This window comes from Notechis scutatus, chromosome 1 (genome assembly GCF_049901735.1).
Source record: "Notechis scutatus isolate UNSWTSFEM ecotype Mainland chromosome 1, rNotScu1.2, whole genome shotgun sequence".
Classification (NCBI taxonomy): Eukaryota; Metazoa; Chordata; class Lepidosauria; order Squamata; family Elapidae; genus Notechis; species Notechis scutatus.
This window is the reverse complement of record NC_142009.1, coordinates 43,582,596-43,702,578: the sequence shown is the minus strand read 5'-3', so window position 1 is coordinate 43,702,578 and position 119,983 is coordinate 43,582,596. Positions and strand designations below refer to the sequence as shown.

Sequence of the window (119,983 nt, the reverse complement as noted above, 5' to 3'; positions counted from 1 at the left end):
GGCAGAGAGAAAACAGCAGAGTCTTCTTATTGCCATTTTAAGCTACAATCATTTTTTCCACTTCAGACTTCTTGGAACAAGCCAACAGTGACTTCTTGTGGCTAAATGAACTCATCACATGTCACTTCAAGTGATGATTATCTGTAATAGAAACGTTATAATTTAGGCATGTGTATGTAAAAAGAAAGTGTGCACAATCCAGCTTTTTGAGCTGGCTGCTGAAGTTATTTGTGCTTCTAGTACAGATCTGAGAAGATTTAAAGCACTGGCCCAATGGAGATGAGGCACAACAGATACAGATGCATCTCTATTATTTACTTTATTTTTTCAAGTCGTACCCAGTCTTCTTTTGAACATTACTTGTTTACCTTTAATTTAAAAGCTTAGCTAAGAAAAATGTTCAAGAATCCAACTCCCACCCTCATTTTTATACTGAGTCTGGATATAGATTTTGAGAATCCTTGCAAAAACGATAATTAGAAGAATGCACATACTTTGAGCTTCATTGTTCCTATGACCTTCCGCTTTCTGGAGGAAAAAAGTATGAGGTATTCTTACCTGTTTGGATAGCATGCTCACATTTGACTATATTTAAAAAAATAAATGTTTCATTCTTTCTTTTGTTTTGCTTTAAGGTAATAACCAGAACCTAAAAAGAAATTTGAAAGCTCTATCCCTGATTTGTTCAAAAAATGCAGATGAATTTGTGTAAATTATATATTTGTGTAAATGCAAATTATAGGGAATTGGATCCAAAAACAGCCTGATTCAGAAAGATTGCTCTGAAGCTGCCTGTTAAAATGAGAAAGTCACCAATGTAAAGGAAACTTAACTTTTCTACTTGGGTGGAGAGGAGATCTTAACCATATGCCCTTGCATCTTCTAGTTTATAGATGTGGTCATTACACTTTGCATCAGCGTCAAAAGATATCTACATCTGTAGGTTGGCCAAAAAACCCCCCAACATTTTCAAGAACAAGCAAAGGCTCTTTAGAATAATTTCCATTTTATATGGAGACTGAAAGAGACATTGCATACAGATATTGTAACCATAAATGGCTTCGTTCTTTGCCAAAAAGGTATTGTTTTATACCGAGCTAATGCAGCTCCTAGGAGCTGGCCAGGGTCCTGATCCCTAGATATGGAAAAGAGACATGAATTGATGGGACTTTGATTTGACTGGCAGGTGCTTATCTGCTGTGAACATAATATCAGTGGTGGGATTCAAATTTTTTTACTACCGGTTCTGTGAGTGTGGCTTGGGTGGGCGTCGCTCAGGGGTATATAACCACCGATTCAGTGAGCGCGCGCTTTGCTGGTTGTTTCCCCTTCTTTCCCTTTTGTGGCAGAATCAAATTGAGTTTGTTATGCTTTCCTCATTTCTTGAGCTTAAAGCATGTTTTTGCAGATGTACTGTGTAGTTTCTCCAACTACACTGTGTAGCTCTCTAGACATTCAGAAATCATGAGATTAAAACAGACTACTCCTAATACCAGAACATCATAAATGGGTAGATTTGTTGGGATATTTGACATTTCCTGGAAGCAAATGCTTCATGTCCCATGTGCTTGGATCTTTTGCTCCGAAAGTTGGGCTTTATGACTAAATACTTGCTTGGCCCTTATGATCAGCGCACTTCCACATAAAGATTCTGCACCAGTTTGAAAGCAGATCCAGATCCCAGTGACATCAACTTACCCTTGCAGCTTTATGACTTTGTTTTGTGCATGTTTTGTTAGTTCTCCATGACTTTGTTTCTCGGTGGACAAAGTTTGTCCCACCCTTCTCTTGGGACCCAAGTTTTGGGGCCTGTAAAAAAAATGCCTCTTTGATGTCTTGTAGGCCCCTTTCCATAGCCCCAAAAAACTAGTAAATTGGAAATTGCCAGCATTTTATCATCATATTCCCCTCCTCCCACCACCAAACCATTAAGCATGACTTTCCCATCATGTCTTTTGGTGTGGAGAGAGAGGGTGAGCTGCCCTTTTTGTTGCTGCATCAGGACCTGCAGCTGATCAAAATATTACAACAAATTGTCAGTAAGAACAAATCACATCACCAGGATCACCAGCAAACTTTAGGGGGTGTGCATAAGCGCACGTGCCTACCGTCCCTGTCCTATTGTTTCTTTTATTTTTCTTATAGGTATCCATGTATTCATAACTATGTTTTTACTTATACCTATTATCTTGTAAGCAATTGACAAACCAAATAAAATAAAAAAATGAATAAAATTAAACTGTTTTTAGAGAATTTGCGAGTGAAACAAGTGAACAGAAGAACACGCACACTGTGGAAAGGCGAGATCAGGGGTCTTCCTGTTTCTTGAAAAGAGAGAATAAATGTTTGTGAGCGTTAAAGGATTAAGTCATTACAGATCAGTTTAATCTGGATCCCCGAGAGATTCAGATAGCCATATAACACAAATATATTTCTTAAATGTACAGTATTGATAATTATTGTAAGAGAAAATATTGAAGTTCAACATTTATTTGGAATTGGTTTTCCAGTCGGTTGCATTTTTGACAGAGATTCTTTCCTTTCCTGTAAGCCTCCCAGAATCACTGAGGAGTTAAGAGATCTCAAGATTGAATTAAATATATAAATATACTTAAAGAAAATCAATTGGAATTTTCTATTCTAAGGAAACTAAAAACTTTGTAAACATTTTAATATGCTTGGAGTAAAACAATTCAACTTCTTTTTTAAAATGTTGAGTTTATTTCTTTTATGTCTATTCCTGAAATATAAATTGCACACATACTAAATGCATTGCAATAACCAATATAGTGGTAAAATTGCTATTAAATTGTGTTGAAACTGCAAATTAAAATCCCACCCTTGTTCACAGACTGCATGGTTTGACCACAGGATACATCGCATCTCCTCTCTGTTTTCACTTTTGCCCAAATGGGAATTTGTCACAATCTTGCCGTTTAGGAAGAACTGTTTGGGATGCATTCATCTTCTTTTTCAAAGAGAATTCTTCATGGGTTGACATTAACCAAATCCGAATTTCAAGCTGAGGATAGGGATTAAAGCTGGAGAGATCAGTGTTCAAATTTCCATTCTGCTTTGACAGGCAGTGATTCCATGCACCATGCTAGGTTATGCTAAAATAAGGTTGAATATTTTGTGGTTCAGTTGTTTTAGGAACTTGGCCATTGTTAAATTATATGCCTTCACAATGGGTCCCCATATACAATATTATGTGAAGAATAATGTGTTCTGTCAACTTGGGTTTAGGGTTTAGCACATTGTTTCAACCCAACCACTGTGTGTAATTTTGGACAAGTAACAATATTTCATCTTGACCTTTTCCTCTGAATTTCTAAGATGATCAAATAATAATAATAATAAAAAGATCAGGCTCAATACCAGTACCTTTTGCTCATTGTAAGAATGTTTAAATAAAAGTGCAAATAAAAATGTATTAAGACAGTTGGATCAGAATTGAGCACCAGAGCCCTGTTCCCACATTTGTTATACGCTAAAAGATTAAGTGCCAAAATTGAGTAGAATCCTGCCAGTGGGAAAACCCCAAGGAAAACAGATGAATGGGCATACCAATGGTTTCTTTTGTACGTGCTCTGAATTCTTTCTCCTTTTCAATTTGCTTCTTTGCAGCAGCAGAAACTTTCAGTGACATTTATAATAGCTTTCAAAAACATCATATATAATTTTCATAGCCAAATCTATTATTATTTCTGCATTATTGTTAGCACTAGCATATCCTCACTTAGAAAATATAGTTTTGAGATATTATAAGAAATGCTTGCTTTGTTTCCTTTTTGAATACTACGGTATTTAAAATGATATGCTTTTCCTTCTTGCAGTCTAGAAATTATACCCATAACATGAGCAGTATGGACATGATAGGGTCATCCATCAGAGTTAACTGGCAGGAAAGAAAAAGAATATGAGGCAAAGTAGACATGTTATTTCAAAATATTGCTGAAATGGCAAACTTGAGAAAGTCATTGTACTTAAACTTCATTTTCCATCTTATGTAGCAGAGTTATATATTCAGTAGTAGAATCATCATTTCTTCTTTGGCAAAAAAAAGTGGCTTAAAATCTGTACACTAACTGCTAATATATTATGAGAGATATAAACTTGGAAACACTGCCTATAAATTTATATAGCACCATAATACAGCCCACCAGAATGAGAAGTGTATTGTAACTGATAATCCTGCACAACCTCATTTCCAATTTTTGGTGAATGGGCAAATCTAAGATACCTAAAGTTCTTGATGTTAAATTGAGTTCCATCTGGACAGCACTTCAAAGTGCAAATTCATGCAGTGCATTTTTTCCTATCATCTTACTCAAAGCAATAAAAGAAAACTTACTTTGAGTAACTTTCCTTATTCAAGATGGATCCATACTGCATTTTTTAAAAAACAAAAACAGAATTTACTTTTCTGTGCTTTGTTTTTGATATTTATTTTGATTGTATTTATGAAAACATTATTTTATGGTGCCAATCAACAATATGCCCTCCACAAAATTCTTTTCTTCTTAATTCCAATCAGGCATTCATTTCACTCTTCATTCCAACTGTCTTGGGGGGAAAAGTATGTTGGGTGGTGGCAATGAAGAACAGTAATTTACTACAGGCATCTAAGATGAACCTTCTATGCCCGTCTAACATCCAACTCAGCAGCTCATCAAACAAATGGTAAAAGACACATGGGTGAAAAGGCCGGCGAGCTTTTTAATGGCATGACCAAGAATTCTCTTTGATTAACAAATCTGTTAATGACCGTCATTTTTCATACAAACAAAAAAATGATTTTTTCCTTTTTATTTTTAAGTCATGATTTAGAATTAGGAAAATGCCATGTGAATCTGTACACAGCTTCTGTGTGATGCATGCCAAACTTGTGGCGCTAAGAACTGCCATGCATTTAAACCAGATTTTTACGGTTTTTACTTTTTTACTCTCATTTGCAATTGTACATTCTTGTTGTAATGTGTAAAACATTCTAAACCTGCTTTCAGAAAACCATGAAAAAGAAGAAGAAAATACAATGAGGTGGTTTATCATGGAATCGGACAATGTTTTGAATAAACAATATCATCAACTGATATCCTGTCTGCCAGTCAGATACATCTGTTCTGTGCTGAGGGACACGGTGTTAATACAGAACTGCTCCTGGGTAGGATATTTATGATCTTAAAAAACACACCCTATCACCCATTAACAATGCAAAGTTATCAGCAGTCTGCTACTCAATTCAGTCCAAAGAAATACCCATATTGTTTACATTACACAACACGTTGCCTTTCATAGGAGATATATAGAGTATCCCGTTTTGCTTTGCTTTTCATTTATCAGAATAGGTGGCTCATGCTATCTTTCATCTCTTGACTGAAACACACCTGGTTTTGCAGTTACTCTATATTTCAGATTAGCCTGAGAAACAAAAGTTGTAAGAGATTATATACATTCCCAAGTGACCCAAAGATTAAGAACAGTCTATGGGAAAATTCAGCCCACAAAATCTCCCCCAAAGCCCCCCCCCCCCTAAAATCTCTTTCCTGGTCTATAGGTATTCTGCCATCCGAGTTAGCAAATTCTTCCTATTCCCATTCAGAAAAACAAGGAAATATGGCATTTTGTTTCTAAAAAGTTAGTTTCTCTGGGTGCAGAGTAACATAAAAAGATGATTATAGTAAGCATGGGAATGAAGTTGCTTAACCTCCTGGGTCCATAACCTTTGTCTCATATTTACAACTCCAGTTGTATACTGTATTATATAGAAATACATATTCTGCTAAATGTACCAGTCCAAACTGCAAATTACAGAAAAACTCCACCAAGAAATCATTTTGTTTCTATAACCCCTGAATAAGATCTAATATAATTCAGTGTCTCTTGCTACTTTACTATATTTCACATCTTCTTACCCATTAGATTTTTGGATTTGTTGATGATAGAAAGAGAAAGGTGGCATTGTGATATGTGCTAAGTTCTGGGAAAAGAGGTGTGGGGCAAGATAACTACTTTCTATGGCACTAACTCTATATTACCCTTTGAAACAAAAATTGTAATTCTATAAGATAAATGCAAAGATTCTGACACTAGGACATCCTTGATAGATGGCTGTCTACTGTCCAGTTTCCTCCAGCAAAGGAATATCCCAACCACCCAGGTACAGTCCCAAATCCACTCTCAAATTGCTCTGAGCATTAAGAAGTTCCTCTAACAACTAGCTGAGGGAATCTAGTCTGATCATCTGGGGCAGCAGAAAAAAAGATTTTGCCCTCACCACTATTTTCCTTGAGAAATTTGTTTTTCACAATCCTGACTAGTTGCATGGGTCTACTCTCCAGGTAGCCAGTATAATATTTAACAAATATTTTCTTCCTTATAATGCAGCCTTTGGGCTGTTGGTCTGAAATACATTTCACTCTGGGGTGTGTGGGGTGAATCTGTTCAGAATCCACTGTTGGCTGTCTCCTCCGTTTTCATCTTTTTAATAATAATTGCTGGAGCTGTAGGGAGAAAACAAGTATATACTGGACTGCACCTCACAATTTTGAGTGCCATTTAAAAGATTACCCATTGCAAATCTACTTGAATTGAAGCTACTACAAGGCTTTTTTCTATACAGAGGGTTAATAGGCGCTTAATTACCAGTGATTGCTTTTCAAAACACTCCCACCCCCACCCACCCACCCTATCCACTGTAATTGTATTATGGTGAAGTGTTCTTCCCATTTCTTTTGATCAGCTTATGAAACTAAACCATCGCCCATACGCTACAAGGAAACAGAGGTGCAAAAGAAAATAATATAATGGGGGAAGGAAAACAATAACAACAATGAAAGATGTCCAGAATGGCTGATTACTAAAATGAGGGGAAATGGGATGGGGTACCAGGAGTTCTGAACAGAAACACACAATGTTATATTGTTTAAAGAATTGTTTAATATAAAGAATGTATCTGTGTGTTTTGCTTAAGTTGTTATAGAAATTATTTTTCATGGACACAAAGTTGTTCTTAATGTCGCTGTGTTGAAATAGATGGGAAGAATGAGTTCATAATCAGATGACTGGGGCATTAAAGCAAGCAGCATATTAAAGATGCTACTCTTAGTCGGATAATGCCTCCACCAATTCTAGCCTTATTGTTCATGCTGACTCACACAATAATAAAATGGCAAAGACCTGACTGGGTTATACAGTAAAAATGTGAGGTCCGTGGAGGTGCTGAAGTCCGAAAGCCTCCTCAGACAGACTTGTTTTCAAAGTCCTTTTACTTTACTTACTCATCTTTTAGCACACATTTCCTGAATTCCCCTCTCCCCCTGTCCCAATTCTATTTCCCTTCTTGACTCCCAAAAATCATCTCAACTGAATCTACAGAAGACACTCCCAATTTTTAATTAGCAACAACAGGAAAGGAAGTGAGCAAGTATAGCAAGAGAGATAATTTCTGTTCCTGCTGCTCTCACTGAATAATTAGAAAGAAAAGACAGAAATAGGTTTGGGAGCTGGAGATGGTTTGAGGAACTGAGGAGGGCATAAAGATTGTTTTTTAAAAAAACCTGCCAATCACTTTATTAATCCCGGAATTATTCCTGTATGCATGTTTGATCTATTATATCTGTTCATTTTTTAAAAAAACATGCATTTCTAATATAAATTACCTGGCAAAGGCTTGCTCCCAAAAGCCAGGTTAGAAATAGTGTAAAAACTGAGGCTGCACTATAAACCTGTGTAGATAACATTAACAGGGATCACACCATCCCCAGTTAATACACCAATTTAATTTATTATAAATGTAATAGAAAAGTGTAGCATCAATCAACAGGTCTGAAATACAGGTACTTAGGAGCAATAATCACAGCTTGTCCTCTGTAATTAATATCATTGGACTAGCTCTGAAAAATGAATGGGGTGAATGCATAATGTACAGTGATGCTAAGGAAATAGATTAATTGGAGCTGTCTCATTTGTTCGACTTCTGGGCAAAAAAAAATCAGAGTCAGCAATTATAAGCAAAATGCTATAAAAAGGAAATATGAAGGAACTATGAATTCTTGAGGACATAAAAACAGTATTCAGGATTTAAAGAACACAATGAAGTAGATATAACAATCTGTAACTCTAAGAAGACATATAAGTGCTTTTTGACTTTAGAGTGATGCTTGCTTACTGTATAGCATGGCACCATAGGTAACAAGAGCAACTAGCAAACCATGAAATCTCGTTTTTGGCCTGGAGTTTTGATCATAGTCCTGAGGGAATATTATTTGGATTTCTATAACAAAGCACTCATTCCACTAGGGTTCACAGCTGTCTCAGTCACCACCAAGGACTTAAAGTGTCATTCAGTTCAGGCTTGCTGCTACGACAGCAATATTATTTCTTGAGAATTAAAGTAATATTATTTGTCCCTATGCTGCCTTTTTTCTGCTCATGATCAACACTTATGCTTGATACATATTCAGGTAAATATGTACAAATGTCTTAGAGGAATATTGATTCCTACAGTTCCTCATCCTGCATGATAATTATATTTACAGCATACAGTACATGCTATTGATTCTGTACTTTGTTTCTTTTTATGTATCAAGAGGTATAACATGTTTGTGCCCAACACTAATACTATTTGGAGAGCAGACTAAGACTTTCTTGCTCTTCCAGTATTGCTATACATATACACTGATATATGACATATTTAAGAATTAGTGTTGTATACCAATAGAATAAATCTGCTTATCACATATCACCCAATTAAAATAATTTAGGTCTCCTAAAGAGTAACTATTTCATTTACAATGAGCAATGCTTGACCACGGGCATCTCTAGACAGAATAATACTAATTCTGGATTAAACCAGAAAGTAATATTATTATCACATTGCATGGAGGAGGGCAGGGCAGAATTGTGGTTGTGTATGAGTAGAATGAATGCCTCCCTGCCTCCTACATCGTGAGGTCTAGTACATAATATGTCAAAATGTTCTACGTCCAAGAAGTTATAGCCACTGGTTCAAGCAAAAAATAATATGCAGGTCTTTCTTTCCTTTTCCACATTTGGGGTACTGAGGAGGGGGAGAAGGAAGAGGAGGAGGAAGAATGAGGCAAGAAAGACTGTTAATTCTGTTTTTGAACCATTTTTCTTACTGGAATCAGGAACATATATAGAAACCTTCTATACCCCACATCCCATTTCTCCTATGGTCAAAAAAAAATCACAGGGATAACACTCTGAAAAACAGACCAGAAGGGGAAGGGAAAAGCCTCCTTTGCTCAGACTTGTGCTCAAATTTATACCTAATGTTTAAATAGCATCTTGATTTTGAGACAAGAATTAGCTGGCGCAGAGTAGTTTATACTATTCATTTTTCCTGAATAATATCCAGGCTTCTGAATTTATGGGAAAGGGTTCATGTTTTATTTAATAAACCACAGATTAATGAGTGCATATATCAGTTGGCTGGTTTCATATATTGTGCTAAACAATAAATGATTGTTTACTGTCCTTAGAGGCTGGGTTCACAGAAATAACCCAAACAAGCAAACCATATTATGACTTAGCACAATCTGTGAGTGAAGCCAATATATAAACATGTTTTTTTGAAAAAACCAAATAAACATAAAAAGAGGGTCATGATATCTTGCCCCATCATCCTTTGCTTATATAAAAACAAAGGTCTAAAGCAGTGAGGCTCTTGAAGTAATCAATCAATGTTGTAGATTGCCCCAGTAAGCTTCCCACTTTTTACTTTTTTAGTACCCAGCACAAAGGATTATCAAGATGATTGACAGCTATCTTCTAATGGTATGGGCACATCCCTATTTTATACGTGAGGTCTAGGATTGAATAGGCCAAGATGTTCCATGCCTAATAATGTCCTTGGAGAACAATATGGCCAAGCTCAATGAAAGGGTCTAGTCTTCTCTTCAGATATAAATCCCAATATTTACATGAGATATTCAATAATATTAAACTCAAATAGCTGTCAGAATAATAAATTCTATCAACATAAACCTTGTAATTTTTATGCTCCTACATCTCAAAGGGGGCTACTCATGACTACAGAAATATTATTTATAATTGTCCCCTCAAATCCTGGATGAAATCCACCAATTCAGCTCCTGTCAGTGGTTCCCAACTGGCAGAGTTTGGCCAGATTCTAAGGCAGTCTTGTTTATTACCAAGGATAAGAACCAGGTTAGATTAGATGTTCTTATGGATCACTAGATGCTTTCTACCTTCCTGTTTTTCAGACATATCTAGGCATCCTGCAAATAAGATCATTTGTCCATGTAGCATTATTATTCATCTAAATTTACAGGGGCCATGCAGGGTCCCAGTCAGGGGGTCTTACTATTTTCTGTATTTCAAATACATTCAAATAAAAAAACTTCATTCAAGTAAATTGAGCCTATCTATATGCAAGACATGTGCTCTGCCATGAAACTCAGCCCCTTTCCACTACGATGTGGAGAATATCTAGTGGAGGACTGAAGAAATAATGAGAGCAGGTGGAAAAGATAATGAAAGGAATGGGGAGGATAAAATTATTTGTGTAAACTTTTAAACAAACAAAGAAATAAAAACCAGAAATTATTCAAAAATAAAAAAGCAAAGAACTTTTCAAACTATATCACCGTTATGGCCTTGGAAGCTAGGAATAGCCTGAAGTATGACTGGGAGGATCTTGCATACTATGGGTTCCTAGACCTGCATAACAGAAAAGTCTGGAGGTTATGAGGAAAAAGGAAAAACGTAGATATATATTATAAAGGGAAGAAATATTGTAAAATCAGAGTGTTTCTTATCAAAAACTCATTGCAATTGTGTCTCAACTAAAATCACACTGTAGTCCCAACTGATGTAAATGTACCCAAAAAACTAATCTGGGCTGTTTCTATTGTTATTTCTTTGTTGTTTCATCAACATGATATTTCCAAAACAAAGACTTGTGACTTATATTGCTCTTAGCCCTGTCCTAGAATTCTACTCTAAATTTTAACAATCCTCTCATAGAACCACAAGCCCCATGTTTTCTCAGGTGTATGTCATAACAACCATGCTATTGATTAAATAGTGTATTCTAGACATTCTCATAATTATCCTCTGTTGAAAAGATGGGCATGAGATTAACAGTGTATTATCTTTTTTAAAGATCATCTTCAAATACAATATAAAAAATAGCCAACATCTCTTTGATGCAAGAACATTCATGGGTAATCTTGGGCCTTGAATATCTATTGATAAAATAATTATCACAGATATTTTCCTTTAATAATCAACCAGTTCTGAATTCCCACCAGGAAAAGTAGTAATATTAAATAGCCAGAATCTATCACTTACTAAGAAGTTGCAGGTGTCATTTTATTAAGTTTACATAGCAACCAAAATTAATTTAAAGATGTGAATGAAGGAAACAAGCTCCATTCATATTTCATATAACTCTGCTTGACAATTGTGGGGTGAAAAGAAAACAAGAAAAGGGTATCTAGAACTAACAATAAATTGGCTTGATCTGCTCAAATCCTCCATTTCTTACTTTCTATCATTGCGATTTATAGATTCACATAGATGGTGGGGAGAATATTATTCAGTACAATTACAAGAGGCAAGCATTCACACATTTCCTTTTTTTTTTGCAAGTCTCCATATCTAAAGCTAGATTCTTAGATATAAGTACTTAGTTATAATGTATTTCCTGATCATAATGGCAAGTTCATATAACTTTTCAGGCCAGAGCACAGAAGGGAGGGGTACCATAAATCCCCCTTCCAAATTAGCCAGCTTCAAAAGCTTTATCAAGATTTATCAAGCGCCAGGTTGAAAACCAAATAATTTGAGAGGTGGCAAACACCAATGATCATCTGGCAGCTGGATTTCTAAAATAAGCAGGTACTATCATTGCAAGGCATTTAGAAATGGAAAGCCTGTGTTTTTTTTTTTTTTAAAATAAAACTGCATGTCCAACATATCCCAGAAGGAAAGGCAGTCCATGTTTTAAAATGCCTTATATTTGGATTCTGAAAAATACAGTGGAGCCCTATTGGTTGCCTACGTCATTATTTAGGCTTTAACTCTTTTCCTTGCACTTTTGCACTGTTTTTACCAATAAAGAGACCATGTAGAGCTCCCTGAGAAGCTTTCACTGCTGCCTTTACACAAAACACTACTTCTGGTGGATCTTAGTTTATGGGCACACTGCCAAGGGGGGGAAATAACTGATGCCTCTCTACTTCAGAGCACCCTGCAACAGGGTCGCTCAATAAACTTAACACTTCTCTTTAGCAGCCTTCTCAGGACGGCTGCTAAAAGATGCTATGCATCCAAAAGAAGCTGCAAAGGATGCAGCTCATCTCCCCTTGGCTGCTATTGACTCTTCATACAACTATTGGCAGGATAGCAATTGAGGGGTCTGATTGTGACTTTCTTTCTATCAATACACCAGCATCACCAGAGCTACACAAAAGCAGGCTCAGAGAGAGAGAGAGCGGGTGCCAAACAGGGACATCAATACATCTAGACCACCGAGAAGCTCACACCAAGATTTCTCTTTCAGGTTCTGTGCAGCCCTTTAATTTCTCCATTGACTGGGGCTGGTGTGTGCCACACAAAGCCATCTCTCTTAGCAATCTCTCAGGGTTCTGTGGTATTGCCAACCGAGAAACTAAAGAAATGAGGATGAAGGAAAGAATATCAGGCACTAGACAGGCTGCCTGAGCTGTTGCTTGGTGACTGGCAAAAGCAAGCATGAGCTGGCCAGGAGGCTCTCAGCCAGATAGAGAGCTGGGATTGAGACAGCATGGGCATGTGTGGGCAAGTGAAGCACTGAAGTACAACTAGCTGCTATATGCATATATTTCCGACACATAAGGCTGTGCTGCGGCATCTCAAGTGTATATTATACGCAAAGGTTTTTCCAGCCTGGCAAGATGGTAGGTCGGTAGGCCTAATGGACTGGCAGCAGCAGATCATTATCTAGCAGAAGACTTGCCTTCTTGGAATACCTGTTTTCCTTTGGTTCCTGGAGTATGGGTTTTCCCTTTTGGTCCTTTTCTGAGCATACCTGGTGACACAGGAATATCTCCCAATAGGCCTATAGCCTGAGCCCTGGATGATGCTTTGGGAGAAGACTGAGCCCATGGAGGAAATGTAGTCCCAGGCCTATGTGGTCGAGATGGTGACGGGCTTTCCTTTCTGGATAGGGATTGGCTTTTGGGAGAAGCACTGAGGTTTCGTGGAGGGAGAACGGGGCTTCTAGCTGGAAGATGGGGGGCTTTCCTTGGGCTGCTCTTCAAGGAATGGGTAGCAGGAGTTGGGGTTGCTTTCATCCGAGGATCACCGGCTATATTCCCAAATGGCCTTTGCCCCTGAATCCTGTAAGAAGCAAAGAAGGAGAAAGCACAATTTATTTTTATTTTTGTTGTAACCAGGTCACCACAGTTATCTTACTCTAAAACTTTACAACATATGATAGAAACTAATAGTCTGTAACAGGTTAAAAAGGAAACATATGGCGGCCAAGTGCTACCACATGCCACAACAAAGAAGACGCCAAGTTCGACTATCAACATACTCAGTCACAGGACTTTATAACTAAGTCTTAGTGCATTGTTTTTGCATATCAATACCAACTTCATATGGTAGGATAGCAAGGCTATCACTTTCATCATATGTTTTGGGGGAGTTGAACAATGTACCCATTCCCTGATGCACAATTGTATGCTTCTTTCTCCTTCAACAAAAGAGCCCCTACACATCTGACATGGCAGCATTCAAAGTGATATCAAAATAGCAAAATGCATGCTGAGATGTCATTCTGCAAATACAAAAAATACTAGGGTAGTTTTGAGTCCTAATGTCTATTGTTAGTGTGTGACTCACATTTGCACTGTGACAGGGTTATGTATATTTTGTCATTCTTGCCTTCTCTATGGATACCCATATTTGGACATGTTTATGCAGTGTTTGCTTCAGCCAAGATGTTATTTGCATGGTAGAGGTGAGATGCAGGTTATGTTTTTGAAGGAACAGCATCATCTTTGCTGAAAGTCACATAAACCAAGCACAGAAGCCACTTCTGTTAAAGAAGCAAACACTACATACTGATCATTTAAAGGTAGAGAAATTCTGTTTAAGATACTGGTTTCTTTTATTGAAGTATTTAAATGATATTTTGCATTTATTTTCTAATTCCCTGCCTTGTACAATATATATTATTTGGAAGAAAGACAGGTTACACATTAAATGCACAAGAAATGAGTTTCTGTTTCTACGAGGAGCAAAGGGGCTGAGCTCCATTTGGCAGACAGTCCCCGAAGATAAGAGGGAGTCCTCTCAGCAGGCAGCAACAACTTGCAACCTTCCCTGCAGGCTTCCCCATTGACTTTCAGGGAATGCCAATAGAAAAGATTGTAAATGGTAATCACATGATCGCAGGGTGCTTGGAAGCTGATCATAATTGTGAAAAGGTTGCCAAGTACCTGAATTGTGGTCATGTGATTAGGAGTGGATGTACTATGACATTTTTATAGGATGTAAAACATCCCATCTGAGGCTATAATAACTTCAACTGGTAGTTAAATGACCAGTTGTAAGTTGAGGACTACCTGTAAGGAAAGTAAACATTAGAGAATGTAGATGCAGCTACGTACTTCAACTAAGATAATAAAAGTCATAGACGATACATATATTGGAATTGTTACCCACAACCTTATATATAGGAACTTCTAGTATACGATGTTAAGCTTGAAAAAAATCTCCAGTAGGGAATACTAAACTAAGAGGGCATAAAATAGGCTTACTCCTTCAGTTGTGATTCCTGCCTAAAATGTCCTTTTTTATATCTTTTATTTCTAAATACTCCCAAAGAATTTTATTGTGTTCCAATCGGGTTTGAAAAAGTTTCCTTGACCCCAATGGAATCTCTTTTAAATGCAAAAATACCAACTTCCATCTAATTTTGAAAGCAAAGCCATGGGATATTGGGGAAGGCTTTGTAGGCACCCTATTTTAAAATTGTTGTCTAACAGCATAGCAAGATCAATCTGGGAAAAAATGGTTGATTACAGTCTAGCGCAGTTGGTAGTCAACCTGGTCCCTACCGCCCACTAGTGGGCGTTCCAGCTTTCATGGTGGACGGTAGGGGTTTTGTCCCCTACTTTATAAATCACCATTACTGTGGAACTGGTGGGTGGTTAGAGAAAATTTTACTACTAACAGAGATACAAAAGTGGGCGGTAGGTATAAAAAGGTTGACTACCCCTGGTCTAGTGGATAGGCTGGGTAAATATAAAGAAGGAGCTGAGGAGATAGCAAGGGCAAAAGTAACTGTAAATCCAACTGCTTGCTGAATCAGAAAGTAATACTACATACCTTATGGACCCAGCTGCATCACCGGTACTTCTACTTGGTGCTGCTGGTGGAAGGGCTGAAGGGCTCCCATATTTTAGTTCTATCGCAGGTGGTTTTACAGGAACAATGGGGCGAGGGATTCTGCTCCTTATATTAAAACTTCTCTCCTCCATCTTTACCAGGGAAATTCTCTCCTGATTTCCAATCTTCCTTGGGGTGAAATCATCGGAATCATGAGTATCTTCCTCAGAACCAGTGGCTGACAAGGTTTCTGAAGCCCGCTGCCTCTCATCGCTAGAGGAAGCAGAAGATGAAGCTCCGGAAGCTAACCTGAACAGGTGGCTTTGCCTTTTCTCCATCACCAGCCGAGCCAAATCCTGCTGTTTCAGTCTCTTGTATAGCCTTTCTTTGCCGGAGTGTGAAGCTGAAACATCTGATCCAGTGTCTTCTTCAGACAGCAAGACAGGAATCCGGCTTCTATACCTTACATTCAGTGGCTTTTTGGAAGTTTCTGCTAGAATATGTGGAAGCAACTCTGGTTGTCTAAGGGATTCATTTGCAAGGGTTTTATTATCAAGGCCAGGTTCTTCTGAAATCAACTTACTATCTTCTTCCACATCTGACTCGGGAATAAATTTGCCCTTAAGTTCTAGCTCCTCCCCTTCTCCCATTTTAACACCATTCAGGAATACCAGTTCCCCTGCAGCTTCAGAGGTGGTTTCAATATGATTCACTGAGAAAGCACAACTTTCCATTTCTCCCCCTTCCAACGCTGAATTCACACTCCCATTTTCTATCAGTACCTGATTTTCCTCTAATTCTTCCTCAATGATTATCTCTTCAAATTGCCCTGCATTAGAGTATTCCTCATGCCTCATAAGCTGGCCACTGGAAGACATGATGTTTAGATGTGTCTTTTCGGCAATATGGACAAACGTGCGTTCAACTTTAGTAAAAGGGGAGGAGGTTGCGGCCACGGACATAGGAGGCTTTGGTTCGGACTTAAGGATGGAAGACAAAGTCCCTGGCTCAGATACATCGAGCTGGCTTCCCATAGGCTGTGGTTTCTCACTTTGAGGAGTCAGTGCAGCAAGAGTTCCAAGATCAATATCAGGAGCCAAGTCTGTATTCATAGGAGACTTTTTCAGGTCACCTGGTGAAAAGAGAACTAATGTTTTCGAGCCTTCCTCAAGTTCCAGGTCTCCTTCTGCAGCTGATGCTCGACCCTTGGATTCCTTCTGGTCATCTGCTAAAAGAGTGGATGGAGCACCTTCCTGACTACGCTCAGTACTTTTTTGACTAACATCACTGCTTGAATCACTCCGCATATCAAGTTCTTCCCCTAAATTATCAAGTTCTTCATCATCATCCTCTTCCTCTTCTTCTTTTTCCTCCTTTTTTTCTTTGTATCTTCCATTTGCCAGCTGAAGATGAGCATTAGGTGGTTTACAAGGGGAAGTTAAGACAACATTTGAGAAATCCACTTTTTTTATTCGTTGGAGAATTTTGGATCTTTCCCTATTTTCTGATACATCCCTTTTGAAATCTTGGCAAGGCAAATTTAAAGGCACCACCCTGGGGAGACCATTCATTTCAAAAGGTTTCAGTGGGAATACCTGGAAAAAGACATACAAAAAAAGTTGGTTATCCAGAATGTTAAAACTCTATAAGCAATGTTGTAATATCTGAAATTAGCCAGGAGAATTAAAACCACAAATGAATGGAGACCAAGAGCTGGGGACCCTTTCCTGTCAGCTTCACACCACTTGGGGGCGGGGGGAACAGCATCTGTTTGGCACTCGGCAGCAAGTAGAATCAGAGTGGAAAGTAGAAGGACTTGTCTCCTTTCATCCCTTTTTGGTCTTATATCTTTCTCTCTCTGAGGGAGAAACATTTGCCTTCGATGTGAATGTTACTTATGCATGGTTTTCAAAATTATGCAGAGACCAAGAATCACAGGATGCCCCTTCCTAGTTTTGTTAAATAAAGGAATTAATGAAGTTATGTTTGAAGAAAGGTTTTGCAGGGGGGGGGGAAATCTGTATTCACAAATCCCTTACCACATGATATTAATACCCTGCTTTAAAGCCCAAGGGTATCTACTGGGATGCCTGAAGAACAGTTGGTAGAATTCCCCCTCATTCTTTTTCAGTATTCCATCTTCAGTATCCAGATCTAATACATATAGGAAGGAAGGAGAGACAACCGCCTCCCACTGATCCGATGCTGCTGCTGCTAAAAACAAAACTTGCCCTTTACCTCCTACTAGTGTGATGTCTGATTAACACTCCTAAGAGGTAACAATGCAAAAGGTTATTATTCAGTAAATACCCCTAGCAAACCCCATGGGTCATCCTGTAAACAAGAAAAACGTAACTGGAACAGAAAGAAAAACAGTTAAAAAGAGAATATACACAGCGAAGATAAACATTGTATGGTTTCTAGCAACACACAGTAGCAGGAGGTCATTTAATAAAAGGAAAACTGTAGAAAAAAATCAGAGATGTTCAGGGATAGGAGAAACATATATGACATTATTTTGAAGTGGAAATCCTTCTGTTTTTTTAAAAAAAACTATCTGAAAATTGACGAATATCTCATGAAATGAGTCGGAAGCAAATGTTACACAGGAAATAAGACTAGATTGCTGTACAGTTCGCTAAGCATCAATTAGACAGTAATAAAAATTGCTTAATGTAACTGTGATTCTTCAAGTGATCATCTGTGCTTTTGCATGTACAGGTGATATATTTCTGTGAAATTAATGCCAGAAAATTTTAACAGCTACTTTCGATAAAATTTTAAGAAAGTGTGCCCTGCATTGCATATGCTCCAAGAAGGGCTTCAGTTATACTTTTCATGTTATATTAGTGACATGTCACTTCAGCAGCTCTGAGTATTTGATAAATCAGGCATCATCCAAAGGAGGTAGCAGATATGAATGTTTTGGAATATAGATATATAACACCTTTGGTTAGATCTAATACATGGACAGTTTTAAGATTTAAATATAATAGAATTCTAATATCCCTAGAAACAATTATATCAGGAAGATATGGAATGGAATGTCTAAAAATATGTTATCCTTTTTCTCATGACTCTAAGGGAAAATCTGACATTAAAAATTGGGAAGAAGATGGTGATGCAGAAAAATTGGATGAAAGGGAGAATATTGACTTTGGACCAATTGATAATGATGAGGATGTATTTTTAACATACACTGTGCTAAGAGATAAATTTCATCTATCAGACCATGTAACTCAGTGGCAATATTTACAGCTGCAACATTTGTTAACAACATTGTTTGTACCAGAAACATTTTCAACTTCTAAGACATCCAAATTACTGGAACAAATGGTTAAATCTTTTAAAACTAAAATACCTATTAGTTTCTATAGACATTTGTTATCAATAAATCCACTTGATATAAAGATGTTAAGAGATGAATGAAATAAAGAATTAAATTCCTATATTACATAAACAATGGAAGAGTGTCTTAACTTCTATCGTGTCAGTGGATCTTAAACTATGATTTATACAATAATACAATAAGAACAGTGTGGTGGCTAGTGATGAAGATGCTTCCTTCCCACCTGGAAGGCTGAGAGTTTGATCCTAGGTAATGGCAGATGTTTCTCTCTTAGGGTGCAAAGAGAAAATATCTGCTGTGAGCCCTGTGTGGTGTCAGGAAGGGCATCTGGCCAATCAATATTCAGCTCCATCCAGTCACCTCAACTCTATCCTAAATTAAGGGATTACAGGGTTATAAAAAGGGAGAAAATAATATCTAGAATTTATTGGTTTACATTATGTATGTATGTATGTATGTATGTATGTATGTATGTATGTATGTATAATAACAGAGTGGAACCCAACAATATATTCTTTTTTTAAAAAATAATTTTTATTCCCAGCAATATATTCTGTGTTGGTTTATCATGTTTTTAATGTATAAATACATTTAATGTATGCATCAGAGGTGGTATTCAGCCAGTTCTGACAGGTTCTAGAGAACCGGTAGCAGAAATTTTGAGTAGTCTGAAGAACCGGTAAATACCACCTCTGCTTGACCCGCCCCCATCTATTCTCTGCCTCCTGAGTCCCAGCTGATCGGAGTCCCAGCTGATCGACTGGGTCTTCTTTTGTTGCCCTGCACAGGAGAACGGAGCTGGAAAGCAGGTTAGTGGGGTAGGGAGGGAATGGGGATTTTACAGTATCCTTCACCTGGAGTGGGATGGAAATGTAGATCTTACAGTATCCTTCCCCTGTCACACCCACCAAGCTATGCCACACCCAAGCCCACCAAGCCATGCCCACAGAACCGGTAGTAAAAAAAATGGAATACCACCACTGCACCCTTTTGGAATATTCTTATACAGAAGTTTTTGTTCATTACATAGCTTTGGGTTAAACTATAACAAATATACCTCCTGTCACCATCAGTTAAAAAACTGTGGTATACTATTTCCAAAAATTGTATTTTGATTCCTCTTTTCATGTCAAACAAATTGATTATAGAATTAAACCATATCTTAAAATTTATTTTTAAAACTGTTATATAAAAGATTTGGATGGATATGATATTTACTTTAGAGTTAGGTGATAATTAGTTTTTCTCCTTTTTTTCTGGGTTAAAAAGATAAATATCATTTATCCATTATAATTTACTAGCAATATTTACAATAGTACTGACAACTGAGTTTGGACCTGCAGCTTTTTCAGCATTAAAAACACCTGATGTATTAGAAGTTAGCAGTTAGTAGAAATTAAGAGTCTTCAATTACATTTGGATACTCCTGTAAAAATTGGGGAGAGGGGAGTGGCAGAGATGTCATTTTTTGAAGAAAAAAATTACAGCAGAGGAATGCCAAAATAACAAACCAGGAAATTACTAGAAACATTTATGCAGGGCAGTGCTATTCTACTAAATTCTGGAAAAACCTTCACAAAAATAAGCGAAGCTGCATTATAGTTGAGTCTACACTCAACACTTAGCAGATTTCTGTTTTCAAACATTTGATCTTTGAAAAACCAGCATACACCTTTATCCACACTTGAGGAAATATTGCTCATAAAATTGTGTAAGTACAGCAAGTCTGTATAGTTGATCTTATCTGATTTCCAAAAGCAGACTGTATCTGTTTAGTGCCCAAATAGGAAACACCAAGTATATCATCAAGACTGAAAACTGAAAAGACATCTGAGATGAAGCCAGTATAAAATCACCTCTAAATGACCTGACCATGTCAGTGTCATTGCCAGGAATCAAGCTTCATTTATGCATCAATGCTGCATTTATGCATTTTACCTTTAGCTAGTGTATCATGTCTGGTCAGCCCACACAATGTGTTTTCCTGCTACAATTGATCTTGATGCCCTGGCATGCTTAGTGGTTGTTGTTCTCTTCACCACTGCCTTAGTCAGTATTATATTTCATTGCCCTCCCCATTTAAAAAGATTGGCTAACTCCACAAGCATCAAACCATTAATTGGTTTTTTTAGGCTGACACGTTTCTACACTGGTTTCTTTCTATCCCAAGGCCTAATAGGAAGTCAGAGAAATGAGGGAGAACACATTAGCAAAATCATAATACGGAGTCTAAAGAAGGACGTTCAAGAAAATATATCCTCTTATGCTAATATATAAGATGTAACTTTTAGGATAGTAGAGCAGGATGTATCCTTCTCTCTATTAAATCTAAAATGTATCCCCCGTTTTCACTAATAAAAATCCTCCACAATGATAATGCCAGGTAAGGAGAGTTTGCATTTGGATTTGAAGTTTACATTACAAGAAGAGCGATGGTCCAGTGAAAAATGAGATTAAAAAAAAAACACTGCCACAAGTTATGCCTTTGATTCTTTAATAAGGTTTTGGTAGTATACAAGCTTTTTTCCCGATTGTCTGGATTAACATACATGGATTTAAAAAAGGCACAAAATCCCTTGCACAGCTTCGTTTTTTTTTGTTTCTTGTTTTGTTTTAAAAGATGAAGTTGCTTGTTATTTGTGATTTCAAGTGTAGGATCTTACAGTACTCTGCAGCATTTACAGCATGTTCTACATACAAGTAATTCAGTGCATGCTTTTATACATAAGATAGAATTTCAAGTTCTGTGTTGCCATTAGTCTTTCTATATACAGAAGTAATACAGTGCTTTTATATATAAAAAAGAAGCTTCAATTTTTTTCTTACATGCTTGGTTTGCCCAGGGAAATAGTGCAAGCATATTATACAATGTCAGTACAAAAAGGTGAAAGGCAGGGACGCAGAAAATTATCTTCAGTTCTAACAGGCAACACACACAAAGAATAAAAAGGCTCAGGGAAAACAAACTTTTGAACCCCTTCTGATAACTCGGTCCTTCCAAATTAATTCCTGCTATGCCACAATAAAGTTATACCTCATAACTCTCCTAGGAAGGGTTTTAGGCCTTTTCAGTCGATGCTAAATATACATGTATCAGTCTGCAGTAATACCGGGATGATTCTAATTCCTGAGGTTTTCATTAAAAAGATATTTAAAATATGAAGAATTGGCACTCCATATAAGAAAACAGCAACACAAAACAAACTTGGATGTTTGGGAAAACCCACCAAGATAGTATGTTGCCATAGGACAAAAAGCTGGTGCAAATGTAATATGGTATCTTCACTGCTGGACCAAGCATTCATTTTCTAACATGAATCCCATTCTTTCTAAATTTCTTTTTAAAGAGCATCTAGCAAATACATCAATACTGACTGACACTCTGGTTTAGTTGAGAAGTGATGAGCCTTAAAATTAAAGATTTGACATTAGAAGTCTGTTATATGCACAGCTGAGGCCCCAGGACTGTGTGTCACACTTTCACCCCTGCAAGTTTCCAGTGCTTTTTCTAGAAGCCTCAAAAACTACAATAGAAGAAAACTATATGACTAGGGAATAATTATATTACCCACATTTATTTTTTATTAAATTTAAATGGAAATGAAATAAAATTCAGTTTTTGTTGTTTCATCTTTTTGGAATGTGACTTTCTGGTCTGTATGCTTGGAACAACAGAGGAGAGGTTTTGATTGCACAGCCAGAGTAAGATGTGTGTGTGAGAGAAGGAGGAATTCATTCTAGAGAAAAGACAATATGATTCCACCATTCAGCCAAACTGTAGTTAGAAATTAGTTCTTTGTATGCACACTGATCCTATAAAATCATCACTGTTTCATTTCTATACATATTGGGACCAGCGTGCAAACAGAAGAAGAAAAAAATATCCAAGCATTCTCGCCTTCAAAATTTTAGTACTGCCAACTGCTGACCCCTAATAAACAGTAGCAGCAAATGTTTGGGCTTAGGATAAGGCAAAAGAAAGATACTCTAATCCCTGAGCGTGCTAATGATTATGAGAGAAAACTAGAAAGCCCAAGAAACACAACACAAGTTTCATCAAGTGATCTCAGGCATAAGAAATTAGAAGAGGCCTTAATCCTGAGAAATGCAGATGTATTTCAACAAATAACCATCCATCTCCCACAAGAATGAACAAGCAAGAGTTTAATATATCCTGAAACTGGTATGATCCTTTGCAGGCAGAATATGTTATTCATTTAGAAATTGCAAATCTACAATTTCAAAATGTTGTTAAAGATTTTGTAGGATATCTGCTTTGTAAAATACAAATCCAGACATTGCATGATTGCACTGTAATATGTCCATTCTCATCAACTTAGTTTTCTAAATTCTGGACACACATATTGTTTGATGGCTTTCAGAAGCTATTCCTCCATTTATAGTTTTTTTTCAAAGCTAGGGATAGGTTCCGATAAGTTTTCTGTGTACCCGATTCATCAACATAGTCTTGCACAATGATAGCAACCATGGCTATCACTAAAGTACACTGCAATTTAGATTGTATGAATCAGAAGCATTGAAATTAACCCCTTATGAATATGCCTTTCATTCAGTCAATTCTTTTATTTTGAAACTCTTCATATATTGCTATGGTTCTACCTGCACAGGTTTGGTGGTGGTGGGGGAAACATAGGAAGACAGAGAAGAGGAGAAATTTCATTAACTATCTTTGTTCCAATCTTGGGAAGAAGTAATAAACTGTAATATATTCTGAAAATATCAGTATATTTTTGGTACAGAGATAAGGCCAAATATAAGCAAGTTCTGTTTTTTTCTCAGGAAGGACCAAAGTGAAGGGGCAAGTAAGTGTCCTTTGAGCATCCTTCTTATTCTATTGATACATGGAACAGCTTTTGCAATGTAGATGCATTTTATGTTTAGAGATAGTTTGCCTGCATTTGTGATGATTTATTGATAAGGAAGCTCTGTGATTTATTACAAAGAAGATATAATTAATCTAGGTACACTGAAGAGACAGGATTCAACAGAAAGCATAATACATTGTTTAAAAAAAATAGATCATAAATTTGATTCTGAATGTTAAATTACATGCAGGTTAATGCAAAAATGGAGATCAACTTTCAACTCCAAGTTACATAATTATAGCAGCTTGTGTTTTTTTACATTCATTATATCATTTTTTCAGTAGTTTGAATACTACAATGACTACCAATACATCAAATGGAGTGTTAAAAACATTTACTATAAATGCTATCCTTGTGCTGTTGTGAAACTGCTAAAGCAGAACTAAATATTACCATGATTCAATATACAGAAGTCTAACAATGAAAGGAGCTTGACCAACTGTTACTTCATAAGTGTTACCAAAACTAGCAACAACAACAACAAAAACTCTTCATCAGTTTCATATCATTGTGGGGAAAGACAAATCCAGGAAATCATTTTTCAATACTATGTAGCTTCTATCATAAATCCTTGTTAAATAAGGTAACATAAATTGCAGGCTGTACAAAACTGCACAAAAATAAAATTATGATAACCTAACTCTTCAAAGTGATTGACTTTGATTTGCAAGTACAAAGCCATTAAATGCCTTAATCCAAATCCAAATGCAATGGGAAGCTGCACTTCAACAACTTCAGCTCATTTATCAGCACAGACTTGTGCTTAAGGAAGTGATAGCATTTGATAGTAGTGACTTATAAAAAGGAAGCTTTATAAGCATTTCAGAAGCAAAATTATCTACATGTCATGAATAGTATATTATTTTGTTTCTTCTAAAAACTGCCAAAAGTAGTTTTCCATTTGATTGAATTTCTTTGCAGTGTTAATTTCAAGGTGAGACCTCATATAATAAGGCATTTCTCAACTTGTACTATCATAAGCTCAGACCAACCCACTGAGAAACAACACAACAAAAACTGCATAAAATTCTCTGATTTTGATCCTATGCTACTCTTTCAGTTGTTCAATAGATCGAAGACCAGAAGAAATAATAATGGACAAGATATACAATCAAAACGAAAGTACCATTTGATGCTGAAAAACTAAGGAATGACTCAAAATGGCAGGAGTGATTCACCAATAACCACAAACATTTGATGCTGGGCCAGTGAGGAAAAATATTTTAGAAAAGGGGAGCTGTCCAGTATTTTTATCTAACCCAACATCTGGTAGAAGAAAAATGAGTATTTTTTTTAATGTACAAATTCGCTGGGGGGGAAATGACCATAAAAGCAAAGCCCTAATTAAGGTTGGTATGGTAGATTATACCTAATGACTGTGTTAAGTCCTAGAACACAACATACAAAATAAGCTGGGATATGCCCGGTATATGTGCATATATTGCATCTTTAAAGAAAATCTCTAGATAATCTCTAATTATTTTACATTGAAAATAATCAGAAAAGTTGAGATCGGTTTAAGTTAAAATTAATTAATTATCTGATTTGTTAGGATTTCTAATATATTTATGCTAGAAATAACCCACTTATAGAAGTCGGTTTGATCCCAAACCCACAACATATGAATACACAAGGTAAACTTTTCCCCTGTGATTCTAATATTCTTATACTAAAGGATTTAATTAAGAATAATGGCAAATGAGGGAAGCATCACTAATTCAGTAAGGAAGAAATGAACATGCATGACTATAATCTCATTTTTAGACATTCATATAAAATGGTATAGTATTATAAAGTTTTGACTATTTTATGTGAAAGACCGAAAAATTGAAGCCAGTTCACAAATCCATAATAGTGGATTCACAGTATTGGATCTATGAAAAATTCTATAGATATGAAAAACAAGATCCTGACCTTCTGTGGAAATGACTGGATGTCTTTCCCCACAATCAGAATAACATCCTTAGAGCTTAAACCAAATCTAGTTTGTACTCATCTTTCTTGTATCATCTTTAGAATATCAATTTTCCTATCAGGCCACAATCTATTACTGATTGGTGTTCAGCAGCAGCATAAGGAGCTTTGAATGTAACCCTATTTTACTATCACAGATAGCAGAACCAAGCTTTAAAAAACTACTAAGGAGCAGCTGTGTTAAATAAATAGATACTATGTGTGTACTGCCTATATTGTGCACATGTTTTGTAAAGCACTTTAGAACATTTTGGATGAAAGATACTATAAAAAGCCAATATATTATCATATACACATCATTTGCTTATTGTATCACCTACCAGCCCAAATGATTGAGAATGAAATTGTATTCACAAACATTGTGATTTATAAGAAGCAAGCACCTTTGAAAGGAGGTTGAGAATTAGAACTATTTTTGTAAGAAAAAATAGCCTAGAAACAGATTCAGGAATATTTATGCAGAATTCTAGATATTAATGTAACAGGGGTGGAAACATCCCTAAAGGGAAATTTGGAAGAATGAAAACAGATACAACAGATACAGAAGAAAGGAGAACAGAAATTGCAAGAATGTAAGTTGAGGAAAACTAGGCAAAAAACTATGGAGCATGAGATAAAAGGAAAGATACAACAAGAAAGTCCAAGGAGAAAAAGGAGTTCATTTCTACTATTCAATGAAAAAAAGCCTTTTATAGGGCAGTGTGCTCTTAGAGAGCTATGATTTTTGTCTTATTCAAGAACTGCAGTCACTTTTGAAAAAAAAAGTTTTGAAAAAAACACGGTAGACAAAGAGGTGTTACATATTATGAAACACAGAGCTAAGAATCCTATACAAAAGATTTTATCAATTATATTAAGATCTGGAAATCTTAGAAATTGAACTCAAAAAACTAGTTTTCAATTAGAGCAGCATAATGGGTTCAATCTCCATTCATTACAAATCAAGGTTGCATCAATGAGGTATTTTCAACATTGTTGGTTGGCTATTACCATGCAGCTGGGGGTATTTTAATAACATACCACATTGTGATCAATGGAACTGTTTCTCCCCCTTTTAATCATTCATGGAATAAGCTTCAAGGAACAAATTTCTCATAGGCTTTATTAAAATTATTACTGTCTTTAATTATTTTGTTTTTAATAACTTGCTAAACTGCCTTCTCAAATTGTACATTTCACTTACCACTTTATATACTGTATAATATCAAACTGGAGATTAGAATGTACTATAGTACAGCTTCAGACTTTTGTCCAACTGGGACCTTTGCAGATATACTGAACCACAACACTCATCATCCACGATGTGTGGTTATGAGTGGCAAGACATGATGGGAAGTTGAGAAGTAGGCTACAATGGGTTCGGTGAAGATTATGCTTACAGAAAGGTGCAACCAATTTGTGCCTTAAAGTGCAAAGTCATTTTTAAAATCTATAAATTGTGCACATGCAAATACACAAAGCATGTTACAAGGAAATATTAAGGGGATGCATAACTTCTTTTCACTGTACTGCTCCATAGTGTTTATACCATGTCTTACAGCACTTAAGAAATGCTTTTAAAAACACATGAATGACTTGATGAAAATTTAAATATATTTTGTAAGACTTTAAAAGCAGGTAGCATTCTCAAGCAAAATTAAAATTACAAAGGGATGCGGGGACTATGACCACACCAGAAAATTCCAAACAGCATATTATATGAGACAATCTTCTTGAGTTGCTGCTCTCAAGTCATTCAAAACCTAGTCATCTTGCATCTGGACTACTGCAACGCGCTCTACACAGATCTACCCTTGAAGAACATTCAGAAGCTACAGCTGGTGCAAGTGCAGTGGTGTGGGCAGGTTTTGGGGCCACAAGAGTGGCCCATGTAACCCCACTGCTCTGCGAGCTGCACTGGCTGCTAGTTTGCTTCCAGGTGCAATTCAAAGTGTTGGTAATCACCTTTAAAGCCTTCATGCCATAGGTTCAGATTATTTAAAAAATATTTCTTTGCCATTGCTCCAGCCCTTTGGAACATTTTGCCCCCCAGAGCTCCTGACCTTCCCCAAGAGCTAAAAGACCTGACCCTGACAGTTGGCTCAGGACCACAATTGAGGATAGGGCTTCACATTGCGGCTGGTTGATAGATTAATAACAGATCCCATCTCCCCCCCACATCCTACTTCCTTCCTCACCATCTTTTAGTTAGGGTTAAGTATTTATATTTGTATATTTTACTATATTATTCGTATTGTGTATAAGTTTTGTATAGTTTTATCTTTTTAATATTGTAAGCTGCCCAGAGTTACCCTGTAGTAAGATGGGCAGCCAATAAATCTAATAAATAAACAAGACATTTTGAAGCTCTTATTTCATACATTACACAGTGGGCTTGTATTATGGTTTTCATTTAAAAAGCAGTCTGATAAGAAATATACAAACTATTCCAAGTGAGTTAAAGTTGGATTGGTATATAAGATTGACTAATTAATTAATTAGGAGAATTCGCAAATTCTTTATTTGGGTTTGAAAGTTTTTGTCTTGGAGGCTTCTTTTTAATAAGGGCACTGTAAATAATCAACTTCAAAAGAAAGACACAATTTTTGTTAGACCTACTGTATCTTAATTATTCTTTGTGTCCAGAAGGACTCTAAACACATATCAGAATTATGTTGGCCTCTGACCACATGGCCACATGATGTTATATTGGGAATTGCCTCTTTTCCATCATCTTTCAGACTACAAGTCATTCATTCCACAGGTTAACTGTAATTTTATCCTATCTCTCTAAATTCTAGACATTGATCATATATTCTGATTTGCACTAATAAGCTTTCTATTGTTATATCTGCAGGCTATCCACCTGTCATGGACAAGTTCATAAATAGGAACTGTGCAACTATTAGAGAAGGGCATTTTATGGGCCACTTTTGTGCTTTTTGTTTTGTTCTACATCTTCCAGAATTTTTGCTGAGTATGCTTTTTTGAGAGGTGGAAGGTAAATGACAACCTGCACCAAAATGCTGACATTCTAAATTGGTGCCACCATTTTAGACTTCATTCACTTTTTGAAAGCAAGTCAGGTAACCAAAAAAGATTTGTTAGTATGCCATTTTAAACATAATCCTTTCCAGTTGATGCCAAGATAAGTCTATATTTAAGCATGAATGTTGCCTTTGGATTGAAGATATAAAACCCCCAAATTACATAATCTTTGGAATAAATATAATGTAATTAACTTTTCCCTCAACAAATTTGTACTATTTACCATAGTTTCCATTCCACTAAATCACAAGATTGTGACTGTTGTCTATTAAGACATAATATGAAGGAAAAGCATTACACAAGAAGCAAAGCTTTCTTTGACCGTTGTTGACACCTGAGCTGTCAAGTTAGATATTACTAACAAAGAGACAAAAAATAACACAAATTTACATGAGCTTTACATGTGCTTATATGTATTGTATGCACCTGTACAAATGTAGAAATCATTGTTCTAATTTAAAAATAACTACATAATCTCAACATATTATGGAAGACTGACAAGAGACTTGTGCCTGCACAGCCTTTTGGGTAGGTGCTAATGCGAAACTTCAACACCTTTGGCTATCCCTTCTTTGGGTTCCATTTGTTTACATTAAATTTGGAGATAGCCCTTTTTACAGAGGATGTCTTCAAATGCAGGACTGTTATCTGTAAAATAGGACATACATTTCCTACATCCAGCCTTAGCCATTCTAGTCTTACTAATATAGCAAATATGAGAGATCTACAATAAAAAACTGTCATCATCTAAGAGCAATAACTATGAAATGCTGTGACAATAAACATAACTCAATGGGGGAAGCATGCCAGCTTGTGCTTAGACAATTCTACCCCTCTTAAGTACAGGAAACATTGGAAAATATAATTGAAGTTTCATGCAATATCTGAAAAAACAAACAAACTGACCATTTAAAAAAACTCAATATAAAGTAAAAAGTTTAAGTCAATTCTGATTTGGAGTCAACTTCAAGTTTCTGATAAATTGAAGTTCCAAATTTATCCGGAAAAGTTTTAATTATACTGAGTTCATAATGCAAATACCAGTAATCTCAGAAAATTCCATGGAAATTCCATAACAGACATTTCAAAATGTTACATTACTCAATCAGTTTTTCATTCTTTATTATTGTTTTACAATTAGTCTCTCTCCTGCTTAACTGAAAGTCTGTATCAATGACATGCTTGAGCATTTCAGATATGTGTTTTAACCCAGGTTCTGATTAATGGATGCTGAAGGACCACAATTTAAAAGAATTTTATCTAGTTAAAAGCAGTTGGTGTTCTAACAATTTTTTATTTTTTTACAGTGTCCTAAAAACTGACTGATGAAATAAGTATTGAAAAAAAAGGGGGGGCATTCTAATTAAATATAATTAATCTCTTCATAAATCAGCTAGTTCCTTCTTAATACACTGGCAGAATAATTTTAGTATCAAGAATGCACTAAGCCAGGCCAGGAAACTGGCAGGTAAACATTCCTAAGGATTAGATACCTTCATAGCATTCACTGCATGGATCAAGATAAAAACATGAATCATGTCTATTATATCCTCATGCCTAAAAGGCTGAGCTGGGGATGTAGAAATGCAGCCCAAACTACGCTGTGTGAGTTGCAAAGTAAAGGCAAACTCAAAGGGAAGCGAGATGTGCAATTTGACTGTGGTACAGAAATTGTAGTAAAAAGACAGATATTTTTGACATTGTAATTTTTAAAATATGCATCTGTGAATCCTTCTTAAAAACTGACTCCAATTTCTCATGCATGTTTACTTAAATTAACAAAAGTAAAATGTGAAAAGAAGGCCTCAACATCAGCACAGATCAACGCAAAACTCTGCAGTGATTTTATCTTAGTGTAAAGATCTCTCTCTCTCTCTCCTCCCCCCCCCTCGTGTCTGTGTTGTCACTTTGTTCAAGCCTTACTACTGTAGCTTAATTGTAGTCAGTTACAGCCTCATATTTGCTACCTCATCCCCTTGCAGTCCTGTACTGTGACCAGCACTTAATAAGCTGTATGCAATTCTACCTGTACTCTTGAACCATGATGAGCCTCTGAACCATGTCGTGGAGAATTAGAGAGAGGCAGGTGTTCTGAGTCCTTTTCTTGGCAGGGGATTTAGACATTTACAATACCTTCTAGGCCAAAAGTCGACTGGGATTCAATATTGCATTAAATGGTGACAAAGGGGCAGGTGGGCTTTATTATTGCATTACAAAGGCTGCTGCTTTCCCCAGTACAGGCTATGTTTTGTGTGTGAAGCGGGCCCACACCTGCTGGAGCTGGGATCTGGAAATGCGGAGGACAGAAGGCATAAGTCTGTGGTTTCCTGCTGTGAGGGGCATGTGCCTGCGGTGGGGCATGCGCACGGGGCTGCTCTCCGCCGAACGGCTGCGCTGTATGAAAGTGCCGCCAAGGTGAGGGTACTGTTCTGTCTCCAGGGTTGAGGAGGAGAAAACGGAGGACGCCAGTCTTCTTAGGGGGCTGTACCTCGGGAGAGAGTGTTGAGAATGCCTGTCCTCCTCCAACTGCAAAAGACCAAGAAGAGTGGAGGAAAAGGTGTCAGGCAAAGACTTGACTCGCTCCTGGTTTGTGCTGTGCATGCTGCAGAAATCTTCACTGGCGGATGGCAAACCCTTCTGCTTTACAGGGACTTAACATAGCCTCCATGTTGACCCATCTCTAGGCTAATCTCCTACTGTTACATGAAGGGGCCCTTTTAGAAGTAAGAGATACACCTAGGCCTTACCACTGCACTTTCACAGAAGTGCGGCAGTTCCATACTTTCTCTAGTTACAGTTTTTTAAATCAAATAATGGAAAGAAGATAACAGCTCTGAAATTAATTTTGTTTGCCTCCTCACTTTTCTATTAATCCCTCCACACCCTCTTTCAAGTTGGAAAAAGCAGTTGCTTGGATATAAGTCTATATTTTATATTCGTATTTTCTATATTCTTAAAACTAAAAGTCACATTTTAAAATAAGGAGCTTTTTAAAAAAAAAAAACAATGATGTCTTATAATAGGAATGTTTAATTTAGACTACCTCAAGCCTATCTTGCTGTAGAGAAGCCACCTACAATACCTTGATTGGCAACTAAATAGAGATGCAAACTATACAAGTGTAAATTCTAGAAATTTACAATAATAGGCACAACATGAATAGTTGGGGTCTCTATCACGCATGAATATGATTCCTCCTGCAAATTTTATTTGCATCATAGGAAGAATAAAAACAATGTGAAAAGAATTGATACTAACCCTCAAGGAAGCTGGCAATATTTATTTCTAATTTGTTAGGCAACAGATTTCTAATATATTCTGTTCTTCTCAAATACACGGAAGCTGTACTATTTATAAAAGTTCACACAAATTCCTTTTAATCTTTTTGCAGAATTTACAACAGGCCTCTCACCTTTGTGCTGTCTCAACAGATTAATCTTAAAAATAAACTGAACATAAATGTAATAATAAAAGAGAAAGAAATATTATGGCACTGCATTGCTTAAAGTTAACTAGTACAAAATAATTATATGAAGTATTTCTCAGAATGAAGTATACAAAAATTCCATTTTTAATTAAGCTAGAGGAAAAAGTAGAGGAAAACTATAGCAAATACAGAGATCAGATGTAAAATGCCTGTGTTTTATTCCTTCAGAATAACGTGGCATATATTTCCTCTCTTTTCCTCTCTTTTATCCCAGTTACTCTCATATACTCTTCTTCTTCAAATTCCACCATACCTCATTAGATCCAATTGCCTTCCAAAAATCTTCCTTTATAAATCACCCAGTTGACCTTCTTTATCAACTTCTGTGCAAGTACAGTGATGTGCTATTCCTAAAAGCAGCCTTTGATATGAGCCTAAAACTTGTGCTTTTGATTTTTTAAAATTGCCTTTCTTGGCCTGTTAAACAAGGGAAAACTGAAGCTTGCATAATTATTATATGCTTTTACTGGCAGTTCATCCCATCCCTGTTTTCCTTTATTATTTAACATAAATCAAATGTGTGTAATTCCTTCAATGTTAGAAGTCTTCTGTTGTGTTAATTGCTGTGTCCTGGACCTACCCTAGTTTATTTTTAAAAAATCAGTACAATGATATATATTCTAGGATTTATATGAAGATGCCACTATTCATGTATTAAATAATGTGTTTCTGCTATCAAGAAAGCCACAGAAATATATTGCTATGGCATGTTTGATATATTTATAATTATATCATATTATAGATTAATATACATGAACACATCATTAGGAAAAAGCAATGATTAAATGTTATTAAAGGTCAGAGCACTTTTTATTCCAGAATTCACAAACGTTTTTTTAAATTAAAAGCAGAGAAATGAATTTTGATGTAAAACACCCACATAGGGTAATTAAGCAATGCATTGTTAAATTAAGACAAGCATGAAAACATTGCTTCATGCCATATTGATTAATATTCTTAACAGAAGCCAGGAGCATGTCCCACAATAAAACATTTAAGATTATTTTTAACATGAATATTCTTTATTTCAAAACTTTACACTTGTGGAATTTCAAAATAGAAGAAATCCATGCAAAGTAGATATAAAAATATATTACTTTCCTAAAAGTTGCCAAATATTGCCACTTTATCTGACTACTGTAAAACAATGAGCTTAGAGCCCAAGCACAGAATGATTTATGATATTGTGGGAACGATTGATGCATGCTTTCCTGGATTTTGCCATATTCTTTTGTATATCCAAGATTCTAGCATCTAATATGGATTCTAGAATGATAATGGCACAGAAGATAATCAGACATGGTAAAAAAATCCAGGTTTGTTGATATTTTTTTCATATCTGCAGAAAGGGCGTTGGTACTTACCTGATATGCCCGTTCTATGTGAGCTGTGAAGAGCATCCAGAAATGGGAGGTGCTTCAGTCTCTTCTGGAAAGGCTGGGCTTAAAACTCCGGGACGCTCCTCCTCCTCCACGGGACACCTCATCAGCGTCCCCCAGTTTTGCGAAGACTGAGTGCCAAAGTCCGGGACTCATCACCTAATCTAGATCCCTGACCGGAACGGAACCCCACCAGACGAAAAGAAATGGGTGGGGCTGGATGCTCTTCACAGCTCACAGAGAACGGGCGTATCAGGTAAGTACCAACGCCCTTTCTCCCCTGAGCTGTTCAGAGCATCCAGAAGTGGGACATACCAAAGCTTGGCTTGTCCTTAGGGAGGGACTCCGTCTGGATCGAAATCCACTCCTAAACTCTATGGACCCTCTGCAGGACTCTTCTGCCAAATGAAGTGTCCGCTGAGGGGTGGACATCAATTTTATAATTTCTGACAAAGGGCGATGGTGAAGCCCAAGTCGCCGCTCTGCAGATTTTGTCTATGGAAGCCCGAGTGGCCCATGCTGCTGATGTTGCCGCACTCCTTGTCGAGTGGGCTGTAATGCCCTTAGGAACTGAGATGGACTGGCATTCGTAACTTTTAGCTATGGTGGCTCTCAACCATCTACCAATGGTCGTCGACGACACCCTGTGTCCTAAAGTGGATGGGTTGAAGGATAGGAACAGAGCTTCAGATTTTCGAAATGCCGCCGTGCAGTCTAGATAGATGCTTAACGCCCTTCGAACATCAAGTCGATGCCATTGATGCTCTAGTCTATGAGATGGTTTCGGACAAAAATTTGGAAGCACCAACTCCTGCGCTCTGTGGAAGGCTGAATTTACTTTAGGAATGAACGATGGATCCAATCTGAGAACCACTCTGTCCACATGAAACACGCTTAGGTCCTTTCTCATCGACAATGCTGCCAACTCGGAAATCCTCCTTGCTGATGTGATCGCAATTAAGAAGACCACCTTATATGTCAGGAATTTGAGACTAGCGGTCCTTAAAGTCTCGAACGGGCCAGTTATAAGTGCAATTAACACCTTGTTGAGCTCCCAAGTGGAATAGCAGTGAATTACAGGAGGTCGTAAGTTTGCAGCACCCTTAAGAAAACTGTGGATATGTGGATGGTGTGCTATGGAACGAAGGTCACCCCAGGGTATCACCGAGGCTAAGGCCGCCACCTGTCTGCATAAAGTATTTGGAGATAGGCCCTTGGTCAACCCCTCCTGTAAAAAGTCCAATAATTGTCCTATTGATGGGGTAGTTGGGTCGATCTTAGGCCCCCGGCACCAGCGACAGAAAGTGGACCAAGTGGCCTCATATATACGATTTGTAGAGGACCGTCTGGATGCTTGTATGGTGGCAATGGCATCCTCTGAAATCTGTTGGGTCCTTAAACGGTTCCGCTCAACCTCCATACGGCTAGGCTGAGCCACTGTGGGTCCGGGTGAAGTACCGGCCCTTGCGAGAGGGAGACCCTTGACGGTGGAATTTTTCAAGGTTGTTCTCTCGACAGGTCCTGTAAGTCCGTGAACCACGTTCACCTGGGCCAGTAAGGGGTGACCAATATCAGTTCCGCTCATTCCTCCAATAACTTCTGGATCAACCTGGGTATTACAGGGATTGGAGGAAACGCATATAGAAGTCCGGGAGGCCACTGACATCGCAGAGCATTGACGGCCTCTGCCCCCTGAGTCGGGTACCTTGAAATATACCGGGGCAATTGGGCGTTGCGGGGAGAGGCAAATAGATCGATCACCAGTTGCCCAAACCTCCGCACTGCTTCCTGGAAGAGAGACGGGTGTAGGTGCCACTCTGCCTGATCTATTGAGGCCCTGCTGAGCCAGTCCACTTGTGTGTTTAAGGCCCCTGCTATGTGCTCTGCCTTGAGCGACAACAGATTGGCCTCGGCCCACTTGAACAACCTGGCTGTCTCCAGCATCAGAAGTTTGGAGTGGGTACCCCCCTGTCTGTTTACGTGGGCCTTGGTTGTGATATTGTCTGTCAAGACCAGAACGTGGCGTGATTGGAAAAGGGGTAGAAAACTGCATAACGCCAGATGAACTGCTCGCAGCTCCAACAGGTTGATGCTTTGTGATTGTTCGGAAATAGTCCAAATTCCCTGTGTAGTGTGGGATTGGAAGTGAGCTCCCCAGGCTGGCGTCGGTTGTGATCGTTGCCCTGCAAGGTTCCTTGAAAGGACACCCCTTGTTTATCGTGTTTTCCGACCTCCAGTGGAGCGATCGGAGAACATTGTGGGGTACCTTTATCCGGACGTTGGAAGTGGCTCTTCCAGATCGCTGGAAAGGTAGCAGGAACCATTGCAGATCTCTAGAATGGAATCGAGCCCAAGGCACAATGGAAATACAAGAAATCAGTTTCCCTAACAGTTGAGACAGAACTGCCAGGGAAACCCTCTTTAAGGCTCTGATCTCTCTGGCCAAAGACTGGATACTATTCAACCTGTCCTGAGAGAGAAAAACCTTGCCCTCCATGGTATCTATCACTGCCCCTAAATGAACTAACCTAGTTGAAGGGATCAAATGGCTTTTATCCCAATTTATGGAAAAGCCGTGACCTTGAAGGGTCTCCAGAGTAATCTTGGAATCCAAATTTGCTTGATGTCTGGAAGATGACAAAATTAAAATATCAGCCAGATAACATTGTAAATGAATAGATTTGATCCTGAGGGAGGCAGCCAAAGCCTTGGACCTAGGGGCCGAAGCCAGACCGAATGGTAGGGTGATATATTCGTAGTGCCGATCACAATAGCAAAATCTAAGGAATTTGTAGTGAGCAGGTCTAATTGGTATATGTAGATAAGCCTCTGTCAGATCTATAGAGGTCAGGACATCGTTCTCTCTGATGCTGAGCAGAATGGACTGGAGAGTAGTCATTTTGAATTTTCAATAAACCAATGATCTGTTCAGACGTTTGAGGTCCAGAATTGCCCTCCAGCCCCCCGAACTCTTTGGGACCACAAACAATAGAGAGTAACAGCCTTGACCCTGTTGTTCAGATGGGACCTCTCTAATGGCCCGAATATGCAGAAGATGATTGATAGCCTCCTACATCAACCTCTCTTAATGGGGTCCGTGGACCTAGGGCTCCTAATGAAAAAGTTCGGAGGGGAGGATTGAAACTCTAGCGCCAAACCAAACCTAACAGAGTCCCTGACCCATGCATCAGAGGTGGAGCTGTCCCATTGATCAGCAAACAATTTTAGCCACCCTCCAATGGGAGCTGCTGTCAAGGACTCACTTGGGGCAACGAAAAAAATCAGCCTCTGGTACCTCTGGGGTTTCTTATGTTTTGGCCTCCCTGCTGACCTCTTTCGGAAGATTCCGACCTATCCTGTCTAAAACTGGGTCTGTAGCCTGATGTTCTTTGCAATCTGGGAACGTATGGGCCTTGATAGTAGGTCTGAAAGGAACTCCTTCGAAACGACTGGGGCGTTCTGTTTTCAGACCTCCGAAAAAGAGGGGGAAGCACTTTTTTCTTGTTTCTATTCTCAATAAGCAGGGGCTCCAAGACACTGCCAAATAATTTATCCCCCGATATTGGGGCTGATGCCAGCTTGCATTTATGCTTGGTATCCGCCTGCCATTGTCTGAGCCATAGCAGTCTCCGTGCTGATACATGAGATGAGACGAGAATTTGACTGCATTAAATGTGGTGTTGGCGGAGAATTCTGCCGCTGCAATAATCTTAGCAATGTCCTGGTGGGGACATTTGACGCTGGCAATATATCCCTCAAGTGGAAGAGCCATCATAGGGAGGACCGTGTAAAAAAGGACGCAGCTGTAGCTGCCCTAATGGCCCAGGTGTCAGAAACATGTGCCCTACGGAGTGCCAACTCTGCTCTCTTTTCCTCCGGTCTCAGGGCTTCCTCGGCCTCGCTGGGAAAGGTTGAAGAAGAGGCCAGTGCCACAATGGGCTCATCCACCTCTGGTGTTTTGAGAAAATTTGAAAACTCTGGTGCCAAATTATAATATTGTTTATCGTACCCTGTTGGGGCTGGGTAGGATGCTGCTGATGCCCATTGATTTTGTACTAATTCAGCAAACTTACAAGGGACAGGAATAGTTTCTGCCTCATTAGCTGGTTGTGAGAATATTAGATCCTCGGATTCGTCCTGAGACCCTGTTGACAATGGATGAGGGCTTGATGTGCCTAGTTTAGCGGTGTTCTTTGCTTTGAACAGTAAAGGTTTAAAGAGGTGCGGACGAAAAAGGCCAGAAAAGGTAGGTTGGTTCGGAATGAGGCCTTTGTCATCCGACATTCCTCGTTCTAGTGGGTCAGCCTCTGACAACCCCAAGTCCATCTGATGGATCGACCCCACCTCCATGGGAACATCCTGGTCGTCTAATTCCACCTCTTCCCGAAGACCCTGGGCTGGTATGTCAGGGATATTGGGGAATACCTGAGTTTGATGATGTCCCATATGCGCAAAGGATCGAGCAGACAGGGATCCCGCTTCCAAAGTAGCCGAAAAGTGTCTGGTCCGGATGGATTGCTGAACTCCAGCCGCAATGCCCTTTTGTATGGCCATCTCCATCCATTGCCTCATTTTGATGGGAATAGTCTCAGGTAATCCCTCCTCCTGTCTTAAACTGGCGGCCGTAGGAGTGAAGGTTGCCTCTGGGATTTGCTGGGCAGTGCTCATTGGAGGAGATATGCCTATGGGAGGCTGTCCAGAAATAGCCTGTCTGGGCTGGGTGGATAAGTCCAAGGGCCCCAACAATGTACTTGGGCCCTGATCCAACTGTTGTGTCATAGCCATCTTGTCCGCTTCCCTGGCCCGTTTCTGCCACTGCCTTTCCAAGGCTTGATGCCATCTATGGGCATCCATATCTGCCACCTTAGAGGCCTTTTTGGGGCCCACTGACTTATCTCGGGATTTATTTATCTTGGAGCGGAAGACGTTGTCACCTTCCATTGTGGAGGACTGAATCTCGTGTCTCTAACTTTAATTTTTTTTTTAAAAAAAATTATTATTATTATTATTATTATTATTATTATTATTATTATTATTATTATTATTATTTGTACTTAGGGGTGGTGCCTACCCGTGGTTGAAAGTAGGGCGCTTCTCCAGGAGTGTAAGTCTATATATATATCTCTATATACAAACACACATATATATACATATGCCTATATCTATATGTAAACCCGTATATATGGGAAACAGTATCTAAGGGTCCCCAGCAAAGGAAACCCCCCCAAGCGCTCCAAGCAGAAATATTCAGGATCCCTGGTCCCCAACAAGGGAAACCAGCTATACAGGTCCTGGATGGATCCTTTCCTGTCAAAAACGTCCCGCTGTTTGAAATGGCACTTGAGGCTTCGCTCCAATGTAACGATCCAAAAGCAATTGCGAGAGGGGGAAAAAAAATTCCTGTTTAAGGACTATCCTGCTTATCCAACGCCAGCAGGCTAAAAGAAATAATCCCAGGAAAGTGGAGTGGGAAAGTACTTGCCCTGGTCCCCAAGAAGGGAAACCAGCGGGGAATGGTGCCTGTAATATTTAGGCGCAAACTTGAAGCCAGCCGTTTAAAAAGGCGGGAAGGCAGAATCTCCGATGTTAAATGCCTGAGCAGTTTAACGAGCCGCTGCTGCTGACTCTCCAAAATGTCAGACAAATGATCCTGTAAGGAGAAGTGAGCCGTGGCTGCGAGCGTTCCGGCAAGATCACAAAGATAAGACAATCGGGGAATTAGATAGGCTAATTGCCTGAAGCAGCCATCTCAGACTGCCTGCGAAGTGGCAGGCTCCGCCAGTCACAAAGAGCTGCTCTCAACTGATCGGGGTGATAACCTAATAGAGCCACAAGCCTTGAAATCGCCAGATTAATAGGGGGAAAAATTTGCAAGCCGAATTAACCCAAGAGCAAACCTGAATCTTGACTAGGTGAATCAGAAACCGTTCCAGTCAGGGAGCGCACAACCTCTTACCACGAAGGCTGAGCTAAAACTGGGGACGCTAAGGAGGTGTCCCATGGAGGAGGAGGAGCGTCCCGGAGTTTTAAGCCCAGCCTTTCCAGAAGAGACTGAAGCACCTCCCACTTCTTGATGCTCTGAAAAGCTCATGGGAGAATAGGCAGCATCTCAAGTTTGAGGCTGATAGAAAAATGGACCAAGTATTCAATAAACTTGCAGAATCAATTAACAATTGCTATATATGTGAGAAACAAAGTATTGTAGGGCAATTTTTAATCATTAGCTCAATCTACTGGAGAACTATTTCCAAAGACTGCTTAATGACTCCAAAATAAAGAAAATAATTGAGTGGTGTAATTGAGTGAGGTTTGGTTCTGGGCTCACGCTCAATATTTTTTCTAATGATTTGGAAGGAAAATCTTACTAAACTGCAGATGTTGCAAGATTAGATGGAATAATTAAGACCTGGGTGGGGGTGGGGGGGAATGTTCAAGTCAATGTTGATTCCTGGTAACTGCCTGGACAAGTCCCTGGATTTTTCTTGGCAAGATTTCCGAAGTGGTTTGCTATTGCCTTCTTCCAAGGGCTTAGTGGAAGTGATTGGTCCAACATTACTCAACTGGATTTGTTCCTAAGGTAAGAGTTGAACTAAGTCTCCCAATTTTTAGTCTGGTGCCTTAACCGCTACATCAAATAAGCTCTCTAATTAAGACCTAAAAGATATAAAGAAAATTCAGAATGATTTTTAATAGCCTGGAAAATTAGAAAAGCAGTACAAACATGATTTCTTAATTTAGAAAAATGAAATCAAATGCACAACTTTAAGCTTGGAGAACTTAGTTTAACAATATGAATCATTAGAGCAGAATATGAATCACAGCATGAAATTGCAGCAAAAAGAGTAAATATAAGTATGTTTAAAGCTATGCTTTCTTTAAATCAAGCTATGCTTCCATTTAATCAAGCTTGACTCCTATGAGTTCACCAATACCTCACTGAGGCTTTTTTGGCAATGACACAGAAGTGCTCACCTACTGCTTTGTCCTGAAATTTCATTGTGGTCTCTCACCTAAATATTAATCAGACTCAACCCTTAGCTTTTTAAAGTCAGTCAGAATCAATCAGCTGTGTAATTTTCAGGCTCTATTTAAAATAGCTTCCAAACAGAAAGCAATATTTTTATTCTACTCTGGTCAGGTTCTGTACCTGTTCTGACCCAAACCCTTTCCCAATAAAACAAACACAAACCAAAGGGAACAGAAACCTTTTAATTATTCTTACAAGTCCCCGGTTAAAAGGCTGCTGCAAACTAATTAACTTTGATAAGCACAAGCCTCACCAAAACTGTGCAAGGCTGCCAAGAATAACAGGTAAGAAATATTTTACAACACAAGTCTTCAAATACCAACTTAAGATACTGCAATGTCCACGAGGCTGGAGTTTCAAAACGTTCTTGCTTCCCACAAAGAACGTCTGATTCACAGCTGGCTTTTATCTTCTTGAAGGAGGGGCCATTACCTTGCAGCCCTACTCCCGAGTCACCCGTGCTATTGCAGCTGCTCTTTCCTACGAGCAGCCCTGTGCGCACGCACACTTGGCACAGGCTCCTCGGGAACCTAATCGCTGCTGCCAGCTCCCACAATCTCTGAAGGCAACAGTCTACTCCCTAATGGGTCCTGGCCCCTCATCTGAGTCCTCACTCTCCTCAGCCATCTGCACCTGCTGCCGGCTAACAACAGTACCTTAAGTACTGTGTCCAATTCTAATCATCACGTGCTTTTGCATATTGACTGTAAGCGAACCAATGTTAGAACCCTAACCCTTAAAAGTTAAAACTGATCAAGGGAAAAGAAAGTAACCCCTATAAAAATGGTAAAGTTTTGCATATAGTTAGATTGAAAACAGAATAGAGAAGCAATCACAGGTTTAAGTTACAGGTAGGTAGTTTCAACTGAATAGCTCGAAAAACCTCTAAATGGTAAGGAGAATTCAGAAATTGAACCCCATACCTAGGCACAGGGTTACATAACTATAAATATATTAATGGAGAAATGCTTCCCACATCCATCCTTTCTCTTCCTTTTCAGTGTTCATCTTTCTTGTTTTAGATTAACAAGGAAGTAAAAGGCTACTCTTTTTTTCAACATGCTACATTTTGGGCACATGACCTGTTAGGAATCTTTGCTCCTAATGTTTCTCCTAATGTGATTAAACTGTTTCAAGACCATTAGGAAAAAATACCATGCTTCTGTGGCTGTATGTCAGGTGCAAGGAGTAACAGTTATTGTACTTTTCCTAACATGTAAGAAAAGAAACAGTTGAAATAGCGGGAAAGTGTGTCCCCTTGAATTTCCAGTGATTCAGGCAAGGCCTGACACAGCTTCTGAATACAAGAGCAATAGCAGTAGCACTTAGACTTATATACTGTTTCACAGAGCTTTACAGCCCTCTCTAAGCGGTTTACAGAGTCAGCATATTGCTCCCAACAATCTGGGTCCTTATCTTACCGACTTCAGAAGAATGGAAAGCTGAGTCAACCTTGAGCCGGTGAGACTTGAACTGCCAAACTGCTGACAGTCAGCAGAAATAGCCTACAGTACTGCACTCTAACCACTGCTCAAAGCTGCAATATAGGAAAGTTGGCCTCTTCAGAAGACATTTTTATTTCAAGTTGGAAATAGTTGATAGGGTTAGGGTGAGGCTGGCTGAGCCAAAAGACTGATGTTTTAGTATAATCAGTTGATTTTGTGTATATGATTTACTTCTGGTACATATAACCATATAGCTACAATACTTTGATAAATTAGCTAAAATCATATATTTCGTTTAATTGGGATATATAACATTCAAAGAATGTGGCGAATACTCCTATAAACACTTGTCAATCTCTAACAAGTTGTCATCTTTAAACTTATTAATAGCCTACATAAGCTATCTGAACTAAGGCTATTGTGCCAGCAATGAAAAATTATTCCTAGAAATATTCTTTTTATCACGAGGTATAAAATTTAATGTATAAATCTAAATCATCTAAATCACCTTTATACCCAGTGAAGTTCTTCTGTACAGACACTGAGATCTTGGCTTCTCCTGAGTGACCCTGTTCTCCTTCCTTCTTGGGTAAATAACACTTGAAGAATTGTAATACAGTTTTGGGCTTGTTAAACTATAGTTTAGCTTCTAGGTATAAAACAGCTTCAAAATTCAAATCAATATTTAAAACTTTTCACACATTCAGATCTTGATCTATAAAACCCATGCTACAATTACAACAGAAACAGGCTGTCCATCCTAACCATGGAAGTTTGTTGAACGACTGGCTCAGTCATTCTCTTCCTCTCATTACAACCAATCTCATAGGACTGATGCTGTGCAGGGAGAAAATGGTTATTATGAAACTAAAAGCTCCTAAATTAAAGTTATGAAAAAGTTATTAAATTAACAAACAAATAAATAAATATATGGACAACTGTTTTCAAATTGAAACACAAAAATTCCAAAATGAGTAAAACAGTCAATTTCATGCTCAAAATAGCTGTTTTAAACTTGACACAAGCTGTTTCAAGTTCATAATGCTCCAAATAAGATTTTTCTTGTCCACTGTTACATTGAAAAAACAAAGATCTAGTTTTTTGCCTTTCTTTTCTTCTTATATCTTAATTTAAAATATTTTGTTAAAGTAAACAAAATAATGATATTGGCTAACTTCAGATCACTGAACATTAGATATTTTTGTTATTATATGTCAGAATCTTTCATTAAATATCAGAAATACTTCATTACAAATTGAAGATATTGATATTAGTGCACCATAATCAGGCACCAAATCTTCCTAATTGTATACAGATTGATTTTTTTTATTCAACTGAATTTTACTATAGAATAATGACTATTTAGTAAGATTAAATCCTGAACTCAGAGGCTACCTTAGCAAAAAAAAGAAAAAAGAAAAGAAAAGCCAGAGTTCCTAATTTATCTTGTGAGCAAATATTTTACAGTTTTCTAACTTTCATAGTGCAGATTGAAAACATAAGCCAAAAATCAATTGTCTGAATTCTGGTTTCTTGTTATTTCCAAACATTAACAGAGATTTATTTCTGAGTTTAGTATTACCATGGTCAGAGTGTAAATTATAAAAGACTTGCAAAAATTGCTAATAACAAAATTTCATTTGTTGCTTGCTCATGTTGAAGACCTGATGAATACCAAAGGGATTCAGATAGTATGCAGCTGCATCAAACAAATGTATTCCCCAGGATATTTACCTTATTACATAAGGGTTTATAGAATAAAAGGCTGTAAAGAGAATCTGTAAGTTCTTTAGACTGGTATTAGACTCAAACAACAGGACAGGGCTCCCTTCCTCAAATTGGGAAAGAAAAAAGAGAGCAAAGGGCAGAGATATACATACAATGGGGCAAGGAGAACAAGTGTACTTGTGATTCATCGTGCAAATGATGTGAATCTTGTGCTTTGCATTTTCAGCATAATGCAACTGCTGTAAATTATATAATTTATGTTATTTATGCAATATAGACAATATTATTATGAGTTGTATTATATACCAATTCTGTACCAAAGAAAGACAGACATTCTCGTATCTGCTTAAGCATTCTGGGTGAAGGAAGTGAACATTTCAACAAAGCATTTTTGGAATCTGGGAATAGAGTACTTTGTACAAAATTTAGCCTTAATCACCAAAACAACGTAGAATAAAATGTTTTGTGCCAGTTAGTTCTCATTATTTGAAGAGCTTAGAAGAAGATTGCTGTCAAAGTCACAAATGTTGCTTCAGCTCTCATTTATTGTTTTACTATTGCAGGAAGCAAATTGTAGGTTTAAACTTAATGTAGTGAAAAAGTATTGCAATAAAATACCGGTGAACAAATACATCCTTCCCTGACAAAACAATGGCCCTTTTGTTTTTATCTTGGTCTGAAAGAGGTTCTCTCATCAAGTTATTGGTGAAAATTAAGAAATACAAAGTTAAAAACCATTGGCAACTATTCATCAGTTGACAACAATGAGTTCACAACATTTCTCTAAAGAAAAGCATAGATGAGAGATCCCTCTCTAATCAGTTGTAAAAATTTGGAGAATGATACAGACTGTCATGCCCCTGTTGGAATCTGATGTGGAGGGGGAAGCCGAGCAGCTGACAGGGAGTGGGAGTGTGGCTCTGTTGGCTGTGGAAGAAACTGGGGAAGGGCAAAGGCCAGCTGGACAGAGCAGGGGAGAGGTAGAACAAGGGAGAGGTAATTCAGAGGAAGATCCAGGCCCACCCCCTCTTCATCCTAGGGCATGCAGGAACAGAGAAGGGAGCAACGTGAGTTGCGTGGCTTACGGGGGAGGAAAGGGCTCTGATTCCTTCATTACCTGCAGCTGGGAACACAGTGTTTAAAAAGGGAAGCTACACACAGCAAAGTTGTTGAGAGCAAATCGTGAATTATCTGGTATCGTTGAGGCTTATCTAGGTTCCTGGCGTCTTCTCAACTGTGTGTGTTTGCTGGGCTTTCAAGTCTGCAATTCTTTCTCCTGCCCTGTCAAGTTAATTACTGCAGTGTGGTTTGTGTGGATTTTTATTTATAGTTTTGTGTGTACTTTGTTTTCGGACTGAATTTCCTCCACTTAGAGGAGAGTTTTTTCTCCAGTCGAAGGTAACCTGGACATTGGGGGCAAAGTTGGAGGCATTAAACAGACACTTCTTGCTTATTTGACTGTGTTGCCTTTGTGCCACACCCCGGGTCATCACACAGACATTCAAACATGTCCAGAATTTCATGGCCTTAATCAGCTAGCACTAATATATTAATTTATATTCCAAGAATTTGTCTTAACATCTCCTGAAGTGTACTTAAAGGGCAGAAGAAAATCAATGGGTTTATTTGTACAAATTTGAATGTCTTATAGCATGGTATTTATTCATGGGGTTACATGTATATTACTGAATGCTACCACGTTTTTCTTCTATAGCCCACCTTTTAATAGGCCATTTCCTCTGGGTTCCCTTAGCAAAGGGAAGCAGGAAACATCAGTAGAATGTAATGCAATGCAATATGATGTACAAAATCCATGTTACTAGTCCTTGTATATTAATTACATTAAAAATAAATATTTTCCAAATGTTCTTCTGTAGTAGGTAAATCCCTTCATGTGCCTTCTTTTTTGAGTAGAATTGAGGTTTTTTATTATGACAATTAATTTATCAATATGGAATATGGTAGTAGAAAATAAGATATATATGGAAAATGTAACAAATATTTTTATTTAAAAAAAAGAAAAGGAAGCCAACAAGGAAAGAGGATGACTACCTGGAGATTACTTAGATTTGAAGTTTCAATAGTTGTCTCCTTCCAGCAGTCATGTGACTGCACTTCTGGCAACCAGGCCGCATTTATCACCATTTGCAGCATCCCATGGTCACCTGACCACATGTTTTGCTGAAAACTGGCATGTACTGGCAAGTTTTAGGCAAAACCATGCCAATAATGAATGACTGATTCACTTAACTGTTGCATTCATTTAATAGTCACCCAAAAAAGATCATAAAATTGGATTGGTCATGTGACTGGCCAGTTTTATAATCCTCACAAGTTATGACCATGGTGGACAGGCTCCATTACAGTTGTAACTCAAGGATTACTTGTACAATTTCTCACAGAGGATGAACCATCTTTATTTAAATGTCAAGACTCAAATTTTTTATAAACACATTTGAATTTAATTTCTGAAACTTCTTTAACTACAGAATGGCAGGCTAATAGAGCATTTTTGAGAGGGCTGTTTAGCTCTCACATATTACCTAGGACAATTATGCAAAAACAAAATGATATCCTATTGAATTATCTGAAAAAAATGGAAATGAGCCACAAATTAAATGCAGGCTCAGATTTTAGTGCAAAAGATAAAAGCAATACAGAATCAGCCTGATTTACTAAAAATAAATGTATAAAAAGAGGAATCTTATCACAGAGAGATAATCTGAACAATGTAATAACGCAGACAAATTATTGCCTTACAATTGCAGGAGGAGCAGAATGAAAGAATGATAACTTTGGGATGGAACCAAATATGTCTTTACAATGAAAGGCATTAGTCAGCATTTCATTATTTTTCAATATTATACAGAAAGCAGCAATCTGACCCAGCAGAAACTGAAGAACATTTAAATGGTATATTACAAAAAAAATTACTGATCAACAAAAAAGTTTTTTAATCAACATTTAACTAAAGACAAAACTAAATGAATTTTAATTAAGCAATTAAAAATTTAAAAATGAATAAAACTCCATGATGTTATGGCGTTTCAGCAATATATTATAAGATTTTTCAGTAAATTCTGATTAAACCTTTAAACCAAGTAACAAACAAGACTCAGGCACATCTTGGAAACAGACTTTTCTGTTCTTACCCAACCTGGTTCCAAGAGAGCAAATACAAGACAAAGGCAGCAGCCCCCACCTTTTAAGGTTTAATCCACAAATTCTGTTTCTTCATAGATAAAAGGCTGCTGTAAACTAATTAGCTCTGACAAGAAAGAGCTTTGCCAAGTTGTTTGTCAAGGCTGCCAAAAACCCAGAGATATGAATTAGTTTACAAGAGTTTTCAAATACTAACTATGATGTCCACAAGGCTGAGCTTCAGAGCGTCTTTGCCTTCTGCAAAAAACGCTTCTTCAAACCTGGCTTTTATCCTCTTGAGGGAGGGGCCATTACCTTGCAGCCTTACTCCCGAATTGCCTGCGCTGCTGTAACTGCTCTCTCCTACGATCAATCCTGTGTGCACGCGCACTTGGCACAGGCTCCTCGGGAACCTCCTCATCACTGCTGCCAGCCCCTACAATCTCTGAAGGCAGCAGTCCACTTCCTAATGGTCCTGGCCCCTCATCTGAGTCCTCGCTCTTCTCCACCGTCCGCACCTGCTGCTGGCTAACCACAACATTTTCATTGCTATGATTTATAAAGTAGGAATGGATTTGACTCCTCCTTAAAGATATTGACCTGTTTTATTATTGAATGTGTATTATAAACTTTTATAGCAATTCTTGCTAAGAGGATAAATGTTTTTTTTAACTGAGATAATATATCCTGACCCTGACTTTGTCCTGAAGATGTATATGACAGAAAATGTCAGATGCATATTGAAGGCTATTGGCAAGATAAACCAAAAGACCAAAGGTAAGCTATTTTCCTTAATGCTGAAAAAGCCTTTGATCATCTGAAACGACCTTTTTGGTTGCAGATCTGCAAAAAGTACGCTTGATCTTAATTTACATGGGATACAGAGTACTATAAAGCAGCAGCCCCCAACTGTTCTGGCACCAGAGACCTGTTTCATGAGGGGAGGGGTTGCGTGCAACCTAGATCCTGCACATGTGCAGATGAAGCTTTGCTTACTCGCCTACCACCTGTGTGGCCTGGTTCCTAACAAATCAGGGATTGGGGACTTCTGCTTATAAAGAACAAAAAGCTAAAATTATTGTGAGTGTTATTTCAAAGTAATGTACTTTACTGATATTTACTGATTACCCTGGTAATCCGAGTTCATCAAGAAACCATAATCCTAGAAATTAAATTAGTTGCACAAGAACACAAATGGAAAGAGTTTGCTGATCATATTTTACTAACAATTGTTCATCTTAGAATCTCTATTTTAGAGATTGAGAGAGGAGGGGTGTTTTGAATTTAATCCTTCGCTGTTCATTAGTCTAGACAGACAAACAGACAGACAGACAGACAAGAGGGATAGATTAGATGGACAGGTGAGAGAGAGAGGAGAGAGAGAGAGGGAGAGATGTTCGAACAGCAAGGATTAATTAAATTCAACAACCTGTAAAAAAAATTTTTTACAGGTGTACTATTATGCCAATTGCCTAACATAGATTTCAGAATGGATTGTACTTCTTTATAGTTTCATCATCTTAGTGGAAGAGGCAGACCTCCTGTGGATGTATATATCTAGGTTGATATACCCAGAAAGAAACCATCTTAAGAGACTATCAAGCAATTCACTAAATGCTTGAGATAAATATAGAAAAATAATTAGTCCATACTTTTCCTTTTGTAGCTTCTTACTAAATGTCTTTCGTGATGATGAAGAAAGCACTAAGAAATTTACTCAATGGTGAGAAAATAATCTATTTAAATTACAAGATATTAGTATTAAGAGGACTCTCAAATTGTTTGCTCTTCCATGCTTAGTTGGTTCCAAAATTCTCAAGTAAATAGTACAGCACAACTAGCAAACTGTTACATGAAATATTAGCCTTACTTAAAGACCAATTTATCATATATCACTATAATTTCCATATTAGTCTTACTTCCATCTATAATCACTATTTAAATTTTCCTTATTTTCTCCAATACCCTCTCATTTGTCACTCCTATGGTGAAAGATGCATTTGTGAACCCATAGATATTAAAGACATTTAAATATTTTTCAGAGTTCTCTATTTAAAAACAACTGTGAATCTAAGCAAACCTATGAACTATGGGATATATTTTCCAAAAGAGGTCCAACAGTACATTGATATATGAACTATCTTAACTATTGAATAAGCGATAAGTATTGGGAGAATAGCTACAAATGTATAACTGAGAAAAAAACAAATAAAAATACAAAATCACAATAGATTGACTACTGAAGAAGTATAATAGTTAAACTTGCTTTGGGGAGGCATGTACAATACTTTTTTAAGATGCTATTTCTGACATGTAATGATAATATTTTTCTATAATACTGAGCATTTATATGACATTCTTGAAGTGTTCTGCATAGGTTATTTTAATAAAGAACTAGACAGTATGTGACCCATACTTCCATACTTAAACAGAGAACAAGAATGATCAATCGGTAGATTTAAAAAATCTGTGACAACAGGAGCAACTTCTGATTTCCTGACAGCTTCCCAATTGAGTTGCGTTGTGGGAAGTTGGCAGCGAGCACCAGAAATGTATCTCCTCCCTCCCTTTTCCTTCCCAGTGGGTAAGTAAGTGGCTGTAAAATGTGGGAGTACAAAACGTGGGAAGGGAGTACCGTATTTGCCGGCGTATAAGACGCACTGGGCGTATAAGACGACCCCCAACATTTCCACTCAAAATATAGAGTTTCTTATATACTCGCCGTATAAGACTACCCCTCTTCCACACACCTTCCACTTTTGCACTTTTTTTTTTTTGACGCACTTTTCTGCTTTGGACAATTTTGAAATGAGCTAATCCAATTTTGAACCAAGAATATGCAAATAGCTATGGAGTTTAGAAATGAGTTTTAAAAATATTTTTCATTGCTTACCATTAAGCGTAAAATATGTTGTAAATAAAATGAGAACACAGGAAACGTTCTCTTCTCAATACAGCTGATCTCTCTCTCTCTCTCTCTCTCTCTCTCTCTCTCTCACACACACACACCAAAACCCGGACACTGAAAAGGCTGCCAAGGAACAGTATATTCAATGCCTTCTCTTTAATCAAGAAACAAGGAATTCCTTAGAATCTTTTTTTTTTCCCCAAGTGGCCCTCGGTATGTCAATCCACAAATGACTGGCACAGTACAAGTGCAGAGAAGGTGCACCATTTCTCCGTTAACTTTCTCCATGCAAGCTTTCCACCAGCAAAGACTTTGTTAGTGGGAAGGTTACAAGAAGTCTGGCAATCTTATCATTTCCTTCTGGTTCCCTCAACCACAGCAGTGCAACAGTGGCACTGAGCAACAGGCACAAAGTAGCACAAAATCTTCCCAAATTAATTTCTTTAAAAGTATAGCATTTTGTACATTAGCCCGTTTTAAATACCTTTGTTCATAAAGTTTTGCCTTATGGTGCAGCTTTTCGCCCAATGAAAGATTACATAGCATCAAACAGACACAAGAGTTTTAGTAATATATCGATAATGGTCCTTAACTACCCAAAGAAGTAGTTCACAGGAATTGTAGCATCAAAAGGAAGTGGAATAACTCTTAACTAAAAGCATAGCAAGCCCACCTAGTGACTTGCTCTAGCTTGAAAAAGCTTTATCATTGTCCCAGTCACCAAGTCAAACAACATACAATGACAACTGGGACTTGACTCTCCATTGCCAAGAAATGAGGTCATAAAGCACGATTGCATAAAGCTGCACAACAGCCATTGCACAGCTTAGGAAAGAAGCATGAGGAACATCACACAGATCAGGAAGGGAGCACATGGGTTCAAGAGTGAGTAAGAAGCATTGCATGAATCAGAGAAGATGATAAGAATGCGCGAGAGGTAGCATGGGACATAGCAGAGGGGTATGCAGAGGGGAAGTGAGAGGTGTGGCACAGGTCAGGAAGGGTGCATAAAGGTGCAAAGGGATATGCAAGCAGTGAAGCATGTGTCAAGTGCAGTGTGCATGGTTGAAAGAGTGCATGAGAGGCATGGTGAGGGTCAAGGAGGGTGCAAGGGAGTGTGTGAGGAGGACAGCATGGGTCACAGAGTACAAGGTGATGCACCTAAAGTACTGGGCAGGTTGAAGAGAGTACATAACATGTGTGATAGGTATGGTGCGGGTTGGGATATGATGGCCAGCAAGAGCACAAATGGCCTGGGAAAGGATACACAGGTAGGGAAATCTTAACCCAGAGATCTGCAACCTTCCCTGTTAGCTTCCTCACTGACTTTCTGGGAACCACTGGGGATGACAACATGGGTGGCATATAGATTTAATAATAAATAAATAAAATAAAGCTGGCATGGAAGATTGCAAATGGCAATCATGTGCTTTGGGAATGCTTGGCAACTGGTCATTAATAGAAATGGGTTGCCAAGCACCTAGACCATGAGGCTGCTGGGATGGCTGGAAATCGGAGAACTGGCCATAAACAGCATTCATTCAGTGCTGACTGGATGGTTACAGGTCAAGAACTATTAGCATTCAGAATAAGATACGAAAGAAAAAAATCTTGCCTGTTCTGAACCAACCTAGGAACCAACTAACCTCAGTCTAGGAAAGAATAGGTTAGTGGCCAAATTGTCTTTTGATTCCATGCATAATAATACATATACATTTCAGAATTAGCACACAGATGTAGTCTAATTTGAGTCTTCCATTCTACAGTACCCAGGGGTGGGATTCTCCTGGTTCGGACTGGCTTGGGCAAACCCCTTGTTCTGATGATCAGCTGGCTCCAATCCGGTTCGGTCCGACAAGCACATGAGCCCTGCTCACCCACCCCTGCTCTTCCTGTGCTTTATTTCCTTTTGTTAGAGCACAGCTGATTCATGCGGCAGAGCGGTTTACCGCGCCTCAGTTGTTTGATTCATAGGGGCTGCAGTTGAAGGTAAGTATTATCTTTTTTAAATGCAGAGCACGTGTTTGGCGCGCGCTCACTGAACCGGTTGTTACACCGGTTGAATCGCACCGCTGACAGTACCTCATTCTATAGCGGAAGTGGACAACCTGTGTCTGAACTATAGCTTCCAGCATCCCTTATCATTGACCATATTGGTTCAAACTAATAGAATAAAAGATTCAGCAACATCTACAGGGCCATAGGTCTCCCACCACCCTGCTCATCCTCAGGACTAATTTGCATCAAAAACAATTCACATGGATTCACTTCTAATGGAAATTGCTGTAAAGCATTATTGATGCTGGTGTTATAACACTCGATCTGGATATGGCCCAGATGTGATGACTTCACTAACTAAAACGGACATCACAAAAATGAAAAAAACAATGGCAACATGAAGGAGATGGATTTCTTTTGCACATCTTACCTGTCTCTCGGGACCCATTGGCTCAGATTCTCGTCTCCGCTGCCGGATAGCTGGTGCTGAATATAAAGGGGACTGTGATGGGCTTCCTGGTTGCTGCTCATGTTTACTCTCAGAAACTGTGTGGCACTGCAATTCATTTCTGTGGGAACTGTCCTCCTCAGCCACAGGCTGCATACCTCGGATTCGCCCGTCATGTATTTTGGGCCTGACTGCTGCTTCTGCACCCAGTTGCCTCCTTTCATCCCCTTCTTCTATGGGCTTTAGTTCCTCAGGTTCCTCATCTGTTGTCCCAGATGTGCTTGGTTCAGCACCAGGATGAAAGTCCTTCAGTTCTGTCTCTTTATCAATTATAACCCACTCTTTGCTGTCAAAGTCCTCCTCCTCAGCCAGGGGCACTGATCGGAAAGCATTACTGAGAGCTTCATGCTCCACAGAAGCAGATACATCCATCCTGCCACTTGCCTGTCGGTCTACCTGACCAGTCTCAATAGACAGCATCTGTGCTGGCTGAGAAGAGCATACAAGCCGGGAAGGAGAACAAGGTAAATCTACTCGGGATCTGAAAATAAAAATAAAAAGGCCAGGTCAAATTAATTTTAAAAATTAAGAATTTAGGATTATTAAAGAATAATACAGACCCTATGTGGACCCTATTCATTCTGTTGCCTCACTTATGGAATGATCTTCCAGGAAAACAGGAATATTTTTTAACATCCACTATATCATTTTCAGAGTACTTAACTTAAAATGTTTTAATTTCATTTTATGCTTTTAAATTTTATTTTTATTTTATTTTCCATTTGTCTAGATCAGGCCTGTCAAACTGGCAGCCCATGGGCTGGATATGTCACATGCAGGCCACACCCACCTGGCTCCGCAAAGGTAAAAAACATCATGGTAGGTCACAATCCGGCCCGTGACATGATCGAGTTTGACACCCGTGGTCCAGATGAAGTAATACCCACTGAATAACATAAATACTGTATATTTCAATAAAAGCCATGTATGTTTAAATCAGAGAGTTTTATATGAGCAAGTTATAGTCTATTCATTGACAAAGTAAGTAATTTTAAAATGTGAGCATAACATAAAGGTTCAATAGAGATCTACAAGTATTTGAAGTAATGAACAGCACAATTAAATTTCTTTTCTCCATCGCTTAGCACTGATAGGTCTGAGTAATAAAAAAAAGAGGGGGGGCGGAATAAACTGATTTAAAATAATCTGAAAGAATATGTGGCTTTTCCTTATGGGTACATTTAAATCATAACACGATGTTTGTTCGTTTGTTGTACTTTGAAGTCAACCAACTCCTTGATGAATTTGGGTGGGAAACAATATGTGTCTGTGTGGGTTGGTGTTTTTTTTTATAGTTGACGTAAAAATTATCATAAGAAAACAAGAACCATAAAGTCTCCACAATAATCTTATCCCAAGGCCTGGGAGGACAACCAAAATTTTTAAGAGTTTATGGAAAGTCATTACATACAGGTGTGGACACAATCAGCTTTTGCACTGCTTTTTTTGACTATTAGCTACATGCCCAAAGCTTGAACAAGAGTGTATAAAAGCCACTTAATTGGCCCTAAGCAAACCTTCGTTCATGCTGATCAACTTTTCCATCAGCAGTGGAGAGGCGTTCTGACTCAGGACTATTCACACGACGGTATCTCAGAGAACGTGCTTGAGTTGTAGGGGAGTCCGGCATGGCTCGCACAGGGGAGATGGGGCACACACCACTTTTCTGATCTTCTTCTGCTAAACACTGTGTCTGAGACAGAAAAGGAGAAACCTTTGAGAGTACAATAAATCCACAAAAATACACAAGGTAGTGAGCATGATGCAGCCTATCATCTGACAGTGCTAATTAAATATCTGATTTCACACATGCATCAATCCTTGACAGATTATACCTAGGAGAGTGCAATAGTGATAGTACCTTTTGGCCATGACGACATAATCCAATAAAATAACAGAATGCATGTTAAACATCAAGAGAAACATTGCAGTTTGTAATGTATCCTTTATATCTTTAGCCCAGTAAAGACATACATCTCATTTGAATGTCAAACAGAGTCAGTTTACATTAAAACATGCTTCCATGTTTAAAATTAACTATTTTACTTAATATATTGTCTACTCACAAAGTCACTATTCTTTGGAAGAAAATGAAAAGATTAGTACACATTCAAAATGGTCAAAAAGCTTTACTTTGCTGATGCTGATCCTGAGTTTGTTGCGATTTACATCAGTCTCTTCCCAAACTTCTCCTTCATTGAAGGGAACATTTGGAGCCTGCCCTAAGTTATTTTCTGTTGGCCGGACAGATAAAATTGGGGGTGCGTTCTCTTGGTCACTCAGGTGTTCTCCTTGGAAAACATCCTCTGTGTTCTCGCGAAGTAAATCTCCAGGAACTGGAGTGATATTAACCACACTAAAGGAGAAATAATGTACAAACGTCAGATTACAAGACTAAAGCTTTAGAATTATTATTTCTCATAGTATCACAAAGACCTCACCCGTTCACAGCCAATACTTTAGACAATGCAAACAAAGCGCACTGCAACAGAACATGAAGCTTTAAGTAAGTTATCTTATCTCATCTTGAGGTACCACTAAATTCAATGGATGGCTGAAACTTTGTTCTTCCTCTTACAATACATTTAACTATTCAAAACAACATATTCTTTATTGGCAGCCTGGAAATCTTATCATGAGGACACATAATATTTACTTAGCAAACTACAGAATTTCTTGTCCTTCAATAAAAAAAAATACTGTTATCCGTCATTATGATGGCTTATGGCAGGAGGAAATTCAGAAATATAGCACCTACTATAGGTGGTACTAGATGGTACTACCTATGGAAGAAAGATGAGTAGCCCAGCTAAAAGAAAATACATAAACATAATAAAATATATTATTTTTCATTTTGACAGCAAAATAGAACTGGGATAACTCTTGCTTATTTTAACTTAAATCTTGAGATGTGGCTTATGTCTAAAATGCTTAGATTCTGACCAAGGTTTATGATCTTTCAGAGGAGTTGCCTTAAAAGGACACAAGGCAACCAGAATACATTTCCAATACATTTCCACAGAACTATATATCTTGATATGACCCTATATGTATTTTTCCATGAAATAACTGTTATCCACTCCCACAGAAGATCTTTAAATTACATTGGCTGGTTATTTCTTCCTAGTTGTCTTCACCAGATCCACTCAAATGAAAAATATTCACAAACTCAGAGAATCTCCCAAGATTTAAAAATTAGAGTATGATCTGAAGCAGCACATTTATGATACCACACGTAGAGTCTGTTCCATGAGAAGAGCTCTCTGTCTTTTACTCCTATTCATGACAAGAGGTCAGAAGGTGATATTTTCCTATCCTTCCTTTAGCTCCAGAAAGATGAAGGACACATAGTTGGTGAAACTGCATTTCTGCATTCCCCACCCGCTGCCCATGAACCAAAGCATAACCTAGATAAACATTCTTTGGATTTCTGAAAAATTATATCCATAAACAGCAGGACACCTTTGGATTTAATCAACTCAAAGGTAATCACTTATAGTCAACATGTCAAGCTCAAATTTCACATTAATATGAGAATACCTGTTATGGGGAAAGATCTGTAACTACAAATACTGACTGTATATAAAATAATTTGTCAGCGCACCAAAAGGTGAGATTCTGCGCACCTGTAGTGAGATTCTGCGATATTGGTTATATGTGGGTCTGCCACTCACCCAAACATGGCTGCAGTTTGCCTTGTGTTCTGCTGAGGTGGGGTGGATGTACTTGTAGATAATAAAATATCTGTACCAGCTTTCTCCCAGTCAAAGGCCTCATTCTCAGTAATTCCTCTTTCCTTCATGCTATTTTCAAACACAGTCATGATCAGCTAGACAAAAACAAGTTAGAATACTAAAGTTTAAATGTTTATCCACAATCAGAAATAGGAATATAGAAAGACACTTTTTAATGAGATGCAGAATGATGTATGTCACAGATTCACAACTTGAGCTCCAGAGCCACAAGTAACCCCCTAATCATTGGATGCATCCACTAAGCTTTCAAAAAAAAAAAAAAAAAGCCTATTCCCAAAGTCTAATTTTTTGATTAAGTAGAAATTGAAAATCATTATATGCTTGACTGAACACTAAACATATATTTTCATTAAACATGAACGTGGATGAAATGGAATTTAGTTTATTCCATAACTGCATCATTCTTTGAGTGAAGTAAAAGTCATGAACACCTGTCAACTAGATCAGCTGCAGCTCTCAAGAATAGGCAAAGTATTTCCCAAAACTTAGCTTTCTTAACTAGACCTTTTTTGGAATTCTTCTATAATATTCCCTTACTGCAAAATCACTGCCTCCTCCTTAAAAGAATTTCCTAATACATTTGGGTTTTTTTATTAATCTGATATATTAAAACAGATAGCTAAAACAGGTTAACATCATTATGGAATTATTCACTGGTTGCAAATATCCTAAATTAAAAAAAAAAAAGTACTAAAAAAAAAAAAATTTCCTTTTTTTTTTTTTTTTTGTTTTTAAAAAAATCAGTCAAATGTTTAGATTGGATTTGGCCTTTTTTATCCACCTATTGAATCCTTCCCAAGGATCTGTGATAGGCAAATGTTTGATGGTATTAAAGTTATTTTTTAAAAAAAAAAAAACAAGTTTTATTAATTTCAACAACAAACAAATCATTACATATTTAAATCTTTTCCTGTCTTTCTACAGAAATTTCCCCAATATTCTCATAAAACACAAACAAACACAAACAAACATAAAAAAATCTTTTAGTAAAGTACCTTGGCCCCAGTTACCTCTCTTTGCATGGGCAGCGCATTTCACTCTTCACAATTCTATCTTATTTAATCCATCTTAATTAAATCATTATATTTATATCTTTTGCCCATTCATTATCCCTCTATCTCTTCTTATAATAAAAAGAATTTCTCCTGAAATCATTAATCAGAGTATGATGCCTTTCTATCCTCCCCCTAAGTTAGTAAAATTAACATTCAACATAACAAATACCCAATTCGGTTCTGCTTGGTACATTCTATCCACCCAAAATGTTTAAATACATTGTATCCTCCTTTCCTTCAATATTTTATTACATTTTAAAAATCAATCATTATTAAAGACTTCAACATTTTAATTTCTTATTAAATCTTAAACCATTCTAATTTACTATTTCAAATATAAATGTTACAATACCATCTTCTGTACCTAGCAGAATCTTTCTTACAGAAGTTTATATTTCATCCTTTGTCCCTAAAAAAATTCTCTTCTCCCATCCAATTTTAAAACTTTGAGGCTTTTCTCCGCCTTTCCCTTTCTTTCTTCCCCCACCAAATCTTCCTACCCCCTTCTTCTTCTAACCTCTGCCTTGCTGGGATCCCTTCTCTGTTGTGTTCCCTTTTTCTCTTGTTTGCTATCATTATATTTACTTTGCATCATATTTTCTCTTTCTCAAATGTTTTTTTAGATCTTAAGTCCTTCATTTTCCTTGCTCTCTTCCTTCCTTCTTTCTTAGATAAGTTTTGGGATTCAATAAAGATGGCGTCTTCGTCTTTTCCTTGTTGTTGTTCTTCTGTTTCCATCTGTTTCATTGTCTGTTGGTAATTGACCAGCGCCATTTCTAGAAATAGAAAAGCTTTTTCCATACCATCTTTGCAGGCTGCTTTTGTTTGCTCATATTCATCCCTCAGGTCTTCAAAAGGAAAAGCCATTATAAATAAATCTTTTCTTTTCTTTATTCCTCTTTCTTCTTACACCAACCAAATATTCCGAGAGAAAGGTAAAACAATCCCAAAATCCACAATCCTCAATAAATCCAAGCAAGCCAAAATTCCCCCTTCCTCTTCCAGGGTGGTATCAAACAAATAAAAAGAGAGTCCAAATCTATATTTTAAAGCCTTATTAAAATTATGTTTCTGTCCTCAAATCTTCAAGGCATCTCCTCCAACAAGATCCAGATTTATATATTTTTTTGTCCTCTCCCTTCCGGCTTAATTCCGTCGGGAGGGAGAGTAAACTTTCCTTTCAGCACCTCAAAATTGCCGCTTTTTTTTTTTCTGGAAAAATCATCAAAAAACATGTTTTCCAGAATTAAATTAGATAAATTAAAGCCCTGGGTCCAATGCACTTCATTTTTACTAACTTTCTGCTGTCATGCCGACTTCTTTGTGGCGGCCATTACGACCGCTGGTCAAGGTGTTCAGGAGGGGGTGCACCCTTTTCTCCGGATCCCCCTCCTTCAACCCCCCCTGGGGAGGCTTCCCCCCCCCCCCCCCCGAACGCACCCAAAACCAAAAACCCCGGACAGGGCAAAAAGCCCCCCCCCCCCCCCCCCCTCCCCCAAAAAAACCGGAGCTATGTATTAATTATGGTTGTAAAGTTATTGTTGTACAATGTAAATGGTTCCTACTAAAACTTCCCTTACCAGAGCATTGAAGTGGTTTACAATAGAAACAGCAGTAAAACACATAATAAACTAATCATAAAGCAATAGCTTTCTTTTGCCACAGTCGTTTGCAGTTCTTTGTATTTTGTTCTTTTCTCTATTTCTTTCCCTTCTATTCTGTCTCCAGGTATTTTTGTCCAAGTTTTTTTTCTTTTTGCAATTCCCCCCCCCCCCCCCCCCCCCCCCCCCCCCCCCCCCCCCCCCCCCCCCCCCCCCCCACCCCCCCCCCCCCCCCCCCCCCCCCCCCCCCCCGCACAAGTAGGAGTAACTAAAGAATCAGTATAGACAACATTGTCAGTGTAACTCAAAGTGGGATATTTCAGATTTACGCGAAGAGTAAGATCAAGTAAAGCTCTCCTGACACTACTTGATTTCTAAGTGGCTATGATTGGTTGTCCATGATACTTTTCTAGATGGTCTTTGTGAGGATCAAAGTGATTTTGTTCCTTTCTGCAGGAATTGTCTCAATAGTATTAGTATCTACCAGAGGTGGTATTCAACCGGTTCACACCTATTCGGGAGAACCAGTAGCGGTGATTTGGCATGAGTCGCAGAACTGGTGATGACCCCTGGCTGGCCACACCCCCGAACCGAGTTGTCTGGTTGCCCGCTTGTCCCGGTCGCTCTCCTAGCTTTCCCTACCACGTGGTGGCCATAGCGCAGCTCAGGTGGATGTCCCAGAGCTGCTGCACATGCACACTGCGTGTGCAGCTGCTACACATGCAGTACGCATGTGCAACAGCCCTGGGACATCCGCCTGCCTGCCTGCCCTCCCGGAGCACATTTTCTGCCTTCTCCCAGCTGACGCGCCTCTTCCAGCCCAGCCCGGCCCAGCCAGCCGGTGGGTGGGCGGATGTCCCGGGGTTTCTCGCCGCCTTTGTCCCGTTATGCCTGCAGCAGCCCCTCAGGCCGGCTGAGCCAGGAGACGCCAACCCAGGCTTCTACTCTCCCATGCTTGGTCGACGCCTCTTCACCTTGCCTGAAGCGGCTGGTCCTCCTGCCCCTCACCCTCCCCTCCCTCGCATGGCCTGAGAAGGTAAAGGTGACGGCAGGGGATAGCGAAGTGGCTGGGTCCCTATCTTCCCCTCTCTCTCCCCCACTCTGTGTGTGTGTGTGTATGTGTGTGTGTGTATCCCTCAAAGCCACGGCTGAGCTTTCCTTGGTGCTCTTTGCTATTTTCACTTCTTCTTTTTGGAATCAAGACTGGCTGAACAAGGATCGCCAGCCGCGCTGGAAGTGTCTCTTTGGGCGACCCATCTCCCCCTCCTCTCGCAACTGGCAGCCGTGGTAGGGCTGGGAGGATGGCGTGCACATCCGAGGAGAAGGGTCACCCGAAGGGATGCTTCCAGCGCGGCTGGTGATCCTTGTTCAGCCAGTCTTGATTCCAAAAGGAAGAAATAAAAGTAGCGAAGAGCGCTTGGCCAGCCATGGCTTTGAGAGAGAGAGGGAGAAAGAGGGAAAGAGAGAAAAAGAGGGAACGAGAGAGGAAGGGAGAAGGACAAGAAAGAAAAGAAAAAGAAAGAAAAAAGAGGTCCGGGAGTGTTTGTGCAAAGTGCCGCTGCAGCCGCTTACACGAGGCCCCCAAAGCCGGCGGGCGGTAGCGACGGCCTTACTGTGCAGGAACTTCCCTTTCTTTCTCGGCTTTTAGATTCCTATTTGCAATGCAATGGGCAGCAAAGCTAGGTTTGTTCCCTGATCTAGTAGCTGGAAAAGGGGGTGGAGAGAAACTCCCATTGCCAAGGTACACACATGGACGGGGGCCTGGGGAGGAAGCCATTCTCTCCCCCCCATAGCTGGACAAAGCTATGCAAGAAGCCAGCCCTCATCAGCACCCAGCTTCACCGACAGCAGGCTTGCAAAAGGCAATGTGGCTCTGCCTGCAGTCAAGATAGACTGGGGAGGCGGAGCACTGAGGAGACCGCAGGAGGGAATCCAGGCAAAGGGGCGAGGGAAGGCATCCGCAGCAAACTGCACTTTCCTTCACCCCCTTCTTTCGGAGGGCTCTGATCGGCTCCCCTTCTCCACCTCTCTTCCAACCCCTTTAGCCAGCCTGCTGCCAGCAGGACGTGAGTGGGTGGGTTTTATTGTGTTCCAGGCATTTCCCACCCGAATGGCATGCCGCATTTGCAATTCCCCCCGTGGGGGAATTGGGGGGGGGTAGCAGAGGAGCTGTTTTCAAGCCATTGGCTTTTGCGGAGTGGAAAGTCTCCCTCTAGTTATGCAGGCAGAGGCACGCTTCCCATTTCGGTAGCTTCCCGTAGGGAAAATAATTTTTTTTTTAAAAAAAACACCTGTGGCTTGAGCCGGACTGCCAGACTAAGCAGCAGAACCTCTGTGCCCTGAATGGACCCGCCCACGCCATCCATAAGTGTGTATCTGTCGGCAGATGGTTTGTACAAAGTGAGAGGCTTTTCCTACCCTGGCCAGTAGAGCCGCATCTCTCATTAGTGCTGAGAGGCTGAGGAGAAGGCATTGCGTGCCTGCCAAGTCTACAGCCTCACCCGTAGCAGAGATGAGAATGTCAACTGTCTCTAGCCCCTAATTCTCCTTAAGCATTGCCAAATGAGGAGCAGCACTGACAGACTTTTTAAGCCTAAAGCAGAGAGGGAGGGAGAGAAATATCCAATCCAACCTCTGGTGTGTGTGTGTGGGGGGAGGAGAGATGTGGCTTTTTGGGGGTGCATTTTGGAGAAGTGTCAAGAGAAATGCTAAAAGGGCAATCAGTTTGGGATTAAATTCCAAATGAAATTGGGTCTTCAGAGTAAGGAGACATAAAGAACTTTCAACTGCAGGTTTCTAAAAATCTTATTAACCCATTAGACCAGAGGGAGCAAAAGAGAGAGGGTCCCAATGAGGACCCTATTTAACTTAGGAATAATGGAATAACACCCTTGACATGAGTGATGTCGAGTTGGCCACGCCCACCCAGTCACATGACCACCAAGCCATACCCACCCTGTCACATGACCACCAAGCCACACCCACCAAATAAGCCACACCCACAGAACCGGTAGTAAAAAAAATTGAATCCCACCACTGGTATCTACACCTGGTTATCTATTCATTACTATATGCAGGCCATCTTTGCCTTGCTCTAGAGCAATGGTTCCCAACCTTTTTTTCGCCCCGCACCCCTAAAGAGATTTCACTCGAACCTCGCACCCCCTGAAATAAATAATAAATAAAAATGCCAACATATAGCCAATATCCTATGATTTACCTGGACTTTTCTCGCACCCCCTGGAATATTGTCTTGCACCCCCAGGTTGGGAACGCCTGCTCTAGAGGTTGAAGCTGGTGCAGAATAATGTTACAAGATTGCTGAGTGAACAGCTGCCCATGCACATGTTGTTTGTTTTCTAAAGCAACTAAACTAGCTCCCACTATTACTGAGCCATATTGAAAAATTTGGTCATGACTTTCAAGACACTAAACAATTTGGGGCTAGGATAATCTTCACCTTTAAATACCTGTCTGCTCACTGAGGGAAGGACCTGCAATGTATACTGAAAACTACTGGTTCTTATTAAATCAGATTCATGTGGGAAATCAAAATTATTGTCTTCTCATTGTTTCAAGATAGTAATAAAAACAGGATTTTACCTGATAATCGGGTTTGGTGAAATAATCCAGGTTTGCAATGTGATCCAGAAAAAGGTGGAACTCAGAAGGCATATGTTTTAACAGCATTCGGTGTTCATATTTCTCCTTAATCATACCAACTTGTTCCTAGAGAGATCAAATTCATTTATTTGTATGTAATGTATGTATCCTGCTATAATCATAAACAGGGTTTTGGTGGCTCACGAAAATAATGAATGTACTAATAATATATAGGATAAATACATTAAAAAACTAAATTAAATAAAATAAAATATCTGGCATTATACCCTAAAAGCTCTTCAGAAAAGCCTTCTAGAAAATTCCAGATTCCATCATCACAGAATACTACTTATAAGAAATATAACTGGCAAACAAAACAAGACAATAAATGGCTTCAAGTTAAGATTTTAACATCTGTTCATTGTGGTGATTATATATAATTCCAGTATCAAAAACAAAAATGTTTCTAAACACTGAAACTCTGACTGCTGGCATACACAATCAAGAAAATGTTCTAATGTACTGCTGTGAACAACCCATCGGCTTTCATAGAATCCAGCAGGTTTTTTTTATTGCTTTATTATTCATCTTGAAAAGGAAGGTGTTGTATTGATGCTGATTACATTGTCTACCTTATCTTTAATCTTGCGCCATGGAAGCTGACCAACTGCAAACTCTACCAGCATGTAAAAAAGGGACCACAGATCATCATGTCGGCCCATTTCCTACAATAAAACAAAAATTAGTTACAAAATATTGTAGCTGCCAACACTGTCCACAATGGCAGGAAATTATTGCTACCCAGGAGCTATTACAAAATTATCAATTGTATATGTAGGATATGTACCATGTTTCTCCAACAATACGGCCTCCACCAATATGAAGGCCCAGCATGATTTCTAGGCATGAGGTTAAATTAAGCCCCGCCCCCAAAATTTAGGCCTATTTAAACCATGCGTTTCCCCGCCATTTCTCACATCGTTCGTTAGAACTACACGAGGTGAAGAGAAATGGGGGTGGGGGGAAGGGTGGGGGGGTGGGGAGAAAACTTGCCTTTAGGAGTACCCTGCAGGTAGCCTAGGCTAGAATACCCCAATAGCCGATAGAAGCTCCCCGAAGGCAGAGTCCCCAGCCGCTTCAGGGCATGGCATGGCTGCCCGTGTCCCCTCGCCTTTAGGCAGTCTCTTTCGGGCGATGGAAGCTCCCCAAGTGCAGTCAGCAGCCACTTTGATCGGCCAGTAGAAGCGGCCTCGGGGCGAGCACACACACAAACTCCCCTTGCCGCAAGGCCACTTCTATCGGCCGACAAAAGCTCCCTTGAAGGCAGAATCCCCAGCCGCTTCGGGGCGTGGCATGGCTGCCCGTGTCCCCTCGCCTTTATGCAGTCTCTTTCGGGCGATGGAAACTCCTCGGGTATGGAAGCGGCCTCAAGGCGAGGGGAGTGTGTGTGCGCGCTCACCCCGAGGCCGCTTCTACCGGCCGATCGAAGTGGCTGGTGACTGCACTTGGAGAGCTTCCATCACCTGAAAGAGACTGCCTAAAGGCGAGGGGACACAATCAGCCATGCCACGCCCCGAAGCGGCTGGGGACTCTGCCTTCAAGGGAGCTTTCATCAGCTGATAGAAGCGGCCTTGCAGCAAGGAGAGTGTGTGTGTGCGCTCACCTCAAGGCCGCTTCTACCAGCCGATCAAAGTGGCTGGTGACTGCACTTGGGGAGCTTCCATCGCCCAGAAGAGATTGCCTAAAGGCGAGGGGACACAGGCAGCCATGCCATGCCCCGAAGTGGCTGGGGACTCTGCCTTCAAGGGAGCTTTCGTCGGCCGATAGAAACGGTCTCACGGTGAGGGGAGTGTGTTTGTGCGCTCCCCCCAGGCCGTTTCTACCAGCTGAAGTGGCTGGTGACTGCACTTGGGGAGCTTCCATTGCCCCAAAGAGACTGCCTAATGGCAAGGGGACATGGGCAGCCACGCCTCGCCCCGAAGCGGCTGGGGACTCTGCCTTCGGGGAGCTTTCATCGGCCGATAGAAGCGGCCTTGCGGCGAGGGGAGTGCATATAGGCCACTCTAAGTGGGGGAGGAAATTAAGTCATCCCCAAAAAGGCGGCCTAGCCGTTTTTTCGGGGGTCAAAAAAAAAATAAGGCTCGGCCTTATTTTGTGAGAAACACAGTATGTAATAAAGCTTAATAGTTCATGTAATCAGAGTTAAAAATCAAAAGCAGTAATTTCCATACATTCTAATTTCAGTGTAGTTTTCTGTATTGTGTGGTCTGTTGTGAAATTCCTCCACATCAGTAATGGAACTCTATGATGCATGCTGCACATCATGATGTGTTTGAACTACGAAGGTCAAAAAGAATATGCCTACTATGTTGTAATGTCAAAAGAGACATGAACAAAACTGTAGTTGGAAGAAATTCCATGTTGAAATTTATAGATTTCATGAAAACAAACCCATTTTTTCCCCATAAAACATTCTGCACTGTAGTGTATGCCCCACTATACTGGAACTGGCTTGATTTTGCTGTTATTCTAAATAGTATCCTAAAATATGCCTAAATACTTAAGCTGCTGCACTGAAGAGATTATCTTTTAACTTTCTTTGTACTGAAGAATAAGAATCCATGTTATATTCTAGTTATATCTTATTTAATTGTTAAGTGACTAGATGAGCTTTGCACAGTGAAGAGGCAGTTTAGAGCAAATCTATCCCAACATAATGCACACTTCAGCAAGCCCTCTAGCATTAGTTGGTAACTGTTAGCCTCTATGGCAAGGGTCTTCAAACTTGGCAAGTTTAAGACTTGTGGACTTCAACTCCCAGAATTCCTGAGCTAACATGACTGGAGGAGGAATTCTGGGAGTTGAAGTCCACAAGTCTTAAAGCTGTCAAGTTTGAAGACCCCTGCTGTATCGGCAGACCATCCTAAAAATTCTTCCATCTCTTCCAAAAAGAGTAATTGCTCAAAGTTCAAAGCTCAACAGAAGAACACCTGTAAAATCCATCCTCTTCAAATCATCCAATTCATGTTCAGTAGGAAAGAGTCTTCCTAGTATATTTTTTGTTTAGATTACAATGTCACAAATTTCATGTTTGAATAGTCAAGCCACTAATAATGCAATGCGAGGCAGTTAGCAAACTGCTGTGCTAGGAAAAAATATTAATAAACACTGCTTCATGCGTATACATTCTGATATTCAAGATAATAGAATCTAATATTTCAGACCATCAGCACTCTAGACCTTTGTAACGGTAGAGAATTTATCAGAATTCCTCAATCATTAACTGCCTATCATGTGAGTTAAAAAGAGCAGCATTTTCTGTTTCAATCCAGAATTCCTTTAAACCTGGAGAATCTGAAGCAGTGGACAGGGGTCTCTGTAATACAAAATCCACTCCCTAGGAATTAGATCCATGTCTCTCCTTGGTCCTTCAGGCAGATGGGCAAGATGAATGCAGATCAACAGTTTGCCTTCAGAAGTTGTGGGTGCTCTAACACTGGAGGTTTTTAAGGACAGATTGGACAGTCAGGGACCACCTTGCAAAATATTATTCCACCTATCCACTCTAAGCATCTAGCATAAGCTTGCTAAATATGTCACTGACCCACCCACCCTGTGTGTAAAGAAACTGGAGTTCTTGCTAGCAGTCCCCAAACTGAAAAACATGCCGTCCCTATAGATGCAATTGCTCATATTTTCAATAATTTCTTTCAACAGGCTTTTGGAAATGGTGAACAACTGACTATTTGTGGTAGCTGCTTCTTTTTAAATGGTGCAAATATTATGTTTATTGTTTGCTCTTCTGAGTGCCCCACAGTTAGTTTGATTTGGGTAGCGCAAAATATTGCAAAATAAATAAAATATGTACCGTATATGCCGGCGTATAAGACGACCCGGCGTATAAGACGACCCCCCAACATTTCCACTCAAAATATAGTTTGTTATATACTCGCCCCCTCTTCCGCACGCCTTCCACTTTTGCTTTTTTTTTTTTTTGAGGCACTTTTGTCTACCGTGGAACGAATCCCGTGAAGCTGAAAGGAGCAGCCAGCCTTCTCCCAGCTCCCAAGGAAAGCGAGGCTCGCATCGCCCGGGCTCCACTGAGGTATCCGGCTGGGGCTGTCAGGAGTTGTTACCGCTGGCGCGGCTCGCGCGGCTCCAGTCCCGCGTTGCCTCGGGAAGGGAAAGGCAAAAAGGAAGAGCCGTGGCGGCGCTTTGCAATGGCAGCAGCGGCTCCTGGTTTTGCCTTTCCCTTCCCGAGGCAACGTGGGACTGGAGCCGCGCGGAGCGCGCCAGCGGTAACAACTCCTGACAGCCCCAGCCGGATACCTCAGCGGAGCTCGGGCGGTGCGAGCCTCGCTTCCTTGGGAGCTAGGAGAAGGCTGGCTGCTCCTTTCGGCTTCACGGGATTCGCTTCCACGGTGCGCGCAAAGTGCCTCAGCCGCGGGCAGCTGCAGTGCTTCCCAATTTCTATTTGCCGGCGTATAAGACGACCCGGCATATAAGACGACCCCCCCAATTGGAGGCATCTTTTTCAGGGCAAAAAAGTCGTCTTATACGCCGGCAAATACGGTATGTGCACTATAATACAACATGCATATCCTGTTCAACTGTACCTGAGTCACACAGGTTCCGATGTGTACTGTGTGTGACACTCCTACATCACACTCAACAGCAAAAGGGATACTTTTCCTTTAATCTCTCTCATTTTACCCCTTCCATATACACAAAGATAAAACTTACTCTATTTTTATGTGCATTCACTGATGCATACCGGACTGTTCCCCGGAAGCCAGCAACATTACGAGGCTAATGGAAAGAAGACACATTAAAAAAAAAAAAATTAATGTAAAAGTATGCAAAGCTGTCCATCTTTTCTTCGTTGTTTACGCCCACAAACCATTTTGATGACGAATATTAAGATGAACTGAGGATCAAATTAGATATTTTGGTTATGGATTAAAGTTGATTTTTGAACAAATCTTTTAGAAACAATAATACTTCCTACTGGAAAACACCATTGTAAGATAAATTGAAATTATCAATTTAAAAAAAATCTAAAAAGATAACATCTTCACAGAAAATACTATAGACCTCAGTGGACAAAGCATAGCAGCAAAATGTTTTTTTTCCCAGTACAAAAAGAGTACAAAAACAACTGGCTTCAGAAATTTAAGAACAAGTTAAAGGTCAAAAATAGATTCAGTTGACTATACATTTCTTACCAAAATGCTTCAGTTGCTAACTCAGTTTCTTTCTATTGCTCCATCTTAATTCACATGGAATCCCTTTGGTGCCAGGAAATAAAAAGTTCAGGAATATCCCTATATATTTTAAAGTACACTTGAAAATATCACATGTGAAAACTATCAGAAACGAATTTGTACATGTGTCTGTGTTTGCATGTGTGTTTGTATACAGAGTATTGTACATATGCATTGTTTAAGAAAAAACCAGGACTGATTATGATTCATAGCTGAGAATAATTTCAGTGTCAATAATTTTGGTTCCTTCCATTGTGCTGAAAAAATTATATATGAAAAACAAACAAAGAGCAGCAACTGGGTTCCCACTGTACTAATGTTTTTGTTGGATTCCACAAAGTATAGATCAGCAATCATCTATCAGCACAATGGGTACCATTAGTGAATTGCCTTTTGCTCCCTGAAACTCCTCAAAAATGCTCCAAGAATTAGAAGGCCAAATACAGGAAGGTGGTACAATGTAGAGCATAAGGATAGGTATTCTGTTGTACAGATAACAATCTAGTTGTGTAACTTTGGACAGAATCTTCTATCTTCAATTATTTAATAATTGAAGCCTGATTTTTAGAATTTACATGATGGAGTGATACTAAAAGAGGGCCATTGCTTATTTAACTCCTAACCATGAGTTTAGTCACATAAATTTAGTCACATAAATAAACATAAATCACCACTGTTATATATTCTATTTTCTGGAACAAATTATTAAATAGCACAGATGATCTTCAGTATATTTGGGAAAATATATTTTTAAAAATTATGATAAACAAAAAAATGTCACAATTGTACTGGCTTAAACAAATATTTTGGTCTCTTTAGCATATGCTAAAACAAAACTTTGAGGAACTATCACTTTCTCTTATTGTTAGGATTCCACAATTTTGGATACATATTTTACATTTCTAAAGGAAATATATTTTCATGTGTGTAAATGGGATTTTGCATCTTCAGCTTTTGCACAATAATTACAAATTTTAAATAGAGATTGTTCTTAAGGCCCAAAGGATTTTCTTTCAACATGATTTATGCAGTCCTACAAGGGCCAAACTCCCATAAATTCAGAATCCAGAAAGCTCCTGGCCTATGCATAAAATATTGAAAGCCAAAATTATTTCATGGAAACAAAATAAATGGAGGGAAAACTCATAATTATATTCATTACTAAAACAAACAAACAAAAAATAAGAAGCATTATGATGGCTCACTCACAACTTATGGTTGAGATGGTTATAAGCAGCAGATGGGAAGCCAACGCATCAAACAGTCTCAAAAAACGAGCCCAAAAGAACTGTAAAACAAAGAGAAACCCAAAGAAAACCATGACAATAAAAATGCAAAATGGAGGGAAACAAAACAGAAACAAATATAAAAACTGGATCAACATTATTATGTCTTCCCCTACAGAAGTGCCTTGTATCTCTTACTCTCGTTAGCTAAGGCTCATCATGCTCTAGACTCAGCTTTGCTGGCTGAGGAATTCTGGGAGTTGAAGTCCACAAGTCTTAAAGTTGCCAAGGTTGGACAGCCTATCCACAGTAGTGCATTGTGGCTCAGATTTTAGAGCAGTGGTCTCAATTTTATAGCCTATGGGCAGATATAGGACCTTCAAGTCATTTTTAATGACCTGCCACAATGCTTTGTGGGCACTAAGGACACTGCCCGGCAAAGCTAGTTCCTTGAGTGGCATGTAAGTGCTCAGGCTGAGTAACAGAAGAACAATAGCAGGACCTGATCAGTCGGGCCACACAGTTCGACTGATCGACTGTGCCAAGTTCGACTGTTGTCTGGAAATCCCACCCACTCTCACACTTCATGACAGATGCTGCTTCCAAAGCAGAGCCAGGCTGTTTGGGCAGGAGCAATGGGAAGATGGGATTTGGCAAGAAAACAGATGAAACAAATCCAGAGAAGGGAGAGAGAAAGGAGCTGAAGAGCAGAGGGGCAAGCCTGGCTACCCTATCTTGAGTTTTTCACAACTCTCCTAGAAATGGGAAAAATAGAAAGCAATAAGCAAGCAAGCAAAATCTCTTGAGAAAAAGGGCAGAAGAAAAGAAAAATGTTTCTTCAGGAAAGAGAAAGAAATAAAGAGAAAAGCAGGGATTTAGACAGCTCTTCCTCTTCAATATGATTCTGAAAAAATATTACATATCAACCCAGTAACAAACCAAATACTAGTGAATGGAACGAATTAATAAAATCACTGAAAAACTAATTGGTGGAGGTGAAATACTGTTTTGCAAGAAACTTTACTGTTTTGCAGTACATTTTTAAAATATAGTTTAATGGCATATCATGATATTCTCCATTTTTGATTCATTGAAGACTTTTGTATCAAAGACTTCAATGTTTTAACCCCTGAGCCAATAAGCTACTCCTCAGAGGACCCCTGACAATTTGAGTTTGAGATTCCAGTTCTAAGGAATGACCCAGTCTTAGCAAGAGAATTATAGTCAATATCCTGTAGTCAATTTCAACAGCCTTTTTTCCCGTGTTCTAGATAGAACAGGGATGTCAAACTCACGTCATCACGGCAGTGTCACGTGACAAATTGGGACTTTTCCCCCCTTTGCTAAACCAGACATGGGTGTGACCTAGGAGTGGGATTCTACCGGTTCGGACTGGTTCTATAGAACTGGTTGTTATGATTCTGTGCAGTTTGGAGAACCAGCAAATCATGCCCCTGGCTGGCCCCTCCCCTCTCTGCCCGCCCCTCCCCTCCCTGTCAGTCCTTATCGTGCATGTGCGACATCACGTGCATGCCCAACATCGCTGACTGCATTCTCCCCTGCCTAGTCTTATGGTTATTTCCTTTGTTCCCCCTCCCGATCAGCTGTTCCAATGATCAGCTGTGCCAAGATCCCCCTCGCTGTCTTACTGCTTCGCCCAGGAAGCTTCCCTGAGGCCCAGAAGGCAAAAAAGGGGCATGTGGGGGGGAAGTGGGGGTGGCACTGCAGCCCCCCCACTCTATTTTTTTGCCTTCCTGGGCCCAAAAACGCCCCCTCAGAAGGCCCAGGAAGCCCAAAAATGGAGCGTAGGGGGGTGCTGCAAAAAAAAGAAAAAAGCCACAACCACCCAGTCACATGGCCACACCCACCTAGCCACACCCACCTAGTCACGCCCACACAACCGGTTGTTTATAAAATTGAATCCCACCCCTGGTGTGGCCAGCATGTGATGCATCTGCCCCATGGGCTGGGAGTTTGACAGCCCTGTTCTAGAATTTGACAAAAGGTAAGATTAATTGGCAGTTTCTCAGCTAGATCTTCTTCACTGTTTGTTCTAGGGATGGCCATAGTTTGAATCCCTGGGGATCATACTATTCTTTATCTCCAAGATACTTATTTACTAAGGATAACTTCTGTTTCTATTTCCTAGCAAGTAGCTTTTTTTTTTTTCTAAAGACTTTTTGGATACTTTTTAAAATCTGTTTGTGGGTAATTGGACCTCACATTTTTCTGGGTATAACCATGCCTCCTGAGAAAGGAAAAGTGTATGTATCAGTATATATATCAGCCTGTAATTTAGGCAGATGGACACTATATTCTATTTACTTTACAATATACTGTATCTACCTATTCATCTATATAAGCAAAAGGGGGAAACTTTGCAACAACTGCTGCAGAATGTGGGACCCAGATGGGCAGATTTTTGACAAAATTGTGTGTATTAAGGTAGATCCATCTGTAAAATAGGGAGGCAGCCAAAGCACCTGAGACAGCGCCAATGAGACCTCTGTCCCTTTATCATTTTCAAGTTGAGTTCTTAGTTTATTGAGGAACGGGGGGTGGGGGGGTGGGGGGGTGGGGTGGGGAGAGGATATTTGAAAATATGCCTAGAGCAATGAAGTCAGAAAACTAGAACTAAATGCAAGTGAGCATTGCCAGATCTATCTGAACTTACACTGTAATGATAAAAGCAGTGAGATTCTCTGCACTTAAGTGGTCTGAAAATTCCCACCGGTAGCCCTATTCAGAGTTACTTGGATCCTTTTATAGGAAGATGCAGGTGAGAAACACCTGTAGGCATGCTGGATAAATTCATGGTTTGGCAGATAAATCCATACATCCATTCATATACATTGTAGATTGGGTAAGAAATGAGCAAAGCCTATGATGATGAGAGAGAAGGAATTTTGTGTTGTAATCTAGGATAAGTTTGGGTATGTAGAATCTGTGGAAGCAGATAGGGATCGCTTTAATATGAGCACTGCCAATTGTACATCTGACTCATGCCTCTACTGACTGCATTAAATGACAAGTTGAGGCATGAGGCTTTGGATCTGGAAGGCAATCTGTGTAAGTTAAGGGAGATGTTAAGGGAGATGTAAGTTAAGGGAGATGCTTTGAAGTAATTAGTAGTTCTTGAATTCAGCCATGTTTCATAATCCTTGTTTGGTCTCCAACCTCCCATCTGTAGAAGGTTATTGAGAAAATGAAAGGAATCAACTAGAGTAGGGCTGTCAAACTCCTGGCCCATAGGCCAGATGCATCACGCGCTGGCCATGTCCCTGCCCAGTTTAGCGAAGGGGAGGGGAAGTCCTGATACGTCACATGGCCCTGCTGAGACAACAGGAGTTTGACACCCCTGAGCTAGAGGATCCTAGAAAAACAGATTATTTGGATCCTTTTCAGTCTGTATTCAATCCCAGTTATTAGACAGAAATGGCACTTGTCATCTGATAGATGACCTCTATGGAGATCTAGATGAGAGAAATAAGCTCTCTTGGCTCCATTAAACCACTTGATGACATTCAATATTATCAAATATGGTATCATTTTGGACTGTTTCATGCACTGGAATTATTAACACTGTTCTAATATGGATCTGCTCACATCTAAGTGGATGGTTCCTATCAGTGATCCTGGGGAAAAAGCACGAGTTCCAATGTAGAAAACCACAGGTTTAGTGTTTTCCTTTTTGTTATTTAAATGAAACCACTGGGAGAAGTCATCAGATGTTTCAGGGTGAAGTGTCACCAGTATACTTAATGTATATCCGGTCTGCACCAGAGATGCCATGGAAGTCTTGAACCCGTATCTGGAATCTATGAGGATCTTGATGGACAAGCTTAGATTAAAACCTACTTCCCTATCCTACTCTTGAAAGATGAGGTTTATAGTCCTCCTGACCTTCCAGCCTGCTCAAGCAGCAAATGGAAATCCTGGCTAGGGCATATTCTTAGGTAGCATGCTGAGAATATAATACAACCCTATTTGAGCCAGCATGCCTTACATCAGTAATGCATGCACTAATAGCTACTCACTGGACTACCGCAGTGGGCTCTACATGAAACTGCCTTTGGAGATAACTCAGAAATTACATCTGGAACCACCATATTGGTGTATTTTATAGGTGCTGCATTGGCTGTCCATAAACTTTTGGATTTATTTCAAAGTATGGACTGTCATCTCTAAAGCCCTTTATATCACAGCACCAGATGATAAAAGGTTAGTAGAACTTAACTGGCTGAGGAATTCTGGGAGTTGAAGTCCACAAGTCTTAAAGTTGCCAAGGTTGGAGACCCCTGAGCTAGCTCATCCAAAAAGGGGCTGTTGAGAATCCCTCCCACAAGAAAACATGGGGAGTAGAGCAAATGTCAGTCCTCTTCCAAGTTAGCCCCAATTTATGCAACTCCCTCTCTCTCAAGTTACATGCAGACTTTGCCCTCTTAATATTTTATAATATATAAAATTATTTTAATGAGTGTTCAGTCATAGAATCTGAAGTCATTTATCATAGGGACTTAACTAGTATATTTTATTGTTATATAGTGTTCATTGGTTTTAGATTTTGTTTGCTTCTTGTACATCACTAAGAATCCTTCCCTAGTGGTTTGGATTAGAAATACTGTTAATAAACAAGTAATGAATAGGTTTTATGTATAGTACGATTCTGCTGCCAATTTATAAAACACTTCTTTAGAATCTGTTCTAGATATGAGAATGTACATTTGATCAGATCACAACAATGCTATTTCCATATGGGCCATATCCAAATGGAATATTATTTGAATCAGGGCTAGGCTGATTTTCATGAATATAAAACTCCATAGCACTGTTTTCCACTATCATTTTAATAATAATCTTTCAAGAGATTCATGATGTGTGACTGAATTGTACCAATTATGTATTATGTGCAGTGAGATGTTAAACATTAAGATTTTGTCTTTAAAAGAAGCCAGTATTTAACAGACTATTTTAAATTAAACAAATTTGTTTACACCAGGAAAAAGGTAGCTTTCTGAAATATGCAATCATACAGTGGGAGTAGGTGAGCTGATTTTCACACAATTCAATTGTTGGTTTGCTTGTTTTAGAATTAGTATGATGTGTAAGCACATCCACCAAGATCTCTAAGCCAAATAAAGCACATCAGGACTTTCTACCACATTAAGTAGGTTTTCAAGCATATGGCCCTTATCTTCATCTGGGACTGGAAGCTGTCAAAGTTACCTCATTTGTTAGGGATCTATAAGTAGGGAGTAAAATAAAATAGTAAGATAAAATAAAATAATAAAATATGGATCTGTTTTGCCATAATTGATTTCTTGAAAAGTGAACAGATTCAATACAAAGTTAGTATCTTCTTGAAATAAAGACTTTGTATTTCATAAGCTCAAATATAACAGGCATAATTGCAACCAAAACAGAAGAGAAATACAGTGATGATTTCCACCCACCCCCGTTAACAGGCAAATTTTTCTGCTCTGTTTAGAGTAAAATTTAGCAAAGCTTCTTAGAACCAAGTAAAACTGAAATGGAATTGGTAATCTAACGGTTGTGGGATCATGTGAAATGCTTTTAAATACAGAGTCCATGATTAATTACCATCATAATACTGTTACATCTTGCAGTGATAATGATGACTAATAAACATTTGTATTAGGAAATACCAGAATCAGTAACAATCTTCATTTTTGGATTTGGATGCTCTTTTTAAAAACTGGTCATGTTATATAAACAGGATTTTGTTGTGGGTTTTTCTTCCTCTTCTTCAAATTTCTGATTTACACAAAGTTTATCAGATGCTTTTCTGTCACATTCTGCTTCAACCATACAGCTGATTCCAGAAACCAAGTCATACTTACACATATGTGCAATATTCTTAAATCAAGTATTGCAAACTGCTGCAATGCAGTCTCATTCATGAGGAAATAGCTTTAATCAATAATCTAGAGCTAAGTCAGCAGAACAGCAGCATGCAAAGTTTTCAACTCATGCAAACAAAAGAGACTTCTCATGATAAAATGCTGCATATTTTTCATCATTTCAGAAATGCTCTCCAGAAAACCAAATAATTCTCAGCAAAGAGGTTTATTAAACTGGGAGGAGCATTACACTATCAAGATAGATGAGCCCAGTATCAATGGTAATCTGAAACAATGTGTGTCACTGCATGCGGTATTTTAGATAACAGCTCTTACAGTTTGGAAGCTTTTCTAGTGTTTTTTTTTCCCCTTGTGCACCAAGATAGAGAATAAGGCAGGAGAAAAGGAGAGAGTGGCTGCCATCTCACTAGCAGCCTGGCTAGCTGGGAAAGATAGAAGCAACAACTGTAGCTTCTCTGCCCATCTCAAGAGAAGGAGCAAGGCAAAGCCATGGAGAGGCAGCCAGAGATGTAGGACATTCCCATATATGGCAGACATGAGTCACCCATCTCCACACTCTCCTTGGAGAGCCATGAGAGTGCCTACATGTATTTTTCTTCCCCCCGCCACTTCCACACCTTTCCTATTTGGGGTACCAAAGAGTTTGGAACTGAGAAAATGTATTTTGTTTTGTGCAAGAAACACACATATGGTAACTTGGAACGTTGGTTGGACCATTCTGGGCAGGGCAAAGGCTGCCAATTTTGGCTATTCAAAGTTTTACCCAAGAAAAATCTGGAAAGGCATTGCCATGTTTCAGAGCTAACAAGACAAAACGAAACATTCTTGTGAATTGTATGAACTGTTTCCTTTATTATTAGCATAACAAAGGTAGAACTACATTTGTTTCTTTGAAACTGATTTTCCCAGAAGCAGAATTCAGCTAATGATATAAATGTACAGTTCTCCCCTCTTTCTCTCCATCCTGTGTCTGCTTTCAAAACGAGGATGGAATATAGCAGTTTCTTTTAGACCTCTTGTAAAAGGCTGCCAACAGCAGCAATGTTTCCGCTTAAACTGACAGCGTATTTCTCCTTAAAAATGTCGCTATCACTAAATTTTCCAAAGCAGTTAGTTAAGTGCTCAAGTTAAAATTTAGTTGGCAACTTATCAGTCTTTTTCAGTTCCCTCAGCATAATTATCTGAGGCAACCATAGAATCTCATCGAATGACTGCTGCCAACTGTCCCAACTGCTTTTCTGGCTGGATGTTTAGACTTTTTGCTGCTGTCATAGCAATGCTATCAGATAAAGTACACGTTGTGGCATTAAAAGAAGTGATAATGGAGAGTGAACTCATCTTTATGATAGTTGTGGCCTATGGCAGGGATACTCTAGTATCCCTCACAATTCTATTTCATCCTTTATACTACCTAATATATATACACAACTGATAGAAAAAAGCACCTGGAGTTTTGGAACACATTGCCAGCATGTGCTATTAAATCCAGATTCATGTACTTTGTCTTTAAATTTAATAAAGCTTTTCAAATTTAAGTCCTTGGTAGAGGACAATAATGCAAAGAATGAAGGAAATAGACTGAAGTTTAATCCAAGTAAGAAATATGTCTGGATCAGTCAAATAATAGGATTTCAACCTGAACTGGATTCCATTTCTATTTCATTTACGTTGGAAACTGTTATTGTCTGTTTGGTTGTTCTCCTGGATTCATCTCTGAAATACACAGGATTCTGTGTTAAACAACTGCTCCCATAAGGATGCCATAGCTATATTTAATTTCAGACAATAGTTGGGTTACCTAAGAAAATATTTTTAAAAAATCAACTTCCAGAATGCTAAGAGATTGACAACTTAAGTGGGTCTTAAACTATTATCTTTCAGTGTTTTCTCTTATTGATATAGTTTAATGTATTTACTGAACTAGTTTTAAATTGTTAAGTTTTAATGTCGGCTATTTTATTTAAACCAAATAGTTAGCTACCTGACGTACCTATGCAGTAAATATATTAAAAAAAGAAGAGGGATGAAATGGCTTTAACAATATTGATTGCAGATTTGCTCTGCACTTTGATCTTTAACATACTGAATAGTGTGAATGTATCACAATCATTTCCTTTAAAAAAATTTGAAGAAAAAGTAAAAATAGAGAATAATTATATTGGTACTTAGAGCTTTCATTGCACAAAGTACAATTACCTGGTAAGTAAGATGGATTTAACTTTTCAAACTTTCAAGCTTATTATTAAGCTTTAATCCTAGCTTTGGTCACTGGCAGAAATAAGAAACTTCAGTATTCAGCTCTTCTTTGGGCTCATCTTGAGAGATATCATTTGACCCCATTGAAATCTTGGCAAATACTGGGAGCAGTGTTTATGCAGTGATTAATTACAATGCCTACATTCAATCCTGAAAGATATGTATAGAAAATATTGCAACTCAGATATAATATTAAATATTTACCCATATAAAGCTACATGAAGCCAATGGGTACAGTCAGCATTGATTCAGGGTATCATGATGATACCCAATGCTGCATTGCCACCCTATCCCACCATCAAATAGGAAATGCTATCAGTGTTTTGTTGCAGTATCTGAAGGCTGTTGGGAGCTAGACAGGATGAAATAAACTAAAAGTGAATCCCAGCAAGGTAAAGTTGCACTTTATCCATTCAGATACTGTGACTATTCCAATGTTAACTTTGACGGAAACAGGTCCCTGAATTGGGGGTCCTTCTGAACTCACCACTCCTACATGAAAGATAGGTGGACTATTTGGCCAGCTGGCTGGCTGACCATTTATGGGTGTTCCTACAGCAAGAGGATATGTCATGCTCTATCACTACTAGTATAGACCTATACATTCTACTTGGAGATGCCTTTGAAGACTTCTTAGAAGCTGCAATTAATCCAGAATGCAGCCTCCAGTTAGTTATTAGCCAGTAATCATCATCAGGAATATTATATAGGTGCTATGAATGCTATATGGCTCCCTATTAACTTCTGGATATAATTCAAAGTTACCATGTGATTGCCATTTATAAAATCTAAAAGACTGTGTACAAAAATGCTGCTGGATCTCCTTCCACAAGCAGATTTGTCACACCTCCCCCTTGATAGTGAAACTGCCTTCAATATTTTGGTTTTCTAATTTAAATATTTTTGAAAATCAAATTGTTCAGAGGGGTCTATGACTAGCATTAGGATACCGAGTTTAGTTATTGGTTGATTTTTTTTGGTTTTATACTTTATTAACCATACTGCAGATGCGTTAATGTTTAATTACTGCAACCTGCCAAGTATCTGGCAATACATTTTAAAAACAAATAAACATAACACCATTTTTGTACCTGCTGCATTAGTTTCTAAAAGGGTAAATACAAAGTGCTGGTTTTAATCTATGAATCTCTTCACCTGTTTCCTAGGTATTTTGAGGAATCTTTCCTTCAAATAAACCAGTTCATCTCATGATGAGGTGCTTCAGGTTCCCTTCCTTTTTGAGGGTCTGAGGGCCCTCAGTGCATTATTTTCCCACTGCAATCTCATTATTTTGGAACAGGCTTCCTTCCCCGAGAGGTTCAGTTGTTGCCCAAATTTAGCTAAGGCTATCAAAATAATCCTATTCCAAAGAAACAATGTTATTATACCAGTGGAATTGGGCACCTATTTATTTTAACTGTTTTAAAATAAATGCAGCAAACCATACTGAAATGCTGTAGAGAGGAACAGAAGAGCTAACATAAATCACTAATTGAAATCAAACAGAAGAATCTTATACCAGTAAAACCTTGCTCTTCAGCAGTTTCTTCTAACCCTCTAGAGATGTTTAGGGATGGTAGCAGGAAAAAAGTAAGATCAATTATATATGCCACTACCACTCACAATATTATTAGGTGCAAATTTGCTTCTTCTGAATGTGCATGAATTCAGCATGAGCAGTGTGCTTTTAAAATAAAAATAAAAACAATCTTCTATAAAAGTTGTTAATGGGACAAAAGGATGAACAATTTACAGTGTTCTCTTTTGTTAGTACTGATATAAGTAACTGATAGACAGACAGACATAAGCAAAGTAATATTTTATTCTGAAATCATATGTAATAACTCTTTGGCAATTAGAAGAATCTATCATATTCAGTTTTCATCTCAACAAATAGGTATGTTAAACTGACAGTACTGCAAACATGAATAATACAACAGTGCCCAGTTTTATTACTGGCAGTAATAAAAGATAAAGGTTTCCCTGTCAGTCATGGCCGACTCTAGGACATGGCACTCGTCTCCATTTCTTTTCTGAAGGAGCCAGCATTGTCCAAAGACAATTTCTGTGGTCATGTGGCCAGCAGGACTATATGCCAAAGGCACACCGAATGCTGTATATAATGTTCTGTGTGCCTTTGGCATGTGCATAGACTGGCAATATAAAAGAACACAAATACACAACAAAATATAAATACATGAATACACGGATTGGCAGCATATGAATAGAAATAAATAAGTGTAAAAATATAATGGTACTGATAGAAGAAATGTTGGAGAGCATTGTTGGTGCTTGGAGAGCACCAAGGATACTACAAAAATATATTGGGTTTTTTTAAATCTGTTACAATGACAGAAAAAGAAATAGAAAAAACATCACTTACAGGTCGGACTTCACCATTAGTATTGGTATACTGCCGGGCCAGACCAAAGTCTAACATATAACATTTCCTGTAGGTTGAAGGCAGGCGTCCCATGGCAAAATTAGACTAAACAGGCACAATAAGAAGATATTAATACATTAGTAGCCCTTCATAGGTAAGGCTTGAAAGCACATGAGAAGGTGAACAGTATGCAATTCGGCATGCAATCACTGGTAAATGTAGTCTTGAAAACCAGACTTTGTAAAGGTATGTTTTTAGCCCCAAAAGACTCTGGATTTTCAACAGTGCCTAGAGCAAAAGGAAGGATATCAATCCAACTCCTGCAAGAAATAAATATCAAACTTAGGAGTTTAAGCAGGGATGCGATTCAAAAATCCCAGCAACCAGTTCGCTGCCTGGTTGGTGGGTGGGCGTGGCCATGATGGGCGTGTTGAAATACCAGTTCAGCAAACCAGATGTAACTTTAACTTCCGGTTTGCTCAAACCGGTCTGAACTGGTAGAATCCCACTCCTGAGTTTAAGAGGTTAGCTGGTATAATGGTTAATGTGTTAACCTAGAAACTGGAAGACTGAGTTCTTTCACTTACGCATGAATCTCAGTGTCACTCTCTCTCAGTCCAAACCACCTAAGAGATAGCAGCATTATATACATTGCTTGCGGTGATACAAAAATAAATTGATATAAATCTAATAAATATTGTTTCAGTTTTCTCAAGATTTAAATACTAGGAATAATTCTGAAATTCTTATCTGAATTTGAATTCCCTCTCTTGAAGAGGGAATCATAGAAGGACTCTTCTTTGAAAGCTCTAGCCAATTTCACAAGAATATTTTGATTTTTTTATAAAACTAACAGCTTAGTCCCCCAATCAGAGTTATAGTATAGCTATTACTGTCTTTTTGTTACTGATCTATTTACATATGCATATTCTCATTTATTGATAGAAAAAATGATTACAAAACATGAAATGATAAAATGCCTTTGCAACTTGGAACTAGTTAAATACACAGGCCCATGTGGTAAGTGAGGCCTTACCTATCCCAAAACATAAAGTCATGCTTTTATTTGCATTTCATGAATACACTTCTCTCTCTAAAACTCATGCAATGCCCCTGAGAGGTATGTTTTCCAACTGCAAGGAGAATTGTTCTTAATAAACATCAATAGGTAAAGCAAACTATGTAGAGAAGGTCAGCCACCAGCATATATCAGCCACTTACAGGCTTGATATCTCGATGCAAGAATCCCACTGAGTGAATGGCTTCTATGGATTCTAAGATCTGCTTGCCTAATCGAAGAGTTGTGCTCAGTGTAAAAGTTCCTCGAGGCTGGCTTCTTCTGAGGTCTGCAAGATTCCGGCCCTGAAAATAAATGAATGTCAGATTTCTATATCAGATTTTAACAGCAGATATTATTTAATCCACCAGATTGACAACCGAACTATGCCTTTTGGCTATCAGCATTAAGACTTTCCATCCAAAGGTGGACAGGTAAGCAATTTCATTAATTTAAAAATCAGTTAAAGACCAAAGTCAGATTTTTCTCTTCTATCTGCTGCAAAATGAAATAAGCATACCGAAGAGTCAGTTGGCAACTCTATAACCAGCAATTTTGGAGATACAAATAGCAAAAATGAAATTTGAAGGGGGAGGGTTTCCTCTATTGTCCCAGAACCAATGAACGAAAATTACAAGAATGGAGATTCAGGCTAGACATCAGGAAGAACTTCCTGACTATGTAAGTTGTCAGCCAACCACTAGACGTCTTCAACAAAGGTTGGATAGTCATTTGTCAAGGAAGCTGTAGTGGGTCCTCCACGGAATTCAAGGATGAATTACATGATCCATAAGGTCATTTCCATCTTTATTAATCTATTGTGAGGCAGGAGAAATGGAAGGAACCGTAAGATTATTGTGGGGGAGGGGAGAAGCAATGATAGGAGAGTGGTTAAATAGTCCTCTCCCCATATCCTCTGGGTCCTGTTAAAGACAGCCATCCTGCCTTATTTTCAGAGGCAAATATCCTCAATAGTCAGAACCTTCTTTCAGGTAACCCCTGGGAAGGAGAAGGTGATTCCTTTCACCTCCTTCTTGCTAGTCCTTTTCCATCTCCATGGTATTTCAAAGAGAAAAAACTTTCCACATGTTTGGCTTGCCTATAAAATTGATCATCAAGATAAGAATCCCTATAATCACTAAGGGTATGGTAAATACAACTATGAAGTTTTTTTAAAAAAAGCAGAAAAGCTTACCTGAAGTTGCATAACAACATAGTTAAACTTCTCATTCCTTCCACAGCCAATAAATCTGCAAACATGATCTTTCCCTGCAAAGTGTACATTCCATGCTCAGTCAAACAGAATGCAGTTAGCTTGCCACTATCATCTTATAAGAAGTGTTTTTCAAAAAGTCTTCCAGAATCCCTGTGACTTCAAGGGATCACACAAAAAACAACAACACTAAAAACTTCAGGAATCCAGGATGTCTTTAGTTTCCTGAATCATTCCATATAGTTCGTACAGAGTACTCTACTCTAACATATAACCCTTAGCTACTTTTTTTGCCCTATTTTTATCTTCCTTCCTGAGAATGAGTTGTTTGCCTTAATTATTATCTTCAGAAAAAACACCTGCCAAATTCACCTGGTTCTATCCAAACTATTTTTATATAATCAATTTTAAGCTATTTCAATGGTCACTAGAATCACATTGACCTGAGATCAAAAACAGTATCTGATGTAATCAAGCAAGGGGAATCATGGGAAATAGCTACCAAAATTCTAAACTCTAACTACCGATTATTTCCATTTTAACTAAACAGTTTCATACCTAAGTCCCCTTGCTCAACTTCTACTGAAAATCCCCACAAATCACTGTCAGAACTTCCATTTAGAAATCTATTTTCATGCCTCTTTCTGGGTAATTATGTACTCTGAACTGTGCTTAAGCAGCTTCAAGTTTTCAGCTCATTTGAATTTAGATAAAAAAAACTGTAAAAGGCAGCCCAAATACATAGTATCTTTTTATAATAATTCTTAGTGAATATACTTCAGTCGAACCTGTACTTGGACTTAAAATTAGCTCTTTCTGTTTTTCCCCCGCCTCTGAATTAAAAACTTTTGCCTTTGCCTACTGTCCATTACCCCAGCTATCGGGTTTCCTCCAATCAGCAAGGTTGGACTGTTACATGATTTCCACAGCAATGACCTCCTCTTAGTTGGAAAGTACTATTTGACTATTTCCCTTCACCAATCCTTGAAGGCTGATACAGGAAAATTCTCTTCCAGGAAAGGCAATGTCCTATGACTCTGGACATACAGAATCAAAAGAGAATGTGCTCCTCCAAGGCCTATGCTATAGAGACATGTGCACTACCCTCATCTCACAAATACTGTATAAATACCCATAGGATAAATAAGGTGCATAGCACTATTTTCAGGGGTGGGATTCTACCAGTTCGGACCAGTTCTATAGAACTGATTGTTACGATTCTGCACAGTTTGGAGAACCGGCAAATCCTGCCCCTGACTGGCCCCACCTCTCTCTGCCCGCCCCTCCCCGCCCAGTCAGTCCTTATCGTGCATGTGCAATATTGCTCACTGCATTCTTCCCCGCCCACACTCCTTAAGGTATTTCCTTTTTCCCCCTCCCGATGATCAGCTGTTTTGATGATCAGCTGTGCCGGGATCTCCCTCGCTGTCCTAGTACTTTGCCCAGGAGGCTTCCCTGAGGCCCAGAAGGCAAAAAAATGGGGGGGGGGGGCCTGAAAAAAAGAAACCATGCTCACTTAGCCATGCCCACAGAACCGGTTGTTAAAAAATTTGAATCCCACCCCTGATTATTTTATACCTCCCTGCTGCTTGCAGACACTAATCCTATTGTTACAACATAAGTATTGCAGATTCTGCACAGCAGCAATTAAAATCTGTCAGATATGGATGACCTGTGCCTCAGACCAACCTTAATATTTAACTTCTTAGTTAAGAGTATTTACTATTGTGATACATTTCTGAGAACGAGCCATATATTAACTTTTATTTTTCCCTGTTTTTAATTAATGTCTTTGCCCCTTTTTATAGATTTTTTAAAAGATTGGTGTGGAGTTTATGTGTATGTGTTTAAGCTTTTTAAAAGGTTTTTAACCATGTGTATTTTATACTGCTTACTGTTTTAAATTACTAATTTTTGTATCCCACTCTTCTTTTGCTAGGTATAACCATAATAAAGATTGGATTATATTTGACTACTTTTTTCTCATTTTCATATTTTCAAATCGTATGCCAGTCCATAAGAGAGATAGGCATAGTAACTAAGCCACTTACTCTTCTTGCCAGTATTATATTTTATGTTCTTGGTATTATAATATTTGCTGCAGTAACAAAAGCACTCCCTTCAGACTAAACCAGAGCATGTAGTTCTCTTAGAAGTGCAGGAGAAAATATTAATAATCGTGCATCTCCACAACGTAACTTACCTTGTCTAAAAGAGTTGCTTTCTCTGATAGGAGTCCAATTATTGGGGCTTTGGATATGAAACATAAAATATCCAACTGAAAATTATAATCCTTCCTGACAAGCTACAATTAATGTAGCTCTTTGTAGAAAATTTGTGATAATTAAAACTGTATTAAAATCAGGTGACATTGCAACATAAAAATTTCACTGAAAAGAAACACTGGATCGCAAACAAAGCTGTATTTTGTTTAAATATGGTATATTGTCATCTTTTAACACAAAACAGATAATAGTCTAATCAAACTCTATAAACCTCAGTCACTTTTCAGAATAATTGTATCTTCTACCTTGTAGCTTTTTTAGAACAGCCACTTCCATCTTGAGGACTTGCTTTGGTTGCTGAGCTGACTCAACCTTCAGAGCTACATTCTCCCGAGTTAAAAGATCCATTGCTTCATAAATCTCACCAAAGCCACCACCACCAATCTTCTTCAACTAAATGGGACACAAAATCATCACAACATTTAGCAATTAGGCAGATTCCACACTTTACCAAGAAACTTATGAAAAAAAGTACCAAGTAATGCAATGTTGTATGACTGTCTTGGATAACTAAAAAGGGTATTTAAAGACACAAACACAAAACCAAATAGTTGGCTTCTTAAGAATAATGTGTGTAATAATAGACTTTACCAAACATGGGCTGCTAAAATCCAGGAAAGATATTAAGTGGCAGCAGATACAGAAAATTAAATAAAATTAAAAGTATATTTAATAAATCATTAACATTATTACCCCCTTGCTATCAAGGCAACATGTGTTAAAAGTAAAAGTAATCAGGATGCAAAAGATATAAAAATGAAATGATATTATGTGGAAGTATAGAAAAATAGTTTTACCATCTTCCATAAATCATCACTTGATGGAACCACAAAACATCATAGCCCACAGCCTGTTCAAAATCCAAGTGTTCAATGCCTTTCTAAATCAAAGCAGGGATAGGACTTAGACAAGCCCCTGGTAGATCTGGATTTCAGACAGCAGGAAAAAGAAGGATGTCTCCAGGATCCCATAAGATTGGTACATGCTTATTGTGTTAGATCTTATGAGAGAGACAACCAGAAAGGCAATCCCACAAATAATCAGATTCCAAGTTATGTTGCAGATATCAATTAGCAATTTGAATTGGTAACCAGCTCAGAAAATATAGATGTCACATGGGCATACTGAGGTATGCCCATAACTGCTTGCAAAGTTGCATTCTCTATCAGATTCTGACTCTATCATCTACAGCGCACATAGGTGGCAGGTAACTAAGATACCATGAGCAGGTTCTGTCAATAGGGAAGGGTAGAAAATGACGCATTTTCTATTCAAAAGACATCCTGGCTATTGATACCACTTGCTCTTCCAAGAAAAGCCATCAGTACCAATCGCACACCTGCCTCAGAAATGCTACACAATGGAGAACTAAAAATGGAAAATCCCAGGCATACCTGATCCCAAGTCATTCATTTTTGTTAGAATTGAAATTAAATCGATTCCTCCTCACTGATTTGCTAACAGCTTCCAGACACTGAGACATCATTTCCACAATAAGTCAGATGGGGCTCCAAATATACAACTGGTAATCATCTAGTAAAGTGAGGATACCTGAATCTATGTTATCAAATTAATTCCCAAGCAGTCTCATCAGATATTAAATAGAAAAGGAAAGAGCACAGATCCTTGGGGAATAAATATCAGCCTCCCCTTCCCCTCTTCTGCCCAACACTGATACCAACTTCAGAGAATTCAAAATAGTGTCTCCTCCTCCCAAAAACCTGAAGAATATCATCATTGATGGTAATGGTCATTAAGAGGTCAAGCAAGTCCAAAGAGTGGTACTATCTCTGTCCCAGTGCCACAAGATAGTATCCACAAATAATGTTTTTCAGCATTATATCTGGGCATGAAACTTTACTGAAAAAGGCCAAGATAATCTATATCTAGTAGATCTTTGCTCAAAAGGAGGAAAATTGCTCAATATCACTGGATCTAGTAAAAAATTGTTAAGATGAAAGCACATCACCACCTTTTTCAGGCAGGGAGAATCCCATTATTCAAGGATGAAATCACTTCCACTTAGTTCCCACAAGAAGATTTTTCCCAGATGGTCTTGACTAAGTAAAAGAGGCTTGGATCTAACTGAGAGTGAGCACACTAAAAGCCTTAAAAATTCCCTCTGCTTTCTCAAGTTTTACAAGCACAAACTACTCCCAGTTAATAGATGAAAACTTGTCCTAGTAACCCCAGTCACAGTCCGCTTTAGAAGAGATCTGAGGAATTTTATTCATCAAGGGCCTCGCATAATCTTTGCAAAATACTATGCATTAGCCTTTAGGATATAGTATTCCTCTGACCACAGAAATGACTAACTTAAACATGCTAATCAGAAACACATCAAAGAAATAGTGGAGCTCCAAGACAAAATAATTTGGATGCAAGATTCATTCTTCAAAAATAGTGGGTTTTCTTTTAAGCAGAGCGAGAGTAGCCCCTAGAGGTATTTTTGGAAAAGTTCTTTTTTGAACTTTTTTTCATTACCATCTGAATGAGATCTGAAAATAAAATCTAGGTAATACAGAGATTTTCACTCATTCAAAATTGAGGATTATATTGATTTTTTATAATTAATTATATTAATTATAAAAATTCTACAAGATAGAATTTTGCAGTTCTCCCAACAATCATCTTCATATTATACTAGAATGAGGATTTTTCCTGACCTGCCTCTGTGCATAATTAACAAACATAAGAATTCAGTGAGGAAAGAGTTTTTCTTCTTTATCCAGCAATTTTTGATTAGTGCTAGATATGATAGATGGGGATTACCTGGAAAAAAATACCTCTACGTGATCTTACAGAGTTAACGTCTGCTTGATAACACATAATCAAATAATCAAAACCAGATTTGGGAACAAATAGATCTCTTTTCAAGTGGGGATCAGAAAAATGAATAGATTGAATAAATACTAAATTGATAAATGTAATTTTAATTGCAAATGATCTCCCTAACCAAAGGATAGGTGTTTATTATGTTGCAGAAATGGCTCTGAAGTTCACTATTTTCTTTTTCTTTTCTTTTTTTTAATTTTTGAAAATGTTTCTATATTTTTATATTAATATTTAGGCATTTTGCTATTTTTCTAAGCAATTTTTGGAGTACTAAAATGTTTTAATATGAGACTGTTTATTCCATTTTCCTTGACTTATGAAAATGCATAGTTTTCATGGGTATTTGTTACTTTTAACTGTTTCCTATTTTAAGGTCTTAGATATGTCTCTAAGAGGATAAGGGTTTCTTAAAATTAGTTTAACCTAAAGATGATTATTTGTTAATTCATATTTATTTATTAAAATGTCTATTCTTCCTGATGAGATTAATTCAGCCAAGCATGGCTCTTTCAGGAAATTTTTAACTTTTATTGCTGCCAACTTACTCCTTCAGGGAATGGATGAACACAGAAAAGGGTAAACTTCTCTGAACTGATAAGAAGTAAATGGGGAGTGTTAAAAATGGAAATAGCATAGTATAAATAGAATACTAGGATTCTTGATTTGAAAGAAAATCAAAGCTGACTGCGATCAAACATATAGTTTGATTTTTATATAAAAAAGAGATTTTAAATAATTAAATGAAAGGTGCTCAAGATTAGTTGGAATTCCGAAAGAAAAAAACTTTTAACAATTCCAGTGAGGATTTTTTTTTTGACACATTAAAATAAACCAGTGCCTATACATTTAGTGAAAATCTGAATACCAAAAGTACTCAGAGAGGCAGTGAAAAGGTAGGTGATCAGAGGTGGTATTCAGCAGGTTCTGACCAGTTCTGGAGAACCGGTAGCAGAAATTTTGAGTAGTTTGGAGAAGCGGCAAATACCACCTCTGACTGGAGATTTTACAGCATCCTTCCCCTGCCACGCCCACCAAGATAAGCCCACAGAACCAGTAGTAAAAAAATTTGAATCCCACCACTGTAGATGATGTTATATGCAAAGAACATGAAGTGGTAGCAATTTTGTCAGAAAAGCTAAATGCTCAGAAAGAACCAAGGATCAGGAATACTAGGAACAACAAAAGAAATTACTTCAAGTTTGTTATAATAAAAGGAAAAGATTATAATTTACAAAATTTCCCTCAAATGGAATTTAATTATAATTTCATATATATTGAACAATGTCTGCATTTTTAAAAAATGTATGCTACAGTGGGTGGCAGAGATGCAATCATGACTGAAGTTTCTTGGGACAATGTTTAGATACCACACCAAGATAAACAGACAACTAAACAGAGGTGGTATTCAGCCGCTTCGCACCTATTCGGGCAAACCGGTAGCAAGAATTTGGCGTGGGTTGCCGAACTGGTAGCAACATCTGGCTGGCCACGCCCCCAACCCAGTCGCCTGGTTTCCACTCACTCGCTTGCCCCGCCTGCCCGATGCTCACTGCCCCAGTTTAAAGGAGGACTGCTCCCCTGCCCTAGCCATGCATTTTCAAACAGCCACTTGAAAACACATGGCTGTGGGTGAAGCAGCGGTCCGTTAACCTGCAAAACTGCTCCAAAGCTGGATTCTCCATGGACACTAGAAGTATCGCTTCCCCTTGTGAGTAAAGTGGTTGGAGTGAGGGGGAATGGGGGGGGGAGGAAATCCAGCCACAGAGAATTTTGAATGAGCTGTGCAAATGCATGTTCGTTAACTTGCAAAACTTCCCCAATGCTGGATTCGTTTCCCCTTGTGAGTAAAGTGGCTGGAGTGAGAGGGCATGAAGGCTGACAGGGGAGTGTGTGACAGAGAGAGAGAGAGAAAGAGAAGAAAGAAAGAAAGAACAAGAAAGAAAGAGGAAGGGAGAGAAAGAAAGAAAAAGAAGGAGTGTGTGTGTGGTGTGTGGGGGGGGGGGAGAGAAAAAGGAAGGGAAAGGCAGAAAGAGACAAAGAAAAAGAAAGAAAAAGAAATAGGAAGAAAGGGAGAGAGATAGACAGAGAAAACTGTGCTATTATTTTTAATTGTTCCATTATTTATCATGTGTTAATATTTTACACTGTCCCTACACCTAGAGTGATTCTAATGCCTTTCTTTTGCCCAGGGCTACCACATATTTTTCAGGGTTTACATGCATTCAATGTCTATAGTCCAGAGCCTAAATACATGTGTGTTTAAAGGGACTTGGAGGTCTTCTAGTCCAAGCCCCTGCTCAGGCAGGAAAACTGAGGATGCCAAACTCTGAGTAGAGGTCCTGGGAAAGGTGTCAGAATAACAGAATAACACTTAGAAGGGACTTTAGAGGGAACCCTATACCATTTCAGAGAAATGGCTGACCAGTCTTTTCTTTAAAACTTCCAATGATGGAGCAGCCAGAACTTCTGGAGACAGGCAGTTCCACTGGTTAATTGTTCTCACTGTCAGGAAGTTTCTCCTTAGTTCTAGGTTGCTTCTCTCTTTGTTCAGTTTCCATCCATTGCTTCTTGTTTGCCTTCTGGTGCTTTGGAAAATACATTGGCCCCCCCTTTCTTTCTGGCTGCCCCTTAAAAGCCTGTTGCCTATCACCCTCTTGGGCAAAGCATGTGAGCCATTTCCTCCTTTCAGTGGTCCATGAAAGTACATCTATAGTATGTAGATAATAAAGTCAAAAAAAGGTGAACAACATTTTTACAGAACTATAGATAAGTTGAGGCTGGGTGTGACAAGGAATGACTGGGAAGGGAGGGGCCAGGTGAGGCAGCCCTTGATGTGAGTGACATTAAGTTGGCCACACCCACCCAATCACATGACCACCAAGCCACGCCCACAGCCACATGACCACCAAGCCATACCCACCAAATAAGCCACACCCACAGAACCGGTAGTAAAAAAAATTGAATTCCACCACTGCAACTAAACACAAGTTCAAAGCAAATAATTCTACAGAAGAATCCATCCAGAATTAGAAAACAAAACTTGCCATTTTAAATAAGCTTAAGATGTTTTGTACAATGTCCAGTTTAGTTTAGTTATCTTGTGTATCTTCTTAACCTAACTTCACTGCACTGTTTACTTGTTTTTTTAATTATTGCAATTATTTATTTTTATCTGCCCAGACCAAAACATTTAATAAATATATAAATATAGTTTTATCTACCTATATGTACAAGTACACAAAATGTCTCTTATTAAACTAAGTACCTTTACACAGCAGTTCCATTCTTTGTAGCAAGTAGTAGGTGCCACACATCAAAAACGAAAGACCTGACTTTTTACTTTTAAGTATTAAGTACTACACATAAATGCAAGAAACGTCAAATAAAGCATCGTGCATTGCCAATTTGGAATAAACACTGTAACCTAAAGTAGATTGAGATTTAACCCACCCTGGGCTCTTGCAGCAGCATTTAGGAGAATTGCTACATCTTACATTTATATTCATTCTTCATAGTAAATGACTAGAGTGCACTGACAAACTATATGAAAACCAAAATCTTAAATTCAGCTAAAATGTTTAGGTTTCTTAGTACTACAAAATGAAATAATTTTGAGTTATTGATTAGAAAATGCTTGTTTGGGAATATAACAGGGGAAAACAACCACAGATGTAAAATCAGTTGAGAAACATGTATAGCTAGAGCAAAGTACTTACTGATAGTTGCTGAGAGGGTACTTTCGGACTAGTAGCAAAAACTGTTCTAAAAAAATAAAAACGATATTCCCTAACCATTTTTTTAAAATCTCTACTGTCAGCAATGTGAGCATCAAATGCTCAGAAAGCAGTTAGAAATTGATGTGTCATCTTGTTACATGAGAAGAACTAACAGCTCCATTTATCAAAGTACTGGCAGCCTACAGTATTTCAAAGAACGTTTGACATTTGCAGTAACTGATGTAAAAAAGAATTTTACTGTTTTGCTATGGAAACTATGCAAGTATTAAAAGGGAAAAAATATGAGCCACAGCCTATCATTATAATTTTGTACTTGGAGTCATGTCTCCAGAATTCCAGCTATGAAAATCAAGCAACATGCTGAAATTGTTTCTGACAACAAATGAGAAGATTCTGTCCCTGCTGGTCTCTGCAGTTCCATCATGCCAAATACTTGTGTAGTTCATAGGATTGCTTTGAAGAAATAGGAAATATGTTAGTAAACTAAAGGGTGAGAAGAAACTATTTTACTTTACCAATATTCTATACCATCCACCTCACTTAAATGATTATTGAAGGAAATTACATGCAACAGCCCCTAAATAGTAACAGACAAATCTAAGCTAGCTAGGTAACTTTGGACCAATCATTTTCTCTCCACCTGAGGAATAAGGCAATGGCAACCCACTTCTGAAAAAACCTTGCCAAGAAAACTGCAGGAACTCATCCAGGTAGTCTACAAGAATCAGAAAAGATTGAACAAAAGGAAAAAAAATACAATATTACTAGTCAGAAAGCTGCTAAGGGACCATAAATGTTGGAAGAAAAAATGGTTTCTAGACCTGATATAAGACTTAGCAGGAGGGATGCCACAGAACTTCAGGAGTAAGAATGAACTTGAGTTTCCTAGATTTAAAGTTCTTATACATCCCTGAAGATACCTGGTGATCTTAGCAGTGAATGTATTTATGTCTAAATTTCTGAGATTGTCAAGATGATCAAATCTTGGGAAGGGAGGAGAGAAAGAAATCTTTACAGATTACCACATCCAATGCAAGTATTCCCTGCGTGTTTGCAATGGATGACAATAGTGAATATATGATAGTATTATGGAATTCCAGTTTCAAGTTTCCCAAAAAACTTGTGGATTGCTATTGCAGAAAAGTTACACAGAAAATTTAAATAATGGCAATATACCCAAAGATAATCTTTGTGACATTCTTTGCATGCTTCTTAAGCTAAACAAGGATTTTCCCCTTGGTTGTTGAGAAATGTGGAGATAGTGGAATTAAAAATTATAGCTTTTTCAAATATTGTCATCTCCTTAAAAAGGAAAATCCTAACTTCATAACAAATATCAATAGAGTATTCAGAATGTATATGTATATGTATATGTATATGTAGGTCTAGGTGTGTTCGGGTCTTTTCCTGTGTAAGATTAAGAGTATCTTGGCGACGTTTCGGCGAGGTCCCACTCGCCATCCTCAGGCTGGTGCTTTTGGCTTCGTGCCAGTGCAAGCAGTGTGTGATCGGAGCTGCCGTCTCTCTATAAATACTGGTGGTGGGGGCTGGTGTGCTGGGCTGGTTGGCTGCGCTGCTGCTTGATTGGTTGATGGAGTTGATGTTGGTATAATGGGCTGTGTGATGGCCTTGTGAGTTTTGTTCTGGAGATATCCTGGATCTTGTGCTGTAATCTCCTGGGTCGTTTGTTTTGTAGTGATCTTTTTTCCATTAGCCTCTCGTGTTTTAACGGCTTGGGTAATGGGTTGTGTGATGGGCTTGTGAGTTCTTTTGTTGTGGTATCCTGGGTCCTGCGTTGTAATCTCCTGGGTCGTTTGTGTTTTGATCTCTTTTCCATTAGCCTCCTGTGTAGTAACAACAAAAGAACTCACAAGCCCATCACACAACCCATTACCCAAGCCATTAAAACACGAGAGGCTTGGGAAAAAGATCACTACAAAACAAACGACCCAGGAGATTACAGCACAAGATGCAGGATATCTTCACAACAAAACTCACAAGGCCATCACACAGCCCATTATACCAACATCAACTCCACCAACCCAGAGGCAGCAGCGCAGCCAACCAGCCCAGCACACCAGCCCCCACTACCAGTATTTATAGAGAGATGGCAGCTCCGATCACATACTGCTTGCACTGGCACAAAGCTGAAAGCACCAGCCTGAGGATGGCGAGTGGGACCTCGCCGAAATGTCGCCAAGATACTCTTAATCTTCATAACAAACACACCTAGACCTACATAGGAACACACCTAGACCTACATACCTGTACCCTTGAAAATCTATGAATCTATGAACACACACACACACACACACACACACACACACACACTGCTCAAAAAAATAAAGGGAACACAAAAATAAGACATCCTAGATCTGAATGAATGAAATATTCTTATTAAATACTTTGTTCATTACATAATTGAATGTGCTGACAACAAAATCACACAAAAATTATCAATAGAAATCAAATTTAGCAACCCATAGAGGGCTGGATTTGGAGTTAAACTCAAAATTAAAGTGGAAAAAAACACTACAGGCTGATCCAACTTTGATGTAATGTCCTTAAAACAAGTCAAAATGAGGAGGGTGTTGCAGGCAGCAGAATGTTCTCCATGGCATCTCCAGACCCTGTCACGTCTGTCACATGTCCTTAGTGTGAACCTGCTTTTATCTGTGAAGAGCACAGGGCGCCAGTGGCGAATTTGCCAATCTTGGTGTTCTCTGGCAAATGCCAAATGTCCTGCATGGTGTTGGGCTGTAAGCACAACCCCCACCTGTGGACATCGGGCCCTCATACCACCCTCATGGAGTCTGTTTCTGACCGTTTGAGCAGCCACATGCACATTTGTGGCCTGCTGGAGGTCATTTTGCAGGGCTCTGGCAGTTCTCCTCCTGTCCCTCCTTGCACAAAGGTGGAGGTAGCGGTCCTGATGCTGGGTTGTTGCCCTCCTACGGCCTCCTCCACATCTCCTGATGTACTGGCCTGTCTCCTGGTAGCGCCTCCATGCTCTGGAAACTATGCTGACAGACACAGCAAACCATCTTGCCACAGCTCACATTGATGTGCCATCCTGGATGAGTTGCACTACCAGAGCCACTTGTGTGGGTTGTAGACTCCGTCTCATGCTACCACTAGAGTGAAAGCACCACCAGCATTCAAAAGTGACCCAACCATCAGCCAGAAAGCATAGGAACTGAGAAGTGGTCTGTGGTCACCACCTGCAGAACCACTCCTTTATTGGGGATGTCTTGCTAACTGCCTATGCTTTCCACCTGTTGTCTATTCCATTTGCACAACAGCATGTGAAATTGATTGTCAATCAGTGTTGCTACCTAAGTGGACAGTTTGATTTCACAGAAGTGTGATTGACTTGGAGTTACATTGTGTTGTTTAAGTGTTCCCTTTATTTTTTTGAGCAGTGTATATATCCCTCAGAAAGGGGATGAGGATTTCTTAATATTCACATAGACATATAGCACTTAAACTGAACACTGTGGAAAGAGTTTTTAGTGGCAAGACTACTAAGACAAGCAATGCCAAAGAAGGACAAAGAGGAAAGAAAGGAAGATTAAAATGTGCATACATAACAGAGATTGGTAAGAAACTGCATCTTCATTAAATTATTGTAGGAAACTACTGTCATCTAAGCATATCATTTGTAATACCAGATATGCTATATTTAGCACTTCAGTCCTCTCCTGCAAAAATACTATGCTTAATTCAATGTGACATTGGATAAATGAATACAACAAAAGCTGGTCTTGCTGACTCCCTGCCAAGTCCTTCATAGCAAGCATGAAAACCACATTAGCAATTGACCTCTTCAGTATTCTGAAGCTACACAAATAGCAGGGAAAGAAAGCAAAGCAAATGTAGATACAATTACATTGCTACAGATGACTTGGGAAAATGACTCAGATATCTGCATCCTAAAATTGAGACATTATATTTAAATGGCATTAGCAGAGAGAGCACAGACTTATTGTACTAGTTGTTATACAGAAACATATTATTACACTTTATAGAAACAGATTAGGAATAATGTACAGAACTAAGCTGTGGCAACAGCTTTAAAACATTAAAGTTATAGCGACAGCTTAGTGGTTGGAGAGAAAATGATGGAATATGCTGAAATAGAGTCTTGACAAGAAGCATTCAATGGTGCAACATTTTGTTGTTGGTAAAAATAGGTAAAACAATGTTTAAAGTAATTCGACGTAGTGTAATTATCAGGCTGCGGCTATGTTTTACTGTACAAAGCTACAGCCTGATAATTTACAAGCAGCTGTAAAGAGATAATGATAAAAAATACAAAGAATGCCCAGATAATGGAACAGTAACCTGAAAGTAATTTCTGCACATGCCCACGTTTCCCATTTTTCAATGGTGACACTATTTTGTATACTTTTTTCTTCCATTCAACAGTGTCTGAGTCTCGGAGACTACCTGGACAAGTGCCTGCAGTTTTCTTGGCAAGGTTTTTCAGAAGTGGTGTGTCACTAACTCTTCCCTAGAGATGAGAGAAAACAACTAGATTAAGATTACCTAGCTGGCTAGCTAAAGGCAGAACTAGAATTCACCCCTCTCACCCCCCCCCCCCCCCCCACCCCCCCCCCCCCCCCCGCCCCGCCCCCCCACCCACCCCCCCCCCCCCCCCCCCCCCCCCCCCCAACAAAAAACCACAAAAAAAAAACAAACCCCAAAAAAAAAAAAAAAAAAAAACAAACAAAAAAAAAAAAAAACCCCCCCCAACCCACCAAAAACCCAACCCCCCCCCCCCCCCCCCCCCCCCCCCCCATCTCCTGGTTTCTGATGCCTTAACTACTACACTGCACTGGTTCTGTCAAGCACCTGGAATACTGTATGCAGTTTTGGTCACCACATTACAAAAAAGATGTTGAGACTTTGGAAAAAGTGCAAAGAAGAGCAACTAAGATGATTAAGGAGACAAAAACACATGAAGAACAGTTGCAGGATTTGGGTTAAGCTAACTTAGTGAAAAGAAGGACTGGGGAGACATGATAGCAGTATTCCAGTATTTCAGAGGCTGCCACAATGAGGAAGAGGTCAACTTATTTTTTCAAAGCACTAGAGGGCAGAACAAGAAACAATGGATGGAAACTAATCAAGGAGAGAAGCAACCTAGAATTAAGGAGAAACTTCCTAACAGTGAGAGTAATTAACCAGCGGAACAGCTTGCCATCAGAAGTGGTGGGTGTTTTATCACTGGAGGTTTTTAAGAACAGACTGGAAGAATCACATCTGATACCTGTATAATTAGCACAGGATCCCCCCAAGGCTGTGTGCTTGCTCCACTTCTCCTTATATAACAATGACTGCATCTCAAACGATCCATCTGTTAAAATACTGGAGTTTTCAGATGATACAACAGCGATTGGTCTCATTCGAGACGTCGAATCTGCATACAGACAGGAGGTTGTATAGTTTGCCTCGTGGTGTAACCGGGACAATCTGGAACTGATAGTATGGGAGGGTTTCTCCTAAAGTCTACCACTATTTCTACAGTTTTGAGTGCGTTCAACTCAAAACCGTAGAAATGGTGGTAGACTTTAGGAGAAACTCTCCCATACTACCACCTTTACAATGCTAGACAACACAGTATCAACAGTAGAGACCTTCAAATTTTTAGGTTCTATCATATCACAAGACCTAAAATGGACACCTAACATCAAAAATGTCACCAAAAAAGGACAACAAAAATGTTCTTTCTGCGCCAACTCAGAAAGCTTTAAACTGCCCAAGGAGCTGCTGATACAGTTCTACAGAGGAATTATTGAGTCTGTCATCTGCACCTCTATAACTGTCTGGTTTGATTCTGCAACCCAACAAGACAGACACAGAGAATAATTAGGACTGCAAAAAAAAACCAATTACTACCAACCTCCCTTCCATTGAGGATCTGTACACTGCACGAGTCAAAAAGAGGGCTGTGAAAGTATTTACAGACCCCTCACATCCCGGACATAAACTGTTTCAACTCCTTTCCTCAAAACGATGCTATAGAGCACTGCACACCAGAACAACTAGACACAAGGACAGTTTGTCCCCGAATGCCATCACTCTGCTAAACAAATAATTCCCTCAACACTGTCCAACTATTTACAAATCTGCACTACTATTACTATTAATCTTCTCATTTCCTTATCACACATCCCCTCCCACTTGTGACTGTATGACTGTAACTTTGTCGCTTGTATCCTTACAATTTATATTGACAGTTTCCTGGTCTGATTTGACTGCTTATTGAACCCTATGCCTATTATTAAGTATTGTACTTTATGATTTTTGATTCTTGACGAATGTATCTTTTCTTTTATGTACACTGAGAGCATTTGCAGCAAGACAAATTCCTTGTGTGTCCAATCACACTTGGCCAATAAAAAATTCTATTCTATTCTAAGTCACTTGTCTGAAATGGCATAGGGTTTCCTGCTTGAGCTGAGGTTGGACTAGAAGACCTCCAAGGTCCCTTCCACCTCTATTCTGATTGATATGGTGTATTTAATGCTACATTAAGGCTCAAGTATCCCTAGGCCACATTGACTAACGGCACCAACCCATGATGATGTGAAGATTAACCTTTTTAGAATGTTTCAGAAAGAGGAATGGCATTGGCTTTTGTACCCTAAACTACTGCCTGCTCAGCCTTAGCCTGTCTGAGTACATACTATTCAGGTGTGAGAGAATAATCAGGCAAAATAGAAAACATGTAACCATACAACAAAGAGCTTAGCCGAATAAGTATAAAACAGCAACTTGAAATCTGTCACAAGATAGCAGGGAAAAAGTGACTGCATACCAGATGACCTCCCAGTCCTTGCTGCATACTCCAGTTCTAGGGTAGAAAGGTTAACAAAACTTATCTATTTGCACCTACTAAAGCAAATACTGCATGAAGTCCTTTTGGTGAGGACTTCATCCAGAACACATTATATAGTAAGAACACCAGCCTACACTTTGTTCTCATAAGGTCTCCATTAAAAACATCAGTGAAACCAGATACCCACATCATCTACATGCATATTGTGCAGGAGTAGGGGAAAAAATCATATAACATTGTTTGGTAGAACAATAACCCTGGTGAACAAAATGATTATTCAAATTGAGCAGGGCACATTACATTGAATAGGGGTTGGATTTTCAGCCCTGCCTCCTTCCCCCCCACCCAAGTTTTGCAAGTTTTTGATTGTTTATATAAATTTTAGTAATCCTCTAATATACTATAGCTTTCATGAGTTTCCTGCTTCAAAACAGTGGCAATCCATGCTAATGGATTTTGGTGAGGTGGAAATTCTGTGGGCTGCAAAGACAATTTCAGTGTATATGCAGCTCTCGGTCTTTGAGATTTGCTCACCTTGTATTGAAGACATTGTCTCTACCAGGGTAGCAGCTAATTCAGAGCACATCGCAAATCCTTAGATAGGATTGGCAGGCTAGAGATACAGGAAGACACTCACCACTTTCCAACGGTCCTTTACCACATAGTTAGCCGGCAAAATGTCAACCTGTTCCCCTCCTCCACTCATGTTTGGTTCGTCTTTGATGGCAGCTGCTAGGCACTGCATCTGCCAGCCAGAAAATAGTTTAGTAGCAGCTCCCAATTTAAATGAGCCATTTATCTAGAAAGAAGAGAAAATGCACACAAAAGGGGATGGGGAAACACAAAAGAGTTAATGCAGATTATAACGGGACAAATGGGTAGCAATCGGCAGGAGCATTAAAGAAGGTGGCAAACTCACCTCAGGATCAAGCACAGCTTGCAATAAGCCTGGCTGGCTTAAACAACTGCCCTCTTTAAAAATTCTTCATCTGTCCTCATGCACAAAGGAGCAGAAGCAACCATGCTGTGAGACGTGGCACAAAATTAAAAATAGTGGACAAGGTACTGGCTTTTACCATGCAGGATTTTGAAAACTGAAAGCCAGCAACTCAGTAACTTAGTGGAAACAAGAAGGCCAGCAACAATGCAAGAGCCATAACTATCTTAATAATATGTATAATATTGCAGAATTAACCAGAGATTGATACTTTAAATAACACTTAGCTCAAGATTTGACAGATACTACACAGCTGGATTCACACAGAGTACTACAGATTGTCAAGTTTAAAAAACATTATTTTCGTGAGGCAACCATGAAACACATTGACAATGTGTTTTTGTATTAATAAATAATATACTATAAACAATAATTAAAAAACAAGGTAGTGTGAAAAGTAATGCAATATAATGATTAAGATACTTGATGGGATCAGACTCTGTTCCCACTCATTATAGACCTTGCTGGATAAATTTGGAAAAGCCTCTCTTGCATATCACTTTCTAAGATAGATAGGATAGATAGATAGGATAGATAGATAGATAGATAGATAGATAGATAGACAGACAGACAGACAGACAGACAGACAGACATGGATAGATATAGATGGATGGATAAATATAGATGGATGGATAAATATAAACAGAGAGTTAAATATATAAGGGGGGGCAGGGAGGGAGGGAGATTTGGGATATCAGAACGTTATATGCAAGACAGGCTTTCCCAAATTTATCCAGCAAGCTCTATATAATTGAGTGGGAACATGAGCCTGGATTCCATCAAGTATCTTAATCGTTATATTGCATTACTTTTTATGCTACCTTGTTTTTAATTATTGTTTATAGTATATTATTTATTAATATAACCTCATATATTTTGATTATCAAAAACTCACTGTCAATTAATAAAGAAGAAAATAGTCTTGCAATGTTACATTTTCCACTCCCAAAATTCACATGTGTTAACAGGCAATATTTCTAAAGAGCACTATGACTGCAGCAGATTAAACGGATAATAAATGTAAAGAGCATCAGGATTGCAACATTTTCACTCCAAATCATTCCTTATATCAAGGTGATATTGTACTGTCTCATCTGTTTCTTCCTCTATTACAGATATGTAACTGCATTCAAGACTTTTGGTGTTTAAAAAAACCACAAATGAAGTTAAACTGCATATGGAAAAGAAAAATTATAGTTACTCTCTTGATTATTACAATTCTCAAGCTAATCATAATGTATGGAAGAGTGTATCACAAAATGCTTTGTCAGCAATGGACAGCCAGAATATAACTGGATGAATTTGCAGGAATTGTGGGTTTTGAAATTTAAAAAAATTCTTTGTTTTTCTATTGGAAAACTAAATATCCTCTATCATATCGTATCAAAAAATCAGAGCAACTAGACATATTACATTTTGAAAACAAATTAACTGAAGAAAGTTAAAACTCTTTACTGTAAATGTACTTTCTGAATTGTTAAAAAAAACTCATGAGCAATTAAGAATGGTAATTATTTTCCATTCCAAATGTAGGCCTAATCTGCATTTAACTTACTTTTCAAAATGTAATTGTATTGTATCTTCTGCACAGAATTGGAAGAAGGGATGAAAAAGATGCTAGTTGTTAATAATGGAGACGGGAACCAGTTCTCCAACTGTTCATCTTCTCATTAAGCTCCCCAAAATTGCATACTAATTCATGTAGCAACCATAGGTTGTTTTGTTTTAATTTGTTTTGTTGTGTTTTACATGATTTTGTAGATCAATGAGTTCCAAAATAGTTATTATTTATGCCGAATTGTATTAAGTATGTTATCCTAGTTTGCTCATCAAATGTTTAAAATGCAATGATTGCCTAAAATCCAGATTTCTGAAATCTCTAGATTATTGCAATATGTTCCCATAGGACGTCCCTTAATGAACTTTTGGACATTTTAACTTGTGCAGAAATCTACAGTTAATAACAATCAGAGTTTGGAAAATGGCAATTCGGGGACCAAAATTCTCCCACTCACAGTGAAAGCATATATTGAATTTCCCATCCCCAATAAGCAAACAGCCACCTTTTTTTTTTTTTTTTTCTGTAATAGGTTTCCTAGAAAAACATACAGTATTAACAAGCAACTTACTGGGGTGCCCAAACCCCATTAAAGTCTATACTCCAAAAGACAGCAAAGCAGCAACAAGCTATTTTTGCAGCCGACAACTGGAAATGTGAAACTAACAAGGGAGGGGAGGACTGAATCATCCTTATAGAAAGCACTGCCATCAGGAATTTGGCAGAGACTGGTTTATAGAGCATTTTACTCCAATATTGTTTTATTCTACAATAGCTGCCTACTCAATTATTCCAAATGCTAGTTACTACTTTAAACTCTAATCAACATGGTATAATTTCCTTCTGCACATAATACAGTAATCACTCTATCAAGCATCTGAAGTGCAACTCTGTAAGATCACATTTACATATGGCAACGTGTAATGGCAGAGGCATTATGATCTTATTTTTTCTAGTAGGAACATTGGTACTACCGAATCTTCTCCAAGGAAGCCCTTGTTCCAAGGCTAAACCAAACTAAATTTTTAAGAAAAGAACAAATTAAAAAGAAGTAAAAATGTTCTGGTTATATACCACCCAACTCTTAATGATGATGCTTTGATAGTTGCCCAATCAATTATTAACTAAGCTTGAATAGTTCAGCTTCTCAGCCCAAGTAAGGTCAGCCAGATGCTGCTCATGCGAAGCTTAAAACAAAAAAAGACCCTTTGGAAGTAGCCAATTTATCTTCTTACTCCTTTTCTGCTTTTCTAATAGCACTATTCTCATATTTTTAATTATCATGACTCCTTTTCTATAATATGGTTTTCATAATATTGTTACATCATTTTACTGTGTTATTGCTGAACTGAGTTTTATATTTGTACTGTATATTTGCATTTGTAATATTTGCTATTCCTTGAAATGATTTTGGTACCTGTTTTGTATTACTTGAAAAGCAGAATAAGAAATATTTTTATTCCCAACATAAAACATATTTGTAAAGCCAAAGTAGTTGCATTCAATTCTATTTCCCATTGACAAAAAGGATTAGTAAGTCAACACTAAGAAATATTTTTTAAAAATTTTTTTAAAAATCCCTTTACTAGCTCTGTTGCTTTATGCATTAACTAAATGTCCACATAAAAATCATTCATGAAACTAAACTGCAATATGCACTGCACCTTATAAGATTCATAAGAAAAATTACACGATGGCCTGGTTAATATCTAAACAATAATGTGATTTGATTGTTTTGGGTTCAGCTTGATGTGTAAACTGATTCTTCATATTCTATATACAAATTAGACCAGCATACCTTGTTCAACAAAATAGCTAAAAATCCTGACTTAGCATGCATTTATTAGGCCAAAGTGTTTCCTAAACTCTCTCTCTTTCACCCACACACACCCACACACACATACATATCAGGTCTGGCTTGGGCCAACCAAATCTTAGAAGCAATGTGGTGATTAGCATCTTCAGGTTTAAGCATATTTAAAAAGATAAGTCATTGTACTATTTTTGTCCATTGAACTAAAGCATGAAGCAGTATGCTCTTTTTCTTAGCTAGTAATATCTAGCAAGTTATCACATTATCCCTTTAGGCTGTAGGAATGTCAATTTAATCCTTGAGTCTAACACACTCTTTGAAACCTCCAGCAAAGTTTTCAGCCTTACCAACCTCCAACAGTTCAGAACCAGGAATTCCAATACACCTGAACAGGATTAAAATGTTGAATTGCCAGTGGACTTCTAATATATGATGTGACATATTTACCTCTTTTTTTTAATTTTATATATTCTTGGTGCATTCTTATAATAATCACAGCTAACCATATCAAAGATTGGATGTGGATACCAGCTCACCCAGCTCAGCTCACCCAGCTCACGCAGCTCAGCATTTCAAGCACCCAGCAACCACCTGCCATTTCAAAAGCTAAACTTGCAGATTGAAAAAGATTTCTTGCATTCAGGAAGAAAAGTAGGCAAACATTGAGAAGAGAATTTGGACAATGAGTCTTTTAAAACCTTTAGCTCAGACACACTAATTCCAGATTTCCATAACTTAACATATATAGATTTAATCCAAAAATACTTTCAGCGAACAGAGGTAACAAAAGCTAGACATTAGAAAACTGGTATTCATTATTTTTTAGGTAACCAATCATGGATATGGTCTCTGTGATCCGCTAGCTAGAAAATGCAGTCCCATTTGACTTTGACTTTTCTATATTAGAACACAGTCTGGGAAATTTCAGTATAATTTGGGTTTTCTGTTTTTATTGCAACTTCTTGTGTTGATTTGCTTGTCTATATTCATGGGATGTCAGAAGAATTTCTCTACCCAGCATCAGCTCATGTATTACAGAAAGCCAAAACATTGAAATATTAGAATTGTTTGCTTTTCTGGTGTCCCAGTGAGAAAGCTAACACCATTGTTGATTATCAGTAGCAGCTGCTTATTTAGGAACTAAATTGGAACAGCATATACAATAGAAATAATTAGGTTAAAATAGGCAGTTGAATAGAACAGGCAGGAAAAAAAAGTTGAGATTAAAAAAAAATCTCTAGAGAGTATTATTTTCAGTACAGCAATCAGTTGATGCCCCCTACATGGAGGACAGCCAAACAAATGCAGGTTATAACCCTGTTTTATATAATTAGTAGCTCTCTGTCAAGTCACGCTGTAATTCAAATTCAAGTGCTGCATAAATCACTTAATTATAAACTCAGAACAATTAAGGCTAGAAAAATTGTTCCACGCTGTATCTTTAGGATAAAAACTTTAAATATGGAGTCTGGTGTTTTTCCCTCTGTATCTTTAGGATAAAAGCTTTAAATATGGAGTCTAGGGTGTTCAACACTAAAGACTGTCAGATGAAGTTTGCTGTAGCCAAAATATAGACAGTAACATCCAAAATCTCTTCAGAATGCTCTATGGCCTCCATTCATCAAACAAAAGCTACGGAAAACTCTCTCACCATCTTACTAAAGGTCCTGTGAATCACTTTAAAGTGTTTTGTGCTGAAGAACTGCAGTATCCCAGGTTATTTCAGGATACATCCTCACCTCAGGAAGCCTATGAATTAGAATAAGCAATATTTATTCAAGTTATTGGAGACCATGATTCTACCACTATCACGGATTGTTTACCATACCTGTTATTTGACATTTAAATGGAGTATAGTATTCATATAATTTTTAAAAATTTGATTGGACTAAGTATTACTTCGTAAAGTATGTAATGATTAATACAAACCTCATACTGGACACCTATTTGTAGAGCAGAATGAAAACTCCCAGCATGCTGAATGGATTTTGATAAAATTTATTCCCGCTCAAAATAAAAGAGACAAACAGTAGAAAGTTGCAAGAATCTAAACCATCCTCCCAAAATGCAAAGTAATGCTTTCTCTACTTGCCCAGAATATAAAAGAGAGGGTTTAAAGAAAACTAAAATATTCTGAAAGCTTCTGAAGATGAAGATTTTAAAAAAAAAACCTCAACTACAGTTCCAGCAATCATCATGACTTTTCACTTAGCGCACACACACTGCAAGACAAATTTCACATTTACACGTTAGCCTTCTTTACACATAGTAGTATATTTTTATTCAATTTTTTCTTATATGGTAAGCTGAATAGTTATGGGAACCTAGGTAGTCTTAAAGCCAAGTAAAGATTTGAAATCAAATATCCTCAGCCTAAATCCAAACTATCTCAAGAGTCAGCAATCTTTTCCGTATCAGGCACCATTATGCAATAACAGGGGCACATACAAGTATGATTTTAAAGTGGGTCAAAATTCACAGATGCTGCAGGCTCTATGTCCATTGCCATGTTGCCAAATCTTATGTAAGCTACCATATTGTATCAGTTATCAACATGAAATTCATTGAAATTACCATTTGGCATCAACATAGCACAATTATATTTTCTGTCCCTACTATTACTATGTTTTCTGATTTATTTTAAAAGTCACAAGAACAAATGTAACCAACAACAAAACAAAACAAAAACCTAAAGCTGACAACAAAATGTTTAATAGTAATAAAAGGTTTAGTACTAATAAAATATTTCAAATCTTAACATTAAGTCCTAGAAACAGAAGAGAGCAGCAAGTAAAGATCTTGATCTTGAACTATTTATTTCTCAAGTAAAAATATTAAAAAATATTTGGAAAAATAAATATCTCTCAAAATTCCAATGAAATAACATTCTGATCAAATAACAAAATTCTGATCAAATAACAGCTATAGTTCCTACCTCTGTTGTTTGGCCTCCTGTCCTCTGGGATGTCTGCTTCTCATTGAACTCAGGAAAGCCTTTCCCCTTAGAAATTTCTTACATCACAGGATTCAAACTCTGGAAAAATGCAAAATTCACAGATCAGGAAAATAGTTCTAGCTTGTATAAATCTTACATTCCATCAATAGTTCAGATAGGACCATCATCATTAACTCTGATATGTCATATCACATATTGAAATACATCTGCTTTTACATACATAAAAAGTATTGAAGATACAGTATCTCCAGTATTAAGAAACACTGTTTTTTGCTGCTTTCCTAATATCAATATTTTACCTTGAAGATGTCATGAATTTCCCATTAAACCACTAAAATATTAATTAGAGCTGATTATCAAGAGATACATTTTATTTATTTAGTGCATTTATATCACACTGCAACATAGGAGTCTTGGCAGCTACTTTGATATACCCAAAGCAAAGAACTGAGGGACAGTCTAGATTTAAAGAGGAAAAAAATATTCAGAGTATTCAGGGCATTCACACAGCACCTGTCAACAACTCCTAAGGAATTTGCATCATTTTCAGAAATCACAAGGTTGCTGCAACACAGAAAAAGATCTATTCAGTTTTAAGGAGGTGCTACCTAATTGCAACATGTACACCAGGAGTGTAAAACTGGCGGCCTGAGAGCCGAATGCATCACACACAGGCCACGCCCACCCCCAGCTCTGTGGATGGGAAAAACATTGTGAAACGTCACATGACGGTTTTACACTGATGTATACCCTCACTCAGCACCTGCACAGTGCTACAAAGAAATAATATAGAATGCTTGCATCTCCTTTTCCCACAGCATTTATAGGTGCTCCCAAGCAAGATTTTATTTGGCAAATGCTGAGTCATACATAGGATTTTATAAGAGATCCTAATGAAACATCTATGAATAATTCTCCCAAAACCCTTCTGAAACATTTTGAATGAAATAGTTTATTTCAGAATGAGAAATTAAATATTTAAGGCAGGGTAAATTCCAAATTCATCAATGTATTGCATTGCATTGCATTGCATTGCATTGCATTGTTTGTATTCCCAACTCTTTGAGGTAGGCCAAGGCCAAAAACAAAGAAGCAGCATGAATTCCAAAAATACTCTTTACTGCTGTAGGTTAAAGTAACAGAATTTTGAAACTCATGACTAAGATTTTCCATCTTTTAGCTGCTACAAGTAACTAACTCTGACATTTCTGGGAGTAGTATTGAAAAGGAGATGCTTGCCTTCCTAATGCATCCCACACAAAGTTGTCATGAGCTTTATATAAAGAATGAAATATAACGTATTTCCTCATGTACCTAACTACAGCTTTAAGAGAATAGGCTGTGAAGCTGGCATTTCTGGTAAACAACATAAGCTTACCATTTCCACTGTCACTTCCATTAATTTCCAAAACCTGCTAATCAATTTTTGCTTTGTTTTATAAAAATGTCTACTTGACCAAAGGTCATAAAATACAATTTTCCTGGATAGTCATGGACAAATAATTCACTGAGGGCTATCAAGAGCAGGATCAGAATATCATTAAGGACTGGTAATCCAAGAAATGAAAAATATTAGTGAAAAGTACCATTGTTTTTGCCTAATAACTGGCTTTTCCCACAGATTAATTTTAAGTGAAATTAAACATCACTTTTCAATCAAATCTATCACTGTGAGAAAATCAGAAGGAAATTCTGTAAACTATGAGATCCTGCCCTGATGTTAGTGAATGTAAGCCTCAATAAGATTAACAATCTACTCCTATCTGTGTATATGTGTATATTACTCTTTGAATTCAGTAAAAATTACCTATGCTCAAGCAAGATAGGATAATATCAAGTTGTTGAAAGTCACCAAGAAAGGAATCTGTGCAAGAATACATCTAGAACATGCTGAAATATTCTTGAACCAGATTCAAGTCTGAAAAAAACATGGAACCACTGTAAGAAAACAGTTCACAGTTCCTAGTGCTTGGTCCAAAGCACTCCTTCCAGATCATTTTCAAAGTGTGCACTGCCTTATAGTACGTCACTTCAAAATGCTTCTACAGTAAAAAGGATAAATGTATTTTAAATGAATAAAATATTGCAGAACCATTTCAGCTGCAATCACTTAAGTAGTGTTGCAATGTGGGAAAGGAAGGTACTCTACCTCAAATACCATTAATTAAAGGATCAAAGAGGGCAGCTTTCTTACCAGGGAAAAAAAAACCCAGGAATGCACAGAAAAGTGTCCAAAGCCAGCAAAATGGTTGTTTCAATGTGCTATCACTGCAGTGGCAGTATTCACAAGTAGGTTTTGCTTTGTGGAGGAACACTGAAGGAGTTTCATCAAATGCACAAAGTGAAGTGCTTCTTCAAGGCTCTACACAGGCTATTTGTTACTATATTTATCTCTCTGAATACAGCTTTGAATTGATGGGGTTGTTTTCAAAAGCAGTGACAAAATCGTAACAACCATCCTGGATCAAACCAAAGCAGATCTAGCCCCCAGGATTCTGCTTTCTAGAGTGGCTGACTAAATGTTAATAGAAGACCACACAATAGCATCTTTTTGCTCATATGCTTTGGAAATTGTTATCAAGTTATTGTTTCTGAAACTAGTGGCAATATTTAGTCATTAATTTCTAGGTACTGATTGTCTCATTCTCCCTTGATTTGTTCAATAACATACTAAATACAAATTAAAGGCTAGATTTATATTCTGCATTTGTATCTTCCACAAGTCAACCATGCACTGTATAATGAAATACATCTATTTGATTTTAAACTTCCATCATGCTGCTATTTTGCATGATGGTTAAGACCTAGTATTGTAAGAAGAAAGTGTTGTGTGTATTGTTTGCTTTACATCATGCATGATCTTATAAAGCTCTGACTAAGGAGATATACTCTCGTTGTCAGACCACACTTGAGTTATGCTGAGAAATGCACCGCAACAAATAAATAGTACCAAGTTAAAGTTGATTAGGAGAGAAAAGTTAATTTAGTGTAAATATAAATGGCATATATTAAACACAGTCAATGACTATCATGTTGTGTTTTCAACATTAACAATCATAATTAATTAGGAAATGTTGGTCAAATAATTTTGCATGTTTCTCCCTCAGAAATATTATTTTTGAGATATTTAACAACCTAAATCCATTATTATCATGAGGAGCTTTTAATTGGAGCTATCATTTTTCCCAATTCCGTGTATTCTAACCATAATAATACGGTATGTTTGGGCTTACAATCATATGTAATGCAGCTTAAGTCTCAAGTCTATTCATTTATCTTCCTTAGTAGAGCAGGTTACAGTTATCCAAAGCTAAACTACGAAGTCTTCAATTAAAGCACTTTATGTAGCTGTGCTAGGTAAAATTCCAGAAACTGTTACTACTACTACTGAGCTAATAATAGTTTATCATATAGTATTATATAATAAAATTTATCATATAATGTATTAAATGTACAAATGTACATTAAATGTACAACATGCAGCTCCACTTAGGAATTCTGCTTACAGTAGTGTAAAAAAAAGGAAGGGATAAAACTTAATTCCTCCCAATATTTACTTCACTAAATATCTCCTCCATACATTTAAAAAAATCTCCATTAATGTCAATGGAGTTAGTTCTGGCATCACCTGAGGAAACAGAAATTGCATTATGCAAATAATTCATATAAAAGGTATAACTTTGCAATTGTGCCTTTTGCATAGATAGCTGTCAGGACTGAGTCTTCACATGCTTAGTTTAACTCCCACATCCAATTCTTAATACAAATATCTGTAAACAACTAATTTATGTATTTTACAGAAATCGCATCTTAAAATGTACTTGTAATAGACCACTTTTTCATTCAAGATTTTACCACATAGCCTTTACATCAGGGATAGAGGATTTCCATACATCAACAAAGACCCCTCCCACTCCTACAAGATTCCTCAACATCATCTCCTCAAATTTTCTTCAAGTCTCATCTGTTCCCTTTGAGAAGCATCAGTTGAGTTAGCTCTATCATCCATGTGTCATTGGTCAATCTTTTTAAGCCATCTATTTTAATGAATGACATGAATTTGATGTGTTATTTATGCACTTTCTTTTGATGCAAGCTTCTTAGCAATCAATTGTATTGATTGGACCTGCCTTCTAGAGGAACAAGAAAAAATGTGTCTATGTTCCCTGTAAACACATTAATATTAGTACAATGTTCTAATGCATCAGCTTCCAATTAGAAGTTGCAGGTCAGAGATTCAATATATGTTTCATATCTAAAGTGATCAAATTCAGCCCTTGACTTTGCCACCAGAGCTAGGAAAACCTCTGCCCAAAATTCTACAAGGCCATCTTCAGGCACCATACTGTTTGATATTCCTCTACAGAACAGTTTCTTATAATCTCAGGAAAAATATTGTTCTAATCAAACAGTATCAGTTTGTAAATCATTTTAGAATGTTATTAGAGTTTTACAAAATTATTTTTGAGACTGTACATGCAGATACAGGATTGTAGTCTAAATGTTAATAACCTGAGGTCTATATAGCACTATGAAATTTACAGTTTAATTTTCAATTACCTTAGTGTATGGAAGTAACATTAGCATAAAAGTGCTAATCACTGCATACAGCATCAATAATTCCTTTAACAGTATCAGAGTCTTTTTTTAAACTGATTTTAACGACAAATATTTTCTGTTATCTCAATTCAGTCACTGGTATACTTAAATAAATTTAAATTCTGTATTTAATAATCCAACATAAAAATTCACCAAATTCATTAAGGTTTGTATAAAATCCTGGCCCAATTTGTCTGGTTCAAATCATTTTTCAAATGTTCTAATGCCCCTATATCTTAATATCTGCTCACAACAAAATATGAATTTCTAGAAATGAAAAAATTTCTTCGATTACTGAAACTCCTTTCTCACTCAGAACTGTCATAATAAAACACTGAGCAGGGTGATCCAGGATCCAATTATGTTCTTACAGTGACCGAATCTCTAGATTATGCCATGAAATATATGAAGCTGGCAACAAAATTACAAATATTTAACATAATTCATTCCCCCAAATGCAGAAGTATGACATTCAAAACTTAAGAAGTGACCAGATTGTGTATCACTGTAGACAATTGTATCTGGAAGATATATGTGTAGTGAAATATTGTATTTTAGACGAGATAACTGATTAGAAAGCATTCAAAATAAAATTGATGTATAAGAAGATTAATGATAAAAAAGAATAACTGAAAGTGATCTAAAAAGGAGGTAGCAATGGTTTAAAGCAGGGGTCCCCAACCACCGGTCCGCGGACTGGTACCGGTCCGCGGAACAACTCCTACCGGGCCGCTGGCTTGCTGGGCGCCGCCATCATTTTTGATGAAAAAGTGCTTCTGGTGAGCTTTTCCGGGTAGAAAGCTCACTGGAAGCACGCTTTCATCAAAAAGATGGCGGCGCCCAGCTGAATGCACTGGGCGCCCAGCTGATGCCGGAGACACGCGGCGCCCAGCTGATGCCGGTACCGGGCCGCGTGTGTAAAAAAGGTTGGGGATCACTGGTTTAAAGTACATAATGGAATAATAAAAGAAAAATGTCTCATTTGCAAACAAAAAACTTCAATCAAAAAGTATCAACCTGAGACTTATCTGTTACTGCCACATAAGTTTTGTTATTAGATAATCAGAAGTTTCATACTAAACAGAACTATGCTTTTGGAGGGCGGAGCTGGCGTCGCAACGATACAGCATGAGATCTTTGAGGTCTGAGATCGCTGCCGATATCTTTGCTCCTGGATGATCCTATCGGATCTAAGCCGTCCCGAAGAGACGGTGAAATTGAAGAGCGCATCCTGTTGATCCCAGGGATACCGCAAAGTCCCTGGTAGATCCAGGAGAAGCTCTTCTTGCCAGCGGCAAAGAGGCAGCCATTAAAGCTGCTGAAGTTGGGACAGCTCCGAAACGGAAGAGAGCAGAAAGAGAGAGTGTGCTGGTTTGGTGAGAACTTTTTTTTTTATTTTAAGATCTGAAAGGACACCCTAAGGAAAAGAAAGAATCTGTAAAAGTTTTGATAGAAGTGATTAAGCGGCGATTTTAAACAGGAATGTCAAAGTAATGTTTTTGTTTTTTTTCTCATTGCTGGATTTTCTATATATGATCTTGTATTTTGAAACTGGACTGGTTTTTTCGTTTATATCTATTTTTTTCTTCTCCTTTTTGATTTTGTAATATTTTAGGCCAGAGGCTCCCTTTAGTTATTTCATTTTAAAAAAAATATATTTTCTTTTTTTATTAATTCTTATTATATCCTGCTCAGAAAAGGAGGAGGAAAGTGAGAGCAAAGAAACTTTGTAACACTGCCAACTAGAGGCTTGAAAATATTCTAGTGACCAGACAAAGCTGAGAAAGAAAGAACTGAGACTCTTTTTCAAGGACATTGCTATTTGATAAGATAGAGGGAAGAGCATGGGAGAGTATTATTGCAGGTGCTCTTCTGGGTTTCTATCAACAGCTGGAGTCTGGTGTTGAAACATAGAGGGGAAAAAGGTGATAAGTTTTTGGAGAAGAGAGTCTTGGATAATCAAGCAAAGTGCAGTGTGCCCTTTTTATCTTTTTTTTTGTAATAACTATTTGGGTTTTTGGCTTTGTTGGAGCTTGTCTTTGTTTTTCTTTTTTCTTTTTTTTGGAAGTCCAATCTCTACATTTGTTTTTATTTTAAAGGGAAAGCCTTAAAAGCCTTTTTTCCCCCTTTCCTGGTATTTTTGCTTTTTCATCTACCTTTCTGGTTTATTTTTATGTACTTTTTTCTATTTGAGACCTTTCAATTGGATTAAGGTGTTGAAGAACCTGAAGAATTTTTCCTTTTCCTTTTTTTCCCTTTTTCTTTTCTTAAGTCTTTTTCTTTATCTAACTATTGATTGGATTAAGGTATACAAGAACCTGAAGAAACTTTGTCCTCCCTTTTTTTTCTTTTTTATTATTATCATTGGGCTTCTTTTTTCTACTATTTTTATTTTGAACTATAATTGGTACCAACAATTGGTACAGTCAAAATTAGGGAAAATATTTACTTCCTTGACCCAATGTAAGAAAAGAGGAGTGGTTTTATATATTAAAGAGACCACCCCAGCAAAATTGATCTATACCAATGATGATGGAAGAATACTAATGGTGGAAATAATGGACAATAATATGAAAACACTCCTGATTGCAATTTATGCTCCGAATGACAAACAAGAAGAATTCTACAAAAAATTACATATGAAAATAATTGAACTGGACTATGTTAATATAGTTATGATGGGAGATTTTAATACAGCACAGAAAACAATAAAGCAAAACAGAAAGACTCTCCCTAAATCTTTTTTTTAAATGGTAGATGAAATAAACTTAAAAGATACATGGAGAGAAAGAAATGCTAAAACTAAACAATACACCTTCTATTCAAATAGACACTTATCATGGTCCAGAATAGATATATGGATGTCAACAGAATTAATATCTAACATTCAAGAAATAAATATTGAAACAAGTACTTGGGCAGATCACAATCCAATGACAATTAAATGGAAAGGACAAAAAAGAAGATCTAGATGGACGTTAAATAATACTATTTTAAAGGAAAAAGACTTCACACAGTGGATGGAGAAAGAATTGGCTTTTTTCTTTAGAGAAAACAAAAAAGAAGATACATCAATTCAGAATGTATGGGATACAATGAAGGCATATGTTAGAGGCTTGATAATAGACTATACAAGGAAAAGGAATACTATGAAAAGGCTAGCCTCTAAGGCCTTAGAGGATGAGTATAAAAGACTTGAAAAAGAGCTATAGAAAATGCCACAGAAAAAGGACATCAAGCTAAAAATGGATATAATTAAACACAAAATGGGTCAAATAGAAAAAGAAGAATTAGCACAGAAAATTAGAGGTGCTAAACAGAACTACTTTGAAGACACAAACAAACCAGGTAGATGGTTAGCATACAAATTGAGAAAGGAGAAAGAATCAAGGAAAATATTGCAATTAATAGATGACCAAGGCCATGGTAGCAAAGAGAAGAAGGAAATCATTCGAGAGTTCTATGGGAAATTATATATGCAAGAGAATATTGATGAGGAATGAGTTAAGCAGTACTTACAGAATGCTAATTTACCTCAGATACCTAAAGAGACTGAAAAAATGTTAGAAAGCAATATGATGATGATGGAGTTAACTGAAGCACTCAAGAAGCAAAATAATGGAAAGGCACCAGGCCTAGATGGACTTCTGGCAGAATTTTATAAAACGTTACAAGAATCGTTGAATCTTCCATTGCTAGAAGTTATGAATGAAGTTATGTTAAAGAAGAAGATACCTAAATCATGGTCAGAAGCCTATATTACACTTATTCCAAAAGAGGAGGCCGGCCCATTACAAATTAAGAACTATAGACCCATTTCTCTACTAAATGCAGATTATAAAATCTTTGCTTCAATATTGGCAGAAAGACTTAAAAAATATTTAAATAATTTTATCCATCCTGATCAAAATGGATTTCTGCCAAAGAGACAAATTAAAGACAATATGAGAGTAATCTTGGATACTTTGGAATACTACGAGGCACATCCTGAAAAACAAATGGCTCTGATATTTTTAGATGCACAAGAAGGCATTTGATAATGTGAATTGGCGATTCATGTTATTACTGTTGGAACAGATGGGTTTTGCTAGAAAATTTATTCAAGCAATAGAAGCTATATACTATAAGCAAACGGCAAAGGTAATGATAGAGGGAGAACTGACAGACTCTATTAATATAAGAAAAGGAACAAGACAAGGGTGCCCACTATCACCTTTGTTGTTTGTGTTAACTTTGGAAGTGTTAAACAGAAATATTAGAGATGAAAAGAATATAAAAGGAATGAAAATCAAAAAGGAAGAATTCAAGCTGCAAGCATTTGCGGATGATCTGGTTTTCATCTTAGAAGACCCTTTAGAAACAGCATCAAAATTGATAGAAAAGATAGAGACATATGGAAAGGTGGCTGGTTTGAAAATAAATAAAGATAAGACAAAGATTTTGACAAAGAATATGCTATTAAGACAAAAGGAAGAACTGGTAGATCTATTGAAAATTCAGGTCACGAATAAGATCAAGTACTTGGGGATATATTTGACAGCAAGATGTAGTACATTAAAAGAGAATAATTATATTAAACTTAAACAGCAGATAGCGCTAGATTTGGCAAAATGGGAAAACTCACAACTGTCACTAATAGGGAGAATTTTAACAATCAAGATGAATATATTACCCAGAATTTTATATTTGTTTCAAACAATTCCAATTAGGCTTGGAAAAGACTACTTTGAAGATTTAAATAAAATTGTGTTGAAATATATATGGCAAGGTAAGAAAGCGAGAATAAAGTTAAAACTTTTGCAAGATGCTAGAATTAGAGGAGGATTTGGTTTACCTAATTGGGAATTGTACTACCAAGCTACAAATCTGATGTGGGTTAAGGAATGGATAACACTAAGAAATACTAGATTGTTGACATTAGAAGGACATGATTTGTTGTTGGGGTGGCATGCTTTTTTATGGTACAAAGGAACTAACACACAGGGGTATTTTAGAAGACATTATATACGGGAGTCTCTGTGGTTAAACTGGGAGAAGATTAAAAGACAATGTTATTTGAAAATTCCAGTCTGGTTATCGACTATTGAAGCATTTTCGTATCCTATAATATACAAAAAGGAACAAAGAGTTAGATATGGTGAAATATTGAATGAAAAGGGTGAACTTAAATCTATGCAAAAACTAGAGGAACAAGGTATAAAGATGAATTGGTTTTCATATGCGCAAATACATTCAAGGTATGATAAAGATTCTAAAACAGAAAGTTTCTATGATAAACTGACTGACTTAGATAAGATTTTGACAGGTACTGATGAAAAGGTGATTAAAAAAATTGTATGGATATTTATTAGAAATTAAACTAGAAGAAGAACAAGTTAAAGAAACTATGACTGCTTGGGGGAAGAATTTTGGATATGGGATTGATTTAGAGAAATGGCAAAAACTGTGGTCTCAAAATTATAAAATGACAATGTCAACAGCATATAAAGAAAATTGGTATAAGATGTTTTACAGGTGGCATTTCCCCCGACAAGAATAGTAAGAATGTTCAAGAATAAATTCGAAAAATGTTGGAAATATCATCAGACACCTGGCTCATATTACCATATGTGGTGGACTTGTGCGGATGCTAAAAAATACTGGACTAAAATCCACATGTGGTTGGAAAAAATGACAAAAAAACATATAGACTTGAAACCAGAGATATTTTTATTGGGAATTTTACCTGAAATATATAGTAAAGACTTGAAATACCTGGTTGTAAATGTATTAACAGCGGCTAGGATTGTATTTGCTAAAAACTGGAAAAATGAGAAAATACAATCACAGGAGGAAATCATTAAGAAAATATTGGAATGTGCTGAAATGAGTAGATTGACATTTGAAATTAGAGAACAAGAGCATAAACAATTTTATAAAATTTGGGATCTTTTCTATCAATGGTTAGACAATAAAGTACAGTAATGAAATATGTAGACTTTTAGAAAATAATAAATATATAAAGATGTACTTCTTTCTTATTATATCTACAAAATGATTTTAGGATAGATTTGGGATGATAATATGAACTGTTATAAAATAAACTAAGTAAATTATGGTTATCTTGTAAAACATGAATGAATAAAAGTATAGTCAAATGATTGATTAATAATGATGCTAAGGTATTTGTTTGATTGACAATATGAGATTATATGTAATGTAACTGTAATTGAAGACTACCAAATGGAAGCACAAAACAATTTGTAAACCAACCGGCACACTGTATGTACACCTATGGAAGATAGCTTGATGTTTTTATGTTTTGTTTGTTTATGTTTGTTTTTAAAAACCAATAAAATTAAAAAAAAAAAAAGAACTATGCTATCTATTCAGCTCAAAGCTGCAAAGCCTTTCTGTCCTTTCTTACCTCCTCCTAAGAACAACTCAAAGGAATTGGGGTTTTGGGCAATTGAGAAAAAGTCACCACATTTTAGTAAATTTGCCATTTAACATTCCACTATGATTTCCTAACCTCTAATCCCAGTCTTTCTGCAAAATCCAATGGTATCTTTCAACATTTATTTGAAGCATCAATCTGTGCATCGACCAGGAATAATCATTTTAAAAAGACGCTCCTATTAACTAATCCAAAGAATGGGTTATGTTTGAAATGACATACAGGGGCACATCTACGGTACTTCAAGCAAAATTGAGGAAGGGTAAGTGCGCATATAGCAATCTGATCATCACCACTTTCCTCTTTTCTTGTAATGTATGTTATGTTAATGTAGGTTTTCAAAAAAAAAAAACAAACAACCCAGAGATTTCTGGAGTGTCTGAAAATTTCCAAAGCCACTGAAGAAAGAAATACAGCCCCATTTTCTTGGCACATCTTCCATACAAAAACTTTGTATGGTTGTTTCACCTGAGCAGCTCCCAACTCAGACCAATGACTCATGTTCTCCGTCTACACCCACCATAGCTAAAAAAGATGCTCGGACGCTTCCATTTACTTCCACCCCGCCGTCTAAGCGTTTCCCGGGGCAATAAAAGTCACCATCAGAGCCCCGCCTCCAGCCTCTCAGGTAGACCACGAGGCCCGCCCTTGAAAAGCTCCGCCCCTCGCTTCCCCTCCCCTCCGCCTGCACTGCAGTTCGTCCAAACTCGCCTTCGGCCGCTTCCACCCCACTCAGCGGCTGCTCCGAAGCGCGACTGGCCAAACACATCGTCAATCTAGCCCCGAGGCATCCTGGGAGGTTAAGATCCCCCGCCACGCCAAGCCTCCAGTCTCTGTCTCTCCTTCCCCGCCCCCCCCGCCCCCGAAGGAGAGAGAACTACAACTCCCAGAATGCACCACTAGGCCACACTTCAGAGGAGGGGTCCAGGCACGGCCCTACCTCCTGGGCCCCAGCCCCCTCCTGGTTCCCCCAAGTGTTCTATTAGGGGGATAGCGGGGCTGTAGTCACGCCTCAAAAAAAAAACACCCCACTCTCCGGGCAGGCCAGCCCGTCCCCTCGGCGCTCACCTGGTCCTTGCCGCAGCCGTTGGCGAGGGTGGTGCATCCTCTACCAGCTGCCCTCAGTCAGTGCGGCACCGGCGCGTAGCTCCCTGCCCTGCCTGGGACCGTCTGGGAAGCTGCCTCCTCCAGTGGGGGCCGCCCGGGGAGCATCCTCCCCCCTCCCGCACCGGCCTCGGGATGGGTCCGCGGCGGCAGAAGGGAGGAGGAGGAGGAGGCTCCGCTAGCGGGATTCGCCCACAATGCACTACGCGCAGAAGCAGCAGCGGCCGCCGCCGTCCCTGACATCAGCTCTAGCCTCCGCAGCGTCGCCCCGCCCTACCTTGCCGGCTTCCTTCGGGATCTCCCGTGGCTTCCACGCGCCGCAACAGGGTTGCCTCCCCACGGTGCGGCCCCCGTCGTTGCACGAAGTGCCTCGTGCGGGCACCGGTCTGAACCCTCCTTCTGTGTGCCTTTTAAGAGAACTAGGGCTAGCATGTCTGGACTGCAAAACTCCGAACCTCGCATCACAACGCGTTAGGGTTGTCTGTACTCATTTGCTCTTGTCTGGGATTGGTGCTGGCCGGATGTGATTACCCTCTGATAAGTGGGAAATCCTGATCGCTCCAGCACATGAATGGACACCATGCACTAATACTTCATCAACTCACTCCTACGAGGTCTTTCGCTGCTGAGGTGACCGTAGCAACAAAAAGTTTCTTTCAACCTATTTCCCTGTTTTATCCATCAAGTATTTTCATGACTTTGTCATCGTTATTAAATGCACTTAAAAATAAAGCACATAAATATATTCATTACTTTTATATTTTAATTGTGGGAATTATGTCCCCAGTACCTCTATTTATTTATTTTTTTATTTATTTGATTTGCCAATTGTTTACAAGATAATAAGTATAAGTGTATACATAGTTGTGAATACATGAAATGGGTACATATAAGAAAAATAAAAGAAGAATAAGAGAAACAATAGGACAGGGACGGTAGGCACGTTGGTGCGCTTATGCCCCCCTACAGACCTCTTAGGAAAGGGGTGAGGTCAATAGTAGACAGTCTAAGGTTAAAGTTTTTGGGGTTTGGGGAAGAAACTACAGAGTCGGGTAGAGTATTCCAGAGTATTTGTGCAGGTACAACTGACAACCACAAATGATCCCCAAATTCCTGTTGCTGACGCAGTTCTTGAGTTTAGCTCCATTTTATAACCTTTCTTTGCCATAGTTGTTAAGCAAATCACTGCAGTTGTTAAGTGAATCTTGTGGTCAGTAAGGAAATCTCGCTTCTCTCACTGACTTTTGTTTGTCAGAAGCTGGCTGGAACATAAAAAAAATGGTGATCACATGACCAGTGTGGATGCTGCAATAGTGGTAAGCGAAAACTGATAATCAAATCCCTTTTTTCAATGCTGTTGTAATTTTTAATGGTCACCATTAAAAATTGTTGTAAGTTGTAACTTGAGGACTATCTGTAGTAAATTGGAGGGGGTTTTCTTACATTGAAATTGGGTAACAAGACAATGAAATGTGAAAAAAATCAAAAAGCAGTAAAATAGGCCAAGCCTCTGTGCCAATGGACATCATAGATGCTTATGGAACAGAGATGAAGAAGGATCGACATTAAAAACTATGATAAATGGATGCTCAACTTTAGAGATAAAATTTCAACACAGCAAGAAGATTGTGGACTAAATCTGTAAAATGTACATCAATTATAACTCAAAATTTGTACAAAATGTTCTATAGACGGTATTCAACTCCATCAATAAAATCTAAAATTGACAAATAATGAATGCTTACAGAAAATAAAGCACTTTAAAGAAGACAAAAAATCCACAGCTAAAATTCTCTTCTGCATGCAAGGCATTGAGATTATTGCAATCTTTTTCCTCAAGTCATCTGTCTTTTGTAGTCCCAGAAAACCTTGTGAAACTTGTTCGTCCAACCTGGCACATTTGACTACTTTAACACATTAACATTCTGTAGCATCACCATCTGCTTGTATGAAGTCATCTAACTCTTTATGGTTGTTTTTTCTTGCATATCAATTTGATTCAATCATGGATAAGAAGCAGACATTTCTTGAAACCATGTTTACTAACGCATTATCTTTCCTTTAAATTACTATGGAGCTACGGTATAATAGCATATAGGTATAGAAAAATTTAATTAGCTGTCTACTCAAATATGGATATTTTAATTGCCCCCTGGTACTTCAGATATGACACCTCTTAAAAAGTTCACTCACCACCCCAAGAACCTTTTGGCTGGAGAGAGAGCGAATGTACCTTCACCCAAATAAGGCACTTTCAGACAGAACACTTTCTCTGGCTATGCCTATTTTGCATTGTCTGGCAACCTGGATTATTTCCCTCCTCATCCCTAAATAAAATATGTTTGCCAGCTCAACTCCAAGTAACTTCACAGATACTCTATTTTTAGCTTTTTTTTCCTTATCCTTTATTTTATAAATAACTCAAAGCAGGAAACATATCTAACATCTTTTCCTATTAATTTTTCTTTTGAAAGGAAGTTTTTCTTTCAAGTTTTCTTGGCTGCAATATGGAACTTGTTTACCAATATTTGTGGGAGGAAAGAGGGCTGGCATAGATCTACCTATCACCAATGCCCGTTGAAATAACTGCTACTAAATTTGAAGAAACCATATGAAAAAAACTCCTGTATCATTCTTTAATCTTCTAGTGTTCAACACACCTGTTATTGTTCACAATATGTTAACCACATGGCCATGGGACTGGGCAAATGCAAGTTTTGGGTAGAATGGACATATGGGTATCTATTAAGTCCACTGTTGATTTTGAAGATTAATGTATCACTGCAAAATGGGCATCCCCCTTCCCAAGAAGTTGAAGTCTATTGTTTTCCCTGTAACGGCTGATGTTTGCTTCTCCCCACAAAAGGTCCCCCCCCACCCCCACGTGCAATTCTTGGTATCATTGCTAGTACATTTCATGAGTAGTGGCCTAAAGGTGGAGCTCTCACCTCCCAGTCAGAAGGCTGTGGAGTTCAATCCTAGGTAGAGGCATATATTTCTCTCTCTGGGAATGTTGAGAATATATCTGCTGAATATAACTCTGCATTGGCGACAGGAAGGGTATCCAGCCAGTAAACACTCAGCTCCATTCAGTTGTCCAGACTCCATCCCTCAAGGGATTATGGGGTTTGTTAAAAGATGATTGCTAGTACATTTCACATGTCATTCAACATAGCTTTGTTAGAGGATCCATACATCTCAAACCATACTGTTCAGATGATGCTATGGTATCTTCTTCCAGCAAATAGCTTCACATATGTATGCCTCCAAGTTCAAAACCACACACACCCAGAGCGAT

General features: G+C 38.3%; 1 protein-coding gene across 4 annotated transcripts; it reads right to left on the bottom strand.

The window, feature by feature from the left end:
* Window positions 1-4,699: 4,699 nt before the first annotated feature.
* TTBK1 (tau tubulin kinase 1) lies at window positions 4,700-116,882 on the bottom strand. Of its 4 annotated transcripts, XM_087962600.1 has the most exons (16): window positions 116,650-116,882; window positions 104,526-104,624; window positions 97,860-98,021; window positions 84,052-84,199; window positions 81,504-81,577; window positions 80,473-80,613; window positions 79,252-79,356; window positions 66,984-67,049; window positions 62,873-62,965; window positions 62,241-62,366; window positions 55,901-56,055; window positions 54,360-54,582; window positions 53,744-53,919; window positions 52,149-52,707; window positions 15,370-16,964; window positions 4,700-13,371 (listed from the first exon to the last, which is right to left on the bottom strand). In XM_087962600.1, exons 3-16 carry the CDS (start codon window positions 97,965-97,967, stop codon window positions 12,969-12,971), a joined length of 3,972 nt encoding a protein of 1,323 aa, XP_087818726.1. In that variant the 5' UTR covers window positions 97,968-98,021; window positions 104,526-104,624; window positions 116,650-116,882; the 3' UTR covers window positions 4,700-12,968. The 4 variants fall into 4 exon arrangements, with proteins under 4 accessions (XP_087818726.1, XP_087818730.1, XP_087818732.1 ...); XM_087962604.1 differs by lacking the exon at window positions 97,860-98,021 and having other exon boundaries at window positions 116,650-116,872; XM_087962606.1 differs by lacking the exons at window positions 79,252-79,356; window positions 80,473-80,613; window positions 81,504-81,577; ... (2 more) ...; window positions 104,526-104,624; window positions 116,650-116,882 and adding an exon at window positions 68,714-68,782.
* Window positions 116,883-119,983: the final 3,101 nt, after the last annotated feature.

Bases quoted from the DNA above. Each gene is read 5' to 3' on its own strand.
- TTBK1 (XM_087962600.1), bottom strand. From the start codon at position 97,967: ATGCAGTGCCTAGCAGCTGCCATCAAAGACGAACCAAACATGAGTGGA. The intron at 54,583-55,900 runs GTGAGTGGCAGA...TTTCTCCTTTAG, and splicing joins CAAACTGCAGCCATGTTTGG to TGTGGTTAATATCACTCCAG. The intron at 16,965-52,148 runs GTAAGATGTGCA...GTCTTTTTCCAG, and splicing joins CAATGGGTCCCGAGAGACAG to GTATTCCCACTGAAACCTTT.